Source organism: Marmota flaviventris, chromosome 5 (genome assembly GCF_047511675.1).
Source record: "Marmota flaviventris isolate mMarFla1 chromosome 5, mMarFla1.hap1, whole genome shotgun sequence".
Lineage (NCBI taxonomy): Eukaryota > Metazoa > Chordata > Mammalia > Rodentia > Sciuridae > Marmota > Marmota flaviventris.
Window position 1 is genome coordinate 5,811,262 of NC_092502.1, and position 144,179 is coordinate 5,955,440.

At 35.0% G+C, this 144,179-nt stretch overlaps 2 pseudogenes; both read right to left on the reverse strand.

Annotated features, from left to right (window-relative positions):
• Positions 1 to 21,356: 21,356 nt before the first annotated feature.
• Positions 21,357 to 98,372, reverse strand: LOC139705867 (cTAGE family member 2-like; annotated as a pseudogene).
• Positions 98,373 to 139,141: 40,769 nt separating this feature from the next.
• LOC139705868 (guided entry of tail-anchored proteins factor 1 pseudogene) lies at positions 139,142 to 139,579 on the reverse strand (annotated as a pseudogene).
• Positions 139,580 to 144,179: the final 4,600 nt, after the last annotated feature.

Genomic DNA, 144,179 nt, shown 5'->3' on the forward strand with positions numbered 1-144,179 from the left:
GTTACAATTTGGTAGTTACAATTAGGAGGAAGTGTGGATATGCTTCCCTCACTGTGGGTCTTTTGTGGATTTATCTTAATTATTGTTCTTTGAGCTTCTTGAATTTGGGTATCCATTTTCTTTCTCAGAATTGAAAAAAAAATTCTATTATTTTTTCGAATCAGTTCTCCTCCCCTTTTCTTTCTCTTCTTTAGAGATACATGCAAAACACATATTGATTTTTCTGATATTATCTCATAAGTCCCATAAAGTTTTTTCACTTATAATTTTTTTTTGCTTTTCTTTTTATTTCTATCAGTAATTTCAAAAAGCCTGTATTTTAGTTCAGTGACTCACTCTTGTGCTTGATCAAATCTGTTACTGAACACATATAGTGAATTTTTTTCATATATTGTTTTATTTAGCTTTTATACTGTTGTGTTGGCATTTTTATATTTTACATGTATTTTCATGATTTTTTTGTAGTTTTCTTTCTTTTTTTTTTTGAGAGAGAGAGAGAGAATTTTTTTTAATATTTATTTTTAGTTTTTGGCGGACACAACATCTTTGTTTGTATGTGGTGCTGAGGATCTAACCCGGGCTGCACACACTCCAGGCAAGTGCGCTACTGCTTGAGCAACATCCCCAGCCCTAGTTTTCTTTTCTTTAATATTTATTTTTTAGTGTAGTTGGACACAGTAACTTTATTTTATTTTTTTATTTTTTTGTGGTGCTGAGGATTAAACCCAGGGCTTTGTGCATGCTAGGCGACTGCTCTACCACTGAGCCACAATCCCAACTCCTTTGTGTAGTTTTATGCCTGTATTCTCTCATAACACATGTATGTACTTTTAAGAGGACTATTTTCATTTCATGAAATTATTCATATTACTTTCAAAGTCTTAGGATTTGTCTTTTTTTATTGATTTATTTGTGTTTCTGTGTTTCTTCATGTGTCTTGTTATTTCTGTTACAATTTTTTTTTTGTTTTTGCATTTGAAAAAACAGCTACCTCTTCCAGACTTTGTGAATCAGTTTTGTATGGGGGACAAGTTTCACAAATTAGTTGGAAATGTTGGAAGCCCCTCAAATCTTTTAAGGGAGTGCTTCTTTGTGGACTTGAATTATGGTTTCTGAATTAGACAGGTTTGCTGGTTTCTTTAGGAAGGTCTTGTACTCTCTTCTTCCCCCTGGTGTCTTATTGCAATATTGTAGAGTCTTAGACAGTCCTTTTGAGCTCTCTCTGGTTCTGAACCCAACTCAGGTATTGAAAGTAAGAGATTTCCTCATATGAGCATTGAGATGTGTAAGACAAATCATTTCCTCAGACACTGTCTCTCCCTAAACAACACCTTGAATATTGGAAGCATATCCACTCTTCCTCCTAAGAAAGTAGTCATGAATTATGTTTATCCTGCTAGGTTGGGCATGGGGTTGACAACAGGTTAAAGGAAATGGCTTCTTTCCCTTCTTTAAATAAAACTGTATATTCTATGGAATACCCCAATTTCATAACTGGCTTCTGGTATGTTCTTACAGGATCATTGGACTATAATCTTGCTATGTCAGTGTTTGTGAGAAAGTGAGTTCTGGGGCTTTCTACTCTGAAAAGTTGCAGACACCACTCATGAAAAAAATGTTATTTTAATAAAAAAAATTAACACTGTTATTCATATTATAATGTGTCTTTCATTGAAGTATAATTTCTTAAATGTGAGCATAAAATTCATTTTATGGGAAAGCTTAAATACACTTCAGCTGCTTTTATCTTGTAACACATTGAGTAACTATAAATAATAAATCATGATATTTGTGGTATTGTTTAAATATCCTAAACCTGTTGGGTTTTTCAAGTTGAAATATTTCATAAAATATGTAACATTTACATTATTTTTCAATGCTGAATAGCTGAATATATCCAATTAAAGTCATATGCAATCTCCAAATTTATAATCCAATCTTCTCAAAAAAGATTAGTCAAATGGTATTTTTTCTGAGCCCTGAAATAAGGGAATCTGATGAGCACATTGAAGGTTTTTATATTCTAAGGTGTTAGATTATAAACCAAATCTGAAATCCGTATAATTCCGGAAATTTGGGGAAGATAAAGGTTGAGAATCTTGGCAGGACAAGAAAAACTTTTTGGTTCACTTTAGAACATCAGATCACAAGTGAAGTTTTTCTTCAATGCTCCTATTAACTTCCAATTCTTTTTATTTTTCTGATATTCCCCTTGCCAGCTTTGCTGTTTTATACCTACACTTTCCATTTAATAGAAACTTCATGATTTATAATGCCTAACTTACATTTTTGTCTTCCTAGATAAAAGATATCATATAATTTAGATATTGATCTTTATTTTTCTAGCATACTGTCATATCATGAAGTCATCTTTTTATGAATTAATGGGAAAAAATTGCTTTCTTTTACATTGAATGTTTTCCCATTTATTGTACCATATACATAATACACACATTTCATGGTTGCACATTTGTAAAATATCTTGACTGAAATCAAGATGTAAGACACTGAATCTAGTTTTCCTAATAATAAGTAGGTTAATATTAACTGAATTGATAATTTATCATATACAGATCAGCATCATAGAAAAAAATCTACTATATATCACATGCTGTGGTGATAATAGATTTTAGGCTATGGAAAACTGAGGTATTGTTTCATAGCTTTAAACATTAACTTTTATCTTATAATCTGCTCATAAGTGTCATAGTCATACTCTAAAATATTTTCCTAACATAACAATGAAGGATGGAAATTAATTCCAGTTGTGGATTTTGATTAGATGATTTTTGAAAATATATTAAAGTCTCTGAACAATTTGTAGTTTCTGAAGTTCTAATTTACATAATTATTTGGAACTTATTTTTCTTCCAGTGTGTGTGAAGAACTTATAAGTCATCATTCCCATGCTTCAACAGAGAGAAAAGAGTTAAAAAACTGAAAATCAAAAAGCCTCTTAAATACATCACAGAAATGAGATTCTATGACCAAGAGATACTCTTAGAACTGGAAAGGTTGACAAATACAGAGAACCATAGCTTGCAAGGAACAGAAGATGCTGGAGCAGAAATGGAGGAATGGTTGAGACCCATCATTGCTTTGTGTAAGATAGCTTGAGAGCAACAAACTCCTGAGAATTCAGTCTCACTGTTCATGCAGAGTTGTAGCTCCAGGAGCTCTTCCAAAATTAATGGTAAAACTCTGAAAAAAAATCATGCTTCCAAAAGAGGCAGAGAAATTCACTTGTGTGGAATATGCTCACGGTAAAGAAACCATTGTGAGAGATTTTCAGGGCATTTGTTTTTCTCTGCCTGCCCACAGAGAAAACAATTTTGTCAGAGTTTGTGACAATGTAGTGGTAGGGAAATCACTCCAGCCCCTTCTATCTTTTCTCACATCAACAGGCAGGTGTGGGGGTGGGAGGGAGTTGAGTAACTTGAGAAGATTTCAAACCACTGACAAGTGTCCACTGAACTAGGATTTATAAGTTTATTTCAAGATTTTTCTCTACTCATGAATTGAGATAACTATGGTTAATGTGCTACAAATTGTGAGAAATAAATTATTTGTGTCAACTTGCGTAAGTGTGGTACTTAGTGTTTTAAATGTTGAAGTGAAGACATTTTTAAGATATGCTTAATATCAACAATCAGATTATTTTAATGAAGGATATAAGCCCCATTAATGTATGTTGTCTCATCAAATCAGTTAGAAGCCTCGACAATGATAACTAGTTTTCCTGGGAAAAGAATTCTATCCCAATGCTGGAACACAGAAATACTGCATGAATTTCCAGTTTGGCAGAGGTATGATGACATTCTAACTTGTGAGCTGTGACCAGTGGTTTTACTATATGTTTACAAACTCAGAAAGAGCACAGTTTGAAATCTGGCAATAAATAATTACAGGGAAGAGGTATGGGGATCCATATCTCTGAATGGGTTAAAAAATAAGAATATTTGTGAGAAAAAATAACTGTGTACTGTTATTTCATATCACAAATATTTGGGATTTTTAAAAATGTTATTTTGCAGATGTATACCCTTACTCCTCCTCATTCTATGACTCTTCTGAAGTATTAACATTTTTGGCCATTGATCTCTTCTCTCTGGTAAGAATAATAATGATGATTATAATTATGATGATAATAATAATATCCCTTTTTTCAGTGGGTTTTGAATTAGCTTTATTTTCTTTATGCAATAATCTTACATTGAAAGCACAAATTAAAACAAAAAATGAAAAATTCAAAAAATAATTTAAAAGACATTTTGTTTATTAAGAAATTTTAAAATTTTATTCAAGTCTCATTATTTATTTATTTTAGATGAAAAAAGAAATGAATTTGCATAAATATTATATTAATAGTATGCAAAGATAGAAGATACACAAACAATATTGTTGAAAACGTGGAACAAGAAAGTTGCAAAATATTTTACATTAAGCAGAGAGGAAAAATACTAATTTTGTCTAAAAAGTTCTAACAAGGGAATAATATAATAATTTTTAATGTTAACAAGAATTTTATTTGAAGATTCATTCGATGCTAACATGTAATTTTAGTTTATTAAATCCCATGAAGTTAGGAGTTGTTTTTCTAATTCCTTAAAAAAATTAGAATGATGCAGGGAGTAAAATTGCAAAATAAATATTGATAACATGAACAATAATGTCTGTTTTTTCATTAACTAATTCATAATCTATAGGACTATGTTTAGGACTATGTTGATAAGCAAATTGTGTTCTTTTAAATCTCTAGATGATATGTGATTTTAAGTGTAAAAATACATATTTCTCACATAGGAAAAAAACTGTTTAAAGTTGTCTAAAAAAGCACAGTAAAATCAGAAATATATTTCAAAATTTAGGAATATAAACATTTTTCCAATTACAAATTTCAATGGCAGGTTAACATTTTTTATTTTTATTTAAATATAGTACAATATTGAACTTGCCTCTATTACTTTTAGTGTTGTCTTCCTCATATTTTGTTTAATAGATGCATTCCTGCTATAATGTATGTTTATATGTCTTATTTTTAAATTTATCTGGTATTTACAATATCTATATAAAATACTTACTTTTAGATTTTATTATTCTTTGATACACGTGGTGGTGGGAATTGAACATGCTTTTCATGCTTAGTAAATGCTCTACAATCTAAGTCACATAGTCCACCCTCAAGTCTATTCTGGAGAGATATGATTCTGTTATATGATTGAAGCTATTACCAACAATTAGCTAGGGGATGTTCTTATATACTGATGCTAGTGTTAAATATTTTTTCAAGTATAAAAAAGATTATTCAGCTAAATGAAAATTGATTAATTCAGAACACTATATTTATAAAGTTTAAATTTGTTTATACATATATCTTAACATGTTAAAAATATGTTCTATACAAACTTACTACACAATTTCTCTAGGAGACATATTATTGCTCAGCAAAAGGTTTTAGAGTAGAATTCAATGGTAACACTACAGAAGTCAGGATCAGGGTAAGTGCTAAGTACTTTCTTTTGAATATGTGAACATATACTAGCAGCAATTACCAGTTCCCTACTGGCAACTGGCCTTGTGCAGCTCTTGGAAAATTTGGGTTAAAACTAACTATACCATTTAGTCACACATTATTTACAGATTTGGCAAAAAGTACCTGTTCCCACATCTGCATATTCCTGAAAGTTTGGACATTGTCTTAGTTTACCTTGTATTTCTAAAACTTCTTTAGTTGTGAGGCAAATAGAAAGTAATCAACAGATTTGTTTAAGAAAATTGATTCACTTAGTTGAATAGTGAGATAACATTTCTAAAAAATATTCTTAATTATTTTTAAAAATTAATTTTGATAGCATCCATTATCTTTCAGAGTTTTGTATATATTATTTCAAGTTCTCCTAGTTTTTAAGGGTCTGGCTTGAAAAATCAGCTAAAATCATTTTTGTTTACTTGTAAATATGACCAGTCATTTTTTCTAGATACTTTTAAAATTCTGTTTTTTTTTTGTATATATATACACACACACATGCCAAATGCCTAATCTATACAATATATATATATATATATATATATATATATATATATATATATATATATACACACACACAGACACACACACACATATATATAGTATTCACACATATATGTTTGTGTGTGTGTATATAATATATATAATATTATATATATATATATATATATTATATTCAATTTTACATGGACACAATATCCTTATTTATTTATTTTTATGTGGTCCTGAGAATTGAACCCAGTTTCTCAAATGTGCGAGGCAGGCACTCTACCACTGAGTTAGAGCCCCAGCCTCAAGGTTAGGCATTTTTACAATCATGTGCCTTGGAATGGATTTATTATAATTTTGTATATTTGAAGTCCTGTATGCCTCCTGTATTTGATTTTCCATTTAATTTTTAAAACTTGAGAATTTTTCTCTTATTATCACATAGAAAATGTATTGCATTTCTTTAATTTGTACCTTAGAGCTCCTATAAATCCTAGATTTGAACTTTTAGTACTACCCCATATTTTTTGAAATTCTGCTCATATTCTCTTAACATTTTTTCTCTTGCCAAGATTATTTTTATTGCCTTGGTTACCTCAATATATATTTTTCAAATGACCTAGTCTGTTGGTTATGCTTTCTATTGAATTTTTAATTTGGTTTATTGATTCTTCAATTACAAGAAGTTCCAAATGATTCTTCCTCAAAATCTGTATTTCCTTCTTGACAAGACCTTTCACTTCTTATATTTTCTCTCTGATTCCAATCCTTACATCATTTTTTTTTACCTCTTAGATCATCTTGTCTATGAATTTTCTAAATTCATTCCTTGATATTTCCTGTACTGTAGTATCAGTGGAGTCTAATGTTAAATTATTCTGTTTTGTTTTGGATGTTTTTATCTCTTTTTTTATTGTTTAAGTGTCTATCCATATCTACAAATGGATCTGAAGCAGTGGGGTTTTTACTCTACCAGCTTTTATCCTGTAGGTTTCCAGTGCCTCAGAGATTAGGGGGAGTCAAATAACTGCAAAAACCTATGCATATAACACATAGGATTAAATTAAGTACTTAGTTCCTGTTATGACATCTACAATGTTGATTGACACCGTAAACATAAATTGTAGGGTAAACAATTTCTATCAGTAAAGATAGTGGTTAATCATGAATTTTGTTCATTGTAAACTCAAACAATTGGTATTACCTATGAGTTCCACTGTTTTAACTGCTTCTAGAGAATTAGTGGTGGGGTCTGACATTTTACAAACTAACCAGTGGTAAGAGAAGTTAAAAATAGTGGTAAATAAGAGGAAAGAAGAAGAAGATATCAGGAAGACAAAGATTTGCAATTTCAAAATAGGGCTGATCTATAGACAACATAGGGTGCATTGTTTATGAGGAGGAAGAAAAGAAATAAAAGTAAAAGAAAAAATAGAGGAAGAGTGAAAGGGAGAACAATGAGTCTGGCTTCTTGGTGTATCTTCTATTAATTTATAAATTTTTAAATTAATGCATTATAGACATACACAACATTTAAATTCACCTGCTTTATTCATAGATTTACAGAGAGAGTTTGGTTTGTTTCATTCTACTGTTCATCCCTCTGTCCTCCCTGCCTTCCCTATAACCCCTTCCACAGATATCTCTGCTATTTGTGTTGGATTCTCCCCTTTTTCATTATGTGGTCAAGTATTCACATATGAGGGGAAATATTCGACCCTTGGCTTTCTGAGTGTGGCTTATTTCACTTAGAATTGTATTCTCATTTCATCAATTTTCCACCTAGTGCCATCATTTAATTCTTAATGACTAAGTAAAACTTTATTTTGTATATACACCAGGTATTCTTTATTCATTAGTCTGTTGATGAGTATGTTAGCTGGTGCTGTAGTTAGGTTATTACGAATTGTGTTGCTATAAGCACTGATGTACCTGTGTTTCTATAGTATGCTGATTTCAGACATTTGGATATTTACCAAGGAATGGGACAACCAGGTCAGATGGTGGTTGTATTCCAAATTTTGAAAGGGATATTCATACAGTTTTACAGGATGGCTGTACTAATTTGCAGTCCTATCAACACTGCATTAGTGTAAATTTCACCACATATTATTCTTTTTAAAAAAAATTCTTTTCAGCAAAGTGTATTTTGACATATTATACATACATGGACTATAACTTTCCATTCTTGTGCTATATATACTGTGGAGTTACACAGGTTGTGTATTCATATAAGAACAGGAAAGTTATGTTTGTTTCATTCTACTGTTTTCCTATTCCGATTTCCTCCTTTCCCTTTATCCTACTATGTCTAATCCAATAAGCTTTATTATTCCTTTCCACCTAAATGTTCTCTCTGATATGTGGATCCCCCCACATTACTCTTGATAATTGATATTTTGAGTGCAGTGAGATAAAATCTCCATGTAGTTCTTTTTGAATCTAATAGTTTTATTGAAGTATAGGGAAAGAGTGAGGGCACAATAATAACAGACTTTGTCTTCCTTGTAGTTTTGATTTGCATTTCCCTGATTCCTAGAGATGTTGAACATATATATGCCACTTGTATTTCTTCTTTTAAGTAATGTCTTGTTTAGATTTTGTGCCCAATTAGTAATTGGGGGTTTCATTTTTTAAGTCTTTTTTTTTTAATTCTGTACATTAATTTTCTGAGATTCAGATGAAAAATATTTTCTCATATTGGTAGGCTCTCTGTTTACATTCTTGTTTCCTTTGTTGTGCAGAAGTTTTGAAATTTGATTTTATTTCACTTATTTACTCTTAGTTTTATTTCTTGTGCTTTAGAAGTCTTGTTAAGAAAGTTGATAATTTTGTCAATAATTTGGAGTGTTGGGCCTACATTTTCTTTAAGCAACTGTAGAGTATCTGGTTTAATTCCTAGGTCTTTGAACCCCTTGGAGTTGGCTTTTTTGCAGGGTGAGACAGATAAAATTTTATGTTTTTCTACATATGAATATCCAGTTTTTATAGCAGCACTTGTAAAAAAAGTTTCTGTTTTTTCCAACATATATTTTTGGCCCCTTTGTTGCAAATCAGGCACTGTATCTTTGTGGATCTGTCTATATTTTCTATTCCATTGGTCTTCAGGTATATTTTGGTGCCAACATAAACCTGTTTGTTTTATAAAGCTCTGTGACATAATTGGATATCTGGTACTGTGAAGCTCTCAGCATCACTCTTCTGGTTCAGAATACATTTGGCTATTCTATTTCACTTCTGGGTCAAAAAGAATTTGAGAAATGTGTTTTGTCTGTGTGTTATGAAGGATCTCATTAATATTTTGATTGGGATTGTACTGAGTCTGTTCACTGGTTAAGGTAGTATGATCATTTAGATAATACTAATTTTGTTTATTCAAGAACATTAGAAGTATTTCCACTTCTAAAGGTTGTCTTCAACTTGTTTCTATTTACCATTTTATAATTTTCATTGTTGAAGATTTTTATTTCCTAGGTTAAGTATTTTACCAAATATATTTTTTTAGGGTTTTGTGAATAAAATATTCTCCCCAATTGTTTTGAAGCAGGTTTGTTTTTGCAATATAGGAATGCAATTGATTTATGTATTATGTTCTTGTATCATCTCCTTTGGTAGATTTGTTATCAACATTATAAATTTTCTGATGGAGCATTTTAAATCATCTAAGTAAAATGTTCATGTCATCAGTACACAGAGGCAACAGGACTTCTTCTTTCCTATGTGTATGCCATTAGATTTCTTCTCTTGCCTGTTTGCTTTGGCTAGGGATTCAAGGAGTGGTGAAAGTTTACTTCCTTGTTTTGTTTTTATTTTTAGAAAAAAAAATTCAACTTTTTTTATTCAGTTTGATGTTGGCATTTGGTTTCTCACATACATCTTCTACAATTTTGAAGAAATGTCCTTCTGTCACGAGTTTGTCTGGTGTTTTAAATATGAATGAGTGCTGAGTGTTGTGGACAGGCTTTTCTGAATCTATTGATTATCTCATGGGATTTTTGTAATGAAATATGTTTTTACAGTAACTTTTGTATATGTGTGTGTGTGTGTGTGTGCATATGTATATATACATATATATGTAATTAATTTTTTTTGGTATTGGGAATTCAACCAAGTTATGATTTGCCAATTAAGTTCATATGCCACTATCCACTTTTTAATCTTTTCCAAATTTTTGTTAATGCATTATAGCAATGAGATTTATTGTTATACATTCACATATAAATCTATTATAAAAATAAGCAATATCATTCCACAGTGTTTCCCTTTCCTCTTTCTTTCCCTCCTCCAGGTCCTTTTACTCCTTTTTATTTCTTCTTCTTAGATATATGTGACAGCAGAGTACATTTGGAGATATTATACATACATAGAATATACCTTATTCTAATTAGGTCTCATTTATGTAGTTGTACATGGTATGGAATCTCACAGGTCATGTATTCATATATAAACATAAGAAAGTTATGTCCAATTCATTCTAATATCTTTCCTATTCTAATGCTGTTCCCTTATCTTCATTCCCCTTTATACACTCCAATAAACTTCTGTTTTTCCCTCCCCATTCCTTATTGTGTATTAGCATCCACATATAAAAGAAAATATTTGGCCTTTGTTTCTTGGGACTGACAAATTTTTCTTACCTTGACAGTCCCTAGTTCCATCAATTTACTGGAAAATGCCTTAATTTGACTTTTCTTTAAGGCTGAGTAATTTTCCATTATATATATATATATATATATATATATATATATATATATATATATATATATATATATATATCTCCACATATTCTTTTGGATATTTGATTTTAAGAGAGACTAGGGTGAAGGGTCAGGAGCTTGGAAGAGAAAAGTTATTGGTATGGTTCTGCAATTCCCAGGTGTCTTCATGGAGAATAAAATTGATGCTTCCACCCCAGGCCATCTGTTCAAGACTAGAACAGTGTATCTCAAATAGGGTGCATGACAGTCAATTGGATAGCTCACTCAAACTCAGACTTCTGGGCCTCAACTCAGAGTGTCTGACTCAGGCGCCAGGGGTGGGCCTGAGCTTCTGTATTTCTTATAAGTCCCCAGGGTTTGCTAATGTTCCTGGTCTAAACATTTCGAACTGATGGTCCTTGTCTAGAAATTTCGGGGGCAATGAAGGTGACATAAGGTCCTCTTTGGGTGCAGTCTTCACCTTCTTTACCTGCCTCTTTTCCCAGTGCCCTACCTGTAGCTTCTACTTAGATTACACCTGCATATATTCATGATAAAATGGGGCACTTGGGATCCTCCATTCTCATGGGCCTTTCTCATTTGCAGACCTTTTCCCTGAAGACTGCAAGCCCTACCTCTGTACTTCAACAATTGTCTACATATTATTTTTAGAATCTCATCTTTTGTATTGTTGATTTCCATGTGAATTTCAGAATATCATTTACTCTTAAAATTCCATACTGAGTTTTCATGATATTTTATCCAGATCTTTGTGGACACAGGATGTTGCTGACCACGTGGAATTCCTCTTTTTCCCTTTGATGATAGGAAGCTACCAGTCTGGGACTAACCCCTCTACTGAGTGTTAAGGGGGAGCCAAACATATGGGCCCTACTCTGAAAAATAATACTTACTGGGTGTCTTAAAGAATCTGCAATATGTATACGGGGTAAAAATGGGAGTTCATAATCTGCTTGAATCAAATGTATGAAATATGATATGTCAAGAACTTTGTAATGTTTTGAACAACTAATAATAAAAAAATAAATAAAAGAAAAAAGATTAAAAAACTAATGTAATTTAAAAAAAAAAAAAACTCAAAAGTAATCCACTGGAAAAAAAATCAAGTTACTGTAACACAGTTGTGGAGTCTAGGAGTCCAAACTGAATTAATATAAGGTATATGCTCTGAAAGGTCTAGGGAAATTTTTCCTTAATTCCTCTAGCTTTCAGTGGTTGTGGGGAATACTTGGCATACCTTCACATGTGCACTCATCTCTCCTTTTTCGGTCACCATTATCACATGGTGTTCTCTCTGCACAAGTATACTTGTCCAAATTTTCCTCTTCTAAGGTGATGAGTCATCAGATTATAGCCCACTCTAATTGACTATGGCCTCATATAACATTTTCATGCACAAAAACCTCATTTTCAGATGATGTAATAAGCTGATGTGCTGGGATGTGTTGACAATTTAACCCAGAGCATGTACTGAGCACTTAATGTGCGCTATTTCCTGTATTTCTCATGGCAGCACTGTGAGGTACACACAGGCATCACTCACACTGAATAAACTAGGATATGAAACTCAGTAAAGTTGTGGTCCAGATAGAAGCACATGGAACCCACAAGATTGTAGTCACAGTGTAGCTGTAGCATGGGTCCACCTGTCCCTTGAAAGAATAATTCTGTACCCCCTGCATCTCTGTAGACATGATACTGCTTCCCAGAAATGGTCCTAGAGTACTACAAAAGACTCCAAATCTTTTTAGTAGCTGCCTCTTTGAGAATCTTAGAGCAGGAATTGATGCATAAAATCAAATTGCTCTAAATGTCCTCATCATGTATCCCCAAAGTTACAATATTACTCTTCTAAATTTAGATTACTAGAATTTCATTGAACATCCTATACAGGTTTATAGTATGAAATTTTTAAATTAATTTTCGTCACTATTTTTAGATATATAAATGACAGAAGAGTGAATTCTGAAATACTATATATACATAGAATATAGCATATAACTTATTCTAATAAGGATCCTATTCTTATGGTTGTATATGATATGCGGTTTCACTGTGTGTATATTCATAGATGAACATAGGAAAGTTATGTTTGATTCATTCTGTCTTTTCTATTCCCATTTCTCCACCTTCCTTTTATTCCCCTTTGTCTAATTCAATCAACTTTTCTCACATCCTTGTCAACATGTTCTATTACTTGTACTCTTGATAATTGCCATTCCAACTGGAGTGAGATGGAATGGCAGTGTAGTTTTAATTTGCATTTCTCTAATTTGTAGTGATGTTGAACATTTATTTCATATATTTGTTGGCCATTTGCATTTCTTTTATGATGTGCCTGTTCATTTCCTTTGCCCATTTGGTGATTGGAATACTTGTTTGTACTGTGTTAAGTTTTATGATTTCTTTATATATCCTGGAGATGAATGCTAAACCTGATGTGCAGGTGCAACAATTTTTCTCCCATTGTAAGTTCTCTTCACATGCTTTATTGTTTTCTTTTCTGGGAAGAAGATTTCTAGATGGGAAACTCATGTAACTCTTGAAGCAATTCAATGATAAGTGAAATATGGAAACCAAAATATAACTTACATGTGTGTCATGCTCATTTAAAGAGCCATAATACATTCAAAAGATAAAGGCAGTGATAATCCTATTTAAAATCATGAATGTAGGTTCACAAAATATAGGCCCTTTAACCAAATCCCAGTGTCAGTAAGTCATAGAGTACAGATAGAAACCTAGTTCTCCTCTGTTATTTGTGTTTTACCTGAGGCAATCTGCAGTAACAGGCCCAACAATCTAATAAATTCAGTTTGTTTGAATAGACATAATAAGACCTTCTTACTAAAACCCATCAGTCAAGATAATATGATGGTTTAACATTATGTCCTCTTTGCCAGTGTTAGATGTTGATGATTTAAAATATTGTTTAGCATTCATCACAGATTTTCTAAACACAGAAATGTGGGTGGGTAAAGTAGGGGCAGAAGCTCTGCTAATGATCATATAAAATAACAAATTGATTCATTCAAAAGTTGACAGATGTTGCTGAAGGGTGTTAGAACAATCAGTGAAAGAAGCTCAAAAAACTCAGGGAGAACTAAGCCTGTATTCTCATTTCAATTGATACATATATATAAATGTATTAATACAAACTGCCATTTGTTTTGCCCGCTTTATTTCCCCTTGTATTTCTTTACTTCAGAAGAAAAGAATAAAGGAGAAAATGCATAAAAGTACACAGGAACAGATAAGAGAAGCAAAATCCTTAGATGACAGGCATATGGAAAAGTAAGTAAAAAGGGTCTTTCCTGTACCTTATACCTAGGAATAATTTTATTGTGCTTCAGAGTAACAGATTTATAACTAGACAGGGCTCTTCTGTGAATTTCTCCACTGATTAACTTTCTAAATGATCACTAAATTTAATAGAGCTCAATCAGGGGGTACTTCAATAATAGTTAGGCACATGCAGTGCCTTCTAGATAAAAAAACATAAGAGCTTAGGAGATAGTTAAAGCACCACTATGTGAATTGGCCAAGATCATTAATTTAGATCACATGGTGAAAACAAAGCTTGTGTCCTGGAGGCACCTGACCTTTGTACAACAGCTGGCAAATAGTTTCCTCCTAAGAGTTGAAAGAATGTTGGGAGTTCATTTTGAAGTGTGAGGTTCCAGATTAGTTGGTATAATGATCTGTTGTTTCAAGAAGATAAAGATGGTCTGCTTCTGCACCCTGGAGGTGGTGCATCAAGAGTTATGTGGGCTCATGATTCTTTACACTCTTTACAAAACGTGTGGGCACTTTGTAAGCCTTTTGAAAACTTATGGAAGTAAATACCATGCCTTACTGTACCTTTTGATTACTAGCACCCTGCAGAGTTGCTACAGGTGTAAGCCCTCCATTATCAGTGTTTCTTCACAAACCACTATCTGTATAAAAAGGGTTACTCTGAAAATAGAATAATTTGTTGAAACAGGAGCCTTTAGACATGATGTAACAGGCAGTTAAAAAAAAAAAGAATTTGGAGTCATCATCAGTGATAGAGAAGACTTGCAGACAACAGGTGTTACCAGACCCAAGTCCAGGCACCTCATCACTGGAAAACCAGTAGTCAAAAGATGTGAATTAGTGGGAAAGAAATCAGGTTTACTGAAGGTCCAGCACACTGGGGGATTGTGGGGCTGTCATCTTCATAGTGCCCTCCTGGGGATCTCAGGGACACAAAGGGTTTTTATAAGGACAGAAAGATGGGACTGTGAGATACTGGGAGGGAAGGTTTCTCTTAGCAGGATTTTTTTCATCCAGGGTGTGTCTTCTTTTCTTCATTTTTGAATGGACCATCACAATGGAGCTTGACTTTCTGGGGCTAGTACCTGTACTTTCTTTAAATAGACAAATTTATTTCTGCATGTAAAAAGTCACAGAAATTTACTTGCTTTGTGTTGATATATAACTAAAGACTAAGAAGAGGCATGACACATTTGATTTTATCTGAGGATCACCAGATGTTCTGGGTTTTTTAAAGGTGGTTATTTAATTAGAGTGCCATGTGAGGGACAGATAAGCCTACTAGAGTGCAGGCGGTCATTGTTTGTGGTGATGGTAAGATCATCGATGTCTGCCCTTCCCTTCTCAGGCTGACTGCTCAGATAGAACCTTCCATCAAATACTCACTCTCCCTTCTTCTTGCTCCCTTTCTTCTTCTGGGAGAGAGATGCTAGTCTACATAGTAGAAAAACAAAACAAAAAAATTACAATAAAGATTGTCCTGAGTTTATGAAATGTATCATTTTGTTATCTTCCATTTGCAAATCACAGAAAATCCAATTAAAACAGGTTCAGACAAACAAGAAGGAATAATATTTTGTATAGCTGAAGTATTCAGGGGAAGAGTGGACTGCAGATCCAGTAGCATCTAGGGACTCATCAGCGTACAATTTCTCTTCACTTTCATTTTTGCCTTCTGCCGTGTGTGTCCCATGGTCAGACAGGCTCTTCCCTCATGGAAGCAGCTCCAGCCTCACGTCCCTCTGGGTTTAGAGCCAGAAGAACAGAACTTTCCTCAGGGAGTTATACAGGCCTAGATGTGTTCTAATCTTATCCTGAGTGGAAGTGGAGGGGGCCTGGGTCTTCTGGACTCAGTCCTTCTTAGGCACTTATCTGCAGAAATGGCAGTGCACACAGTGGCAAGGTGACCAGCAAGTCCACTGCAGTACTCATGGACAGGGGGGAGGCTGTCACTGCCAGCCTGGGAAGCAGCAGGTGAGAGGAGGAGGTGCTGTGTTCAACTGATGGCAGGTTTTTCATATGTCTCCAGGAAACCATTTCAGGGCTTTGGACTGATAGCACTGGGGAGAACAGAAATTTGGTGAAGCCTCTTACAGACCTTCAGGTGGACGAGCAGACCCAGCACAAAACCTACTCCTGCTGTGAGCTTTACCTTCCATTAGATTTGTGCATGGCAGTGCCACTCTTCAAGGCCACTGAGCTTATTTTCTGTGGGCTCTGAGGTCACATGGCCATTCCCCTAAAAACTCCTCTGGTTGGAATTGTGTGGCTGACTCACTACCTTTCTCCTCCTCAATACCCATGATGCATTATGTACAGAGGATTTGCAAATGTGAAAATATGTGCAGACACCATGGAGAGCAGTGTGAAGGTTCTTTGGAAGAATAAAAATAGAACAACCATATGGCCCAGAAAGACCTCTTTTGTGTACATTTAAAAGAAATGAAATCAGCATGTGGAAGAGATATCTGTACTCATGGGTTTGCTGCAACACCCTTCACAATAGGAAGGGACATAATCCATCTTAATTTCCCGTGGGTGAATGGATGGATGGATAAGCAAATTGGCAGGTGGCCTGTGGAATATTATTCAACCAAGAAAGTAAGGAGATGCCAGCACTTTCAGTAACTGGAGTGATGCTAGAGGACACTGTGCTGAATTACAAAGCCAGGCACAGAGAAATCTGGCACAACCTCACTTACATGGGCAATCTAAAAATGTAAACTTATAGAGGCTGAGAATAAAGGGTGGTCAACAGGGGTGAGGGTGAAAAATAGGTGTTGGTCAAAGCTACATGGGCACATGTATGCCAGGTGAGTGAGACCTAGAGATCTGCACCATAAGTATATGTAGTTAAGAATGTGGTCTTTTGCCCTTTAAAACCTGTTCAGAGGACAGCTCTCTGGTTAAGTATTTTTGCATTACAAAGCAAAGCTCACAGGGGAGCATGAGGAAATGGCAGGAGGACTTGTGGCCCCAGGGTGTTCCAGGTGTGTGTAGTGGCCAGCCCACTGAGGTGCCATCAGATAGAAGGAATTATTCGTTTTTATTGTGCCTCCTACTAAGGAAGGGGTCATGAAGGGGCAGTGAAGGTGGCTTCTCCAGGGGCCAGGAGGCATCTCTTCCACCTGAGCTCCTAAGTGGACTCAGCTGCTCAGGCTGAACCCTTTCCACCTGCCCGCACCCTCCTCACTGCCTGCATCTGTGGGAGATGTGCTGCATGTGCACATAGATCTTTGGCCAAGGGGCAAGGACTGGGAATGTAGCCCTGCCCTGCTCTTCAGTCCACAATGGAATTTGAAGGAGGGTCCCAGGATTGGCTGCTGCCCTCCTCTTCTGCTCTGCTTTTCTGCTCTGTTCTACTTGTTTTTATCATAAGTAGATTAGTAACAAATCCCCTGGTTTTGGGGGGTTGTGTGTGTGTGTGTGTGTGTGTGTGTGTGTGTGTGAATGATAGAATGGCCTTAGGCCTGAGCCTAAGCAACTCCATTTTAAAAAACCTGACGTTTCACCAGGCACACCCACAGATCCCTCCAGTATGGCCTCAAACAATTTCTTTCCCTTACCCTGATAAAAAGAGTGAAGCCCCTGGCAGGCTGTCCCCACCTGATAAGAGGGAAAGGCAAGAAGATCAGGGTGAAGACCCAAAAACCAGATGTTTCTAACCCCAGGGCGAATGATGTCACTGAGAAATCTGGTGGTAGCTGATAAGGATTGAAAGGGAGGTAAAAAAAAAAAAAAAAAAAAAAAAAAAAAACAAATTTAGTATAAGTGATAAAGCAAATGAACCGGGATTCAGCCAGCCAAAAAATGAAATCCCAGTGTCAATGGAGACCATCTGGATGTCTGGACTTTCCCCCTGTCTGGAGGTAACAAGGCTCTTTTTCCTTCCCAGTGAGTTGCTGCCAGACACAGCTAGTGAGGCTGGAGCAATATATCCCTTCTCAGAAATGACAACACCATCCCACAGCACAGCACCACTGGGGACTTGTGAAGCTATAATGAGGCACCTCTGCCCCTCAGTTGAGGGTGTTTCTAGTGGAAGTGCAGTGGGCAGTTTGAACTCCACCCAAATCTATCAGTGATGAGCTTGCATTGAGAAAGCTGGACTTCCTCCTCCATTGGGTGAAAATGGAATGTGCCTCTCACCTCCCAAAGGAGTGTTACCAATGCAACCAATGAAAAGAGAGGAAGTTGGTGCCTGCATCTTCATGATGGAGTGTTAACCCTCTGTTTTCTTCTAGAAGTTGCAAGGTTTCTATTCTAATTCCCAAGTTTTTGGTTCATTTAGACTTGACTTTTGTGCAGGGTTAGAGACAGGGGTCTAGTTTCATTCTTCTACATATGCACATCCAGTTTTCCCAGCACCATTTATTCACGTGGACACAGAGGAATGGGCATGAGGGCTCACTGAAAGTGGAGTCCTCAGAACATGAGGTCCAGAGACAGCCCAGCCTCTGGAAGCACAGGCTGTACCTATGGCTTCAGGTGGGCACTGTACAGTGAGCCTGGAAGGATGGAGAGAGCAAACCTGTCACTGAGGGGCTTTCATGGCTCCTTATCCTCAAGAGCAAATCATGTATGAATTTTTGCAGAAAACCCTTATGTGTATGGTCAATATTATTATGTGCTGAGGCATCACCAAGAATAATGGGCATGTGAGAACAGAAAAGAATGGAGTCAGACTCCCTACATCACTTCATATACATACACACACACACACCCTCAAAATATATCACAGAACTCAATACAAAATTAAAATTACAGACTCCTAAAAAATAGGAATATGTTATTTTGGCCTTACATTTAGAAGTAGTTACTAATTTAAGGCACTAGCTATGCAACGAAAGAAGTAATAAGTAAATTAATCTTTATTGAAAATTATAGCTTTTGAGTATCAAAGAATGCACTAAAAATGAATTGACAACTCACAGAATGGAAGAAAATATTTGCAAATCATAGATTACAACTCAGAACTGATTGTTACCCCAAATATAGAAAGAACTGTTACAACTAAACAACAAAGAAAATCCAATAAAAAAGTATCCAAAGACTTGAATATGCACTTCTCTAAAGATCATTATGTTTGATAAGTAGTCATCATTTATCATTTATCATTAAGGAATTGCAAATCAAAGTCATAACAAGAGAACACTTTATGAGTAGAAGGATGGCTACAATCAATGACATGGACAATAGCATATCTTCTCAGGGACAAGGATACACTGTGACCTGGTGAAGAAATGTAAAAGATGAGCCTGCTTTCTAGCACAGTCTGGAAACTCCTTCCATATTAAACACAGACTTACTAAATGACCCAGCAATACCACTCCTAGGTGTACATCCAAGAGAAACAAAGTTATATGAGTGTTCACAGCAGCATTATTCAAATAGTCAAAAAGTACAAGTGACTAAGTCAACAAACAAAATAGTTTAATAAATAAGGAATATCCATCTAATGGAATGTTGTTCTGCAATAGAAAGGAATGGAGTACTGATGACATGCTATGACATGAATGAACCTTGAAAATATTATGCCAACTCAAAGAAGCCAGTCACAAAAAGACAGGGTCTCACTAAGTTGCTTAAGGCACTGATTTTATCCTTGATGAAGGAAGGGTCACTTGGCACTTTGTCCCCCATACAGACAGCCACACACCTCTCCAGGCACAGTTAGAAACATGCTTACTGAAAAGTTCCTGGGAGAAGCCAGGTTTCACAGCATGCTTTGCATGGTCCTCTCCCAAGTTCCTTGATGCCACAATTCCTTTCAACACCTGTTTCTCTACTAGGTCCTCCAGACAGAAGGCAGCATCTGGAATATTCCTTGTCATGCTATGCCATTACCCTGCCCAGACTTTTCCATTCCTGCCTTCCTCTGGACCTCACCAGAGAGCCACTTTCAAGGTTGCTCAGGGCAGAGCACACTACTCTCAGGGAGCACGCCCTGCAGCCTCAGAAGGTGCTCTCCTTAGAGGCATGGGATAATGGAAGAAAGGGGACTCAGGAAAAAGTGCATCATGTAATTTATATCAGGGAATTTTTCTATGGATACATAAAATATATTCATATCTTGAATAGAGGTTTACATGTTCCAAAGGAATTGTCATTTCTTATTTCCAGGAATCTGTCACTTTAAAACTCTAACAATAGGAGGCCATGTTTGTCATATTTTTGACCTTCATAAAGTTGTATGTTGAAAAAAAAAGTTGCATGTTGTCCTCTGACCCAATATTAATATAGCTAATGCCATAATGACTCATTCAACCAAAATTTCAGGCAAGGATTTATGAACAGCATGCCATCACCAACCAAGCCCTCCCAAATGAATCCTCAAATGGACACCTCACCAGGCTGGATATCCCGGGATGTGGAACCATCTAAAACACCTATTGAAATTAGGCCACCTGCCATCCTTACTGAGAACCCACCTGTTTGTTTTCCTTTAGACCCACAGCTCCCTCACTGGTACCCCTGAGTTGTTTATTTTCCATTTTACATGTTTGATTGTGGTTAAAATATACATGACATGAAATTTGCTATGTTAACCATTTTAAAAAATATTTTTTAGTTGTAGATAGACATAATACCTTTATTTTTTTATATGTGGTGCTGAGGCTCGAACCCAAGACATCACATGTTCTAGTGAGTGCTCTATCAATGAGTTACAAACACAGCCCTCATTTTTTTAACATACAATCCTTTTACTCAATATGAATACTCTCTAATCCGTAGCATATTTGACGAATATTGATATCCCTGAGTGTATAAATTTAATTCATTTCAACAAAATTCTACCATACCCATTTCCTCTATTGTAGAAGAGTAGATGCTCGCCAAGTGCAAGGAAATATTTCAGGCCTTTGGTAAAACCACTATAGAATCAAAGAATCCCTGTAATGAATACAACATTAGAAAATAATTCAGGTCTAATTGTTATTGGTTATATATTTTTGGCTTGTATTTGTTTAATAATGGAGATATTCTCATTTTCTTTTAGATTATTGTTAGTGGTTATTAAAATATAATCATGAGCTGGGATTGTGGCTCAGTGGCAGAACTCCTACCTAGCATGTGTGAGGCACTGGGTTTGATTCTCTGTACTACATATAAATAAGTGAATAAAGTAAAGGTCTATCAACAACTAAAAAAAGTTTATAAATAAAACACTTAATCATATATATATATTAGTTTCATTCCCTTGTACTATATTTCTCCACATCAGTCATATAAAAAAGACTATTTCTTTAATTATAACAGCTCAAATATCAAGAAGAGGATTCTTGTTAGTCATGGAAATTTTAATTTTTATAATAACAGCCCAATTATTTAGGTAAAGTACATATAAGTATGTACTGTATATATTTTTGTGATGCTCCATGAGTGTTTCCTAGAGGAGGTGGAGGAAGAAAAGGTCCTCTTCTCATAAACCGACTCCTTGGATCCACAGAAAACAATGAACCTCTGATTGGAGGGTAAGATGAGAAAGAAAAGCCAGAGCCAGTTACTTGGTTTTCAGCAGGGAGAGATGAATCATATACATTGGAATCACCTAGATCAACTTTGGTATCATTTCTACTAGATTCCATTTCTGAATATGTAGGCCCATCCATTTTATCCAAAGGCAGCATAGTGGAACTTCTGAGTTCTGCTGATCCAGATGGTCTACCATATTTAGAATAACATCCATCTTGCCTTTGTAGAGGAAGATGTGGATCAGAATATGGTTGGCCTGGTGAAGGGATCATTATCCTATGGGCCTGTTCCCATGGATGTTCCAGGGGCCGTATGTCAGAAGGTGCTCTCTGAGGATAAGTTGACTTATCACAGTTTGATTCTCTTCTTTCATTGCGAGTTGGATGGTCCAGAGGATTCTCTGGGCCCCTTGAGCCTCTTTCTCCTCCTACTGGCACCAAAGTTGAGGGTATGAGTGTAGCCTTCTTTTCCAAATGAGAAGGTCTTATTTCACATGAAGGTTGACCCAATGGTAAGGGACCATTTGGAGAATTCTTTTTGCCAAAGGCTGTATTTCAAGCATCAAGCACAGAAGGATCTTTTTCTACAAGCTTAAATTATAACTCTATTTCAGTTACTTTTTGTATATTGTGAGCATTTTTTCCTTAAATTATTGAGGTATCTTTCAGCACTCCTAGCTGCCAACTCATTACCATGAGCTTTTTTCTCATAGTAAATAATGTGCCCCTGATAAAAACAAATGGTTCTCTCCAATTCTTCTTCAAGATCTTTTGATCGCTTTCTATTGGTCTCCAGCAGTTTAGTTGTATGGGTGATCTTTTCTTCCTCTTTGAAAAGTTTCTCTTATTGCTCTACCTGGTAATTTTTCTCTCCTATTTTCTTTGGAGTTTCATTACATTGTCTTGATATAATTCCATCATGACTTTAAGTTTCTGCTGAAGATTGTGATTCTCACTTTCAAACTGTGTATTTTCTGTTTGCAAAGATGCTTGTTCTGTCTTAAGATTTTTAATATGTTCTATTAGGTCTTCCTTTGTTTCAATTACTTCAGATAATAAAGTAAAAATTTGATTTCTTTCTCTTTCTAAGGTTTTAAAAGAGGCCTTTAATTTCGCATCGTAAACCAGTGTCTTCCAAGACCCTTTTGGCTGATCTTCTAAGTGAGCACTAATTTCTGATTAACTCTTCAATTCCAATTCCAAGTAACCATCATCTGTTAGGACTTTTTCAAGCATGGGAGCCAAATCTTTTATCTGCAGTAAGTGTTCAGTCAGAGAATTAATGTGATTTTATTTGTCTCCTAGAATTTTTTCTGTATGTACTTTAGAGTGTTCAAATATAATTTTCTGTTTAGTAAGGCCATTCACTGTTTCTTTCCATACTTCAACTTCTTGTAAAAGCTGTTTATGACTTTCCTGAAGTCATTCAAAGTCTCTTTTATTGCTACTGTAATTCTTTCTTTATTCATTTGGAATATTCTCAAGGTTGTTTTAGCTTCAGGTATTTGTGATTTAAGGGATTTTGATTCATCTTCTAGGCACTTAATCCTCTTTGATATATCCACCATCAATTTATCCTGTTGAGAATATTTAGTTTTCTCTTCTTTTAGCTCATTTTCTAGAAAGAGTATTTCATCTTCAAGTTTAGATATGGACCTCTCCTAGATTTCATATATTGCCTCCAAGTTTTCTGTTTTTACTGACTCCTTCACCAAAATGACATCATTTAAAGGTGACTCTAAGCCTTCATACACTTTTTGAACAAAGCTAACATTTTCAAGTAATTGACATTTTTCTTGAATTAGTCCAAAAAGTTTTAGAGCAAGTTTTTTTATCTTCTCATGTAATGCCTGCTTCTCACAGACTGATAACTTCTCCACAAAAACAAGAGAACAACAAAAAATCCAATAGCTGTACATATCACCAACTCCCATGGACAGCCATAAGGACTAGGGTGTGTTTCCATGTCTTCAGTCAAGGTAGACCACAACCCTACTTACTTCTTCCAGGACCACCCCCAAGTATGGCTGAGAGATAGCTGTTGCCTCTCCATCGTGCTAAGGCTACTTTGGCTATTCCCTCCACAACCATACAATCTCCAGCCACACCAAAATAGGCTGTGAACACTCAGGCCTTTGGTCAGGAGAAAACCTGCACCAGGCAATGGAGCAGACCATTTTGTACCAGTGAGTGGTGGGGAGGGGCTGTGGGCATGCGCATGGGCATCCCTGATCATGGGATCTCAGGGGCCTAGCACACTTACACTGCCTGTCAGGGAAGTCTTGATCCCTCCACTATGCTATAAATTCTGATCCTGTGAAGGTTCAAGACAGTCCAAATCAAGCAAGAGAGAAGTCCTCTCCAGGTCACCCACCCATTGATTTGGTTTAGGCCAGGCTAAGGCAGAACTTATTATGTGCCATTCTATATAGTCATAATATCACCCAGTTTGATGTAACTAAAATTCTATAGCTCTGTAAATTTTTTAAAGAGTTAGTACACCATATATCTATATTTATACCACTTGCCCTTTTGTTTTAATTACTCATTCCTTTCCCTCCCCTCCTGTCCCCTCTCTTTATCCTTCCTTCTTTTTCCCTTTCCTTTTCTTTAAGTATTGGGGGTTAAACTTCAGGGCCATGTACATGCTGGACAAGCTCTCTACGACTGAGCTACATCTTCAGCCTTGTTGACAATTTCTACAGAAGTCATCTGAATTATTCCATAGAAAATCTCTTGTGTTAGACATTTGAAAAATAATTTGAGAAGAGTTGCAAACATGGGAATAAATCAGTTTTGATAAGTTGTTTTAAAATAGTATATGATATGTAATGTTTCTAAAAATAAATTGAGTTGGTTTTCATGTCAGTTTTGTAGACAACTATTTATTTAAGAGTCTTTGAAATCTTTTTTCAGATGTTCTTTTCACTTCTCACAGGATATAAACACTTCTAAGAAAGCTGGTCATTATAAATATATATCAAAGAGAAGGATAAGATAAGTAAGATCCTGCCTCAAACAAAACAAAATAAAATGTTGTGTGGGATTCTCACACAGACAGGAGACACCAGGGTATTCAACAGGAAGCAGTGTTTACTTGTGTGCATCTAGCCTCAGTGGATTCTTATCTGAAGGCTGAACATTTAGTGTAGAAAGTGATCTCTTATATATTCTAGTTAGTTTCCTTTTACATACTAGTCTTTGTCTTCATATGAGGTAATAGACATTCCTGATTGGACATTCTATTTCTATACTACAAAGTAGCAAGAATGTTCAAGATTGATTTCTGGAGGGCTCACAATGATACATCATGTTCTTTTTCTTTTCTTCTGAGATATCTCTACCATAAAATGTAGCTCAGTGGTAAAGCATCCCTGGTGTCTATTCCCAGTACCAAACCAAAGCAAACCAAATAAATGCATATGCACTTAATTTAGGGCAGAGAGTTTAGCATTATAATGAGTTATAGTGAGCAAAGTTTACTCTAGGTCACTTAGAAGAGCAGCTGTGTATCTTTGACTGGTTTAAGGCCTTTTCTAAAGAGCAGATTCTGAAACAAAGAAACAACTTCAAGTGAAGTTAGCCATGAGCAACTCTCTGCCTGCAATCACAAGTGTTCCTAAGTTCCTGCCTGTCAGCTGAACAGTTTGTAGGCCATTTCCTAGTTGGGAGAAAAGTCTGTAGGGGGAGAAAACTTGAATTCTTGGGTGATTCCCTTCTTATTTGGCTATTCTAATCAACTTTCTGTCAGTACCTCCAGTATCTAACATGCAGAGAGGTTGAATAGCCTCCAAATCTGGATCTTTGAGAACTGATCCTGGCCCTCGCCTCACTCCACATTCCTTGGTTGTTTTCTGAAGCACCTCAATACCCGGGTTTTGGAGGATTTCACTTCCTTCCACCTCTATGGCCTCCAGTTCACTGAAATTCTATACAATTTCAGCACATTGCAGTACCTGAAATTGGGAAGGAGTTTCTCCAGGCAGGAGATTCAGCCTTTCTAGCAGGCTATCTTGACCTTGAACCTACATAAGGCAGTCCCTTTAGGGCTACCCAGTAGACCATATTTGGGCTATTACTTTTGGGGTTGAGTGTTAGCAATTGTTGCCAGAAAGGCATTTCTCCCTTGTTCCCAGGATCTCCCTCGCTGAGGTAGTACTTACTATTTGATGGAGGATGAAGGCTATCTAGGTGACTGCCACTCACTTTTCTCACCTCCTTTGCCAACTGGTATCAGAATCAGCTTTCTCTCACACAGCCCATTGCCCAAGGCCCTGATGACCCAGGAGGCTTTAGAGGCTAGTTCTGTAGGATGGGTGAAGCCATTCTGCATTCTGCAAAGAGACACCTCTGTTCTTAGAGGCTGTAGTGATAGGAATCACCTGTATGTTTTCTTCTAGACCATCTTAACAGTGGGGTTGTGAGGGATGCAGTCAGGAGTTCCTTTAAATCAGCTGTCAATTATGGCTAGAGATAGACCCAGGAGCCTGTAGTCTTGGGCTAGAAAGAAGAAAGCATATTGGTTCCTTCTATACAATTTCAGCACAACTTTTTATTTCTCTGGTTGTACCCGATGTAACAACGCACTATATGTGCATTCATATATGTACCTAGGTTAATGATGTCCATCTTATTCCACCATCTTTACTCTCCACGTGCTCCCTTTCATCCCTCCCTCCCCTTTTCCCCATCATAGTTCCTCCATCCCCCCCACCCATTATGGATCAGCATTCAGTTATCAGAGAGAACACTCAGCCTTTGGTTTTTGTTGTTGTTTGGAATTGGCTTACTTCAGTTAGCATAATATTCTCCAGCTCCATCCATTTACCTACAAATGCCATAATTTTATTCTCTTTTAAAGCTGAGTAATATTCCATTGTGTATACATACCACAGTTTCATTATCATTTCATCTATTGAAGGGCATCTATGATGCTTCCACAGCTTAGTCATTGTAAATTGAGCTGCTATAAACATTGGCAGCATTACTAAGCCATAATCCCAGCCCACCTTAACCATTTTTAAGTGCAAATAGAATTCAGAAGTGCTCAGTACATTCACTATCACCATCATCTATTGCTAGACTTCATCTTCATAACAGAAACTCTGCACCCATGAAATATTGCCACCCCATTGCCCATCATCCAGTCCCCTGCTTTCTGTTTCTGTGGGTTTGATGTCTCCATATATATCATCTAAGCAGAATTACATAGTAAGTGTCCTTTTGTGATTGTGTGACTACACTTAACATAATATAGGATGAATTATATTCCATTGTGTGGATGGACAACATGTTTATCCATTCCTCCATCAATGGATGCTTACATTGCTTCCACTCTTCAGTTTTGGGGAACTCTTACTTGGCATTTCTGGAAGCTTGAGCAGTAGAGGAGGTGGAAAATCTACAGGAAATGAGCTGTGGTTGGGATCTCATGGGTCCATTAATTCCACCTTAATGTAATCTGTAGGCAAGAGGAGACATGAGCTGATCCAGGTGAGGGAACCTGCAATTAGCACAGATGCTACAGGTAAGGCCAGAACAACCTCTTGACTCTAAAGAAAGAGAGGAAATTATGAAACTCAAAGACAGACTTGACAAGAGGGCCTACACCTAAGGAAAGATGAAGTTGCACCACACAAAGAACACTAAGAAGAAATGAATGTGAGTGAAGGATGAGCAAAGCTCAGGTACACCCTTCTTCCCAACATCACAGGTTGCACTTGCCATCCTTTGTTGATCAGTTGGTAAGAAGAAGGCTTAGTGTCTACTAGGTTTGAGCACTCCAATTCCAAGATCACCATTACCTGCTCCATTTAACAGAAGGATACCATTTTACAGACTTTCCTTTTAAGGACTTACAAGTTCCCTGAGTACAAGAGCTAAGTCTAATATTTGCATGTTCCAGGGTGCCTCATGCATAGTCAGCACTGGGCCTTTCTGAAGTGTCAGACTGAGGGCAGGGGTCAGGCCCAAGAAGCAAAATTTAGGAATCCATCAGTTGAAAGAAGATGCAAGTCACTGGGAATATTGGTCATCCATTATTCAGAGGTGGCAATAGCTCCTACCAAGCCCCCAGGGGCATTTCCATATATCTTTTCAATATAAAGGCCAAAAAAAGAAGGCACATTGCCAACAAGTTGGTGCATCCCCACAAGCAAAAGTTTTATGACCTTGATTATGAAGTTGCACCCCCTTTCTCCACAGAAAAGCCTTAACTGATCTTCTCCAGAATCTTTACCATGGCTGATTTTAGGACTTCCAGCAAAAGAGTTCAATGTAGATAAACTCTCTATTTTTGTGTCACCTGTTTACTTGGCCCCTGGCCAAGAAGATACCAGCACTTCAAGTGCTGGACACCCGCTTACTAGTTTTTCACAAACATATCCAATATAGTAGTTTGTAGAAATGTGCAAACAAAGCCTCTGGCCTTGAGCTGGGCTTCACAGAGATGTCTACATTTTTAGAATAAGATAAATTACTAATTGGGCTCTATAGTAACAGCTGGCAGGGGGAGGAAAGAAAGGGGAGAAGAAGAATCTCTCCATTTTTCAGGTGTTGTCCTTGAAGGGTTAACTTGCCCAAAACACTGAGAGAAAAAGCTGCTTTTATCTGAAGTTCTGTAGACTGCGAACTTCTAAGCCTCTCCCCTTACATGCTGGGTATAAAACTTTGAAACTAACTGAACTCAGGGTTCAGGGAATTGATTGATTACAGAAAAGCTGTGCCCTCTGAACCTGGCTACAGCCAAATAAAACTGCTTCCTGGTATCTTCAGGGCCTTGCTTCATCTGTTCCTACAACAATCCAGGCAGTCCTCTCTGTTTTGCTCTTGCAAATGAAATTCTTGTAGATAACTATAATAAGTCATATGCTGGATTATCTCTCACTGACCTTACAGTTATAGTTAATTCTACCTATAACCAGAGACTGCCCCATGGGAAATGCAAAAAACCCTTGCTACCAACGTACCCAACAATGCTTTTTGGAACGTTCCCCTCTGATAATGATAACATCCCATAGAATCAATGTGTTACTGCCATACCTTCTCTGGGGAAGAACAACATCTATGTGCCTGGGCAGGTGCAGCCCCCTGGAATGAAACTAATATGCCCAAAAACCATATGGGCTACTTCAGTAACTGCTATGCAGAACAAGCCATTACCTACAGGTATGCAGGAAATCAGTATGGCATGATGGATATCACACCAATATTGCTAGCTGCTAGACCCATCAAATGGACAGCAGCCAGCTGGATAAATGGGTCTATATTGAGTCCATACCCTGACCATGGATTTTGACAATTGCCTTGGTAAGGTTATGCATAGTCATAAAATAATTAGCATCCCAAGCACCCTTAATATACTATATATTATATATACATGGATTTGTCTTTGTGCCAAATTATGCTTGTACCCACTATGCACAAGCTTGTGTTACACCACTCTTTGCCAGGCTAATAATCAATGATACTGATGGCATAAATATCACTAAGACAGAGATCCCTTATGCAGTAAATATATCCTGCTGGCTAACAAATTGTCTAACCCATGCTATGAAAGCTAAATGTCTATTTATTCTCAGAGTGTCCCCAGCAGTCTGGCTTCCAGTGAACCTGTCTGGAGAGTGGAGGAGTCCATGGGACATGGAGATGAAGAATCTTCTAAATGATATACTACACTGGACAAGGTAGGCAATTAGACTTATCATCACTGGGATTATTGCCCTGGTTGCCACCATTGCTGCCACAACCACTGCTGCTGCTTCACAAACTCAGAGCATCTAGACTGCTCAGACTATAAACAATTTGTCTACTACCATGGCAGAAGCCTATGCCATTCAAAATGACTAAATATATTGTCTCAGCCGCTATCTTAGTCATTCAGCAAGAACTAGACATCTACCAGGAAAAACTAGATATTCTGTTTATGTTGCAAAGGCTCACTTGTGACTCTAAATTTTAGAGTATTTGTGTCACCCAATATGCTGTATCTGAAAATGTAACCTTACACTTCTCCAATTTTTCGTAGTATATTAACGGTGTTTGGGATGCTAACTATTTTATGACTATGCATAACCTTACCAAGACAATTGTCAAAATCAATGGACAAAGGTGTCTATCTTGAAAACCTTTTTTTGCTTCCATGAATTGACTGAACATTGGAAAAACCGGATAGCCGAATTAACTAATCCTTATAATGCTATTACCTTGGCGCTACTGTTCATAATAGTGATAATATTTTCTCTTGTTGTGAGATGATTATGTAACCATATGAAGACAACACAACGAAAAACAGCAATGCTGGCTGAAATCTTTGCAGCAGAGTAAGAGTGGGAAGATGTGGGAAAAAGTGCATGGATTACTGCATACATGTGTTAACAGCGTCTGAGTGGCAGGCCACTCCCCTTGTGCTAGGCATGTGAGCGACAGGCCACTCCCCTCGTGCTAGGCTTGGCTTTTGAGAGGCACAGCCCCAGGCCATACGTTGCAGTTCGCGTGCTTGCTCCATGGCCCACTTATTGATTGGTTGCTGCAAGGAAAGTTAGCAGACATTGCATTGGTGGCTGTCTGTAATCTGCTTTGCTACTGCCTGAGTATAAATACATGGTAACTGTGCAATAAAATGAGACCTGTTTTCTGTTTGGTCTCTGGATATCTTGATTAGTGACTCTGAAGCCACACTCTCCTCTACCCTGTTCTGTGGACCTCCTTGTTGGATGAGGCCACACATAACAAAGAGAGTTAAACATTATTTTCAAAATCACATACTAGTACATGGCTAGGATAAAACTTGCTTCTTGGTCTGTCATCAAAATAGAAAGAGCTACTTCTACTTGAAGCTATCTTGCTAAACTCTTGGTAGTCTCCCTAAAGATTAGGCAGTCTTTGAAAACAGACCTATACAGAGAGTCTGACATAGTAAAAACAAAAATAAAAAATAACAAAAAATTCAACAAAAAAAATTCTGAGGGACCTGCCATTGTCCAGCATCGACTGTGGAAGCTTGAGGGCATGGAGAAACCACTTCAAAGATGGTTTCAGAGAACAACATCTGCTTTATTGTACAGCAAAAAATAGCTTTTATAGTGGATATGTGCCAATTTACATATAACAGTCATGATAGACCAGAGATGATACATAACATATCATCTTATGTGAATCCAGACACCAAGAGTCTAGAAATTGACATGTAGGCTGAACTTGCACCTACAGAGGAAATACTCGTTGTCAAAGAGGCAACGAAATTGGACTTGCCAATATTGTGACAGCATTTTGTTCCCAAACATATCATTCTATGTTAGGATTTCCCTGCTGAACAATGAGCAAGACCCCCAGGTAGGTCCAAGATCAGGGCCTGAAACAGTTCCCAACTCTAAGTCTTGAACAACCTGAGTTGTTAAGACAATTTTTTGTTCAGCTTCAGGCATACAGTTAATAAGACTTTTGATAGCAAACAAGGTTAACAAGAGAAGTATACCTAATATGCCATATGTTAACAGACTGTAGGGATTAAACCATGAAGCTAAGTTTTGTCATTGGTCAAGCAATTGTGTAGCCCACCCTTAAAAGAAAGTGGAAACCATAGGCATCTTAATTTGAATAGAATTAGTTTTTACAATTTGGGCAGTCAGATTGAAGAGATTTTGTTGGAATTGATTGTCTCAAGTTCCATGAATATAATTTGACACAATAGTATAATTTTATAGAGAATCATTTCAGGAAAATTGAGTCCAATAAATGTGCATAAAATACACATCACAAAGCAGTCTTTAAGTTTGATGTAGAGCTTTGATTTTTTTTATTTATATATGACAGCAGAAAGCATTATAATTCTTACTACACATATATAGCACAATTTTTCATATCTCTGGTTGTATACAAAGTATATTCACACCAATTTTTGTTTTCATACATGTGCTTTGGATATTAATGATCATCACATTCCACCATCATTTATAGTCCCATGGCCCCTCCATTATCCTCCAAAACCTCTGCCCTATCTAGAGTCCAACTATTCCTCTAATGCTCCCTCTCCCTACCCCACTATGAGTCAGCCTCCTTATATCAAAGAAAACCTTCGGCATTTGGTTATTTTGGATTGACTAACTTCACTTAGCATTATCTTCTTTCACTCCATCCATTTACCTGCAAATGCTGATTTTATTCTCCTTTATTGCTGAGTAAAATTTCATTGTGTATATATGCCATTTTTTAATCCATTCATCTATTGAAGGGCATCTAAGTTGGTTCCACAATTTAGCTATTGTGAATTGTGCTGCTATAAACATTGATGCGGCTGTGTCCCTGTAGTATGCTGTCCTTTGGGTATATATCCAGGAGAATATAGCTGGGTCAAATGGTAGATCCCTTCCCAATTTTTCAAGAAATCTCCATACTGCTTTCTATACTAACTTCCAGATTGGATACACCAATTTTAAGTCCCACTAGCAGTAAATAAGTTTACCTTTTCCCCCACATTCATGCCAACACTTAGTGTTGTTTGTCTTTATAATAGCTGCCATTCTTACTGGGGTGAGATGAAATATTAGAGTGGTTTTGATTTGCATTTCTCTAATTGCTAGTGACACTTTTTTATGTATTGATTGATTGATTGTACATAATCTTCTGAGAAGTGTCTATCTAGGTCCTTCACCCATTTATTGATTGTGTTATTTGATTTTTTTGGTGTTTAGCTTTTTGAGTTCTTTATTTACCCTAGAGGAGAGTGCTATATCTGATATGAGAGGGGTAAAGACTTGCTCCCAAGATGTGGACTCCCTATTCACCTCACAGATTGTTTCTTTTGTTGAGAAGAATTTTTTAAATTTGAGTTCATTCCATCTATTGATTCTTGATTTTAATTCTTGTGCCACAGGAGTCTTATTAAGGAAGTTGAGGCCTAATTCTACATATGAAGATTAGGGCCTACTTTTTCTTCTATTAGTTGCAGGATCTCTGGTTTTATTCCTAAGTTCTTGATCAATTATGAGTTGATTTCTGTGCATGGAGAGAGATAGGGGTTTAATTTTATTTTGTTGCATATGGATTTCCAGTTTTCCCAGCATCATTTGTTAAAAAGGCTATCTTTAATCCAATGCATCTTTTTGGCACCTTTGTCTAATATAAGATAATTGTAATTTTGTGGGTTAGACTCTGTGTCCTCTATTCTGTACCATTGGTCTACCAGTCTGTTTTGGTGCCAATACCGTGTTGTTTTTGTTACTATTGCTCTGTAGTATAGTTGAAGGTCTGGTATAGTGATGCCACCTGCTTCACTTTTTCTGCTAAGGATTGATTTAGTTATTTTGGGTCTCTTATTTTTCTAGATGTATTTAATGATTGCTTTTTATATTTCTATGAGGAATACCATTGGAATTTTGACTGGAATTGCATTAAATATGTATATTGCTTTTGGAAGTATGGTCATTTTGATAATATTAATTCTGCCCATCCAAGAGCAAGATAGAACTTTCAATTTTCTAAGGTCTTCTTTGACTTCCTTCTTTAGGTTTCTGTAATTTTCATTACATAGATCTCTCACCTTCTTTTAAGTTTATTCTCAAGTATTTTATGTTTTATGAGCCTATTGTAAATGGGGTAGTTTTTCTCATTTCAGATTTCTGAGGATTTATCACTGGCATAGAGAAATGCCTTTGATATAGGGGTGTTGAGATATATATATATATATATATATATATATATATATATATATATATATGCTACTTTGCTGAATTTATTTGCTAGTTCTAGAAATTTTCTGGTGCAACATTTAGGGTCTTCTAAGTATAGAATCATATCATCAGCAAATAGTGCTAATTGAATTTCTTTTTTTCCTATGTGTATTCCTTCAATTTCTTTCATTTGTCTGATTGCTCTGACCAGTGTTTTAAGAACTGTGTTAAATAGAAGTGCTGAAAAAGGGCACCCCTGTCTTGTTCCAGTTTTTAGAGGGAATGCCTTCAATGTTTTTTTTCCATTTAGAATGATATTAGCCTGAGGCTTAGCATAGATAGTCTTTATGATTTTGAGATATATTTCTGTTACCCCCAGTTGTTCTAGTGTTTTGAATGTAAAAGGGGTACTGTATTTTGTCAAATGCCCTTTCTGCATCTATTGAGATGTTCATATGATTTTTATCTTTAAGCCTATTGATGTAATGAATTACATTTATTGATTTGTATATGTTGAACCAACATTGCATATCTGGGATAAATCCCACTTGATCATGGTGTACAATCTTTTTGATATGTTTTTTATTTGATTTGCCAGAATTTTATTGAGAATTTTTGCATCTATGTTCATTAGAGATACTGGCCTGGAGTTTTTTTCTTTTTTTTTAATGCATCTTGGCCTAGTTTTGAAATAAGGATGGTATTGGCCTCATAAAATGAGTTTGAAAGTTCTGCCTTTTATTTTCTATTTCCTGAAATAAATTGAAGAGTATTGGTACTAGTTCTTCTTTAAAGGTCTTTTAGAACTTGGCTGTGTATCCATTCAGTCCTGGGCTTTTCTTGTTGGTAGACTTTTGATGACATCTGTTATTTTTTTCACTCAAAACTGATCTGTTTAAATTGTTTATATCATCCTGATTCAGTTTGGGCAAGCTATATGACTCTAGAAATTTTTTGATGCCTTCAATATTTTCTATTTTATTGGAGTACAAGTTTTTAAAATAGTTTCTAATTATCTTCTGTATTTCCATAGTGTCTGTTGTGATATTTCTATTTTCATCACATATGTTAGTGATTTGGGTATTCTATCTTCTTCTCTTCATTAGCATGACTAAGGGTCTGCCAATTTTATTTAGTTTTTTCAAAGAACCAACTTTTTGTTTTGTCAATTTTTTCAATTATTTCTTTTGTTTCAATTTTATTGATTTCTGCTTTGATTTTAATTATTTTCTGCCTTCTGCTGCTTCTGGTGTTGTTTTGCTCTTGTTTTTCTAGGGCTTTGAGATGTAATGTTAACTCATTTAATTTTTGACTTTTTTTTCTTTTAAGGAATAAACTCCATGCAATGAGCTTTCCTCTTAGAATTGCTTCCATAGTGCCCCAGAAATTTAGATATATTGTGTCTGTGTTCTCATTTACCTCTAAATTTTTTTTTTAAATTTTCTCTTTGATGTCTCTGGCAACCCATTGTCTATTCATTAGAATATTATTTTGTCTCCAGGTGTTGGAATGGATTTTTTTATTTTATCATTGATTTCTAATTTCATTCCATTATGATTTGATATAATGCAGGGTAGTATCTCTACTTTTTATATTTGCTAAGGGTTTTTTTGTGGCATAGTATATGGTCTATTTTAGAGAAGGATACATGTGCTGCTGAGAAGAAAGTATATTCTTTCATTGAAGGATAAATTATTCTATGTGTCAGTTAAGTCAAATTATTTATTATATTATTAAGTTCTATCATTTCTTTGCTCAGCTTCTGTTTGGAAGGTCTGTCTAGTGAGGAAAGAGGTGTGTCAAAGTCACCCAAAATTATTGTGTTGTGGTCTATTTGACTCTTGAACTTGAGAAGAGTTTGTTTGATGGATGTAGATGCTTCATTGTTTTGGATATATATATATATATATATATATATATATATATATATATATATATATATATATATATATTTAAAATTGTTAAGTCTTGTTGGTGTATGGTTCCCTTGAGTAGAAGGTAGTGTCCTTCTTTATCCTTTTTGATTGACTTTAGTTTGAAGTCTACTTTATTAGATATAAAGATGGAAACTTCTGCTTGATTCCACATTCCATGTCAGTGGTACAATTTCCCCCCACTCTTCACCTTCAGTCTGTGGATATCTTTTTCTATGGGATGAGTATCTTGGAGGCAGCAGATTGTTAGTCTTTTTTTTTTCTTAATCTAATCTGCTAGTCTATGTCTTTTGATTGGTGAGTTTAGGCCATTAACATTCAGGATTATTATTGAAACATGATTTGTGTTCCCAGCCATTTTTTTAAATTTATGATATTTAATGTGACTTGGTTTATCCTCTGATTTTCATCATTGTTTTTATTTCCTTATCTTGGAATATTTTGCTGAGGATGTTCCGTATTTCAGGCTTTCTAACTGTAAATTATTTTAACTTTTGTTTATCATGGAAGGTTTTTATTTCATCATCAAATATAAAGCTTAGTTTTGCTGGATATAAGATTCTTCATTGGCATTCATTTTCTTTCAGAGCTTGGTATATGTTGATTCACAGTCTCCTGGTTTTGAGGGCTTGGGTTGAAAAATCTGCTGAGATATGAATTGGTCTCCCCCTATATGTGATCTGATTTCTCTCTTTTGTGACTTTAAAAATTATATTTTTATTCAGTATGCTGGGCATTTTTATTATAATGTGCCTTGGTGTAGATCGGTTGTAATTTTGTATATTTGGTGTCCTGGAAGCCTCTTGTATTTGGTTTTCCAATTCATTCTTCATGCTTGAAAAATTATCCGACATTATCTCATTGAAGAGATTGTGCATTTCTTTGATTTGAAACTCTGTGCCTTTCTCTATACCAATAACTCTTAAATTTGATCTTTTGATGCTGTCCCATTATTCTTGGATGTTCTGTTCATGATGTCTAACTATCTTCACTGTGTGATCAAATTTATTCTCTAGATCGTATACTTTGTCTTCATTATCTGACATTCTTTCTTCTAAGTGATATAGTCTATTGGTTATGCTCTCTGTTGAAATTTTTATTTGATTTATTGTATCCTTCATTTCAAGGATTTCTGACTTTTTTTTTCTAGAGTCTCTGTCTCTCTCTTAAAGTAATTTTGTGCTACCTGTATTTTCTCTCTTATTGTTGAAGTGATCAATTTCTGCCTGTATTTGCTCCTTTATGTAATTTACAAATTCACAGATCATTTTAATTATAACATTTTGAACTCCTTCTCTGACATTTCATCAACTTCACTTTCCATGGGTTCTGTTATTATAGTGTCCTTGTTTGTTTGGGGCACTTTCCTCCATTAATTTTTCAAGTTGTGTTTGTGTCTTCCTTTATTGCAGTGTGGATCTGAGATATTACATTTTTTACCTTTGTTCTTGTTGTATCTGTGCAGATTATCTGTACCTTGACTCGATGTTGGGCTTCCAGACTCGACTGGTGTCCCTCAATGAATGTTTCTGTATACTGAACCTGGGTCCTGCATAAGTTGGCGTGGGTAAATGTGGGCAGCAAGTCTGAATGTTTCACATTCTCCTCCCTGGAGCAGAGAGGCTCTCACCATCACTACATTATGAAGTGACCTGGACATTGCCCCAGTCCTGGAGGTTGAGGATGCATTTTCAGAGGTAGGCATGTCACCCCATGGCTTGAGCTATGCTCACTTGTTCTTTTGTGATACTACCCCTTTGCTCTGTTTGGGATAGAATGTTCCATGGAAATGCCTTTTGTGTGTCCATTTCTCTTGCTCTGGTTTTGGGTATGGCCTTCTTAGATGTCAGCCAACCTGCTGACAGCAGGCTTCAGAAAAATAGACTCAATCCCTGAAACCAGATCCCTTGCCTCATTTGAATGGCTTCTCCTCAACAAAAAGTTTCAGTATGCACTTACTCTTTCTCTCTGCAGACACTTAAGGTCAGAGGAGGCATCACAGGACCCACCCCAAAAAAGGTATCTCTGTCTCTTGTGTGGTTATTTCATGCAGCCTGGTTGCCCTGGAGTTACCCTTGGTGTTTTTATCATGAGAAACATGACAGGTGAATCTGGGCCACTGGGCTTGACCTCTCTTGGCAGTCAGGTGACTGTGGTGGTCTGGGCTGAAATTTGGCTCCCACAGTACTCTACTGGTCAGAAGGGGTTTTCCTGCACCTGAGGCTAGGCTCTGGTGGGTGTCTGCCCCACCAGGGTAGGGTGGAATGGGATTGCTGTGAGCCTGGGACCACCAGGCCAGTGTTTATTTGTTCTTCTTGAAGCTTATTTTGTTGCAGGAGAACCAAGATGGCAGCATGTAATTTTTTATTGATTTTTTTGAATCTCAAAAGCAGTGCTTATTTGTTGTGTTATGTTGTTATGAGCAAAAAGTAAATAAATACAAAGAGTTATCTCTAACCATGCACCAAACTTAACTCAATATTGAACAAGGACCCAGGAATTAAACCAGAGACTCTGTTTCTAATAAGAGAAAAAGTAGGTTCTGATCTTCTTCATGTGGGATTAGGACACAACTTTCTTATAGCCCAAGAATTTAAACCAAGAATCAATAAATGGGATGGAATCAAACTAAAAACTTTCTTCTCAGCAAAAGAAATAAAATGTGAAGTGAACAGAAAGACTACACATTTTTATCCCTCACACATCAGATAGAGCACTAATCTCTTGGGCATATAAAGAAATCAAAATGTTAAGCACCAAAAAAAAAAAAAAAAAAAAAAAACAATCAACACATGGACTAAAAACTAGAACAGGTACATATAAGAAGAGGATACACAATCAATCAACAAATATATAAAAAAAATGCTCATCATCTCTAGCAATTTGAGCAATGCAAATCAAATCTACTCTAAGATATTATCTCACTTTAGTCAGATGGCAAGTATTATGAAGACAAACAACAATAAGTGTTGGTGAGGATGTGGGGAAAAAAGGTACTCATCCTTTCCTGGTAGGACTACAAATTGGTGCAGCCCATATGGCAAATAGTATGGAGATTTCTTGAGAAGTTGGGAATGAAACCACCATGTAATCCACCTCTCCCTCTCCTCGGTCTATACCCAAAGGACTCAAAAAGAGCATACTTCAGGGACACAGCCACATCGATGTTTATAGCAGCACAATTCACAATAGCTAAAGTGTGGAGCCAACCTAGATGCCCTTCAGTGGATGAATGGATAAAAAAAACATGGCATATATACACAATGGAATTTTACTCAGCAATAAAAGTCAATAAAATCATGGTATTGGCAGGTATATGGATGGCATTGGAGAAGATAATGCTAAGTGAAGATAGCCAATCCACAAAAACACCAAATGGTTAATGTTTTCTCTGATATAAGAAGGCTGACTCATAATGGGGTAGGGAGGGGGAGCATGGGAGGAACAAATGAATTCTAAATATGACAGAGGAGTGGGAGGGAAGGGGAGGAGACAGGGAATTAGCAAGGATGATGGAATGTGATAGATATCATTATCCAAAATACATGTATGGAGACACAAATTGGTTTTCATCATACTTTATATAAGAACAGAGATATGAAAAATTGTGGTATATATGTGCAATAAAAATTGTTATGCATTCTGCTGTCATCTTTTATTTTAAATCAATTTAAACAAACAAACAAAACAACAACAACAAGAAAAAGCTCTGTCTGGCAAGGGAATGGAGAAGTTCCAGGGCACTTTGGAGAAACCTATTGGATGATCAATATCTGCAAACAGTTGAGAATTATTGCTAAAAATTTTAGGAAATGGTCCATCCCTTTCTACACCTATAAGGAAAGGAGCATGCACCATGAAGGTCCACAAAGAAATAGTCTGTGTACTATTGATGATTAAAGTAGTTAAAGACTAAATTAAGAATATAGAAGGCTGGGAGACATTTTGATGTGAATTTATCCCATCTGTTCAGATTGTTTGACCAACACTTTGACATCACCACAGGTTTTTGGATATTGTGGTTTATTGTCATTGATGATGCTTTCTCATCTTGAGAGTCAGTTTCTGCATCTGGGGAATCAGCCATCAAATGTTGCACAAGTCTTGCTGGGATTCATATTGGTCTACATATTCTGGAAAAACACAAGCAAAAGCTTTCACTAGGGTTAATAAAGGGGCTGGTGGTTGCCATTGTTGTTTTTGAGGATATTTCCAGACCACTTATGGTAACTTGAGGGACTTGTTAATGGCTCCTAATATTTCTGTATTGGGTTATGGTTAACATCATCAAATTTCAAAAAACATAAGGTAAATAAAGCCATATTGGTTAACATATGAGGAATTGCATCAGTTAGCAAGGGATTCTATCTCTAATTTTTGTGTTTTGAGCCATAAAATTTTGATGGGCTGTCTCAAAAATGGCTTGTCCTTGGGAGTTAAAAGGAATTCTTGGAAAATATTTAATGTTCTATTGCGCACAGAATACAGCAAACATTTTGAAAGTATAAGCTGAACCATTGAGTGTTGTTACATTATGTGGAACACATTTTGTCACAATGCATTTGAGCATATGTTGAATGACATGATTAGTTTTTTTCCCCAACCATAGGAGTAGCTGTAAGTAGTCCAGAAGATGTGTCAATTGTGACATATAAATAGTTTAATTTACCAAGCAAGGGTATGTGTATGACAACAATCTTCCATAAAGACAATGCATTTAAACCCCATGAAATGACTCCTTGAGGTTGTAAGACACCCCCCCCCCCAAAAGAAAAAGAAGCATAACTTTTACAAGTTTTCACTATCTGTTTAGTTTGTAGGATACTGAGTGTAGAAAAAAAAAAAAAACTGTTTGAGGGAGTGGACTGAATGATGGAATTGAGCATGTAACTCTTGCAGATTCCCAATCAGTGCCATATTCACTTCACATGGCTTGATCTGTTAAATTATTAAACCTTGAGATAAATCCAGATAAAACAGTATGTGATGAATACAGCCTAATTCCATCTTAAGACTGGGAGCCATCTGTCACAAGGTCATGAAAAGTTCATTTCTGTTTTAATGTAAAATACTAATATTTCTATTTGGCCTGATCACACTTTGGTGTTTTAAACTTGCTTGGAACTCCTGCCCAATCTTTGAACTTACTTATGCCTGGCTCTCCCTCACCAGATAACAACCCTTCCTAAAAATCTCAGCTGTTCCTCATTAATTCTGATGGTGGAATCTGAGTTTACTCCCTACCTTGAGATGTTAAGACATGTGGATTATTAACCTGCTATCTGCCTTTACATTATGCTTCCCAGGACCCTGTCAGCTGTAAGCTGCCTAGACATCTATCTTTGTAACTTTTTATGTTATAAAAACTTCCCTGCTCTTAGATCAGGCACTGTCCTCTGGCCCTACTCACTGATCAGCTCTCTTGTGAACTCAATATAAGCTTGTTTTAATTTGGTTTAGAATTAGCATCAGTGGGCTTTGCTTTGCATTCTGGGTTCAACATAAGAGCTCTGATATGAGTGATGAACAGTGAGTTAGTACATTTTTGGAGCACTATTTGAGAAGAAAGAAGGAGTATACCCAAAGCTGATTTTGCTTTCCCTTTAATAAAGAAACAGGGAAACCTGGCTATAAGTTAGGCACAATAAACACTATCAGTAAAGATATATATATTGTGACTTAGCTTCAATGACCCAAGTGGTTGCCTGTAACTCTAATAATTGGGGTGAGGCACAGGTAGCTCTTTGTAAGTTCAGGTTTTGTATTCATCCCTGGTAAGATTATAAATAAGAATTAATAGGCCACCAGAATAACTGGCATCAGTAAAGATAAGGTGAGCTCCAGAAATTTGTTTATCACAAATTATCTTTAAAAAATAAACTGTTTTATCAAATAAATCTTGGATAGGTTTGCAATGAGTAAATGATTAACCAATGAAAAAGTCATAATTGAATGTTGAAACAGGATATTATTTTTCAAATGGAGGTTTACTTCCTGTTTAATTAATGGCAAGACAAATTTATCAGGTTTTAGACCAAATAATTGAAGAGTCCTAGTGTGTAGTTGTAATACCATTAGACAAAACATACTAATTTGGGGGTAATTTTGAAAGAAAAAGCAGCAGAAGGATGCACTGATTCTAAATGGCTACTTTATTCCTGGAAAAGAAGATCAGTGGGAATAGGTGAGGTGTATAAACTACAGTAATAATGTCCTTGTCAGGATCCCATTGGCTAAGATGCAAATCAGCAAGCTGATTATTAACCTCTTATAAGGCTTTGTAAGCTTCAGGAGTTAATTTTCTTAAAGACAAAGAATATAGATCATTCTCCAAACATTGGAACAGAGGAGGTAGAGCCCTTCAAAGAACGTGTTGAAATGTAAGCCAATTTCTGTTTCCTAAAACCTTTTATAAATCATTTAAAGTAATGGGAGATTTTATGTAAATGTTGAGAGCCTGTACTAAGATCTCTGCAAGAGTTAATAAATGAGTCACAAAAAGTGAAAATGGGCTAATTTTTGAACATTTCCTGGAGCTCTATTTAATTCAATTTCTTTAAGAGTTAATTGGACTTGTTGGAAGATGGAGTCTAGGTCTTGTGCAGAGGGGTGGGCTAAAATAATGTCATCCATATAATGTATAATCATGAGGTCTGGTACCTTGAAGAAAGGCTCCAAGGCCTGGAATATATAATATTGACAAGTAATAGAACTGATTTTCATGCCTTATGTTAAGCCTAACATCGCCATCTCTGACATGGTACAGCTTGATTTAATATATGCAGAAAGAGTCAACTCCTCTATATAGCACTGTTGCAACATCTGTGAAAAAGAAGAATATAAGAACTTATAGCCAAAGAGGAGACTCCTTGCTCTTTCTACATTCTTTCTCCTGTTCTTTCTCCATTTCTACTTAAATCTCAACATCTCATATCAGACACCCCTTTTCTTCTACATCTGTGTTACCCTCCTCTTGCTCACTATCTTTTGTTCTTGTTAGCTTTCCCCGTTTTCCTTCTGATCTTCTCTTGCGATAGCTGTCTCTCCCAAACAACAGTGGGCCACTGCTGTGATCTCTTCTCCACCCGGAGTGAGCCACTAAAAGCTAGCAAAATAACATAAAAGAAGTTTGAGGCTTGTTTATGTGTTTGCAACTCCTGCTGAGGAGCATTTTTCAGAGCCAGTTGGTTACCAGATGTCGGTATTGAATATTCCTTCCAAAGGAAACCATGGATTTGTAGCTAAAAATTCTTGCCAAAAAGTCTCTAATTCCTCATAGTTTACTTTTATACCCTGGGTATTTAAAAGCTGTTTTGTAATTAGTAGATGAGCATGTTTATTTTAACCAGGTAAATTACCCATTGCCCTGACCGCTTATGTTTTGAGCTTTGCGTTTCCTTATGACCAGGGATCCCTCAAGCAAAATCACCTGATTATCCAATGTTTGAGCACCAGAATGCTGAAGGGCCTGCCCTTCCAACATCTACTTTGGGAACTTGAGAGCATGGAGAAACCCCTCCAGAGATTGTTTCAGAGAACAGCATATGCTTTATTTCACAGCAAAAATAGCTTTAACAGTGAGTATTTGCCAATTTACATATAACAGTCATGATATGCCAGAGGTGATTCACAACAGACCATCTTATGGATGTCCAGACATCAAGAGTCTAGAAACTGACATGTAGGCTGACCTTGCGCCAACAGGGCAATAACTCCTTGTCAAAGGAACAAGGAAGTTGCACTTGACACTGTTCTGATAGAAATTTGTCCCCAAACATAGTATTCTATGTTAGAACTTCCCTGCTGAACAATGAGCAAGATAAGCATTCCTCCATGTAGTTCCAAGGTCAGGTCCTGCAACAAAAACTGAAACTAAAAATCTATAAAGTCTTACTTAGAACTAAGGCCTGTTTATCTGAACCTTTATGCTAGTGTCTCTTGAGTACCTGGAATTGTTTCTTGTAACAAAATCAGTAATGCATATATATTGGTCATGGCACACACTACCTTCAAATAGTTAAAAAGAAAATATGATTTGTAAAGGGCAAAAAGTACACTAGTGAATGAAAAAAACTATACTAACCTCCTATCTTGAACATCACTATACACATATTCTGCATAATTTCAGTGCAAAGGCCTTTACTATATGCTGGAATACTTGCTCTTGACCTCTCTTGGCCTTCTATCTCTCTGTAGTGACTTTTAAATGAATTCCCTACCACTCTGTTCTGTCTAGTAAAACCTCATGCATCCCTTCCAGACCTGGAGTAGATTTTCAGACTTAACCCATTAAATTCCCAGGAACTCAATTCTATGACTATTTCAATGAAATTGATACAGGTGCATTAAAATAGGTTTGAACTTATCATTGAGAGCTTATATATTATCATGTTGCTGTTAATTGATATTATATTTATTTTAATGTACTTATAGTCTTATAACCATTACATATCACATAATTATATGTCATATACTGTATTTAGGTTTTCATACGTGTTCCACATCTGGGACGATGGGACACAGTTTCTCTTCCCATGGCTGCATCTCACACAAAGAAAAAGGGCTAACATCAGCCATTTGAGTACATATGCATAAGACACCTCTTGGGATGCAAATAACATTCAGAAGTAGGTTCTGCACAGATCCACCTTGGCTAGAATAAAGGCATGGAACATGAGATTTCAGAGATGGCAATAGCCAGAGGTTCTGGAACATTGTGCTGGGTGAGAGGCAATGTCTGCTCAGTATCAGTGGCATCAGGAACTTCCCTAAGCAATATGCAGTATAACTTTATGGTTTCTCCCAACCATATAGTTTCCAACCCAGATTCTCAGACCCCTTTAGAAAATCTGTAAGCTACCTAATGCCCTTCAATAAATGTTTAAGTCCTGCAACTAAGTATTCTGGCAGATACATAAAGTACAAATTTTGCATCTTATTCCAAGATATTTTAAGACCATTAGTGGATCATGCATAACTTGGTTCTTTTAGAATACACAGGGACTTACACATTATAGTGATAGTTTAAGACATCAACATGTAATGAAGAGTGGAGTCACAGGGCTTTTTGATGTTTTAACAACTTTAGGCGGAGTGAGCAGTCTGTTTGACCACTTCTTACCTGCCCACTAAGAATTAGGTAGTGTGTTTTCTGTATTGAATATGGGCAGGACCATGACCAATAGCATCAGTGTTAAAGAAGCTTTGTGACTTCCAAGAATAAATTAAATGACACAATAGACACACCTCTGCCTTATATCCTAAGATACCCCAAGCCATCATAAAAAAGTCTGGCTACCCAAATACCACATGCTGAAGGTAGCTGAGACCATATTGATGAGCCATATTAGGTGATCTCACTGACAGACCCAGCTGAGGAATCAGTTGTGAGACACAGTCTGACGGTTTTTTTTTTTTTTTTAATGTTTGTTTGTTTGTTTTTTTAAATTGATACTTGTATTGTCTGGTCTTCCCTTGACTTTCTTGCCAAGATTTGATTATTGGAGGAAAACTAACTCTTGCCTGGTCTTGCCTTATCTAGCCTTGCCTTGCCTCTTCGTGGCATGGCTGCTGAGAAGTTAAGACTTGCTTGGCCTTGCCTAGCATGACCTTGACTTGTCCTTCCAGCCTTGTCATGGCTTGTGCATCAGGAGAAGCCAAAACTTGCCCTAACTTGAATTGATGGCTTGCTTCATTGACTGACCATGGTTTAGCTATGTAGGGGAAAACCAGTCTTGTCTTGCCTTATTATTTCTTTTTCCTTTGATATCCCTTGCTGTGATTGAGCTATCTAGGAAAAGCCAAATCTTCCCTGGTCTGGCCCAAACTTTCATGGCTTGGTCATTAGGGAAGCCAGGCTTTGCCTGGCCTGACCTTGCCTTCTGTATCAGGAAAGCCAACCCTTGTTTGCTTTTCTTCCTCACCTTACCTTTCTTCTCTTGCATTGCTATGGCTTGGCTACTGAGGGGGAAACAAGCCTGGCCTTTCTGCATTTTGCCTTGTATTGCCTTGAGTTGGCTGTCATTGGGAAGCTAAATTTGTCTCACTGTTCCTGTCCTTGCCCTTAGCTTTGCTATGAAGAGGAAGCCAAGCCTTTACTTTCCTTGCTGTTTTGTCTTTTAAAGACTTGACTGTAGAGGGGAAGCTGAGCTCCCCTTGCCCCATGCTGCTTTGCTTTCACTTCACTGGGCTGTCAGAAGGAAGCCTCACCTTGCCTTCTTTTCCTTTCCAGGTCTAAGAAACCTCTGTATTCTCAAATATTAGTATTAAGGTTCTTATTCCAGCTGCCAAGAAGGGGAATAACATGGATGGTGGAAGAAGACAGACATCATTATACAAAATACATGTATGAAGATGTGAATTTGGTGTCAACATATCTTATATATAAACAGAGATATGACAATTTGTGTTATAAAGGTGTATTAAAAATTGTAATGCAAAAAAAGAGCTCATGTATGATGGCATAATTTGGCATGAACATACTTTATATACAGAGTTATGAAAAATTGTTCTGTGAATGGATAAATATGAATGTAATGAATTCCACTATTGTCATGTATGTAAGAAATAAATAAGTAGATAAATATATAAATAAAATAATACCATGTCACATTTATTCTTTTATGTTTTAATACTCAGGGACTACTCAGAAATATTCCTTTTTGTTTTTTTTTTCTCTCTTTTATTGAGTGATTTCCTGCTTGCTTAAGACACCCCTATATTAACTAGCTCATAAAATATACATTATTTTAGTATCCATTAAATATAATGTACCCATTTTTATAGTCTCTTCAGCATTGTTTTGGCCATACTTACCTCTACATTATTTGCAATAAATATTTTATATATATATATATATATATATATATATATATATATATATATATAAAAATATGGCTCATCAATATTTTATATATATAATTTATATATAAAATATTTAAAATACTTTATATATAAATTATATATATATAAAATATTGATGAGCCATATTATATTTGTTTTCACTGCTAAAGATTGACAACAAGGCTTTATTTCAAAGGCATAACAAAATGTCATAATGGGGACAGATCTCATTTTGTTCTTGTTTGATTGTATGTTTCAATTATAACAGGATGATAGTGTAGTGTATATATAGCATTTTTTTTCTGGGTGCTACTAGGGACTGAACCCAAGATTGCATTAATTCTGAGCTGTACCCTGCAGCCTATTTATTTATTCTTATTTTGAAACAGGGTCTAAGTTTCTTATGTTCTTAATGAGTTGCTGAGGCTGGCTTTGATTTTGTGATCCTCCTGATTTATTTTCCCATTACTGGAATTTCAGGCCTGCACCATTATAGCCAGTCACTATTTTTTTTTTTTTAACATTACATGCATGTGGCCCAGAAACCACATTAGACCAAGATAGTTAATAATAAATTCAAAAAGATATAAATTAACTAAAAGACCCCTTGAATATTTCTTTTTTTAAAAGAGAGAGAGAGAATTTTAATATTTATTTTTTAATTTTCAGCGGACACAACATCTTTATTTGTATGTGGTGCTGAGGATCTAACCTGGGCCGCACGCATGCCAGGCGAGCGGACTACTGCTTGAGCCACATCCCCAGCCCTTGAATATTTCTTAGTAATATATTTTAAAAGCTAATTTTAAAATTTTGTTCATATGTGCACATAAAAGCTCCATGAAGAATAAATATTTCAAAGACAATGTTTCTTTGTAGACACAAATTAGCCTATTCCAGGATATTTTGTACTATTCAAATACACAAATTGGTCATATGGATTAATTGATTTCAAAAACAGAAATAAAAGAGGAGAAAATTTTTAAGTAATGTCATTTAGAAATCTGAATTTTTGAAAATTTTACATAGTCACTTGAAAAATGTTGTGTGACACAAGTTGAGATATGCTTACAAAGGAGTAAGAGAGGTACGTAAAGTACCTTTAAAGTGATTTGCTACATTAGCAGAAAATTGGATATTGCATGAAGATCATCAAATTAATGACTGTAGACCAATCCACAGCATGGTCATATGTGTAAATAAAGGCACCTTTTTGACTCTTTTATTTTATAGCTGTTAGGCATCAACCTCAGGAACTTTCATGCACACTCATACTAGGCAATCACCCTGCCACTATTCTAGTAATAAACAGGTTTGCAATGAGTCCACTCCCATTCATTTACTGTCTATTACAGATTTCAGACAATAGCAACAGAAATTTATTGCGTCCCAATTCCTAATATAAATAAAATTATTTTCCAAATTTATCTCTTATTCATATCTTATTGTGATTTTAAGATAATGAAGATTTTTTTTACAATATATCAGGTTTTCTAAGTTAAAAAATTATAAGATTAATAATAAATAACTTTTAATCTTTCTTGTGTATATGTCATTTATCTCCTTTCTTTGCTTAAATGTTTCTATTTTATATTTAAGTATATAAACAGCATTAGCTGGCATGCCTCAGGTTCAAGATTTTAATTGAAAAAATTAAGTGTTTTGCCATCTAAAAATGGTGCTGTCTCCTGATTTGCAGAAGTGGTGCTCATTTCTTTTTCACTTTCAGTGTTGTTTCAATTAGAAGTACTCACCAAGATGCACCTTTATCTGTACTCCTCATTAAAGTGTTGATTAGACATGAGAATAATCTCTTTAACTTATGGATTACTATATCTAGAATGTATTTTTCTTGTTTTATAGATTCTCTTTACAGATGTTCTAATTAGATTTTTCCACTTCCATTCATTTGTACAACTTTTATGCCATTGAGTTTATATTCATGTTTTTTGATATTAATAAAATAAAACACCAAGACTTCCATGATAAAATTCTGCAGTACAAAACATATTGAAGCACCTTAGAATCTAATGATCTGATCCTTAAATTTACCTAGAACTCAGTTATTAACCTATACTGTCTGCTTGCCCACCTAATGGTAGCTTATAGTCCGCTTTCTGATATAATTTATCCATTCATATTTGTTACTTACTGAGTTATTTTTATTTGTTTGAAATTTATTTTAAAAATTGTCCTCCTTCTTGATTCTCAAGTGAATTGCTATTAATTACCTGCCATATTCTTTTGTGATTTTGATTAATTTATTCATTGGTATAGGAGATTGAACTTAGTGGTAGTCTTTCACCAAGCTCCATCCCAAACTTTTTCATATAATAATCTGACACAGAGTCTCATTGTTGCTTAGGGCCTTGCTAAATTGTTGCAACTGGCCCTGAATTTGTGCTCTGATTCAGTCTCCCAAGTAAAATCATTTGGAAAAATGTACATGTCAATCTCCTGAACTTTTTGTTTGTTAAATTCTCTTTACTGGACTGTGGTTATTATTCTTTCTCAATACTAGTATTAAAGTTTCGCTTGCCTTATTTTTTCCCTTTATTTAAGGTTGAGAAGCTTGGCACGGTGCCTCATGCCCTTAATCCCAGCATGGTAGAGGTGGAAGGGAGCAGAGCATCCTAAGTTGGAAGCCAGCCTGGGCACTTAGTGTCTCAAAATTAAAAGTGGTCATTTAAAAAGGATGGTGTGTACAGCTCAGTGGTGGAGTACCCCTGGGTTCCATCCCCAGTACTGGGGGTCAGGGAGATTGAGAACCACAAATTTAATGATCATTTGTATTTTCAATTATATATTTGATATTTATCCCTAATATTTAATTTATTGTCATTTATTTTTCATTGTTTAGTATTTCTTAATACTTTTAAAACTGTAGTTTTTGGCATTCTTGTTTCTTAACAGAAACACTAAGAAACCTCATTTTCTAGGCCCCACAGATTTTACAGGATAGCATGGCTCTGTGTTATGGCTTTTCTTGGGGTGCTCCTTGAACTAGTTTGCCTTTGGTTGAGAATTTTAGTTTCAAACTTCTCTCTCCTGGTGGCTGCACATAGGGGAAGATCTTCACCAGCAAGCCCAGTTAAGTATTTAAGGGCTTTGTCACCCTTGCTGTGCATACACTCTCTCCAGACACTTAGCTTTCTAGGAAGAAAGCTGTGGAATTCTATCAAAAGTACATAAACTTTTCTTCCACCTGGTTTCTGCACTGTAGGTTCTTTGATGTTCAATGGTTTTTCCTCTTTCTCAATGTGACTAATTATCAAAATATGCCCCCAGTTCTGTGTCACAGTAGACAGAAAACAGTTCTCTAAAAATCCAGAATATTGGAGCTACGTTCTCCTTTCTCTGACACCAAAAGGGGAAAACTGAGAATTGGGCAGTTTCTCCTGATCACACTGGTGTGTCAACTTGGGGGAAAAGCTGATCTGTGAGAAAGGCAAAAGTTTTCCTTTACCATTTAGTGAGGCTGTTCTTGGTTTTGCCCTCTATCTCCAGTTCTTATTAGTTTTACTACAACTATTTGGCTGGGTATTGAGGCTGTTTATATACATTTATGTGTGGTTGTGGGAAAGAGAGATCATTTGTATAGCTGTTTTGTGGAGTCTAAACTCCCTTCATCCACTTGGGAGTTCTTGTTATTAGAAGTGGAAATGTTCCATTGATGAATGAGTAATTGTAAAATTAAGTGCATGAAATTAAGTGTAGATGTGTTAAAAGTAAAATTCAATGGTAACTTTGGAAAAATTAGTTCTTGGAGTTATGCAGGAAGAGAAAACCACAAGAGTGAGATTCACAAATGAATGGAAGACTTGGGATATGGCTTAGGGTAGAGCATATTCTGGATTAGATCGGAATATCATCAATCAATCAATAAAATAAAAAAATTAAAAACTGATTTTAATTTAGTGTTTGCAGACCCTCCTTTTGAAAGACATTGTATCTAAGTGGAATAATGGAGAATAATCTTTGTTCTTCTTTAACTGTATTTTTCAATTTTTACATAATGATCATATGTAAAACTTTGAACATTTTAAAAATTACATATGTAACACCAAAAATGCTAAAAAAGTATTAAGTAATAAATTCATAAAAATTTAATCTACAGTCATCATGAAAATTTCTTCCTGATTTATTAGATAAACTGAGTATTAATTTTCTCATTCTTAATGATAACACAGGTCTGGGGTTGTTTTTCAGTGCTAGAGAATTTTTCTAGCATGGATGAGGCACTGTTTGTGATACTCAGCACCACATATAAATAAATAAATAAAATAAAGGTCTATCAACAATTAATAATAATATTTTTAAAAAGATAACAGAATAAGTTTCAAGGGCAGATATGCAAAGTACTTATTAATATTGAAATGGTGAATTCAATAACAAAACCTGAGGGCAAATTCAGAAAATATTCTTATTTCATAAACTGAATTGTACAGAAAGTCTGTAGAAGAATGATGTGGTGCATATGAAGTGTGTTGTGCATACAAAAAAAAAAAAAAACATACATGCAACTCAAGTTTCACAGCATTAGAGGAACATTGGATCAACAAATCAAGACTAAATCCAGAATGTAGCTTTTTTTGGCAAATAAAGTGTTTCTGTTGTTGTTTTCTTTTGCCACGCTGAGATTTGTCCTCAGGCTTCATATGTGCTATACACGTACTCTATCACTGAGCCTCACCCCCTTTCCCTGAAAATATAGTTTTATTGGAATGCTATTAGGCATTCAATTATTATATATTGCAGATTTTAGGCTATGACCACAGAGAACTTCTGATCCACAAAGCCTAAAGTCTTCATGATGTGCTCCTCTAAAGAAATATTTGCAAATTCCATTGGTATTAATTTTAATATCACCAAATATATTGACATATTGGTGGAACAGGGATCTCTGTGTGCAATCTACCAGCAGCATTCAGGTTAATTTGAGAGTCAAATATTTGAGCATTTATCCACTGGTTATGAAAATTAAAATCTAATTATAAACTGAAGAAAAATCTATAGAACTACTACTGAAATACACCATTCAAAAATCAAAATCAAAGATATCATGAATAGCCCAGAAATGCTCAGGAACCATCCCAGATTAAAAAAAAAAAAAAAAAAAAAACAGAAGAAACAAGACCACTGGACACATGAATAATTGATATTAAAATTTCCCAAAATTGGATTTATTTTGGTTCAAAGACAATTGTTAAAATAACTGTCAAATTTTGAATAAGATTTGTAGAGTAGATATTCACAATACAGTTTACTTATTTTGATCATTGCACCATAGTTACAGAGATAATTTCTCATTTTTAGAAAATGTGAGATTTTTTTATTTACAAATAAAAAGACATTGTGTGCATCTTGCAAATGGTTCAGAGATAAAAACTGTTATGTACGTAGACTTATCTAGAAATGAAGAATAACATTTGGGGATGTTTCTTATGAATTCCTTTCACTGCTGTCTTAAATCTTCTATAAATCTGACATTATCAAAATAGAACATTTCTTAAAGAAAAATAAATTTTTAAAATATTAACAAGTAACAGCAAACACAATAAAATAAACCATTAATCTGTATAGGTATAATAAATGAACAAATTTAGTGGTGAATGATACACATTTATATTTATATTAATATTTATAGTCTCAAACTATCTTCACACAAATAATAATTACAAAGTAAAATCCTGCAAATACCACATTAATGACCAATATTAACATCAGCAGTAATGAGGATATTATAGGTCACATGATGTGATTCAAACTGAAAATCATAGAATTGATTTCTGTGGTACTCTTGCCAAAAACATGTAATCTAGCTCCAATCATAAGGAAACCAGAGAATCCATTTTAAGCACATTCTACAAGCTTTCCCCCTGAAAAATTCAAGGTCATGAAGGTTAAGAAAAGACTAAGGAATATTTAATTCAGAAGGCATCTATAAAATAAAACAATTAAGTTCATTTCATGTCTCTGAAGGAAATATTTTTTTATAAAGAACAATATTAGGCTACTAGAAAAACATGAAAATAATCTGAGGATTAAGTGGTCCAAGGCATTATGATAGAATGTATAAGTGCTGATTTGAGAAACAGCATTTGCTTAATGTGTGTTTTTTTTTTTTTTTTTTTTTGCTTTTTTTCTAATCTTGGAAAATACTAGTGAATTTGCAGGTTCTAATGCAAAGTACTTTTTCCCACTGAAGCATTTTAAAATGAATTGTTAACATATGCCATCTTTCATGATAGGTTTAGTATTTCCTACAAGTCAGAACATGCTAGATAACAATATAACCTTCATAATGAAACTGATACAATTAACAACTATGCTGTTACCTGTTAATATTTGAAAAATATACTCATAATAAATGAATGTTGAATTGTAGTTATCTAGCATGTTCTGACTTGTAGGAAATACTAAAAATATCATAAATGATAGCATATGTAAGCAATTCAATTTAAAATGCTTCAGCAGACAAAAGTACTTTATATTAGAACCTGTAAATTTACTATTATTTCCCAAGATTGTATAAACAAAGAGAAAAGGAAAAAAAATAAAGATAAAACACTAAGCAAATATTCTTATTAGAAAAATTATTAAGTCAGTGCCTAAAATACAAATTTAAAGATGGCAGTATAATAATTGCAATACATTAATCCATTAGTGAATATAGTAACCAGCATGTAAAAATAATGTTGCCTAATTCTCTGGACCCATATTCAGTGATATAATATAAATAATCCATCATTAATGTGATATTTAGATCTACCAAATTAGTGTTGACTTGGTTGCTGAATTGAGCTTAAATGCTAACATTTAGATAGTCTGAAAACACATCTAATAAAAACTGGTTTGCACTTGCACTTCAAATTTTCTTACAGATATAAATAATTTTCATATTTTGATAATTTCATTATATATATGTTACACACATCCATTTCAATAAAGTATTTACATCATACATTTCATAAATAATTTAAATATTATATTAACAGTCTGAAAAACACAATATTAGCTTTCATATTTTTTTTCTTAAAATCTCTGTATATCCTTATGATGTTTCCAAAAGTAAATCTTGTCTTGTCTTATTAGTAATTCTTAAGGCAGAAGCTCCCATGGTCAGGATTCAAATTCTGCAGCAAGTGAAGAGAAAAAGAATTATATTTTTTCTCAAACATTTTATAAGTATAAATCAGTGAAGAATTTTAGAACTTTTCATTGTTTATAAGAAGAAAAAAAGATATGTCCACAATACAAAATCACTATAGAATGCAGTATGCCCATATTTTCATACACAGTTGTCATTATGACTGAGTATCAGAGCTTTGGGTTTTCCACCCCTTATGCATAAATTTGACAACCATATGCTAGGGTATTCTGGCAAGAACTGGAATGACATCATGGAGATGATAATGGACACCTCTCAACAGTCATAGCTTCAAAAGCAGATAATCAGGCAATTTCCATACAGAGTCATTGGCATTAGGACAAGGATAAAACAGGATACTACTGGAACACTTAGAAGGGACTTCTGTCCCAAATTTGTGTCAGTGTTTGAGGTCCTTCAATGGAAGTGATACATAAGTTAATACCTGAAGTAAAAGCAGAAATTGAGAGAGAAAGGGAAGAGGTGCATGCAGACACCAAGATGAGAAAGAACACTTGTGGAAACACAGTGGTCCAGTGTCACTAGAATTTAGAGCAAAGTGCCAGTAAAGCAAGTGAGATGAGATAGCCTGAGTAACCTGACAAAAATCCAGTTGATTGGATATTTTAATTTTTGGCTAAGAAATTTCATACTTTTCTTGAGGCAAATGTAAACTAATGACAGAGTCATGACAGGGTATTTTAAATGTGTGACTGTTACTAAGTCAGTCTGGGCTTTTGGCCATAAACCACAGAAAATGGGTGATGCCATTTTTCCCACAAAAGAATGTCAGTGCATAGGCTGACAGTTTCATAGTGGGGCAGAAGTGGGAAAAAAGCAGTTTCACACTTAAGGTCTTTAATTTGTTGATATTCAGAATTGGAAAAAATACATAGCTCTTTAATTGTAATTGATTTCAGAAGTTATGACCAGCAGTTTTTAAACATTTGGCTCATTATAGATGTGCACTTGATGAGTTATGTGGTAAATACTTCCAACTCTTATATAAATATCACCATGTAGAGTGTTCTTTGTATTAAACTCTTCTCTCGCTAATTCCCCAAATAGGGTCTAAAATATATTACTGAACATAGTAAGTATGTTGTAGTGATAACAATAAGGTGGTGTCTAATGCCTTTACACATTTGATGTGAAAACAAATGATTTTGACTGACACAATTCCCATTCCTGGCTTTATGTTCTATTTTTAAAGAAAATTATTTTAAACAAAAATTTTTACTGGTGCATTTGACTATATATAATAGAGGAATTGATTATGACATATTCACAGATGCACATAAAATAATTTGATCACTCTTCCTCTCTAGTAATTTTTTCCTCTCCTTCTCCCTTCACCTTTGAAGGCATTCTGCAGCGATTACGGAGACATATCTTTGAAACGTGATGAAAGAGTTTAAAAAACACTCCTCTATTCAGGCTAGCATGATATGGCAAACTAATGTTCCACAAGGAAATGTAGAACTATTACATTAAGTTTTAAATAAACTAGCTTATGCATAAGTAAAAAAGAAACGTCACTTTCTCCCAGAAATACATTGGAAAAAGAGTTGCCTCCCAAATCCCCTTTGCATTGTGTCTACATTCATACACAATTTATCATTGTTTTGTAAATGGTAAATTATCTCATTTTTTTCTGGTAAGAACTAATAAGAACAACTTATACTTGCATCCTGCATAACAACTAACTTTCATTCTCTTTTTGTAAATAGTCATCCAATTTCATGACTCTGAAGCACTTCAAACCCGATTCTCTCATTTTTTTTCAGAAAGATATTCATGTAAGCTAAGAAACTGAAAAAAACATATATCAGCTATTAAATTAAATTGTAATTTATATGTTAAAATTATTTCTTTCTGTCATAACTATTTAACTTCAGTATTGTTTTATAAAGCTTAGATTTGTTCTCCTGTGATTTTTTAGGTCAAAATGCCAAATAAAAGAATAAGGTTGAGGCCACATTTAACATAGGTATGCATGGCTTTACTATGTGTTAAGAAGTTCATCAAAACACCATTGAAGCAGGGTGTGATGGCACATGCCTGTAATCACAGTGGCTTAAGAGGCTGAGACAGGACAGTCTTGAGTTCAAAGCTAGCTTCAGCAACCATGAGGCCTAAGCAACTCACTGAGACCCTGTCTCTAAATAAAATATGAATAGGTTTGGGGATATGGCTCAGTGGTCAAGTGTCCCTGAGTACAATCCCTGGTACAAAGAAACAAACAACCAAAAAAATAAATAAATAAAACCATGGAAGCTCTAAACCAAGGTGCAATGAAAGCAAGATGGTATCTTTTATTTGTTCATTTTCAAGCAGATATTTCATTATTGTAATAATACCCCTGATAAAAAAAAATTGTCAAATATTATAGAAATATCTTCAAATTGGTTCAAAAATACCTGGACATTGTTTTTCTTATTAGCTCTTAAAAATATAGCTCATCATTTTTGGACTAATATTTGACTCGCTCAAATGAACTCTTTGTATGAAGGAAATCACCTGGTTGTACTGAAGGGCTCCTGTTATACAATGCAACTCTAACCCTAAACTAACCCTAACCCTAACCCAACCCAAGCCAGGGAGTTGGGGACAGCACTCAGTGTGGAACAGTGAAATGAATCTGATCAAATTTTTTTGTGAATCCATATGAAAATATCACAGTGAATTTCACCTTCATGTATATTCATAATGCATAATTCAAAAAGAAACTTAAGAACTACAAATAAGTATAAGATCAGTAGAGCAGAAGAAAGAGAACACAGGGAGGAAGAAGGGGAGATAAAGTGGAAGTACTGGTCACTGAATTAGAGCACATTATATTTCATGCTTGTTTAATTATTTCAAAATTAACCTCAATATTATTTATGTCTAAATGCACTTTTAAAATTTTCATCAAATAAAAGAATAATTTAAATTTTCCATAAGAGTAAGTGGAGGGATTGTTGCTCGGTGGTAGAGTACTTGCCTACACATGTGAGGCACTGGGTTCAATCCTCAGCACCACATAAAATAAAGAAAATAAAAGTATTGTTCATCTATAACTAAAAAAAAAATATTTTAAAAAGAGAGTAGGTAGAAATTCTCCATATGTGGGCACAACACTAAAAGAATCAGAACAGAGACAGTGTATGCAATTATGGGTTTGTAATTTCTCTAAAGAAGTGTACATATTTCTAGGGGGCTTCAAACTTCCAATTAAAGCAATGTTGGTGGAAGAGAGACAGAAATCAGCGATGTATGACTTTGCAAGTAACAATGCTGCCTTCTTGAAAGACTCTCCTTGGAAGATTCTTGAGGATGCCATTAGAAATATTGATATTTTAAAGATAAATATAGCAGATGATATATACCTTAGTTTATTTGACTACCAAAGCCATTTTACTATGTTGAAGTATATTAAATCATCATGGTTTCCTTAAACACATGCAACTAGAAAATTTTAGTAAAGCTACAAAGATTCATATTTAGTGAACCAGTTCAAGGACTTAAAGAATGTTCCTTGAAGATATTGTCAAGCATTTATTACCATCATATGTATATTCTACCTATTATCTAGATAAATTAAGCATCTGACACTGAGACAATTCAGAGCAACAGCCACTGGTTCAGAACAAGATAGGTGAGTGGGTGATCAAGATAGATTAAAGCTGCTGCCTAGAAAGTTGGCCCATGAATTTGTTACCAGGGCTTCAGGAGACTGCCCATTCATTCTGTCATTCACAGGCCCCAACACTGATCATCAGAATATTTTTAACCACTTTGCAGGTTATACTTCCTATCATCACAAGTATGACAATGTAGAGAGGAAAAACTATATAGAACATTTTGTCTCTAGACATCATGTAAGGATAATAGTTAAAAATTAAAATAAAAATCAGTTAATCTGTCAGGTGTCAGAATGTGCCCAGAGTGTAGTTATAGCAACACTGGACACTTAAGGTTTCAGTTATAATCTTTCAAAAATTGTGAAACTTGTTCATGTTTCCATGTAGAAGCAGTTTTGTCACAATATAACTATATGAATCACAAAAAATACTTAACTAAAAGTCTAATAGACCAGATTACATACAGGAGAACACTAAGGGAAGAAAGCTTAATAGTTTACCTTCAGATGTAAAATGCAAAGGTGAGTGAAAGATAAACTTCCTAGACTAATATTTCAAGAGTACATTCATTTCCTAACATTACTTCCACAAATTATAGGGTCTAGTTCACTTTTGCATGCTACCAATCTCATCAACCTGTCTCAAAGTTATGCAGTAGACACAAATTAAGGAGACTAAGTTGCTCTCTTTCAGTCTAGGTTTTGACATACTTGTGGAATCTGGATTGTTCTATATGGAAGTGCCTATATTCTCTCAGTTGCATGTCTTAGAATTTTCAGTTCAGATTCCAGATGGCTAATTCTGAGTTCCATCTGAATTTTTATTGAAGTAAAATTAGTCTTTCTGAACGGCTCTGTAATTTCTGGAGCTGCTTCTTGTGTCTAAAGAAAATAAAAAGAATATATTTTAAAACTAATTAGAACCCAAATAATTATTATGTAGTTATTTTATTTAGTTCTGAGTCAAAAATTCAGACAGCAATTATAAATGTGAAGAAAAAAATATTAGACTGTAAACTTCTGTCATCAGTATCAATTACATTAAATCTGAACCAATAATAATAACTGAGTTCTTCCTTTCCCCCTTTCCCTCCTCATTCCCTGCCCTCCTCCTCCTCCTTTCTACTGCGAATGGAACCCAGGGCGTTGCACAGGCTAGGCTATCTACCATTGATCTGTGCTCAAAGTAATGAATCATTCACATGTTAGCACTCAGATCATCCAACAATTTAAAGAATAATAGAATCAATTCAAAATATGAAAGTTGAAAATTTTAATTTAACAATTCAAAAGTATATTTCTGCATCACATTTTTTTCTCCTCATAGTCTTACTTATGCCCACTATTATCAAATATCCAACAGTTATCTGATGAAAATTATTACTCAGATCAAATTAGCTGAAAGGATGATGTAAATTGTGGTATTTGAAGGGGCATCAAATGTCTTCCTTCTCTTAGAAATCTACACAACATCTTTCCTCAAGAGATATAGAATACAACTATAATACGTATATCCAAAATACAGTTTACAATGAAATGAATTAAAGCAAATTGCAGATAAGTAAGATAGCCTGTAAAATCAGAAATACTTGTTTTTGCTTCTCCTCTAAATCCCATCTTGCTCGATGTTCAATGTCACATTCCCACCATACTCCTTGGCCTCGTTCTATTCGAGTGCTCCGTGTGTGCCTTGGAAAGTTTACTACATTTTCTTCCAACTTCTTTTGATTCCTTTCTATTTTTTCAAATGTATCTTGTATACTTTTTATAAAAAACAAGTTCTCCATAAAACAGTCATAGTTTGTTCTCAAATGTAAATGCTTTGAAGATGCATTTTTCATCTTTGTAGTAAGATCATCCATCTGCATGAATAAAAGAAGTATGAAAAAAACAATATGAAAATAAGATACTGAAAATATTCGACACAAACTCAAACAACAAATTTTACATAAATTCAATCGCAACAAAACATAATCTATACCAGCATTATGAAGAGTAGATTAAGTTTCTATAATAAGGTATATTAGCTTTTCAGTTGGTAAGGATTACACATCTATAAATCCCAATTCTGGCTACATAATAAATGTTGAGGAAATCTATATAGAAGATGATTTTTCCCATACTGAATTTACTATTGGATTAAGTGAATTTAATTTTATATTTTGTCACTGAAATATAGTTAGAATAAAAGTCTTAACAGGCCAATCTACTAACAAAAAATATTGATTGATATCAAATAGTAATTTTGTTAAAACAACTATTCTATTCTAGAATAGGTGTGGATATCAGATATTACTCTCACCTTGGGAGAATTTATATCTCAACAAGATAATCACCATGCAAACACTGTTGGTGACAGAAAAGTCAAAGAAAGTGCATGAAAAATAAAAATTCATTTTATGTGATCTCTGAATAAACATGATCAAGTGAATTAAAGCAGACAAGTCAGAAAGTACAGCAAGAATAAGACAGAGATATGGTACAATCGGCACAATTCATGAAGACCACAAAGAGGCAGGGTAATAAAAGCATGTCCAAATATTAACTTGTAAATAGATGCCCCCAGTCATGTAGTACTGGAGTTGTCAAGAGGTGGAAGAATTTTATGGTTTAGCAACTGATAACTGGCTAAGTGACATGGTCATAAAACAAAACTCCACTAGACAACAGAAAGAAATAAAATAGTGATGCTTGCTACAACACAGAGGATCCCTGGAAAAAGTATTCTAAGTCAATGAAACTGGTAAAAAACAAAATACCTACTGTTGTATACATTCACTTGTATGAAATATCCATTACAGAGTAATTTTAGAGTTAGAACTATAAGCCAACTTCCAAACAAGATTTCCAAAAAGCAAAAGTTAATATCAAGAATCAGCAAATGGTGACTGGTAGTTCAGTGGTAGAGTGCTTGCTTAGCATGTGTGCAGCTCTTGGTTTGATCCTCAGCACCACACATGAATAAATAAAGATAGTGTGTCCATCTACAAATAAAAATATTTTTTAAAAGCATCAATATGGGGCTGGGGCTGGGGCTGTAGCTCAGTGGTAGAGTGCTTGCCTTCCATGTGTGAGGCATTGTGTTTGATCCTCACCACCACATAAAAATAAAGATATTGTGGTCTATATACAACTATTTTTTTTTAAAAAAAAAGATCAATAAATGGGTTGGTATCAAACTAAAAAACTTTTTCACAGCAAAGGAAACCATCACAAATTATGAACAGAGAGCCTTCAAAATGTGAGAAAATCTTTGCCATGTGCACCTCAGATAGAACATTAATCACCAGGATGTACAAATAATTCAAATTTTTTAACACCAAAAGAACACCAACCAATAATCCAATCAATAAATGGGCAAAGGAACTGAAAAGGCACTTCCCAGAAGAACATATGCAAATGGTCAGAAAATATATGAAAAAAAATTCAATTAGAGAAAGGCAAATGCCACACTGAGATTCCATCTCACTTGGGTCAGAATGGCAACTGAAAAGAATAAAATAATGATAGATGTTGGTGGCAGTGTGGGGAAAATGTTCACTTATACATTGTTGATGGGACTGCAAATTGGTGCAATCACTCTGGAAAGCAGTATGGAGAGTCCTCAGAAATCTTGGAATGTAACCGCCATTTGACCCACTTATCCCACTCCTTGATTTACACACAAAATCCTTAAAATCATCATACTACAGTGACACAGCCACAACAATGTCTAAAGTGGCTCAAATCACAATATTGAAGCTATGAAACCTTCAATAGATGATCAGATTTTAAAAATGTGTCATGTACACAGGATGGAATATTAATAAGCTGTGAGAAAGAATGAAATTATGGCATTTGCCAGTAAATGGATGGAACTGGAGATTATCATCCTAAGTGAAATAAGCCAATCCTCCAAATCCAAAGGCTGGAAGTTCTCTTTCATAAGTGAATGCTAACACACAGTAAGGAATGTGGTAAAAAAGAATAGAAGTTCATTGAATTAAGACAAAAGGAATGGGAATGAAAATGGAAACAGAAAAGACAGTAGAATAAATCTGAAACAACTTTCCTATATTCACATGTGAATACATGACCAGTGTAACTCCACATTATGTACAAATATAAAAATGTGAAGTTATAATCTATGATGTAAATATTCAAATACAGTCTACTGTCATATATATCTAAAAAGAACAATAAAGAAACAAGGTACTACAGGGACATAGCCACATCAATGTTTATCGCAGCACAATTCACAATAGCTAGCCTGTGGAGCCAACCTAGATGCCCTTCAATGGATGAATGGATAAAAACATGTGGCATATATACTCAATAGAATATTACTCAGCACTAAAAATAATGAGACCATGGCATTTGCAGGGAAATGAATGGCATTAGAGCAGATTATGCTAAGTGAAGTTAACCAATCCCAAGAAAAACAAATGCCGAGTGTCTTCTCTGATATAAGGGGGGTGACTCAAAATGGGGAAGAGAGGAAGAGCATGGGAAGAAGATTACCTCTACATAGGGAAGAGGGGTGGGAGGGAAAAGGAGGGAGAAAGGGAATTGCATGGATGGTGGAAGGAGACCTTCATTGTTATACAAAATACATGTATGAAGATGTGAGAAAAAAAATAATAGTGTTACCTTAGATTAGGTAGAGAGAAGTGATGGGAAGGGAGGGGAAGGCTGGGGAGATAGGAAGGATAGTAGAATAAAACGGACATTATTATTACCATGTGTATATATGTGAATGCATGACCAATGTGATTCTGCAACCTGTATACTCAGAAAAATGAGATATTTTATCCCATGTGATTCAAATGTATGATATGTCAAGGTCATTGTATTGTCATGGGTAACTAATTAAAACAAATTTAAAAATCACATCAAAATAGAGTCTTGCCTAAAGTTAAAAAATAAATAAATAAATAAAAGTACTATTGTTTACATTTGTAAATTACTAAAATAATATATTGGTAGTTTTCTAGGACTTTGGATGTGTAGGGATTAGAAAACTGACAGCTAAAAGGTTCCAGGTTTCTTTTCAAGAACATGAAAATGTTCTAAAATTGACTGTGTAAATGGTTACATAACTCTGTTAATGTACTAAGAGACACTGTATTTTACATGTTATATGGGTGAATTCGATGTCAAGTGCATTACATATATCATAAAAATGCCTTTTAAGAGATGTACTGAAAAAACACTTAGCTAACATTTTTCATTGTCTAGTTTGGATATCAGTCCAGACATAATACAAATATTTATATGTTTCATAATGTATCTAAATAAATCAAAAAATAAAGAAATAGCCTAAGTTTTTCAATAATTAAACTAAAACCTAAAACATATCTGTATTTTGAGAAAAGCATAAAAATTTGTACACATTTTTAAAGTCAATTTAGTAATTACTTGCAGATTTTGAATAGATGCACAAAAATGAAGTAAAAATAACAATTTTTCCTGAAACATTCTATTAAATAGTACCTCTAATTTAGTTTTCCTTGTTGTACCATGGAAGTAGAGACAGCATGAAAAGCTGCTGGGTTATAGAAAAAAGTCTCAGCTTTCCTCAGACTAGATATTTTAATGAAAGATGCTGATTTTGTAAGAGAAAAATTAAAAAGAAAATTTTGAGTGTAAGAAATAAGTGCAGTATAAAGATCCCCAAATATAATAAAATCAATTATAATGAAAATATAAAGAAAGCTGTTCATTGACATTAGTATCCCAGAATAACTTTTATTACTTAAGCAGGTGTTGATTTACAGATGACATGTTCAATTTTCTACATACTTGACTTGTCATTTGTCTTAGTTTCTTCATTAAATCCTGTCTTTATATTTTAAATTTATGTGAAAATGTGCTAAATCTTCTAGAGAAGCCTCTGATACACGTTGTAGTTTCAGGGTACCAGCTGGCTGTTTTTCAAGATGTCTCGCAACTACCTGATATTTCTGTTAATGATTTTGTTACTCAGCTCACTTTAAAAATTTATTATTATTATTATTATTATTATTATTACTATTATTATTATTATATAATGATGTTTACTCTGAAAAAATATCACTACATACAACAGTAAGCTGCTGTTTATTTCTGAATTCCCTTAAGAAAATAGAAGATTGTGTACTCCTGCTTAGTCACTATCACATTCCTTACACAACAGGGTGAGCCCTGTATCTCTACATACTGCCCTTGATAAAGTTGCAATGTTTACCAAACTACTGAAATCTCAATCAAAAATGGTTACACAGGTCTCACTGGTAGTGGTGAATTCTACAGAGGTTATTATCCCTCTCTTATTAGAGACTCAAGTTAATACTCCACATCCTCACATCTTTAAAGCTTTGCTAAAATAATTCCAATATACTTTCACAAAGAATAAAGGAGATGCTAGGTAACCTGGTCTCCACCTCACTGCCTGTCCACATCTCCTAGATTTCTCACTGGTCCTCACACCACTCCTTCTTTACATAAACCCTGCCACCCTCATTAGTCTGGACATGGGGGTTCAGTGCCAAATTAATGAATTTTAGATGGCTACAATTATCTTTGTCACTATATAATAGGAATTAGGCCATGAAATGAAGAAAACTATTAGCAAGTTATCATGAATATGTGCATCAAATTACAGATGAAATCAAGTGTGGTTTTGCTGCAATTCATCACATTAGTCCCAATTTATGACAATGACAAATAGATGCTTTTAAAGAGGTGGACAAGACATGAATGAAAACAAAAAAAAAAAAAAATATCAGGACAATTATTTTCAGATTTATGTTAAACTTAAATGACTAAAAATAAATTTACCAACTAGAAATATACAAAAATATACTGAAGAAAGTCTATTACAAAATACAGCATCTACATTTCAGTTCAACTGTAAAATCTGGAATGAACTGTAAAAGCAACTAATTTATTTGAAACTAGGTATGAGCATTTCCATTATGTGTTTCATTGTGATCTTCAAGTATAGCAACAAGAAGACATTAAAATTGTTATTCAGTAATGGGATGTAGCTCATTGGTAGAACATGTGTTTAGCATGTGCAAACTTTGGGATGAATTAATAGCACCCAAATTAGATATTGTTTCAGCATTATTGAGACCATATTACTAATGTCAGCATATAAACCTACAAAAAAATCTTAACTCAACCTCTTAAATCTTTATAAGAAAAAATTTCTCAAATTGAAAGGTCAGGCCCAAGTTTTAAAAATTTCCTCCTTTTTAAATATTAAAATATATTTTAACTAAGTCTTTTGTGTTTAGTTGACACATGAGTACCTATAGTTATTTTAAAATATGTACACAGTGTGTAAGAATCAGAGCAGGGAAATTGGAATACTCAGCACTTCAAACACAGATTGGTTGTGCTGCAAATGAGGTCTAAGTTATTTTTGATGGACAACAGGTTGTAGTTCTGTGTTGATACAGAAACACATTCATAATATCTACATTTTTATATTCATCAAGATTCAACATTTTGCCATAAGCAGATATCACTTTGAGTATTCCTTTGAAGACTCTTTTTTTTTTTTAGAGTTTTATTTTTTTTTTTAATTTTTTATTGTGGGTTGTTCAAAACATTACAAATTTCTTGACATATCATATTCCACACTTTGATTCAAGTGGGTTATGAACTCCCACCTTCACCCCATACACAGATTGCAGAATCACATCAGTTACACATCCATTGATTTACAAATTGCCATACTAGTGTCTGTTGTGCTCTGCTGCCTTTCCCATCCTCCACCCTACCCCCTCCCCACCTCTCCCCTCCCCTCCCCTCCTCTCTCTCTACCTCCTCCACTGTATAACCCTGAGGGTCTCCTTCCATTACCATGCAATTTCCCTTCTCTCTCCCTTTCCCTCCCACCTCTCATCCCTGTTAAATGTTAATCTTCTTCTCCTGCTCTTCGTCCCTACTCTGTTCTTAGTTACTCTCCTTATATCAAAGAAGACTCTTTATAAAGATATCTTGCTTGATACTTACTTCTTCTGCTTTCTCCTTTCCATATTGATCCAGTTGTTCTTTTAAATGATTAGTTTCATTGATTAATTCCAAATATTTGTTTCCCAGCATGAGACCATATCTGTCATTCCGAGCTTGAAGTTTTTTTATAACATCATAAAATTGGGTTTGGACATTAATGATTCCATCCATTTTATTTTCACCTTTGTTCTGATAGTAATGCAACTGGTCTTCATGCAATGTAGTTTCTCTTTGTAGTTTAGATACCTTCTCTTTAGAAGCTTCCTGGTTCAATTCCTGGTTATAAAAAAAGAAAAAAAAATAAAGATTGAAAAAATCTGCATTATACCAGAATGAAAGAATAGATTAAGTGATTAGTTAGTTTGCCAATGTAAAAAATAAATAAATAACTTTGCAGAAGAGAAGCGACAGAGAAAACCCCACACATATAGTTATCTAATACTAGACAAACACACTATAAAACATGCATTGGGGAAAGGATAGGTTCCTCAACCAATTGTGCTGGGAAAACTGAAAACCCATATGTTGTAGGAGAAATTTAACCCCTATTTCTCAAAAACAAAGTGGATCAAGGACCTAGATAATAGATAAAAGACCCTAGACCTATTACAAGACTAGACAGGCCCAGCGCTCCATCTTGTCAGTGTAGGAACTGAATTCCTCAAAAAGACACTTAAAGCACAAGAAGTAAAATAAAGAATCAATAAATGGGGTGGTATCTTTACAGCAAAGGAAACCATCAAGAATGTGAGTAGACAGCATATAGAATGGGAGAAAATCTTTGTCACTGACATGTCAGATAGAGCATTAATCTCCAGAATATATAAACAATTCGAAAAATAACTCACAAAAAATAACACAATCAAATGAATAAAAAACTGAGAAAGCACTTCAAAGAAAAATATGTACAGTTAACAAGTATATGAAAAACAATGTTCAACAGCTTTAGCGATTAGAAAAATGAAAATTAAAACTACACTGAGATATAAAGAATGCAAGTAACAATAAATGTTGGTGAGAATGTGGGGAAAATCTGAAATGGAAATGAGGACAACCACTCCATTCACAATATCCTCAAAAAAAAAAAAAATTCTTGAGAATCAACCTAACAAAAGAGGTGAAAGACTTATACAATGAAAACTAGAGAACCCTAAAGAGAGAAATAGAAGAAGATCTTAGAAGATGGAAAAATATACCCTGTTCATGGATAGGCAGAACTAACATCATCAAAATGGCGATATTACCAAAAGTTCTCTATAGGTTTAATGCAATGCCAATCAAAATCCCAATGGCATTTCTTGTAGAAATAGAGAAAGCAATCATGAAACTCATATGGAAAAATAAAAGACCCAGAATCGCAAAAACAATGCTAAGCAGGAAGTGTGAATCAGGCGGTATAGCGATACCAGACTTCAAACTATACTACAGAGCAATAGTAACAAAAACAGCATGGTACTGGTACCAAAACAGGCGGGTGGACCAATGGTACAGAATAGAGGACACAGAAACCAATCCACAAAACTACAACTATCTTATATTTGATAAAGGGGCTAAAAGCATACAATGGAGGAAGGATAGCATCTTCAACAAATGGTGCTGGGAAAACTGGAAATCCATATGAAACAAAATGAAACTGAATCCCTTTCTCTCGCCATGCACAAAAGTTAACGCAAAATGGATCAAGGAGCTTGATATCAAATCAGAGACATGGCGTCTGATAGAAGAAAAAGTTGGCTACAATCTACATACTGTGGGGTCGGGCTCCAAATTCCTCAATAGGACACCCATAGCACAAGAGTTAATAACTAGAATCAACAAATGGGACTTACTCAAACTAAAAAGTTTTTTCTCAGCAAAAGAAACAATAAGAGAGGTAAATAGGGAGCCTACATCCTGGGAACAAATCTTTACTCCTCACACTTCAGATAGAGCCCTAATATCCAGAGTATACAAAGAACTCAAAAAATTAGACAATAAGATAACAAATAACCCAATCAACAAATGGGCCAAGGACCTGAACAGACACTTCTCAGAGGAGGACATACAATCAATCAACAAGTACATGAAAAAATGCTCACCATCTCTAGCAGTCAGAGAAATGCAAATCAAAACCACCCTAAGATACCATCTCACTCCAGTAAGATTGGCAGCCATTATGAAGTCAAACAACAACAAGTGCTGGCGAGGATGTGGGGAAAAGGGTGCACTTGTACATTGCTGGTGGGACTGCAAATTGGCGCAGCCAATTTGGAAAGCAGTATGGAGATTTCTTGGAAAGCTGGGAATGGAACCACCATTTGACCCAGCTATTCCCCTTCTCGGTCTATTCCCTAAAGACCTAAAAAGAACATGCTACAGGGACACTGCTACATCCATGTTCATAGCAGCACAATTCACAATAGCAAGACTGTGGAACCAACCTAGATGCCCTTCAATAGACAAATGGATAAAAAAAAATGTGGCATTTATACACAATGGAGTATTACTCTGCATTAAAAAATGACAAAATCATAGAATTTGCAGGGAAATGGATGGCATTAGAGCAGATTATGCTAAGTGAAGCTAGCCAATCCCTAAAAAACAAATGCCAAATGTCTTCTTTGATATAAGGAGAGTAACTAAGAACAGAGTAGGGACGAAGAGCATGAGAAGAAGATTAACATTAAACAGGGATGAGAGGTGGGAGGGAAAGGGAGAGAGAAGGGAAATTGCATGGAAATGGAAAGAGACCCTCAGGGTTATACAAAATTACGTACAAGAGGAAGTGAGGGGAAAGGGAAAAATAATGCAAGGGGGAGAAATGAATGACAGTAGAGGGGGTAGAGAGAGAAGAGGGGAGGGGAGGGGAGGGGAGGGGAGGGGGGATAGTAGAGGATAGGAAAGGCAGCAGAATACAACAGACACTAGTATGGCAATATGTAAATCAATGGATGTGTAACTGATGTGATTCTGCAATCTGTATACGGGGTAAAAATGGGAGTTCATAACCCACTTGAATCAAAGTGTGAAATATGATATATCAAGAACTGCTATAGCAGCTCTTCACAAAAGTTAAACTGTGGAACCAACCTAGGTGCCTTTCAACACATGGAAGGATAAAGATAATGTGTCATATATACACAATGGATTCAGCCATGAAGAATGAAATTATGGCATTTGCTGGCAAATGAATGGAACTGGACACTGCCATGCAAAGTGAAATAATCCAGTCCTCCAAATCCAAAGTCTGAATATTCTCCTTAACATGTAGTTGCTAACACACATAAGGGTGGAGGATAAAAGAATAGAAGTTTGTTTGTTAGACAAAAGTGAATAAAGGGCTGAGAGAGGAGGGGAATATAGTAGAATGAATCTGACATTACATTCCTATGTTCACATATGAGTACATGACCAGAAAAACTCTACATAGAAGAAGTTATATGCTATGTATGTGTAATACACCAAAAGAACTCTATTGTAATGTATACCTAAAAACAATAAATAAAAATTAGAATTCACTATTTCTCTGTTGATCCACTTTTAGGATCATATGATCTACCTTTTAAACAGTTAAAAATTCCAAATATATGGATTTAAAACCTTCTATACTTTCCCATAATTAATAGATTTACTGTTTAACTATGTTACACACACACACACACACACACACACTCAATCATTTGAAAACAGAAGAAAATAATTCAGGAAACATTTCCTTTCTGCACATGTCTATCTCTTTTTGTTTGCAAAGATGTGTTACTGAAATTTCATATTGTAAATTCTGGCATTATGGTCTCATGGAAATCGTCTGTAGGTTTCATTTTGTTCTGCTAAAATCTACAAATTTATTTCAGCAAGGTTTTGGCTGTATATCAGCAGGTGACAGAAGTCTAAAAACTTAATTTAAGAGTGGGACCTTCAAGATTAAAAAATAATTCCAAAAGGTAGATTTATTCTTTATGAGTAAATGTCTTACATTTCACTTGCACAAATGAGAGATAAATTTGGGTGAGTGAAAACATTTCTTGGGGTGGGGATGTGGCTCAAGTGGTAGCGCGCTCGCCCGGCATGTGTGAGGCCCGGGTTCGATCCTCAGCACCACATACAAACAAAGATGTTGTGTCCGCTGAAAACTAAAAAATAAATATTAAAATTGTCTCTCTCTCTCTCTATCTTTAAAAAAATTAAAAAATTAGAAAAAAAAAACATTTCTTAAATGCAGACAGAAATGTAATTGTGAAACACTTTTTTAAAAAATGATTTAAATAGGTGCATAGATATTTAGTTTGTATTTTAACATAAAACACCTAAATTTGTATTTATGTCCGTGATTAAACTAAACTTCTTCATTCAGAAAACAAATGCTGAACAACTACCAGATGCTAAGTTTTGCTGTAACTAGTTTTGTCATAAATATCATCATTTAATTTTAGAGTCAGATAACATTGTGGTTTTTTTTTTTTCTGGTTTGTCAGATCTTTTTAAATTTTTTTTTATTGCCAAATAATGAACATTGTGTTTTAAATCAAAATAGTAGTTCACACCCCACATACCCATGCTTTGGGAAACAGCAGACTGCATATAAATGGAGGTCCTATAAGTCTGTGTTTCCTGGCATTGTGGGAGATGTCTGAAGTGTGTGGAAGTACACACACATGATGACTGCATGTTGGTGAAATTGCCAAACAGCACATTTCTCAGACCACATTGCCATCATTAAGTGAAACATGCCACATACAATAAGTTAAAGGGATTTTATAAATAATTCAAATGAAATACAGTAAAAATTTGAAACTTTACTGAACGTTCATTTACCTGATTAAAATGATTTCTTGCAGTCTCCAATTCTGTATCTACTGTACAAACAGAGATTTCAGCTTGCTTTCTCGCTTGATCCTCTTTGTTAAATTCTGTTTCTTTTTCTTTTAATGAGTTCTTATTTTTTTCATGTAACATATCATCATTTTTTCTCTTCACCTCATCTTCTTTTAAGGTATATCTGAAGTTAATATGGGTGCCTTTTAATTGATTTTTGCCAAAAACCAAAAATGTCTTTTTATGTTCTGGCTCTTTGTATGCTGATTTAGTATCTTAATAAAAATTCTATGTTCTCTGAAGCTTTTATAGTTTAACATTTTAAATTTCTCCTTTAATCTTGTGTAAAACATACATAATTGAAAGTCAATAATAAAAAAATTATTTTGTTATTTGATAAGTTTCTATTACTAGCTAATCTTTTAGATACCACAGAAAAGGAATTTAGAAATGATTTGGTAAATTGACAAGTTTAAGGCAATTTTTTTTTTGCACAATCATAGGTCCTCCCCAGTTAAAAAGATAATTTCATGTCAAATAAGTTTTAAAGACATTGTTTATATACAAACTTATGAATTCAGTAGTAATATCAGATAGAGAAAACCATAGCTCAATAACAAGCAATTAGGTTGAAGCAATAATAAAAAGCCTTATGGACCAGAGGTTCAGAGGTGAATACATGGCTAAATTTTATCAGATATTTAAAGAAGAACTGATATTAATCCCCCATTACATTTAAGAGCAAAGGAAAGATGCTTCCAAAGCAATTCTGCAAAGTATTACCCTGACTGGAAAAGTGAATATTGGACAGAACAAGAAAAAATTAGATATCAATATCCTTGAGGAACATAGTATAAAAATTCTCATAAAATCTTTGCAAACCACATTCAACAACATATTACAAAATAGCATACATATCAGGCATAGTGGTGTAGGTCTATACTCTCAGAAAAGCATCAGGTTGTTTGAGGAACACTGTAATTTCAAAGCCAGTCTGGGAAATTTAGTGAGACCTGTTATCAAAGTGAACAATAAAAAGTCCTGGGGATGTGATTCCTTCGTACCATGCTCCTGATTTGAGACTCTAGTCACATACAAAAAAAAATCCATAAAAGCTGATTTTGATCCAGGATGATTCAATACATGCAAATCAATAAAACTAATACATCACACATAGAATCAAGAGCAAAATTACATGATCTTTTAAGAAGCTGCAGGAAAAGCCTTTGACAAATTCAATGGCCCTCATGACAAAGCCCTGAGAGATTAGAAATAGGAGAATTTTATTAAAAGATAATAAAGACCAAGTATACCAAATCCAAAGCCAATAGTAAAATGAAGAAGAACATTTTCTCTAAAATCAGGAAATACACAAGGATGTTCATTGCCACCAATCTCACTAATCACAGTACTTAAAATTTTAGAAAAAGAGAAAGAAATAAAAGGGATTCAAATAAGAAAATTAAAATGTTAAATTATTTCTATATGCAAATGATTTAGTCCTAATTCTTAGAAGAACATAATATATTATTAAAATTCTACTTTGATGAATGAATTCATCAGAGTAACAGGATATAAAATAAACATATAAAAATAAACTGTTTGTCTATATACCATAGCAAACCTAGAGAGAATAAAGCAAGAGTAATAGCTCATTCAAATAACTTTAAAAATAGCTAGGAATAACCCTAAACAAGAAAGTGAATGACCTCTTCAAGAAAAATTACACATTGAAGAAAAAAAAATAAGAAAACAATAGGAAGTAAAAAGATCTGCTATGTTCATAGAGAAGCAGAATTAATATTCTGAAAATGGGCATAGTACCATAAATGAATTACAGATTCCATGTATTCCCATTCAAATTCAAATGGTATTGTTTGCAGAAATGGGGGGAAAATAACTACTTCTAAATTTGTATGGAAGAAAAACAAACAAACAAAGAAATACTTAGACAAAGTGATACTGATCATAACAGAAACAATGGATAAACCACAATGCCCAATTTCAAAATATAAAACAGAGCCATAGTAATAAAAACCATGGTCCTGGTGTAAAGAAAGACCCATAGACCAATGGATAGAAAAGACGACAGAGAGCAAACCCAGGGGTACAGTCATGTGATACTAGGCAAAGACACCAAAAACATATTTTGGAGAAAAGACAAACAACATTTTAGAAATAGTGTTGGAAAAACTAGATATCCGTATGTAAAAGAAGAAACCTAGATGCCTATTTTCTAACACTGTACAAGAGTTTATTCAGAAAGGACTAAAGACATATGTACCAGACTAGAAGGTTTACAAATACTAGAAGAAAATATATGGAAAACACGTCAGTATGTAGGCAATAACTTCCTGAATAGAGCCCCCTACAGCTCAGAAAATAAGAGCAACAATGGATAAGAGAGGGTGCATCAAACTGAAAAATTCCTGCATAGTAAGTGAAACACAAAAGAGTAAGAAGTGGTAGCCTCCAGAAATGGAGAAAAGCTTTGCCAGCTATTCTTCTGACAGAGGATTAATATCCTAAAAATATTAATGCAAATATCTTAACACCAGAAAAACAAAAACCTTTTCAATAAATGAGCAAATGCACAGCTAGTTCTCAAAATAAGAGATACAAATGGCCAACACTTCAGGGAAAAAAAAAAAAAACCCATAAGATCTTTATCAATCGGGAATATGCAAATCAAAACAACATCAAGCTCCCATTTTCCACCATTCAAAAAAGCAATCATCAAGAAGGCAAATAATACTGGGAAGATGAGGAGAAAAATCTCTTACATGTGAATGGCAGGAACATAAATTACTATATCACTATGGAAATTCATATGAAGGCTACTCAAAAACTGAACATAGAACTACTTTATTATTCAAATATACTACTAAGTACTTACCAGAAAATATTAAAGTCAGCTTATTTTAGAGATATACACATGCCCATCTTGCTATGACACTATTAATAATAGGCAAGTTATAGAATCAGGCTAGATGCTAGTTAATAAAAGAATGGATAAAGAAAATGTGGTATATATAAACAAGGAAGATTTCTATGCATAGAGAACAACAAAACTAAGTTAATTTTAGGAAAATGAATAAAACAGGGAAGCATAATGTTAAATAATATAAGCCAGACTCAGGAAACAAGTATCATATATTTCTCTCACATGGAAAACTAGAGGTGGAAATGTTCCACATAAAAATAGATGAATAATAAATTTTATCCATTAGCTCTTCATAACTGAAATAAAATTAAAGGTAATTTCAAAACAAAAGATATCGTTTACATTTAACCTTATTTTAGCTTCTCCAGGATATTTGCAAATATATTTCCTAACCTGGAATAGTTCATAAAAATAGTAGTGTTTTACAATAAACATTAAAGTAAGTAAATACAGAAACAGCTAAAATTTGAAATTTCAAAATTAGACATAGAATTTATATATTTTAAGAAACTATAATGGAAAAACAACAATTCTGAAACTAAAGTATTACCATACAATTATTGAATGCTTCTGCTTCCAGAACTGGTTATTACCTTGCACACACCATTTATTCTTTGATTAGATGAAGAGTAAATTTTTAGAAAATTTCATTACCTTTAGAATTTTTATTGGTTCTTTTCAGTTATATGTCAAAATAGAAGTTATATACTAGAATATAATTATAAAAGCATAGAATATAATTTGTTCTAATTCAGGACCTAGTACTTCCTTCTGTTCTTCTAATCTTTCTGCTATTTACTATAGTTTTTTTTTTTTTTTAATTACTGTCACTTTTAGTGGAAAGACTCAAAGTATGGATATGCAAGCCATTTTAATACAAGTATTAAGATACAGATTCTAGATTTCTGGGTTGCCATAATTCCCAATATTACTTTAGTATAAATATGGAGTCACGGAAAGAAATAGAGAATATAGGTCTCCTCAAATGCTATGATACCAAAATATCAAGGGTCCAAGTAAAAAAAGAAAAGTTATGTGCAATGTATATTATATATTCCAAACTAAAGGCACCAGGGAAATTCCACAATTTTATAAAAATTAATTTAGGCATGAGTATTGTAAGTCATGTAAGAATGATTTAAAAACCACAGTAATGAAAACTGATACAAAAAAATCCTTGAATAAATATTATATTTCCTCTACAGTTAGAAAGCTGTTTCTAATGCAATTTTTCTTTCACTATGTATTTCACAGCCCATTGTTACTTCCAGCCCCCATGATCCCCAAGTACTTGAGAGAACAGTGATACAAAAAGCATTTTTTTAAAAAAATCAACATAATTCTTTAAAATGGATTCTTAGCAAATATTCATACAAAATATAAGAAAAAATATAGCTAAATTTTCAGCATTAACATCTTAAAACACAAAATTCAGAGCAAGAACATGAGGTTTTTTACAAAAGATCACTTTACCTTAATAGGAGCTTCATAGCTGTCCCCAACCATTGCAAACAAGGAATCACCTGAGTGTGATTTTTTGATAGACCTTTAAAGCAAAAATGTATAACAAAAATGGTGAATAGTTTTCTTTTTAAAATAAACTCTGTTTAATTTAAGGTATAACTTATTAAATGGTGTTTCTTGATTGATTAATTAAAATATGACCTCCAATTAAAAAAAATAGCTTGTGTTCACCTCTTTCTGACTCTACTGCTGTGAATCTATAAAATATTCAATATAGATATTAAGGCACTCTTAGTTCAAATTCAGAGCAATAACCAATACATGAGCAGAAACAGATAATAATTTGTTCTTGCAAATTGCCTGTCTTGAAGGCTGAATTTAAAACCCAATTAATGGCTGACATTTCTTTTTCACCTGAACTGAAACAAACCTCTGGTAACACAAGACAAGATAACAAGAGGCACAGTTCTCTCTCGTGAATATCCAGGAGTCAAATACTAAGCAATGTTGTTCTTCAGCATGGAAATCACCAATAATAATACACTATTTATTCCCTCTACCCACAAATAATGCACAGAGTTCTCTGGAACTTTAAAAATTATTGAAAGTTAAAAAGTGAATATATATGTTATTTAGAATACCTTTGTCAGAAACATTGAAATAAATTATAAAATTGATTTTTCCTGTATAGGTCTCACTTTATTCAGGTCCTCATAAACTAGCAAGCCCTTTAAAACCTTTACAAGCACTCAGACACCCAGGGGGAAAGACTGGCAGAAAAGCAGAGTCTTGGTATTTGTACCTCTGTTTCCCTAGCTATTATGTAAATACACTCCTTCCTCTGGGAATCCATTTCCCAGTCACTCATCTGCAAAATTCAGTGGCAATCTCTAAACTTGAAATCTACATCCCTTGAATATTCAGATTCCTGACACAAGGTTAAACTAAATGGAGTCTCCATCATTGGCCTGTCTGAATACCTTTCCAACTACTCAACTGAAGCTTTGTAATAACTTTCCCTGCCAATCACTCCTTTGCCCAGCACTACATGTACATTTTAAGGACATCAGCAATTTGGAAAGAAAGTAAAGGTGAATGAAAACCTGTTTTGTGCCACAGATTCATGTATTCTAACAATTTCCACAGTCTGTTTCACTAGTCTCTAATCCATTCCTGCATCGCAGAGATGAAAACAGGCAAAATACAAGCTATTAAGACTTCCTCTAAATTTTGTATTAATATGCCTTTATAGAGAGCTTTTAATATTCTGTGTCCTTCATTCCTGTTTTGTGCTCATCAAACTAATCATAAACCCTAAGATTTTGGTCTCTTTTTAAAAATGCTTATTCCTACCTAACACAGTGTTGTTACTCTGGGTAAATACTTTTATAGCCCTTTCCTTCACTAGTTAAATTTTGATCTTCTACCACTGTGTTCACTTAAAAATTCTAGTCTTGTCCTCTTTAGTTGGGTTCCTATAGTCAATCTTCAATCTATTATTTTAAAAATCACCTTAAAAATGATAACCAGAAAATGTACTGAGCTCAGAATTAAGAAACTGGAGTTTAAATCTCATTGTTGTCATTGTTTGTACCCAGAAAACTCCCTTTAATATATTTAAGTTTCAGGTACATCCTCAAAACTATCATTTGGCTGGCATGTAGAACACATGCTGAAAGACTAGAAGGTTTCTAAAATTCCTTAAAATTCTGAAATTTCTAAACTTTTGATCTGTCAAAAGAAAAAAAATATTCAATTGACAAAATAAAGCAGAAACACAAAGAGAACAAAACAGAAAATACAAATAGAAATTAAATAAAAGGTTATAGTCATAAAAAAGGAAAAAAAGTATAAAAGTAAAAGTCTTCATAAAATTGTTAGGGGTAGTAATTGAAGAGAAACTAACTGGAAAATCAGGAAGTAGAGAAATTAGAATGTCCTCTAAGGATTAATATAAGTAATACAACATTGTCTAAATAATGTTATTCATAACTTTCAGTAAAATAATTTCTCTACAGCACTTGCCTGATCTTCTTGTTTATTAGAAACCATGAGGCCATAGCTCTGTGAGATTTTCCATAAAAGCTTTTGATATATTAAGAAAAAATCCTGATTACTAGTGGAACTGTCAATATCAGGACAAAATCTTGGACTACAACCTGGCTTATCAGGTAAAATATAAATCAGAATTAACACACAACTGCCTTTGACTTTCTAAATTGATGATACACAATTTGAAAGTTAAAATGTGAATATATGTGTTATTTAGAATACATTTGTCAGACACATTGAAATAAATTGTAAAATTTATTTTTCCTGTATATGTCCCACCTGTACAGTGGAACAACACAATGGAGTTGTCAGCCAGGTAAGACTACAGTCTAAACACAGGCCTGAAACTTATTAATTACACAAATATGGGACCAATAGTCAACCTCTATGAATGACAGCTCTTTATTAGTAATTAACAGATTATAATAGCACAGATACTTTCAAAGTGCTTATAAGATAACTTTAGGAAACAAGTGTTAAATGAATGTGGTATCTGTCCCACACTAGAATACTCAACAAATCCTTCTACCTTCACTCTCCACTTAGTTAATAGACATTTTTTATTTAAAATCTATAAATTCATACCTTCTTAATGAGTCATCTTTAGGACTTTCTTTCACTATTAAATAAAACAGTAAAATATATAATTAATCAAAAACAGAAATATAAAATATAAAATTTATGACTCTGATGTTTTGTTATAAAATGTTACTCCAGACCCATACTCGGAGAAATTTTTAGAATTAATATTAATTGTATTTATGACAGGTAAGTAATGAATGCATTAATAACTCCTAAGTTTCCCACTTTGTACTTATCAAATGCAAGGAAGAAACAACAGGAATTATAAAAGTTTGATACTTAAAAGTAAATCATTGGTCCCATAATCATAATCCTTATTAAAAGTTGCAAAAATGAAAGAAAACCTTATCATTGTCAAATAAAGTAGCATAAATATATAAGTGTCAAACAAGGGGAGACATGATGGTGAATTAGCAGGAAGTGGATTTTCTCACAGCTCCACCATATGGGACTCAGAGAGTGAGAAAACTGCTTCTCTGTGAGGTGGGAGATATTTCTCCTGGGGGTAATACTAGTCAGATAGGCCAAAGAGAGCCTGTCCTCCTCTCCTCCCTTGACACAGCTGTGCCCAAGACCAGTGGCAGCTGCTTCAAAATCTCAATGAGCAGGAGTGATGGACCTTGGTGCTTGAGGGCAGACCTAAGGAGGTAAGAAAGAACAGTACCCTGAAAAAACAGAACTGGTAAAGGACTGGTTCCCTGTCCCATGAATGTAGCCCTGGGGAGAAGAGTAGAGTAAAGTCCTGGGTGTGCACTGATTTATTTATGCCCAGTAACTCCCCATGAAATGAAACACCTGGGGCAAAGACAGGACCTCACTGCCTCCCCTGAGAACATATTGTAGAACCTAGCATGACATATACCCTGGGGGTGGAGCTGACAGCACCTTTCACAGCTCCCCATACCATCCCATGGAGAATGGAAACTGAGAGATGGAAAGACACTTTGGAAGAGACAGCAAGCACATACTCTCAGTAACAATCCTGTTTTTTTTTTTTTTCTTTTTAGTTTTTGTATGTGTACTGATGGATACATGAAGGACATTCATACACTTGTACATATTTGTTTATGCTTTCTCATTTGTACTATTCTGAAACATAGTTATTTTTCCTTACTCTGTTGTTAAGGGTTAAAGTTTTCAATTAGCCTATTTTGGATTGAGTTTGTGTTCTGTTTCAAACCTTTTATTTCTTTTTGTTTCTATTTCTTTTCTCTTACAAACAGTCAAATTCCATTATTCTCACTTTACTCTTTATTTCTTTTACTTGTTTTTCCTTCTTTCTCATAAACAATACATCGTATATCACTTTGCTTCTGCCCTACTCACATCTTGAAACCGCTAATCCTTTTCTATCACCATTGCTTTTTTCTTCATAATGAACTCTATTTTTAATTTCTCCCAGAACTCTTGGTTTATAAAACTCCACACACCACCACTAATGCTAAAGCAACAATTAATACAATTGAAGCTATAGAAAACACCTATTCTTTTATTTTATGAAAGATATAACTCATGATTACTTACTGTCATTACTGATATAAATTGATACAGTTCTGTTTATTGTGCCAACTAACTTTGTGTGAAAATAAAAATTAAGTATGCAATTTAGTTCTATATTTTTTATGGACAGTTGGTTGCAATTATTTGGCTCCCCCCCCCCCCCCCCCAATCTGTGAGCCACAAGATATCTACAGGATCACTAGAAATGCACAGAATAGTAGTTCTGTTGCTAGAGATCCATTTTGATACATGAATAGACACACAAACAATATGAACAAGCAAGGGAACAAAGCATCCCAAATAAACCAGAATGACTCAAAAGCAGATTCCACAAAAACCACAGTGAAGAAAATATCAGAGAAGGAATTTTGAAAGTTTATATTTCAACTGATCTATGAGATAAAAGATAATGTAAAAAGTAAAATCACAGAGAAGACACAAGAAGTAAAATATCAATAAGGAAATAGAAGTTCTAAAGAAAAATCAATCAGAAATTTTCAAAATTCAGAAATCAATAAACCAAATTAAAAATGCAATGCAAAGCATCACCAATACACTAGATGACTTAAAGGACAAATATTCAGGTAATAAAGAAGTAGTGCATAATCTTGAAAATAAAGTTCATCATGGAGAAAAGATGTTACCAAACCATGAAGAGAATTTTTAAAAATATGTATGGGATAATAAGAAAAGGCCAAATTTAAGATTCACTGTGATAGATGAAGGTATTGAATTTCAAAACAAAAAATGAACAATCTTTTCAATGAAATAACTGAAAATTTCTAAAATCTTAAGAATGAAATGAAAAATCAAACACAGGAGGTATATACAACTCCAAATATATAGAATTACAACACTCCTAGCCACAATAGTATGAAAATGCCTAACATACAGAATAAGTATAGAATTTTACTTACAATAGAATTTTAAAACCTGATAGTGAAAAATGATTGGTCATATTCAGAGGCAAACTGATCCAGATCTCAGCTGATTTTTCAAAGACCCTAAAAGCTAGGAGATCTTGAAATAATATATACTAAGCTCTGAAAGAAAACGGATTCTGCATAGAATACTAAATTATATCAGATTTTAATATGAGATAATAACATCCATAATAAACAAAAGTTAAAAAAATCACAACTAGAAAGCTGGCATTATAAAACACACTCAATAAATATTTTATTAAGAAAAAATAAAATATACAAATAAAAACATACAGAAACTAAAATTAAAAGAATAGTTAATCAAAGTAGAATCTATTTCAACTTGATAACTAGAAATGAACCAAAATAACAGGAAACATAAATCATCTCTCAATAATAACACTGAATGTTAATGGACTCAACTCATCAACACACATACACTGGCAGATTGATTTGGAAAAAAAAGAACCCAACAATAGCCTGTCTCCGAGAGACTCACCTCTTAGACAAATATATACACAGACTAACTGTGAAAGGATGGGAAAAACATATAATTCACATGGATCTTATACACAAGGTGTATCTATTTTCATATCTGATATAATGGACTTTGAGCAAAAGTTCATCAGAACAGATAAAAAATTCCATTTTCAAAGTGCTTAGTAGAGCAATACAACAGAAAGAAATAATAGTGGTAAATATATATGCTCCAAACTATGAAGCATCTAAGTAATCAAAGAGCTCCTTCTCAATATAGAGAATCAAACAGATCACAACACAATAATATTGGAAACTTTAAGATGTGTCTCTCATCACTAGAAAGATCATACCAACAAAAGTTAAATATAGAACTAAAATTACAATAAATAATTTAGACTTAACAGAAATGCACAGAATATTTTACTCATCAATGACTGAATACATTATCTTCTTAGCTGCAAAGGGAACATTTTCCGAAATAGACCATATTTTAGTATATAAAGCAACATTTCAAAAATACCAAAAATAGAGCTAATACCTTGAACTCTGTCAGATCATAATGGAATAAAACTAGAAATCAACAAGATGAAAATTAAAAAAAAAAACTAACACTAGGAGACTAAATTCACTATTGAATAATGAACAGATAGATGAACAAATCAGAGTTTAAATAAAAAAATTAAATGTAAATGAGAATAGTGATACAATATATAAAAACCTTTGGGACACTATGAAGGCAGTTCTAAGAGAAATGTTTATAGCATTGAGCCCATACATTAAAAGAATAGAAAGTTACTGAGTAAAATAATCTAACATTATATCTTAAGGACCTAGAGAAAAACACTAAAATCAGAAAAATAAAGGAAAAAATAAAAATCAAATATGAAATTGATAAAATCAAGATGTAAAAACTGAAAAAGAAATGAATCAAAATTTTTTTAAATGAACAAAATTGATAAATATTAACCAAGCTATCAGAGAAAAATGAAAAGTACCAAAACCTATGGTGAAAATGGAAATATCAGCACAGATACTACTGAAACAGAGCATAAATAGAAGCTATTTTTCAAAATCTATACTCCAATAAGCTAGAAAATCTAAAAGACATCAGTAAATTCCAGGAGACATGAGCTCCCCAAATTTAACCAGAAGTATATAGAAAATTTAAAGAGATCAATTTAAAATAATGAGAATAAAAAAGTCATCAAGACTCTACCAACAAAGAAAAGCCTAGGGCCAGATGGATGCTCAGCCAATTTCTACCAAACCTTTAAAGAAGAACCAATACCAATCCTCCTCAAATTATTTCATAAAATTGAAAAAGAGGGAATTCTTCAAATTCATTAAATGAAGCCTATCTCACACTGATACTAAGTCCAGACAAAGATACATCAAGAAAAGAAAAATTCAGACTAATATCCTTGATGAACACAGATGCAAAAATCCTCAATAAAATACTGCTAAATCTCATACAAAAATAGATTTTAAAAAATAGTGCACATAACCAAGTGGGTTTCATCCCAGGAATGCAACACTGATTCAACAAATGGAAATCAATAAATGTAATTCATCACACAAATAGATACAGAGATGAGAACACTTGATTATCAAAATAGATGCAGCATCTATTTTTTACATAATACCCCATCTATTCATGCTTTAAACACTAGAAAAAATAGGAATGAAGGAATCATACCTCAACATTGTAAAAGCTATACATGACACACCCAAGGACAACATAATTATGAAGGGAGAACAACTACAGAATTTCTTCTAAAAACTGCAATGAGACAGGGATGCCCACTTTCACTACTTCTATTAGTACACAATGCATCTCTTAGCAAATACAAAATGTAGAGATAATACTCTGCAATCTATCAGATCATAAATGAATAAAACACCAGAAGACCAAATTCACGACTGAATGATAAATAGAGAGCTGAACAAATCAGGTCCTTTAATCTCTTGCCAGAGCAATTTGGCAAAGGAATGTAATTAAAGGGATATGAATAGGAAAGGAAGGGCTAAAATGAGCACTGTTTGAAGAAAACGTGATTCTATATTAAGAAGATCCCCTCAAAAAAATAGTCACTAGAAAGCTTCTAGAACACAAATGAATTCATCAAATTTCAGGATACAAAAGTAACATTCATAAATCAACTGTTTCTATACTCCAATAAAAGATGAGCTAAACGAGAAATTAGGAAAATTATCCTATTCAAAATAGCATAAAAAAACACTTGGGAAACAATCTAACAAAAAAGGTAAAAGACCTCTACAATGAAAATTACAGAACACTCAAGAAATAAATTGAGGAAGGTCCTAGGAATGGAAAGACTTCCCATGTTCTTGGATAGGCAGAATTAATATTGTCAAAATTACCATACTACCAAAAGTGCTATAAAATTTCAATGCAACTCCCTTCCAGCGAAAGCCCAAAGAAATGCTCTACCTTTCAGATCCCACAGAAACAGAAAAAGCAATAATGAAATTTACTTAGATAAACAAGAGACCCAGAATACCCAAAACAATACCTAGCAAGAAAAATGAAGCAGGAGGTATCACAATATCAGACTTCAAATTACACTACAGAGCTATAAAGACAAAACCAGTATGGTATTGGCAACAAAACAGGTAAGACCACCAATGAAACAGAAGACAGAGACAAACCCACATAAATACAATTACCTCATACTAGACAAAAGCACAAATATCATATACTGGTGCAAAGATAGCCTCTTCTACAAATGGTGCTGAGAAAATTTGAAATACATATGTAGTAGAATTAAATTGAACCCTAATCCTCCCACCATGCACAAAAACTCAACTCAAAGTGGATCAATTACTTAGGTATTAGACCAGAATCCCTGCACCGGATAGAAGAATACATAGGCCCAAAACTCCAACATATCAGCTCAGGAACTGACTTATTAATAAAATCTCTAAAGCAAAAGAAGTTGTTGGTGGGCCTGACCTTGGATCTACATGGAGGAATGCTCATCTTTCTCATTGTGCAGCAGGGATGTCCTAACATACAACACTATGTTTTGGGACAGAGTGTTGTCAGAACACTGGCAAGCACCATTTACCTGCTCCTTTGACAAGAAATTACTCCCCAGTTGGTACAAGGCAGTTGCTAGACTCTTGGTGGCAGGACTCCCATAATATTATATGTTGTGTATCCCCTCTGGCCTATCATGACTGCTATATGTAAATTGGAACATAGCCACTATGAAAGCTAGTTTTGCTGCATAATATAGCAGAAGCAATTATCTGCAACTGTCTTTGGAGGGGTTTCTGTATGCCCTCAAGCTCCCAAGAGTAGATGCTGAAAGGGCAGGCCCCTCAACGCAAAGTAAAATCAATTTTCTATAAATGGTGCTCCATCAAACTAAGAAGCTTCTTCACGGCAAAGACAAAAACCCAGAACATGAAAAGTGAGCCAACACAATAGGAAAAAATACCTTTGCCACCTGCACCTCAGAAAATGCATTAACTTCCAGGATAGATAAAATAATAATAATAATAATAATAATAATAATAATAATAACAACAACAACAACAAAAACAGCTTAAAACTAATAATAACCCCATCACCCACATCCACCCATTTAATAAATGAGCAAAGAAATTCAACAGGCACTTCACAGAATACAGATGGTCAACAAATGTATGAAAAAAAAATCTACAGAAATTAGAGAAAACCAGTAAACAGATCAGGGACAGAAAGCTTACAAAGACATTCCAGTGTAGGAGACAGCAAATATGCTCATCTCTTACTTCCAGCTACTTTTTCTATCTTATGTGTGGTACAAACAAAACTTTACTTCCCCTAGGGACAAAAGTGTTGAAAGATGACAACCTTCAGAGTTTATACACTCTTATCCATACCACATGGTCATAGGGAAATACAGAAAGAAGCACCAGGGAAGTAGCAGCAAGTTGTTATGTAGATATAGCTGATATGATAAAATATTTAAATAGGCTATGAACTCACTCATGCTTTCAGAATGAGCCAAACATTGTCTCTCCATATAGAAGAAATTCTTTCCCACTTCATTAAAACTATAAAACAAAACAAAACAATACAACAACAACAAAAGAATAAGACATTTACTCTGAGAGAATCTACTGGTAGGGCAGAGGAAAGAGCTAAGTGGTAATGTATTGCATAGACTGAAGGAGCTCTGGCTTCAATCCCAACAGTGAAATAAATAATGATGATGATGCTGACAATGATGGTGATGATGATGATGATGATGTGGAGGAGGAGAAGTACAAATGACTTGTACTGTTAAAATTATATAGAATGAGTTTATATTCACCACTCAAAAGAAGAGGAGTATTTCAATTCATGCATGCTATTCACATTCTAGTCTTATTTCACATGGCAAGGTAGATGTAAAAGACCATTTGATGACAATTTTATAAACTATGACTTTTTTAAAAAATATTTTTTAGTTGTAGTTGGACACAATTTCTTTATTTTATTTATTTTTATGTGGTGCTGAGGATCGAATCCAGTGTTTATCATGTGCTAAGTGAGCACTATACTACTGAGCCACAACCCCAGCCCAAACTATGATTTATTGAGACTTTTAAATTCCATAAAGAAGAGTTTATCTGGTCCCAGGAGAGCAGGATGGTCCATTTAGTACTGTGTTATACAATATGATGTCAATTTTCTCAATCCTCCTCATAAGTGGAAGATGTTTATAGACTTCACACTTCTAAATTTGTATGGAAGAAAAATAAACAAACAAAGAAATACTTAGACAAAGTGATACTGAAAAAAAACAAAGGAGAGAAATGAATTACAGTAGATGGGGTAGAGAGAGAAGATGGGAGGGGAGGGGAGGGGGGATAGTAGAGGATATAAAAGGTAGCAGAATTCAACAGTTACTAATATGGCATTATGTAAAAACGTGGATGTGTAACCGATGTGATTCTGCAATCTGTATTTCGGGTAAAAATGGGAGTTCATAACCCACTTGAATCTAATGTATGAAATATGATATGTCAAGAGCTTTGTAATAGTTTGAACAACCAATAAAAAATAAATAAATAAAATAAAATGCATGCTGTGTTTAACCTTTCAAAACACAAAAACAAAACAAACAAAAAAACATAGTGCACCATGATCAAGTGGGGTTCATCCCAGGGACACAAGGTTGGTTCAACCTATGGAAATCAAAACAGGATTCATTAATAGACTTAAAAAACATAACATAATTATCTCAATAGTTGAAGAAAGAGCATTTTACAGAATACAGCATCCATTCATGTTCAAAATGGTAGAAAAAAATAGGGATAATACGAATGTAACTGAACATTTTAAAATCTCTATACCAAAAAACCCAAGAGTAACATGATTCCAAATGGAAAAAAATGAAACATTCTTTCTAAAAACTAGAAAAAGACAAGGGTGCCCTCTTTCACCACTTCTATTCAACATATGAATATTGAAATTCTAACCAGAGCAGTTTGGAAAAAGAGATTAAAGGGATATGAATATGAAAAGAAGAGCTCAAAATATCCCTATTTGCTGACAACAACATTTTATATGTAGAAGATACAAAACTACAGCACAAAATTTTTAAAACTCATAACCACACTCAGCATAGTAGCAGGATATAGAATTAACACTCATAAATCAATTATGATCCTGTACACAAATTATGCATCAGCTGATGAATCACAATGGATTCAAAACAATTTAAAAAATAAAATAATCAGGAAACAATCTAAGAAGTGAAAGACCTCTATTATGAAAATTACCAAACACTAAAGAAAGAAATTGAAGAAAACCATAGAAGATGGAATATTTCAAATGTTCATGGATTGGCAGGATTAATGTTACCAAAATTGACATACTACCAAAATGCTATAGTTTTAATGCAACTTCTATTAAAATGTCAATGATATTTCACAAAGAAATAGAAAAAGCAGACATAAAATTCACTTAGAAAAACAAGAAGCCCAGAATATTCAAAACAATCCTTAGTGAAAAAAAGTGAAGGAGACAGCAGACATCACAAGATCCGATCTCAAATTATACTATAGTGCTACGAAAATGGCATGGGATTGGCACCAAAACAGGCAAAATGTCCAATGGAACAGAAAAGACATCACAAAGACAAAAATCACATTCATACTGTCTTGTTAATCTAGACAAAGTCACCAACAACATACATTAAAAGAAAAGACAGTCTCTTAAAAAATGGTACTGAGAAAACTGGAAATATGCATGTGGCAGAATCAAATTGAACCCCTACCCCTATCCCTGCACAAAACTCAACTCAAAGTACATCAAGGAACTAGGCATTAAACCAGACATCCTGTACCCACTAGAAGAAAATATAGGCCCAACTTTCCATCATCTTGTCTTAGGAACTGACTTCCTCAACAAGACTTCTAAATTGCAACAAATAAAATCAAGAATCAATAAATGGGAAGGTAACAAAGCAAAAAGCTTTCTCACAGGAAAGAAAATTATCAAGAAAATGAACAGAGAACCTACAAAATGGGAGAAAATCTTTACCACCTGCACCTCAGAACATTAGTCTTCTGGATATATAAAGAACTCAAAACAAACCAGCACAGGAGGCTGAAAGAGGAGGATCCAGAGTTCAAATCCAGCTTCAGCAATAGTGAGGCACTGAGCACCTCTATGTCTAAATAAAATGCAAAACAGAGCTGGGTATGGGGCTCAGTGTTAGAGAACTAGCCTTGCAGGTGTAAGACCCTGTGTTTGATCTTCAGCACTACATAAAAATAAATAAATAAATAATAAACAAGTAAATAAGTAAATTGTGTCCATCTACAACAAAAATAATAAAAAATAAAATAAAATAAAACATAGGGCTGGGGATGTGGCTCAGTGGTTGAATGCCCCTGAGTTGAATCCCCACTACTTGTCCCCATGAAAAAAAAATCAAAAAACTTAACACACACACACACACACACACACACACACACACACAACCCAGTATAGTTAATATTCTCTTCTAGTGGTCATAGGATGTCAATAAATGTGCAAAGGATCTGAAACTGGTTGTTTACAGAACAAGAAATACAATTGGTGAGCAAATATATTTTTAAAATGCTCAATATCCAACCAGCAGTGTATGAGGGTACCCTTTTCCCACATCCTCACCAGCATTTGTTGTTGTTTGTCTTCATCATGGCTGCCATTCTTACTGAAGTGAGATAGTATCTTAGGGTAGTTTTAATTTGCCTTTCTCTGATTGCTAGAGATGGTGAGCATTTTTTCATATATTTGTTGATTGATTGTATATCCTCTTCTGAGAAGTGTCTGTTCAGGTCCTTGGCCCATTTGTTGATTGGATTATTTGTGTGTGTGTGTATGTGTGTGTGCTTAGCTTTTTGAGTTCTTTGTATACCCTAGAGATTAGAGCTCTATCTGATGTTGAGGGGTAAAAATTTGTTCCCAGGATGTAGGCTCCCTATTCACCTCACATATTATTTCTCTTGCTGAGAAAAAAAACTTTTTAGTTTGAATTCATACAATTTGTTAATTCTTGGTTTTAACTCTTGTGCTATAGGCATCTTATTAAGGAAGTTGGGGCCTAGCTCCACATGAGGAAGATTAGGGTCTACTTTTTCTTCCATTAGATGCAGAGTCTCTGGTTTAATTCCTAGACCCTTGATCTATTTTGAGTTAACTTTTGTGCATGGTGAGAGATAGGGATTCAATTTCATTTTGTTGCATATGGATTTCCAGTTTTCCCAACACCATTTGTTGAGGATGCTATATTTTCTCCAGTGCATGCTTTCAGTACCTTTGTCTAATATAAGGTAGTTGTAGTTTTGTGGGTTAGTCTCTGTGTCCTCTATCCTGTACCATTGGTCCACCAGCCTGTTTTGGTGCCAGTACCATGCTGTTTTTGTTACTATTACTCTGTAGTATAGTTTAAGATCTGGTATAGTGATACCATCTGTTTCACTCTTCCTGCTTAGAATTTCTTTTGCTATTCTGGGTCTCTTATATTTCCAGATGAATTTCATAATTGCTTTTTCTATTTCTGTGAGGAATGTCATTGGGATTTTGATCAGAATTGAACTGCTGGTGAGATTGTAAATTGGTGCAGCCAATTTGGAAAGCAGTATGGAGATTCCTTGGAAAACTGGGAATGTAACCACCATTTGACCCAGCTATTCCTCTTCTAGGACTATACCCAAAAGACCTAAAAACAGCATACTACAGGGACTCAGCCACATCAATGTTTATAGTAGCACAATTCACAATAACTAGACTGTGAGCCAACCTAGATGCCCTTCAATGGATGAATGGATAAAAATATGTGGCATATCTACACAATGGAATATTACTCAGAACTAAAAAATAATAAGATCATGGCATTTGCAGGGAAAAGGATGGCATTAGAGCAGATTATGCTAAGTGAATTTAGCCAGTCCCCAAAAAACAAATGCCAAACCTCTTCTGATATAAGGGGGGTGACTCAAAATGGGGAAGAGAGGAAAAGCATGAGAAGAAGATTACCTATACACAGGGAAGAGGGGTGGGAGGGAAAGGGAGGGAGAAAGGGAATTGCACGGATGGTGGAAGAAGAGCCTCATTGTTATACAAACTACATGTATGAAGATGTGAGAAAAAAAAAATGAATAGTGCTACCTTAGATTAAGAAGAGAGAAGTGATGGGAGGGGAGAGGAGAGGTTGGAAATATAGGAAGGATAGTAGAATGGAATAGACATTATTATTATTGGTGTGTATATGTGAATGCATGATCAATGTGAATCTACAACCTGTATATTCAGAAAAATGAGATATTGTATCTCATGTGGTTCAAATGTATGATATGTCAAGGTCATTGTAATGTCATGTGTAACTAACTGAAACAAATAAAAATAAAAAACAAATTGTAGTGAAAAATAGTATATGCAAAATGGCATAAATTGACATAAACATACTTTATATTCAGAGGTAAAATTGTGCTTTATATGTGTAATAAGGATTGTAGTGCATTCCACTGTTGTCATGCACTTAAAAAATTATAAGATCAATAAAAAGTAGAAAAAACACAAAAATGCTAAATTTCTCTAGAAATTAGAAAATGCAAATTAAAACTACATTGATATTCCATTCTTGGTTCAGTCAAAATAGGAATTATCAAGAATACAAGTAACAATAAATGCTGGAGAGAATGTGAGAAAAAAGTTACACTCATACTTTGCTAGTGAGACTGCAAATTGGTGCAAGTACTCTGGAAAACAGTATGGAGATTCCTCTGAAAATTTGGAATGGAAACAGCATTCAACCAGTTATCACCCCAGTTGAATCTTGATTTTATTTGTTGCAATTTAGAAGTCTTGTTGAGGAAATAAGTTCCTAAGTTGACATGATGGAGAGTTGGGCATATATATATATATATATATATATATATATATATATATATATCCAAGGGACTTTAAATCAATATACTACAGTGACACAGCCACATCAATGTCTACAGCAGCCCAATTCACAATAGTTAAGCTATAGAAACAACCTAGGTGAGCTTCAACAGATGAAAGGTTAAAGAAAACGGGGTACATATACACAATGGAGTATTTCTTATCCATAAAGAAGAATAAAATTTATGTCACTTGCTGGTAAATGGATGGAACTTGAGACTACTATACTTAGTGAAATAAGCCAATACCAAAAAACCCAAAGGCCAAAAGTTCTCTCTGATCCTAAATAGAATCAGATGTAGCCCATGTATGTAAAAATACACTCTACTATCATACATACCTAAAAAAATAAAATAAAACCTGGTGCTGAAAAAAAAAATAAAAATAAGAACAGCGATAAAAAGCTTTAACCTAACACACACATTTAGTAATGGAAAGAGATGACTAAAATTCAGTGGTCTGAACACACTAAAGCAAGACTAGAAATAAATGAAGAAACTCTTACAGAATTATGAAATATCACATTCAGACAATATCAACAACAATCAAAATAATTGTAAACAAATTACAAAACCAGTAGACACAATTCATAGACTACTTTTATGAATCACTGGTACACATAATGGAGAAGAGGTACAGGCTACAGGCAATGAAAGCTTTCTCAGTGAATAAAATAAACTATTTCTTATATCTTGTGAAAGTTATGGACATCCAGGTATAAGATTTTAGAATACCAAATGGACATGGCCCGAAAAGAACTTCTCCAAATCATAGTCTATAAAATTACCAAAGGTACACTGAAATCTATAATAAGGGCCAAAGCAATTTTAAACACATCAGAAAAATATTAGATTTCTGAGTAGAAATTTTAAGGCCCAGGAAATGGTATATTTCAAACCCCAAATAAAAATGTTAAAAAAGAAACAAAGACAATAATTGTAAAATGGATGGAAAGGATGGTCATCATGTTAAGGTGAAAAAAATCAGAAACAAAACCCCAATTATCACATTCTCTCCCTAACATGTGGAATCTGGGAAGAAAATAAGAATGACTAGAAAATGATGGAGGGAACATTAAGGAAGAGGGAAAGTAACTGGGGATGAAAAAGGGAGTAGAGGGGAAAATGGAAGTAAGGAGAGTGGTCAGGATTCAAGTATTGTATATGTGTGTATATAAATATCACTGTGAAATTCACTAATGTAGGCACTCAATAGGAGCTGATATTAACAGTTGACAGGAACACCTGGTTTTACAACAAGTCCAATCTGCTATCATGTGACCATATACGAAACAGAATGTATAATTTATAAATATTCTTACTTCTGCAAAGACATAAAATTTCAGGGTCAAAATTAATGTAAAATTTTTTCAGACAATATCATTTAGATGATAAATTTCTTATAGTTAATTATTAAGATATCCTGGATTCTATATGAGCAAGAAAGATATAAAAAATATGAATGGAATTTGAACATTTAAATTTTTCCACTCTTCTTTTTTGATCAAACATTCTTACTCTTATTTACACAGGGCATGAACACCAAGAGTAACTCATTTTTTAAGTCTTACCTGGATTGAAATTTACTGATGTTCTAGATTGTGCTTTCATGTATTGAAGAATTAAATTCCTGTTTCTATATTTGAAAAAAGTAATAAAATTGGTATTTTAACACTCATATGAAAACACTGATCAAATATAATTCAATACTTAATAATGTTTTAGATCTAGTATCAGAACTTTTTCATATGCTCTCCTAATCTGTATGCCCTATAAACATTTTGTTAACTTGAAAATTATTTGTACAATGTTTGTTTTTTTCTGTTTTGTGAGATGGTATTTCATGATGATGGTCAGGCTGATCTTAAATACCTGGGCTCAAGCAATTGTCCTGCCTCAGGCTCTTAAGTAGCTGGGGTAAATGCATGTGTTACTGCACCCATAGCTTGAAGTTAAAGAAGAAAAAAGATGAAATGATCATTAATTGAGAACAGGACAGGTAAATATATTAACTAGTGTAGCTTGAACTCAGAAAATGCCCTGTCTCTGTAAAAAATAGGTTTTTGTTCTTGCACAACTTCTTTCTCTTAGGCTTAAGGCCTTTTAAAAAATAAGGGTTGTATCACTTTAGTTCACCAGGTTGTTATGGAGATTTACTAAGACAATATTGAAACATGTTAAGCAAAATAGTAAAATAATGGCATACTTAACTACTTACAATCTCAGCTAGAACTAATGTGCATTTTTCATAGGTTCTAATATTCAAAAGTTAAAATTATTTTAAAAAATGCTTGAGTCCTAATTTTCATGATCAATTGGGCTCTTCTTTGTGCTTTATAACTCAAAACAAATCAACAATTAATTTATAACTATTTATAAATATCTCCTTAAATTAGATAATATAATCATCCCCTTCTGTGAGACTAATCAATAATAACAAAGGCAAGAAATTAACAAATGCCAAAAACTTGGACTACTACTATTTCTTCTCTACCTAGTTGAACAGAATCAGCAGATAAGTGTAGCTACATTTCCATGTTGATCTCCAACTGACTTGGAACACAAAATTTTCTTTAATACAATGGATACTGAGGAGTCATGATGGGGCTTAGTTCTCTTAGATTCAATGAATCTGCTTAATCTATTCCTTTTGAGGCAGACCTTAATAAATGCTGAAAACTTTAGGCAGTGATTCCAACAGCTTGGAAATTTCCATTACTTGGGAAAACTACTAGAAGTGCCAATCTAAATTGGCACTCACCATGGAAAACAGTGATGTGGAACCCCCTGCAGTCAAAGGAAATCTATTTCAAGGGATGGAAGGATTTGGGGCACAGATCTGTTAGCCAAGATGACAGAAAACTCTGATCTCTTCCAGAGATTACTTGAAGCTTTCTAATAGATTTGAATGATTTTAATTTTATGACAGAAAAGACAAAGTCCTAAAAGGATAACGCACCAGAAAGGGCAAGGCTAATATGGGGATTCCACATAAGGTTCCTAAAAGGGGGACAGGGTCAGAGTGCTTAGTATTTGTTGGCCAAAGCTAGAGGCCAAGCTGTCAAAGCAGAGTGCTTCTGCTTGGAAACAACTGTTGAATAAAAAAGCATAAGTGCATGAGAATTAAAAAGAGTGTTGAGTCTAAGTGTGGGTTACCATGAAGACTCAGGGATTGGATCAGTCAGGATATTTTGAAATAAAACCTCTTCACTACCAGACTGCAGGGCCAGGTCTGGCAGAAACACGACAGCAACAGAACTGACAGAGACAAAGGAATAATTTAAAAATCTATTTATTCCCCTCCATCTGACTACAGAATTATCTTCCTTACACTTCAAGGATATCATTAGGTCCTTGATAAATTAAAGGGGGATGGTAAAATAGCTAACTTCAGCTAAACAGGGAATTTCAAGACCCAAATAGCAAATTATAAAATCATAGGTGTGATACTATCTGTCCCTGTGAGGAGGGGTTATGCTTGAAATGAATTGGATAATGCTGGAAACCCTAAGGATAAAGGTTTACAAAGTCCTAAGATATTAGCTAGTGGTATATCTCAGTGGTAGGAAAATTTCCCAGCATGCATGAGAAAAAAAAAAGAAAGGAGAGGGGAAGAGAGAGGAGAGAACAAACCTTGAAGGTGACTCATGCACACATCACTACTTATTTTTTTTTAAAAATAACTAATCCATTTTAATTATGTATATATGACAGTAGAGTGAAATTTGATTCATTGGACACAACTGCAACAACTTTCATTTCTGATTTTACAGGATGTACCATTGCATCATGTATGCAGTCATACCTGTACCAAGGTAATAATGTCTATCTCACTCCACCATCTTTCTTGCCTCCATTACCCCTCCATCCTTCTCTTTGCCCAATCAAAATATCATCACTGCTTCTTGGCTAGACTTTGAAGGGTTTCTGACTAATGAACTGTCCTAACTCACTACGGTTCCATACATAGTAATGCTATGAAATCTCACCTCATATATAAGATGCAACAGGTGTAACTATTGTGGATATACATCTAATTTTGATTAGTATTGTAATGTAAATACTTACGCAGTATTTCCACTAGCAATGGCATAAGACAAGGCAATCTCTCCACAATTATCTGAAGCAGACACATTAACACCACATTGAAGAAGCAGCTCAGCTATGTGTGTTGATTTATGTTCCACAGCCAACATGAGGGCTGTTCTAAAATAAGAGAGATAACTTCAAATTTAGGTATTTTAATAAGTTTATTTAAAAAGCCATTGTAATACATTTTACCAATTTGACATCTAGCTTTACATACACTAACAGACTCTTTATCTTTCTAAATCATTTGTAAGTCTAAAAGGAAAACAAACACATAAAAAAATAAATCACGTGTCCCAAAAGGGGAGAGTTACAAACTTAAAATCCTTCAATGAACATTAATTATGATGAGGTCATTCATCTGGAGTTGGCAAAGATTTCAATGAATAAAGCTCCATTTCTTTCTTAGAGTGATGTAATATATTGTAACTCACAGTCAGCCAAAGGTCAAGGAATAAAAAAGGTATTTGCAGGTATAACATAATAACAGTAGCACTGGTGATAATAATAATTATTGTTGCTTCAGTCATTCACTCTGAGAAGCATTTGCCAGGCATTGAAATCAATGCTACATGTATAATCTTGCAACCAGATTTCAAGCATATGTTACACTCTTTTTCATTATAAATGTTCAAAATTTGTTAAGACTAATTAGACATCACTTAGGAAAAATCTGAAATCAATATTCTACAAATTAAGTAATTTAAAGCAAATAGTCATATAAAGGAAAAAATAATTTTCAATGTCTATCTATACTCAACACGCATTTCCAAAAGAAAACTATACCAGGAGAAGATGAAATATTACAGAATATTTAAAAAGTTCAATACTGAATAAAAGCACAAACTAAAAGTCTATATTTTACAAAACTAACATGAAAACTCTAGCTAACACAAGATTATGTGATCAACAAAATCAAATAGTAATCATCAGCCAATAATTATAAGGGCATGTGAATCATACTACATACTCTTATTTGTGTTGCTCAGTTTGAATAATTGCTTTTCTCCTTAATTTTAGTTTATGTTAATAAATTTCACTCTATTCCAATGATTATGTCATTCCCATTAATTTAATATTTTTAACTTGAGTGATTTTACTACAATATTAACCTTTTTCCAAAAAATATAAAGTACTATACCTCCCCTTATCATCAACTTCATGTATATTTGCTTTATTCTTAATAAAAAATTCTAACATCATCTGTCTGTTTTTCTTTATGGCGAGTAAAAGTGGTGTTTGGCCACTCTGAAAAACAACAAATATAGTTTATTCACAAAATTACTACTTTTCAACTGAAGTTAACCTTACACAATACTGTATGAACATAAGCATATAATAATAATGTAAATTAAGAGTAGCTACTCTCTTCTCTTCCCATTCTGCTTCCATACGTGCTGCTCTTTCATTTTGAGATGCCTCTCCTCTGCCTAGAGTGGCCACATGAACTCCAGAATTTCTAAAACTGCTTCATACATTTACTGTTTCCATGGATCTTTGCCGCTGTCAAGCATTCATCATGGCATCTTGGAGTTATGTAACATGCACCCTCCTCAACCAAGAGTATCTTTAGGACATAAACTGTATTTTATATCCCAATAGCCCCATTCCCTAATACATATTAGTAAAGGATATAAGTATTATATTTCATTAACAAGCCAAATTCTCAACTCACTAGTAGGGTGTATAAATCATATTCTGAAGAACATCTACTTTTCCAGAAATACCAAGCTGCATAGAAAAGATTCCGTGTTTTACTGTTAGAGAAAATTTACACAACTGTGCATTGTATGTCCAGTAGTACAGAAATAGCTTTTCCATTGCTTAACACCTACTTGACACCGATTTTTTATTGGAGATATTCACATGTGAACAATTGAAGTTACAGGAATATATTTCTGAGAGCTTTCCAGCAACATGGAAGTTTTCTCCATGTTATACAAGTCCACTTGATTCTTTTTTATTTATGAAATCAGAATCCCAGATTCCGATATAAGGAATTTCTGCTTAAAATTGATAGAGTCTGAGTAAACTATGTTGCTTTTTCATAATTGTTCCTGTGTCTTCTCTTATTATAAGTTGAAAGATATTTATCTTACATGTCAGAAAGTTCAATACAAAAATATATTATTTTTATGCAATTGGAGAAAATTTTTCCAACTAATCCACTGAGAGGGGATTAACAAAGAGAAATAACCAACTCAAAAAAAAAAAAAAAAAAACCACAGAGCTGGGATTATGGCTCAGTGGTAAAGCACTCACCTAGTACATGTGAGGCTCTGGGTTTGATCCTCAGCAGCACATAAAATAAATAAAATTAATGTATTGTGTCCAATAAGAATTAAAATATAAATATTTTTAAAAACTCCAAACAAACAAACAAAAAAACCACCCAGTCAATAACTGAGCAAAAGACCTAAACAGAAATTTCTCAAAAGAAACACAAATGTCCAAACTATATATAAAAAAAGTCTTCTACATCTCTAGCAATTATGTTAATGCACATAAAAACTACACTAAGACTTTATCTTACTCCAGCCACAATGGTAATTATCAAGAACACAAACAGTAATATATACTGGTAAGAATGTGGGGCTGGGGATGTGGCTCAAGCGGTAGCGCACTCGCCAGGCATGCGTGTGGCCCGGGTTCGATCCTCAGGACCACATACAAAGATGTTGTGTCTGCTGAAAATGAAAATAATAATAATAATAATAAATATTCTCTCTCTCTCTCTCTCTCTCTCTCTCTCTCTCTCTCTCTCTCTCTCTCTCTCCCTGGTTAGAAAAAAGAATGTGGGGGTAAGGCACACGTTTACACTGTTGGTGGGACTACATACTAGTACAACCACCCTGGAAAACAGTTTGGAGATTCCCCAAAATCTAAGAAGGGAACCACAACATGAAACAGCTATCCCATGACTCAGTATTTTCCCAAAATTAGTAAAACAAAATTTTACGTGTAACTGTATATTAATACAGTCACATGTGTGTTTACAGTAGCACAATTCACAACAGGTAAATTATGAAATTAACCCAAGTACCTGTGAATGGATGAAAGGATTAAGAAATTCTGGTGCACATACATACAATGGAGTATTACTCAGCCATAAAAATACATTATGTCATTTGTTGGTAAATGAGTTGGTATCCAAGAATATCATGCTAAGTGAAATAAGTCAAATAAGAAACTCAAAGGTAAAATGTTTCATATGTGGAAGCTGGAGTTAATTAAAGAAAAAGAAATGAAGAACAGAATATCAAAAGATGTAAAGAAGATCATTAGTGTAGAAAAAGAAGATTGAGAGGCACAGAAATAATGAAAAAGGGAAGGCAATGAAGAAGGAAATCTTTAAAATTCATGTTATATGCATATATAAATATACCACAGGTAATTGCACCCTTATGTATAAGTAAAAAGAATCAACAAAATATAAATAAATAGGTGAAAGGAGGTCCAGGAGAATAGGAGGGGGAGAATGGAGGAGGAGGGGTAGACAGATGGAAAAGAGGGAATCAATGACTCAACTGGAATTCCATGCATGTAAGATTTTTGGGGAATGAATTCAACTACTATGTAAAACTATAAACTCTAATAAAAATAACATTGAAAATGTATTCTTACTTGTAATGACAATCCTGGTAACATAATGCTTGGTTATTTTCCAAAATTCTTTTTATTCTCATCCACTTTAATTGCTACTTAAAGTTACTTATAATTTTAGGCAAAATTTAATTCAGAAATTTTGTGTATCATCAAGATTTATGCTGATCTACATAGATTACTTGTAGCATCATGAAAGGCACTAAACATCTGCATTTTTAAGGAACAAAGCTGAAGACTGATACATAGTATAGCTGGCGAAATCCATGAGTTATCTACTTCTAGCAATAATTTATCCATTCTAGCAATGAGTGACCTAATCAGCCTTTCAAAAATTCATGTTATATGCATATATAAATATACCACAATTTAATTTAAAATTTAAATTTTAAATTAAATGTTGCATTTAATTTAAAGCAACAGATTAGAAGAAAACAACAGAATAACTGCGTCAAAAACAATTTTAGTGTCACTCTGCTGCATCATCCACTCCCTGACATAGCTCTGCTCAACACAAAGAGGGAGTAAGCAGCCCACCAGTTCCACTCAAAAGCAAAAGGAGAATAGTGTAACAACCATCACCCTAGGCTTTCCAGTGTAGTACCCAAATGTCCTGATTCGGTTTCTCCCGACCCAGATTACTGAGCAGAGAAGAAGAGATGAGCTATTTGGAGATGACCTGAAACAAAGAAGAAGTGGTGCAACACATGGATCAACTTGCAGCTGAAGAAATCATGGTCCCCAGTGGCTACTCTGCCCAGAACCCCCACAACCTCTGCACTGTCTCCTTCTGTAAACAACTCTAGCCTTCATTTCTGGCGTTCCCTCAGGGTTTGCCATTACATACTTCAGGTGCTTGCTCCAAACAGACTGCAGTAGTTTTGCCACTGAGGAAACCAACAGCCACAGAGGAACCCTGCATCTTTCCCTACTACAAAAAGCCTCAAAGGTGTTTGCATTCACAGTCTCCAAGCACCTGTACCACTACCTCTAGATTCTGCCTACCCAAGGTAACCTCAGCTATAGTTGACACAAATCCAGACCCAAGGTCCCCAAACAGCCTTTTCCTGTGCAAGAGAACATGAAGGCTGCAGCCCATACTGGAGGCACAATCCCATGTGATGGGTGTACACCTGCAGCCATATCCATGCACACTGCCAGATGTTGGACTGGCAGTTGCACATGCACAATACCACTTCCAACACCTGTCATGAGCCACTGCTCGCCATATTTAGCAGCCTCTGAAGTTACATACACATGTGTCACCAGCTCTGTTTCATGGTGATATTAACATATGTAAGCACCCAGAGTCCCATTAACCATCCCCACCACCATGTAGCTTTGCCTGAAGAGAGTTGTTCTGTGCCACTGCACACGTTTCTCCTCAGTTCCACTCACAAAAAATAGTGCATGTTTACAGCCATCCTCAACACCTCCATGTCCCTGCCACCATACTTCAATTCACAGGTGAGGTTTCTAGCTTTATGCATCCATGATTAGGCCCCAGATCTGTAGATACACAGCAGCCAGGCAAAGCTCTGCTTCTGGTCCTTCCCTGAAGCCCTATGTGTCTACAATCAGATCTGATCTTACAGTCCTGTGCTTTAACAAACTAGGTCCCACCTCATAGGCACTCTTTGCCAGCCCTGGCTTCTGTCCTTGGTCCTAGCTTTTCCTTACTACTTCTCTGCCCACAGGTAGCCTGTCTACATTGCACATGCCTGCAGCTGACACTGCACCGAAGTGTGCACACTGCCTGGCCCATATGTCTTTCACCTTTTCTAGTCTTCTCTGCATGGATCTAGAGGCACTATCTATGACCCAGCTAGTCCTCATAGCAACTCTAGATTTCCCATAGCTCTAGCCACCAATGACCATGAAGGTTCTCATGTTACCAACAGTTGTGCCTGCTAAAAGAGAAGCAATGCATCCTTCAACCTCAGATAACAAAGATGTTACTCCAGGCCACTAGACCAGTGCTATACTAGGTCAGCATGTCCTCCCATACTGCTCTGCAGGAAAAAGCTTTCCCATCCTCAAATAAGTCCTTAAGTCTGGAAGAAGTAATGGTTTCTTCAAATGTGCATGCACCTTTTCAAGCTACTAGGGTCAAGAAGAATCAGAGAAACGTGGTAACACAAGGAACACAAAAAGTCTTCATTAAATGAATGGTCCAACAAAATTAGAGACCTTGATATAATGAAAATGGGAGAACAACATAACAGTTGGGTTAAAACAAAATCAGTTCAATGAAGAAAGTTTATACGAGGAGCCAACCCATGACACCCACCCTGATTCAGGCACAGATGACTTCCTATTCCTCTTAGAATGAAGTTCAAAATACTCACCATGGTCCACAGTCCCCATGACCAGGCAATGATCTCCGTAATCCTTTTGTACCCTCCCTTGATCTTGCTCCCTCCCCTCAGGGCCTGTGGCATTATTTCATATCCCTGCACTTAATCCAATGCCTCTAGTAGCACCTTGCTCCTACTTTTCCTGCCATCACAGGATAATGAAGCCCTCACTCAGAAGCAAGCCAGTCTTGGAATCGTGAACACTGAATGCCTAGTTTGTGTCCTTTACAGAGCCTTCTTTATTGTATTTATTGTACTTAATTTGTTTTACCCCTAAATATTAACTGAAATGAAGGAGACCAGACATACTATCTTGGACACTGTTCTAACCTACATAACTGACTTGCACTTTATCTTCCAGGACTCGTCAAATTTGCAAAATGAGTGAATAGATGCATGGAGACACTCATGGACTCTCTGCTTCACTAGGCTTTCAGGTCCACATATGGCCCACATCAGCCAGTATCCCTCAATCTCCCTTGATAAGCTTTTTCATTGGCAAAAATAATTTTGGCAAGTCATTTTTTAAAAGAGATAAGCACCATACTCAGGTTCTCATACATGCTAAAGCACTCTACCACTAAGCCATATACCCAACACCTGGGTCAATGCTTTTAAACAAAACAAGATTCCTATAAAATGGTCTGGTGTTGGGGGGGGTTGAGGTGACAATTGGAGGGAGCCACATATGGAACACAGAGTTTTTGTGGCAGATGAAAGGCCTTGTGAGGACCACACTGCGTACTCTTTGCACTGCTGAGGTTTGGGGAAACCTTTCTGTACCATGCCCATCCAAAAAGAAAAACCTGCCAGCCTAGCTTTTTCAGAACTAAATAGAAAACATTAATCAGACAGACTGAACAGACATCTATGGACTATTTAATCCATCAACAATAAATTCATTTGCTTCTCCATGAAACAATGACCATTCTTTGAAATAGTTCATATTTTCAGGCATGGTGGAGCACACCTGTCATCCCAGGAGCTCAGGAATCTAAGACACAAGGATTGCAAGTTCAAAGCCAGCCTCAGCAAACAAAAGGTGCTAAGCAATTCAGTGAGATCCTGTATCTAAATAAGGCTGGGGATGTGGCTCAATTGTCAAGTGCCTCTGAGTTCAATCCCTTGAACCAAAAAAAAAATCATATTTTTGAGTACAAGGTAAATACAAGAAATAGAGATAACTTCTTGTACCCTATAAGATCAAAAATGAAAGAAATAAGAAGTTAATGACAAGAAACAAACCTTTTAATGCCTGGAGGTTAAAATATACAACTCTGGATTAGGATAGGATTACAGATACAATCAGGGGAGAAAAAATTTCAGAAATAAATGGGAACAGGGATACAATACGTCAAAATTCATTGGGTTATTAACACCCATAAATAATTTATGTACCTATATATCAATGGCAAATGAACTGAAAGAGAAATTTAAAAAAATATCCCATTCAAAATAGCCTCAGAAAACAATAGAATACTTTGGAATATATATAAGAAAAGGTATGAAATAGTTCTACAATGAAAACTACAGAATACAGAAGAAAGAAATTAAAGACCTTTGAAGATGGACAGATCTCCCAGGCCCTAATTCTGCCTATCTTAGGCAGAATTAATATTGTCAAATTAACCATACTACCCAAAGTGCTTTGCAGATTCAATGCAATTCCTATAAAAATACCAATGAGTTCCTTTGTAGAAATAGAAAAATCACCCATAAAACTCATTTGGAAATATTAGAGAATCAGAATAGGCAAAGCAGTCATTAGCAAGAAAAGTGATACAGGAGGCATCACAATCAGTACCAGAACCATGGTAAAGAAGAGAAGACACAGAGAAAAACCCACATAAGTACAGTTATCTAATACTATAAAACAGCACCAAAAACAAACACTGAAGAAAAGATATCATTTTCAACAAATGGTGCTGGGAAAACTTGAAATACACATGTAGCAAAATGAAATTAAACCCCTACTTCTCACCCTGCACACAACTCAAAGTGGATCAAGGACTTAGGCATTAGAACATAGAGACCCTGCAACTAACTGAAGAAAAAGTAGGAATGTAAGCTTAGGAAGTTACTTTCTTAACAACACCAGTGCAGCACAAGAAGTAAAATCAAGAATCAATAAATGGGATGGAATCAAAGAAGCAGCCTTTAAAATTCTTCTCAGCTCAAGAAACAATAATATGAAGAGAAAGCCTACTGAACAGTAGAAAATCCTTACCACCTGCACCTCAGTTTCAGCATTAATCTCCAGGATATATGAAGAACTCAAAAACTTTATACTACTATTAATAATAATATTAATAATAACAACAACAATAACAACCACCCAATCAATAAATGGACTAAGGATCTGAACAGACACTGCACAGCAGAAAAAAATACCATCAACAAATATATGAAAAAATGTTCATCTTTAGTAATTATAAAAATGCAAGTCAAATCTACACTGAGATTTCATCTCACTTCAGTCAGAATGGCAATTATCAGGAATTCAAGCAACAATAAATGTTGGGGGGATGTAGGAAAAAAGGTTCATTCATACCTTGCTGGTGGGAAGGCAAATTTTCAATTTATCATTATGGAAAGCAGCATGGAGATTCCTCAGAAAACTTGGAATTGACCCAGTTATCCCACTTCTCAGTTCATACCCAAAGGATTTAAAGTCAGAATACTACAGTGATGCAGCCACATCAATGTTATAGCTAAACTATGCAACCTGTCTAAGTGCCTTTCAACAGATGAGTGAATAAAGAAAATGTGGTATACATACAAACCAGATATTACTCAGCCTTAAATAAGAATGAAATTATGGAATTTGGTGGTAAATGAATGGAGCTGGAGAATATCATGCCTAACAAAATTAACTAATCCCAAAGAACCAAAGGCTGAATGTTTTCACTGAATTTCAGATGCTAATTGACAATAAGGGTTGGGGTTCCTAGGGATGAACAGAGGTACTGTGGATAAGGCAGAGGGGAGTGAAGGGAGGGGGAAAGGAATGGAGGTAGGAAGAATAGCAGAATGGATCTGACATAATTACCTGTGTGCATATATGACTACATGACCAGTGTGAGCCTACGTCATGTACAACCAGAAGAATGAGAAGTTATGCTCCATTTATGTATGATGTGTCAAAGAGCATTCCACTGCCATGTACAACTAAATAGAATGAATAAAAAATGTTTTTAGGTGCTCAGGAAAAATGAAACACATATCAAATAACTGTAAAAGATTAAAAGGTGTATCAAAGATGAAATCAGAATTAGAAATCACCTAATCCAATCCACCTATTTCATTAATGAAAAACCTTATTATAATACTAACATATCCCCAACCAGAAAAAAATGAGAAAGTCAAATAATTATCAGAATTATACTACATACAGAATTATAGTTCACATGTGAAAAATACTGTGATACATACAAGAAGAATAAAATTTTATAAGATGAAGGCAATCCTCATACTGCAGACATTTTCTGGCTTAAAATTGGCACCCACGCTTCTCAAGGAAAAAAGATGATGGACATGGAGTCAAACTAATGGAGTTCCCTCCACAGCCATCTGTTTCCTTCTCTGGCTTAGTATCCTTCATCCTTACCACAAGTTATACTATTCCACCACAAGGATGAAAGATCACCCAAAGGAACATGGCAGGCACACATGAGGAACACTAAAATTGGAGGCGAATGAGAAAGGAGGGCTGCACTATTACTATCATCAATATGATGGACTAACACTAGCTTCCCTGTGTGCCTAATGCTAAGAATTCAAAAAGAAGTTAGATAATATGAAACTTTATTCAGCCATAAAATAAATGAAATTATGTCATCTGCAGGAAAATGGGTGGAGACCATAATATTAAACAAAATAAGTCAAATGTAGAAGATCAAAGATCACATGCTTTCTCTCATATGTGCAAGCTAGAATGGAAAAAGAAATAGAAAGGTGTGGGGGATGATCTCAGGAAAATCAAAGGGAGATAATTAAAGAAAAAGACCAAGGGTTGAGAGGTAGGCAGGGAGGGAAGAAGTGCTGGGAAGCAATATTGGCCAAATTATATTGTTAAATTTTGTGCATGTATAAATATATAACACAAATCCTTGTTATGCACAATTATAATGCACAAATTTTAAAAATGTTGAAAAAAAATAATAGCCAGTGTGAACTGATTGTTTCAGCTTAAAAATCTACAAATATCTATAATCATTTTATGATGCTCTGTCTTTTGGAAGCCCTATTACATACGTACACATGTATGTATAAGTTTTCTGCATATTTATATTACTGTACTAAACATAGACATAGATAGATAGATAGATAGATAGATTATGACACTCAAGACTTACAAAAGAACTCAACCTATTCATAAGCAGGGTGAGCCCCTGACCTTCTAAATGTGGACCCACTTAACTAAAGACAGAATGATTTATGCTCTTTATATATGGCTTGTGGTTTTCTAACTTAAGTGCTTTTTGTTTGGGTCCTTTATTTATTTTAACCCCAATTTGATATCCCTACAGATATATTCATGTTCTAAAACAGAAAGGGATAGACAACCTGTCCAATATTAAAAGTAAAAAATATTGAATACCAAATAAAAATGCTATTATATATTTTCCAGCATCCAAAATAGTGCTAAATGCGAAAATAGGTTCCAAGGAAAAACTTTCTGAATAACAAAGGAATAAGAATCAAAAAATAGAAAACTATAAAAGTAACCTTACCCATATACCTTATAAAGGCAACATAAAATGACTTACGTACATATCATAATATAGAATTTATGGTAGCTTATAATTATAGGTATTTAGTTATATGAGCATTTACTCCCTGCTGAAGAGCATTTATGGTTCAAGGACAGATCCTCTGTTTCTACACTAATATCAATCATTCTTCCAACCATAGGAAAGTTCATTACTGAATTCTCATTCTGTGTCATATGGTCAAGTATTAATGAAAGACAAGGGAATGCCGTTCAACTGTAATTGAGATGCTCATATAGTTTTAAGAATTTCATTAAATTCATGTCACTCTACTAAAATCATTTTTAAAGAATGGTTTATAAGTATGAAGAAGGAGTGATTCAAAATCTTATTTTATTACATCTACAATAGAAACATACCTTGATGTTTTTGATTCAGATACATGGTCAAATGTTTATATTTTCCATTGGGTAGAGTTATTTAATTTTCCATACAAATTCACAAAACATTTGCTTACTGTACCCTGTCAGAAAATATATTTAGAGGTAAAAGTATCTGTTATTTAAAAACTGTGTAGTGAATATGGCTCTCAAAATATCAGTGGAAAACATACTTATGATTTGTCTTGAGAAAAATATCACTTAATATTAAAACAACAGTTGCAAGATAATAATTGGAACAGCTCAGTGAAATTTCCCACAGGTGGTTAACAAGTCACAATATATACACACCAATATAGCTGAGAAGGATATGAGTTGGTTCCAAAATGCATTTATAACTTGAAGCTTTTAATTTAAATTTTCCTTCTCTTCAAATCAAGTAGCCCAGCCTGAAGAACTCTCCAAAACATTTGAGATAAGCTTATGCATATTAAATAAGAATATATCCTGGAGGATCTAATGGATCAAATTTATAGTCTCAATCAATTTTTTCCAATTTGACTTTGAAGAGAAACTCAACATTGAAGCAAAACCAGTATAAATGAAAATGTAAATCTTAATATATAAAATTGAGATACATTAAGTTTCACTTCAAAATAGCCTTAAAACCTGGAAAAGAATAAACTGAAAAAAAAAACAAAAGCTCAAAATTTTGATTAAAAAGTATCTCCTTCCCTGTTAATAATTATCTATTGACTAGCAAACTGTACTGCAGGAACTTCCACATATCCAAACAGAGCTACCAAAGAGGCACATATTGATAATGGTCCATGAGCAGAATGCTGATGTCACCAGCAGCAGAGTTGATGTTCCTGGAAAATGGGGTGCATGGTGTTAGCCAAAGACCAATCACCAGACAATTCTACTTTTTCAAAAATACAAAGACCCCATCCATTCACAGCGTCTACTTCCTTGGTCAGAACAACTTCCTGTTCTCTCAACCCCAAACCTCAATATATGAGTAAGTCAGACTAGCACTAAGCATCTGTTTCTTTCTTTTTTAAAAAAATTTTGTTTTACTTGTAGTTGCACACAATACCTTTATTTCACTTATTTATTTTTATGTGGTGCTGAGGATCGAACCCAGGGTCTCACATGTGCAAGGCGAGTGCTCTACCGCTGAGCCACAACCCCAGCCCCTATGCATCTGTTTCTTAACAACACTGATCTTAGATATTGGTCTTTCCTTTTTCTCTTTCTACTTGTGATTTTTGAGAAGGTCCACTTCACGGTGCTGATCAACCTCACTTGCTTCAGGCATACACCTGAGCTCCCAGAGAAGCAACCTGTGAAATTTGAGGAAGGGGCCTACACTGCAGGGTCTCTTAGAAGATCCAGACACTATTCTAGCTCCTGTGATATCTTGCTTCTCAATTGCTGGGCCTCCCTGATCCAAGCCAGCTGCCAGCATTGAGGGTTCCTTCTTCCCTTCAAGCACAAAAATGGAAGAGGCTTTGCTCCTGGAGTTGTAGGTCTCACCAAGATAGGATCCTCCATCTTGGCATGCTGTGGTTTTGGGGGGTTCAGGGTACAAGTGTAACACACTGGCATTTACACCAGGACACCTGGATATTCAGCTTTTCAGTGGCAAGGTAGTTTTTAAGATGGGTGAGCTTAAAACATTGAATGGGACAGACAGCAAAGTTACTGAGTACTCAGCTTGCACAACTTGATGACAAATGTCAGTGGAAAGACACTGTTTATTGGCAAAAGTAAAATAAAATTCAAAGTACCAGAAGAGATATAAAAAGAGCTTTGGGCAAGGTAAGCTTGTTTTAAATTATAGGAGTCACTGGTATACAAAACAATGAAACCCTACCAACCAGCTATGACCTATTGACTATGGTGAAAAAGTCACAAGTTTGCAGGAGACTCACTGAGGAAAAAAAAAAGTGCTAAATGTTTTTCAGAACCTGGATTTCATATTTGGTATTTCAATATGCTTAATAACAAAAGGAAGTTTCTCTCTAACCAATGCCCACAATCAGTCACCATAAAATACTTCCTCCTCCATGTAATAACCCTACCTCACCCCCAGGTACAGGCCCTACATCTTTGAGGACACACATCCTTACTGGTGTGTGTCCCCAGGCTTGGCATTCTCTAATCTCTTCAAAGATCAATCAGCCAATGTCCAGACCCAAACTGCTACTCCTCAGCCAGTTGCCCCTGCACTGCCTCCCACTGCTTCCCCTCCCAGGACTCCCAGCCTAATCCCCACAAGAACCCTGTCCTGACAGGGCCCTGCATTCTATAAATTCCCCTTTCTGGAAGCTCCCACTGCCTCCCACTTTCCTGCTGCTCACTAATACCTAGACACACATCCCAGGGCTTCCAGGCATCCAAAGCACTGTGGTGCATGTAGAAGGCAGGTGGCCCTCTCGGTAGCAATATTCAGGAGCACACTTCCCCATCATGTAGGCCACAACTAACCTCCAATTTGCATCATTCCCCTGGAGTCAAGCAGAATCCAGATCGGGGGGCTCTCTTCCATCCTTAAGCATTGGTGATGGTGTCTGCCAAGTGGATGTTGAACAACAGCCCACACTGCCTTTCTTCTCAACTGCAAACCAGTGCCTCCTAGCTTGCAGCAGGGTCTTCAAGTGTCTCCAATCCACTGATTCATGGTCAGCCTCAGATTCTCTCTCCAGCACCTGCAAGATCACACTTGGTTTGAGTGTGAGAACTGATGTTTCTAGGAGTCATTCCCTTAGCATTGGAGCACCATTCTTCCCATTATACTTGGTGTCCCATCCCATCAACACAACCTGTCATACACAGAAATGGAATTTAGAGTGCAACCCTATCAGGAAATACTCTTCACAAGAAACCAGTTCACTGACTTGAGGCTCGTAAAACTTCTCCTACTCAGCAAGCAAGCCCTGAAAACTACCAGGCCAAGGATCAGAGGCAACGGTGCTGCTATTTCCATACACTTCTAATACCAAACACAGTGTGTTACTAAGCATTCAGACAACAGGGATACATTTATCAAAACTGAGCACAAACAGAATGAGCTAAAATAACCATGTTAATATATTTAACTACCACGAATATGTACAACTCTGGTACATCTAAGTTTCTACTGGTCAAAATATAAACATCATTTACAAAAGAAGGAGAGAGAAAATAAGAACTTCACTCACACTCAACTTTTTTTTAGGTTTACATACAGAAGGAAACTGGAAGCAAGAAAGATAAGGAAAGGCAAGGCAATGTCCTCATCATTATTACAGTACTAACAGATAAAGGCTAAACTAAAACAATTCTAGACTCTTCTACCTAGAAAAGATACACACAAATCTCAATATATAGCTAATTTTTTTTCTCAACATATAATGATTTTCTGTTCAGAGATATCTTGAAGGATCATACTGCAGTATCCTTTTTCTTTCCTACTTGAGAATATCATGGTCCCCCTCAGGCTCAAAATACTTTTGAGTACTTAATTGCACATGTGTGAATTCTATTTGGACTAAAAGTCATCTCATCACGCACTTCAAAAAGGATCTACAGTGGTCTAAATGTCTGTATAGACATTGGGGACCATGTTAATAAACAACATTGGACAGCTACTCTGCTTACTGGGAAAGACCAAATAAAAGTCAAGAAAGAAGTACACAAAATGTTTCTGACAACATTAAGTTGTGCATGGATGTGGAAATCTTTAGCATACAAAAGAGTGGACTGCTACCATTCAGTTGAACTGGGATGAACGATCAGTGAAGAAGAAAATAACCACTCCTGAGACTAATCAGGTGAAGTACAGACCTGCACTAAAAACCTGCAAGTTCTTCTTCAGAGGAAACACAACCACTGTCAGCTCAGGTTCTGAACCTTGACTTCAAATGACACCGCTTCAGGACACTTATTTATGTAAGAAATCTCTCCTTTATTCCAGTCCAAGTGTGCTTCCCACACCCTGAAGCCCTCCCAGTTCCCAAGCTTGGCATGTATCACCTCTGAAAAGCTGCTGCCCCCAACAAACACCCAGCCTCCACTTCCTCTGCTCTGCACAGAACCCCTGAACAGGCTTCAATGGTCTCCCCTCCCCCATCTCCTTCTCACCCCAACCTTCCTCAGCAACACTGTGCTGGTCCCCTGGAACTTCTTTTGACAAAGAATGAAATACCTCCCACTCCCCTTGGTCACCCTAGAGCCTTCCCTACCTGCTGCTGGATGCCCTTCCAGGATGGGGTTGGGCTGGTAGGTGATGTCATCCAGGATGGTACAGAAGACTCCAGGTACCACAGGCCAGCCTCTTGGGAATGTAACCCTGCTTACATGAAGCAAAAAGTTTTTAATTCTTACTGAATTGAGATTAAATGTCATTTGTATTTACCTTGGCTCCCCATCCAGAATCTGCTAAAAGTTTACCTCCTGTTTTTCCATGAGCTTTTCTTGTCATTTACATCGTTCCTCTTCTATCCATAATAAAGTACATATGAAAAAAGGTTCATTTTCAGAAAAATTCAAAAGCTTGTACATTTCTTTAAATTAAAAGTTTTTTTAATCTATACTGTATATTTCATCATATGCTGGCCTGGTCAACAATTATCCTTCCATATTTAGTACTTTAGAGCTAAGTTTTTAAACAGTGTGATAACAGAAAAGGGTGGGATGGTATTCCATGTACTTATATTTTTGTGAGTGTTTAAACATTTTAATAACAATATATTAAAAAATAAAAATAAGGACTGCTTCTGTGTAACAGTTGCCACCCTTATCCAGGTGCAGTGGTGTATACTTGTCACCTCATCTATTCAGTAGGCCGAGACAGAATATCTCAACTTTGAGGCAAGTTTCAACAACTTAATGAGAGATTGGAACAAAAATGTTTTTAAAATTAAAAATATATAAGTTCAGTTGTATGGTAAAGTGCCTCTGGATTCATTAAAAAATATCAATGAAAAAGGTGGGGAGGGGCTGGGCATGTGGCTCAAGTGGTAGCGCGCTCACCTGGCATGTCTGCGGCCCGGGTTCGATTCTCAGCACCACATACAAACAAAGATGTTGTGTCCACCGAGAACTAAAAAATAAATATTAAAAAAATCTCTCTCTCTCTCTCTCTCTCTCTCACACACACACTCTCTTTAAAAAAAGAAAAAGAAAAAATGAGGGGAGGACATCACCACTGGGAGCTGTCCTAGGTAGTTACTTCAGCTTTCCTCCTGTGCACCCCCACAGAGTTACACTCTCTCTTCCACCCAGGTTTCTAAATTTTGGAGAGAAGCTGTGGCTAACTGATTAAGATGTGAACTGCTGTATAATGTTCCTTTAGATTTACAAAACCCAGAACATCTGGTGATTCTCAGATAAAATCAGAATGTGTCATGCCTCTTCTTAGTCTTTAGCTATATACCAATACAAAACAAGCAAATTTCTGTGACATTTACCATGCAGAAAGAAATATGTTGATTCAAAAAAAGTATAGGTACTAGCCCCAGAAAGTCAAGCTCCATGGTTATGGTCCATTCAGAAAGAAAGAAAAGGAAACACATCCTCAATGACAAAAGTTCTGCTTAAAGAAATCTCTCCCACTGCCTCACAATCCCATCTTTCTCTCCCTATAAATATCCTTTGTGTCCCTGAGATTCCCAAGAGGACACTATGAGGATGACAGCACCCTCCCTCTACCAGTGTGCTGGATCTTCAGTAAACCTGATTTCTTTTCCACTAATTCACATCTCCTGACTACTGGTTTTCCAGTAATGAGGAGCCTGGACCTGGATCTGGTAACACCTGGAGTCTGCCAGTCTTCTCTATCACTGATGATGACTCCAAATTCCTTTTTAAAAACTCCCTTTTACATCATGTCTATAGGTTCATGTTTCAACAAATGATTCTTTTCTATTTTCAAAGTAGCCCTTTTATACAGATAATGGTTTGTGAAGAAACACTGATTATGGAGTGCTTACACTCTGTAGCAACTCTTCAGGGTGCTAGTGATCAAAAGGTACAGCAAGGCATTGTATTTACTTCCATAAGTGCTCAACAAGCTCACAAAATGATCACACACCATTTACAGAGTGTAAATAATCATGAGCCCTCATACCTCTTGATGCACCACCTCTAGGGTGTAGGAGACCATCTTTATCTTCTCCCTGAAGCAACGGATCATTTTACCAACTAATCTGGAACCTCACACTTCAAAATGAACTTCCAACATTCTTATTACTCCTAGGAGGGTACTATTTGCCAGTTGTTGGACAAAGGTCAGGTGCCTCCCAGGATACTAGTTTTGTTTTCATCATGTGCTCTGAATGAAGGATGTTGAACAATTCAGATAGTGGTGTTTTAACCATCTCCTAACCTCTTATCTTTTTATATAGAAGGCACTGCATGCACCACAAACTTTTATTCAACTACCCACTGATTGATCTTTATTAAGTGTGATCATTTCAAAGTTAATCAGTGGAATTATGTTAATCAGTGGAGAAATTCACAGAGAGAGGGGCCCTGTCTAGTTATAAACCTGTTACTCTGAAGCACAATAAAATTATTCCCAGATATAAGGTACAGGAGAGAAGACCCTTTTTACTTACTCTTCCATATGCTTGTGGTCTTACGATTTTGCTTCTCTTATCTGTTCCTGTGTCTTTTTTATGCATTTTCTTCTTTACATTTTTCTTCTGAGTCAAAATGGAAAAAAGGGGGAATAAAGCAGGCAAAACAAATGACAGTTTGTAATAATATATATATATATTTTTATATATATATATATATATTTATATATATATATATATATATATATATATATATATATATATATATCAATTGAAACGAGAATACAGGCTTACTTCTGAGTTCTTTGAGTTCTTTCACTGACTGTTCTAACATCCTTCAGCTATATCTGTCAACTTTTGAATGAGGCAATTTGTCGTTGTTTTTTAATATTACAAGCAGAGCCTCTCTCCCTACCTCACCCACCCCAAACATCTGTATTTAGAAAATCAATGATGAATCCTAAACAATATTTTAAATTGTCAACATCTAATACTGACAAAGACGACATAATGCTAAACCATCATACTATCTGGGCCAGTGGGTTTTAATAAGAATGTCTTATTATCTCTATTCAAACAAACTGAATTCATTAGATTTTTGGGCCTGTTACTACAGCTTGGCTCAGGGAAAACACAAATATCAGTGCAGAACTAGGTTTCTATCTGTACTCTATGACTTACTGAAACTGGGATTTGGCTAAAGGGCCTACATTTTATGAACCTACTTCCATGATTTTAAATAGGATTATCACTGCCTTTATCTCTTAAAGGTATTATGACTCTTTAAATGAGCGTGACACACATGTAATTTATATTTTGCTTTCCATGTATCATTTATTATTGAATTGCTTCAAGAGGGACATGAGTTGCCCATTTACAAATCTTCTTTACAGCAAAGAAAACAATCAAGCATGTGAAGAGAACCTACAATGGGAGAAAAATTGTTGCCACCTGAACATCAGGTTCAGCATTCATCTCAAGGATATATAAAGAAATCAGAAAACTTAACGCTGTAAAAACAAGCATTCCAATCACCAAATGGGCAAAGGAACTGAACAGGCACATCACAGGAGAAATGCAAATGGCCAACAAATATATGAAATAAATGTTCAACATCACTACAAATTAGAAAAATGCAAATTAAAACTACAGGGGCATTCTGTCTCACTCCAATTGGAATGACAATTATCAAGAATACAAGTAATAATAAATGCTGGAGAGGATGTGGGAAAAAGGTTCACTCATATGTTGCTGGTTGGACTGCAAATTGGTGCAACCAGTACTTGAAAGCAGTATGGAGATTCCTCAGAAAACTTGTAATGGAGCCACCATTTGACCAAGTTATCCCACTTCTCAGTATAAACCTAAAGGACATAAAATCAGCATAATAGACCCTATCAACCAAAGGCCAAATAATCTTAATGATATGTGGATACTAACAAATAATCAGGGGGGAGAAGGAAGGATACATATTGATTGGATTAGACAGATGGTAATAAAAGAAGGTAGGGGAAATGGGAATAGAAAAGACAGAATGAATCAGACATAACTTTCCTATGTTCGTCTATGAATACACACACACAGTGAAGCCCCATATCATGTTACAACCATAAGAATGGGATCCTAATTAGAGTAAGTTATATGCTATACTCTATGTGTATATAATATTTCAGAATTCACTCTACTGTCATTTATATATCTAAATAGTGAAGAAAAATATTTTTTAATTCCATAGTATAAACCCGCATAGCATGTTCAATGAAATTCTAGTAATCTAAATTTAGAAGAGTAATATTGCAACTTTTGGGATAATTGATGAGTAAATTTGAGCATTGTTATATTATGAATCAATTCCTGCTCTAAGATTCTCAAAGAGGCAGCTACTAAAAGATTTGAAGTCCTTTGTAGTACTCTGGGACTATTTCTGGGAAGCAGTCTCATGTCTACACATGTCTCATTCTTCCTTCTCCCTCCTGATTATTTGTTAGTATCCACATATCATAAAGATTATTTGGCCTTTGGTTCTTTCAATGGACAGGTGGACCCATGCTACAGCTACACTGTGACTACAACCTTGTGTGTTCCATGTGCTTCTGGCTGGAGCACAACTTTACTGAGCTTCATATCCTAGTTTATTCAGTGTGAGTGATGCCTTTGTGTACCTCACAGTGCTGCCATGGGAAATACAGGGAATAGGGCACATTAAGTTCTCAATACGTGCTCTGGGTTGAATAGTCATGTCCTTCCCAGCGTATCAGCTTATTACCTCATCTGGAAATGAGGTTTTTGCACATAAAAATGTTGTATGAGTCCATAGTCAATTAGAGTGGGCTATAATCTAATGATTCATGACCTTAGAAGAGGAAATTTGGACAAGTATACCTGTGCAGAGAGAACAACATGTGATAATCATGACAGAAAAAGGAAAGATGAATCTATACGTCAAGGTATGCCAAGGATTTCCTACAACTACTGAAAGCTAGAGGAGACAAGGAAAAATCCTCCCCTAGACCTTCCAGAGCAGATACCTTATAATAATTCAGTTTGGACTCCTAGACTCCACAACTGTGGTACAATAAATTGATTTTTTTGGACACACAGTAAGTATTATTTTTCAGAGTAGTCCTAGGAACCCAAAAGGGCCCATGTTTGGCTCCTCCTTGACACTCAGTAGAGGAGTTAGTCCCAGACTGGTAGCTTCCTTTCATAAAAGGGAAAAAGAGGAATCCCATTGTCATCAGCAACATCCTGTGTCCACAATGTCCTGGATAAAATATCATGAAAATGCAGTGTGGAATTCTAAGAGTAAACGATGTTCTAAAATTCACATGGAAATCAACAATCCAAAAGATGAGATTCTAAAAACTGGTATGTAGACAGTGGCTAAAGTACAGAGATGGAGGTTGCAGTCTTCAGGGAAAAAAATCTGAAACTGTGGAAGGCCCATGACACTGGAAAATCCCATGTGCTCCAATTTATCATGGACATATACAGGTGTGATCTAAGTAGGAGCTACAGTAGGTTTCTCTGTAGGGCACTGGGAAAAGAGGTAGGGAAAGAAGGTGAAGACTGGACCCAAGGAGGACCTTATGTCACCTTCACTGCCTCTGAAATTTCTAGACCAGGGCTATCAGTTGGAAGTGTTTAGACCAGGAACTTTAGCAAACCCTGGGTGCTTATAAGGAATAAAGAAGGGCCACCCCGGGCCCTGAGTCAGACACTCTGAGTTGAGGCCCAGAAGTCTGAGTTTGAGTGAGCTCTCCAAGTGGCTGTCATGTACCCTACTTGAGATGTACTGTTGTAGTCTTGAACAGATGGCCTGGGGTGAAAGTGTCAATTTTATTCTCCATAAGGACACCTGGGAATTACAGAATCATACCAATAGCTTTTCTCTTCCAAGCTTCTGACCCTTCATCCTAGTCTCTCTTAAAATCAAATATCCAAAAGAATATATGGTTATATATACACAATAGAACATTACTCTGCCTTAAAGAAAAATCAAATTAAGGCATTTGGCAATACACTGATGGAACTAGGGACTATCAAGCTAAGTGAAATACATCAGTCCCAAAAACCAAAGGCCAAATATTTTCTTTTATATGTGGATGCTAATACACAATAAGGGACAGGGAGGAAATAATCAAAGCTCATTGGAGTAGACAAAGAGGAATGAAGGTAAGAGACCAGCATGATAATAGGAAAGACATGAGAATGAATTGAACATAACTTTCCTATGTTTATATATGAATTCATGACCAGTGAAATTCCACACCATGTACAACCACAAGAATGGGATCCTAATTAGAATAAGGTATATCTCATCCATATATAATATCTCCAAATGTACTCTACTGTCACATATATCTAAAAAGAAGAAATAAAAAAGGAGTAAAAGGACCTGGGGGAGGGAAAGAAAAAAAGGGAAACACTGGGGTATAATATTGCTTATTTTTATATTAGATTCATATGTGAATATGTAACAATAAATCCATTGTCCTGTAATACTATAATGCATTTACAAAAATATGAAAAAAATTAAAAAGTGGATAGTGGCACATGAACCTAATTGGAAAATCATGCCTTAGTTCAATTCCCAATTCCAAAAAAAATTTAAGTACATATATGTGTACATATATACATATGCACACACACATGCACACACACACACACACACACATATACAAAATTTGCTGTATAAACAAATTTAAGTACAAAAATACCATGATATAATCAGTAGATTCAGAAAAGCCTGTTCACAACACTCAGCACCCACTCAGGTTAAAAACACCAGAGGGACTAGTGATAGAAGGAGAAACCAAATGCCAACATCAAACTGAACTAAAAAACATTGAAACATTTTTTCTAAAAACAAAAACAAAACAAGGAAGTAAACTTTCACCACTCCTTGAATCCCCAGCAAGAGCAAACAGGCAAGAGAAGAAACTAATTTCATACACATAGGAAAAAGAAGTACTGTTGCCTCTGTTTACTGATGACATGAACATTTTACTTAGATGATTTAAAATGCTCCATCAGAAAATTTATAGTGCTGATAACAAATCTACTAAAAGAGATGATACAAGAAAATAATACATAAATCAATTGCAGTCCTATAAGCAATAGCAAACCCTCTTCAAAACAATTGAGAAAAATGTCTCATTCAAAAACCCCTAAAGAAAATACTTTGGAAAATATCTAACTTAGGAGATGAAAAACCTCAACAATCAAAATTATAAAATGGTGAAGTAAAACAAATCGAAGACAATCTTAAGAACTGGAAATACTTTCAATATTCTTGAAAAAGCAAAATTAATATTATCCCAATGGTCATACTACCTTAACCAGTGAACAGACTCAGTACAATCCCAATCAAAATATCAATGACATCCTTCACAACACAGACATTCTTCATAACACACAGACAAAACACATTTCTCAAATTCATTTTGACACAGAAGTGACATAGAACATCCAAATGTATCCTGAACCAGAAGAGTGATGCTGAGATCTTCACAGTACCAGATATCCAATTATATCACAGAGCTTTACTAAAAAAAAAAAAAAAACAGCATTACATTGGCACCAAAACAGACCTGAAGATGAATGGAAAAGAAAACACAGACAAACCCACATAGATAAAGTGACCTGATATGCGACAAAGGGGCCAAAAATATATGTTGAAGAAAACAGAAACACTTTAACAAGTGGTGCTATGAATACTAGATATTCATATGTGAAAAACATAAAACTTGATCCCTATCACCCTGCATAAAAGCCAATTCCAAGTGCATCAAAGACCTAGGAATTAAACCAGAAACTCTACAGTTGCTTAAAGAAAATGTGGCCCAACACTCCAACATATTGACAAAATCATCAACTTAACAAGACCTCTAAAGCACACAAAATAAAACTAACAGTCAATAAATGAGATGAAATCAAATTTCAAAACTTCTGCACAACAAAGGAAACAAGAATGTAAACAAAGAGCTTACCAATGTGATAAAATATTTTCATCTGTTCCTCAGGAAATTAATATACAGAATAATTAAAAAACCTAAAAATATTAAACCCCAATTACTAAACGAAACAGGCACAAAATCTAAAACAGACATTGCTTAAAAGAAAAAAATACAAGTGGTGTGTGTGTGTGTGTGTGTGTGTGTGTGTGTAAATATACATAAAACATCTTTAGGAATCAGGGAAATGACAATCAAAACTACAAGGAAGAGAAAGTCTGTTATAATGTCCTTGCTCTTTCCCTATACTTCAATAAAACTATTAGATTCAAAAAAAAAACTGCATGGAGATTTTATCTCACTCCACTCAAAATATCAATTATCAAGAATATTGTGCAGAGACCCACATATCAGACAGAACATTTGGGGGGAAAGGAAGAATAAAGTTTATTGGATTAGACATAGAAGGATGAAGGGAAAGGAGAGGATGGGAATAGGAAAAATAGTAGAATGAAACAGACATAACTTTCCTATGTACTTATATGAATTACACAGCCTGTTTAACTCTACAGTATATATAGCACAAGAATGGAAATTTAGAGTACATGTATGTATAATATGTCAAAATACACTTTACTGTACATACACCTGAAAATAAATTTAAAAAAGAAAAAAAGAATAATTCATGGGGAAATGCAGTGTTGGTAGGACTTCAAATTAGTACTTGAAAACTGGATGAATAGCCCTTTCAAAACTTGGAATAGAACTACCATCTGACCCAGTTGTCTCATTCCTTGGTATATAACCAAATATCTGAAATCAGCATACTACAGAAACACAGGCACATCAGTGCTTATAGCAACACAATTCATAATAACCTAATTACAGAACCAGCCATCAAACCCATCAACAGACTCATGGATAAAGAATACATGGTGTATATACACAATGAAGTTTTACTTAGTCATTAAGAAGAATTAAATTATGGCACTAGGTGGAAAATTGATGAAATGAGAACACAAATCTAAGTGAAATAAGCCATACTCAGGAAGCCAAAGGTCAAATATTTCCCCTCATATGTAAATACTCGACCACATAATGGAAAAGAGGGCATTCAACAAAAATAGCAGAGATATCTGTGGAAGGGGTTACATGGAAGGCATGGAGGACAAACAGAGGGATGAACAGTAGAATGAAACAAACTAAACTCTCTTTGTACATCTATGAATAAAGCATGGAGAATTTCAATGTTGTGTATGTCTATAATGCAGTAATTTAAAAATCTATAAATAAATAGATGTTAAACCAACAGAAGCCAGACTCATTGTTCTCTCTTTCACTCTTCCTCTAATTTTTCTTTTACTTTTATTTCTTCTCTTCCCCCTCATAAATAATGAACAATATGTTGTCTATGGATCAGCCCTATTTTGAAATCGCAAGTCTTTGTCTCCCTAATATATTCTTCTTTACTCTTAATTATCTCTATTTTTAACTTCTCTTACCACTGGTTAGTTTGTATAATGTCAGACCCCACCACTAATGCAATAGAAGCAGTTAAAACACTGGAAGTCATAGGTAATACCAATTGTTTGAGTTTTTGATGGACATAATTCATGATTAACTACTATCTTTAATGATAGAAATTGCTGACCCTACAATTTCTATTTATTGTGTCAATCAACATTGTACATGTCATAATAGGAACGAAGTACTTAATTTAATCCTATATGTTATATGCATAGGTTTTTGCAGTTATTTGACTTCCCTTAATCTCTGAGGCACTGGAAAATTACAGGATAACTAAAAGCTGGTAGAGTAGAAACCCCACTGTTTCAGATCCATTTGAATAGATGGGTTGATACATAAACAATATGAAAAAAAAACAAGAGAAGAAAACATCCAAAACAGAACGATTCAACAATAGACTCTACTGATACTGCAGTGTAGGAAATGTCAAGGAATAAATTTAGAAAGTTCAAAGATAAGAAGACATAAAAGGTAAAAAATGAGGTAAGGATTGGAATCAGAGAGAAAATATTAGAAGTGAAAGATCATGTCAAGAAGGAGATATAGATTTTGAAGAAGGATAATTTGGAAACTCTTGAAATTGAAGAATCAATAAACCAAATTAAAAATTTAATGGAAAGCATTACCAACAGACTACATCATTTGATTTGGTTTATAATCAGATTTGGTTTATAATCTAACACCTTAAAATATAAAAATCTTTAAGTGTGCTCATCAGCTTCTCTTATTTCAGGGCTCACAAAAAATACTATTTGACTAAACTTTATTGAGAAAATTGAATTATAAATTTGGAGAATGCATATGACTTTAATTGGATACATTCAGCTATTTAGCATTGAAAAATAATTTAAATAATACATATTTTACAAGAATATTGCAACTTGAAAACCCAAAAGGTTTAGGATATTTAAACAATACCACAAATATCATAAATGTTATTATTTGTAGTTACTCAATGGGTCATAAGATAAAAGTGGCTGAAGTGTATTTAAGCTTTCCTGTAAAATGAATGTTATGCTACAATGTAGCTCACATTTAAAAAATTATACTTGAAGGAAAGTCACATTATAATATGAATAGCCTAGTATAGACTTTTTTATTAAATAAAAATGTTTTCCTTGAGTGATGTCTGAAATTTTTCAGAATATAAAGCCCCAGACCTCACTTCCTCACAAATATTGACACACAAAGATTATGGTCCAATGATCCCATAAGAACATTGCATACGCCAGTTATGAAATTGGGGTATTCCAGGAATACACAGTTTTATTTAAAGAGGTAAAAAAGGCCATTTCCATTCACTTGCTATCAACCCCATGCCCAACCCAGCAAGACAAACATAATTCATGACTACTTTCTTAGGAGGAAGGGTGGATATGCTTCCAATATTATAGGTGTTGTTTAGGGAGAGACTGATGTCTAAGGAAATGATTTGTCTCACTTGTCTCAAGGCTCATATGAGGAAATTTCTTACTTTCAATACCTGAGTTGGGCTGAGAATCAGAGAGAGCTCAAAAGGATTGTCTAAGCATTAGACTCTACAGTACAGCAATGAGACACCAGGGGGAGGAAGAGAATACAAGACTTTCTTAAAGAAACCAGCTAACCTAATTCAGAAATCATTTTTCAAGTCCGGAAAAGAACCACTCCCATAAAAGATCCAAGGGGCTTCCAAAATTTCTGGCTAATTTGTGGAACTTGTCCCCCATACAAAACTGATTCACAAAGTCTGGAAGAGGTAGCTGTTTCTTCAAATGCAAAAACAAAACAAAAAATTATAACAGAAATAACAAGACACATGAAGAAACACAGAAACACAAATAAATCAAATGAGATAACTCTACAAAGACCAATCCTAAGACTTTGAAGGTCTATGAATAATTTCATGAAATGAAAAATAGTCCTTGTAAAAATACCTACATGTGTTATCAGAGAACAGCAGAAAACTACACAAAAGGGCTGGGATTGTGGCTCATTGGTAGAGCACTCACCTAGCACACAGGAAGTCCTCGGTTCAATCCTCAGCACCACATAAAAAAAATAAAATAAAGATATTGTGCCCAACTACAACTAAAAAATAAATATTAAAAAATGACACAAAATCAGGAAAATGCATGTAAAGTGTAAAAATGCCAACATGACAGTATTTAAATAAAACAATAATTGAAATAAAATATTTACTTGAAGTGTTCAGTAACAGACTTGATCAAGCACAAGAGTGACTCATTGAACTCAAATACAGGCTTTTTGAAATTATTGATTGAAACAAAAAGAAAATTAAAAATATAAAATTTTAAATGTGAAGAAACTCTAAGGGACTTATGACACAACATCACAAGGACAAATATGTGTTTTGCATGTATCTCTAAAGAAGAGAAAGAGAAGGGTGAGTAGAACTCATTTGAAAAAATAAAAGACATTTTTTTTCAATTCTGAGAAAGAAAATGGATACCCAAATTCAAGAAACTCAAAGAAAAATAATTACGATGAATCCACAAAGGACCCAAAGTGAGGAAAATTGTAACTATCAAAATTTAAAAATAAAGATTTTTGATGGTTGGGGCTGTGGCTCAGCAGAAGCACACTTGCCTGGCAAGTGTGAGGCACTGGGTTTGATTCCCATCACCTCATATGAATAAATAAATAAAAGTCTGTTCAATTCTCAGCACCATATATAAATAAATAAATAAAGTCTATCAGCAACTGGAAAATAAATAAATAAATAAGTAAATAAAATGAAAATAAAAAATTTTGAATACAAGAAGTGAAGAGTGATTTATCTCCTAAGATGGAGCTTTCAGAAAAACATCAGCAGATTTTTTGGAAGAAAACTTTAGGTCAGATATGATGTATTAATTTTTCAAAGAAAAAGGATGCACACACACAAACTAAAAACAATTTAACAACTGAGAAGAGAGCACCAGCAATAATTTCCTTTAAAAATTAAGAAAAAATAACAACTTTTTTGGCAAAAAAATAAAAGCTGAGTGAGTTAATTACCACTAGACTTCCTTTTTGGAATTGCTACAGGGAGTCTTTCAAGTGGAAACAAAAGAATGGTATAACAAAAAAAGCAAATGATCATATAAATATTCTAGGAAAGGGAAATATGCAAATACTGATTCTTTTTATTTATCAGAAAACATTATTATATTTCTCATCACTGACAGCATAAAATATGTTAATTTGAATACAAAACCTATATAAAATTATTTCTCCTTTTTAAAATTTGTTTCTTTTTACATACACATGACCCTAGGATGTATTTTAACATATTATGCATATATGGAGTGCAAACCATTCCAATTTTTATCCCATTCTTGTGCAGGTATACTGCTCATGTGTTCATATACACATTCAAAAATCATCTGCAATTCATTCTACTCTTTTTCTTCTTCCCACCCCTCCCTTCATTCCCTTTTGTCCAATTCAGTGAATTCCTATACTTCCCCTCCCTTGTTATGGGTTAGCATCCACATCTCAGAGAGAACATTTGGCCTTTGTTTTTTTTTTTGAGACTGGTTTATATCACTTAGCATGACAGCTTCAGTCCCATCAATTAACAAGCAAATGCCATATGTTCATTCTCCTTGAGGCTGAGTAATATTCCATTGTGTATATATACCATACTTTCTTCATCGATTCATCTGTTAAAGAGTACCTAGGTTGTTCCAACAATGTGAATTGTTAATATTACTCTATTACACACTTAAAATGGCTAAGATGTTATTTTAAAGGAATTACTATTTGATGTTTTAAGTATCATTTAAGAAAATTTATTCCTAACTGAAAATTATAGATTTAAAATACCAGCATATTTTAATACAAAACAACTATTTATATATCTAACTTAAGAATGTTCAAATGGAATTACAAAATGGGATACTTAATAGAGTTTGGGACTGTAAAATAAAATACGCAATAAGCCTGTCACTCTTGTAAGTTGTTTATTTTAAATTATAATTTGAACAAAATTAATCTGTCAGTCTATAATAATGGCTAAGATGGTAAAATCCATTATGTTTTTATTACTTGCAGTAAACATGAAGGAATTAATGTTGCCCCTTAAACAATATGCTTGAAGGACTTATATATAAGATAATGAGAACGAAGGGACTTGTGAGAACAGAAGCAGATTGGAGTGAGGCAGCTTCAAGCTGACAAAAATTGAAGAGGATTAATGGTTATCACCAAAGCTAGGAAGAGGAATGGATGGATTTTATCCAGAGTCTCAGAAGGAGCACAGCCTTGCTCACACCTTGATTTCAGATTCTGACAGCTAGAATATTGAGAGAATAAATGTCTGTTGTTAGCTACACAGTTTGTGGTATTTTGTTATGTAACTTCCAGGAAACTTACATAGCCCCATTCAGGGCTGCTCTGTCACATAACTCTTAACCACACATAGGCAGAAATAATAAATAAACCATAAAGAAATTACAAATTGAAAAAATAATTTTGGATTTTAAAAAAAATAACATTTACCTACTATTACTACTACTACTAGAAACATTTTTAGTTATTGCCAAGAGTTACCATGGAATCTGGATAGAATAAGTATGTAATTAGATATTGTGAAAATTTTGGCTAGTACAGTGTGGATTTCGGTATTTTCATTGTTATTTTGGACTCATGTGCAAAAATAAAAAGAGCTCAAATATTTGAAAATATATACAGATATGAATTTGAATTCTAATTTTAGTACCTTGCTATTTTTTAAAATATTTATTTTATTAGGTGTAGATGGACACAACACAATGCCTTTATTTTTATGTGGTGCTGAGGATCGAACCCAGGTCCTGCCCATGCTAGGCGAGCGCTCTACCGCTGAGCCACAATCCCAGCCCCAACCTTGCCATTTTGTAACACAACAGGTAGTTTTTAAATTAATTTAGAAATCATAGTTTTCTTTATTTCTATTAGTTTATGCTGTATTGAGAGAAATACATCCATTTTAGCTTGCCGATTTAGAATTTAGTGTAAGGAAATCTGAAAGAACTCCCTAGATACTTCTGTTCTAGAACATCAAAACATTGCTTTATATTGTGTGTATGTATATATATATATATATATATATATATATATATATACATATACATATATATATATAAATATTTACATATATGATTATATGTATTTAATGTGTACATAATTCACAGTGTTCTTTGAAAATTGCATATTATACATTGTAAGCTAACAAAAAAAGTATTTTTATTACTTTTCACAAAAATCCACCTTCTCTTATAGATGCACATCTGAAAATAAGATGGAAGTAGGTATAAATATGCACTTTTGTTTTAAAATGCCATTTTTAGGGAAAAATATAAACTAGACTGATCTCTTATTAATATTGAATTAGCATAATATTTATAAAAATGTTTTAAGGATTATACAAAGTTTACTAAAGTTTTCACTGTGATGAGACAGGAATAATATTTCTGCAAAATAGTTGAAATTCTAATGTTATATTTATTGTAGGAAAATTATATATTAATTACATTTCTAAGATGGCAGATAAAAAACTACATAAAAATTACTGTCATCCTTAATTAAATGTGCATTCATTCTGAACTTTATTGAGATGCTTATGCAGTTCTACTAAAGAAACAGGTGTTAATGTCATGGAGAAAAATTTACCTACAGCTTGTTCTTCTGCTGCAAGGTGCTTAATGTCATTCCTGTAAGAACTTGAACACCAATGTGTTCTACTGTTTAACTTACAATGCATGTACTCATCCATAAGATGTCACACGTATTTTTCTGTAACTTCTGGCAAGATTTTTAGAAATGAAGTTAATAGTATAAAAATTTCAAGTTCTACAATTAATTTATTAGATTTATTTTCAAAAAAATTAGAAATTTTCTAGTTATCCATTTTTATTCTGATATAATAGACCTGCTACCTTGTGTCCACACTATAATGCTTTACTGTAGTATAATGATACAGTTAAATATTTTGTAGAACTACTCATTTTTATTTTCCAGGTATCTCTATTATGAATAGTTATACTTGATGCACACTTATGCATCCTTTACAAATGTTTTTGTTAAATTTAAATTATTTAAGTATTATCCTTTATAGCTTAAATTTATAACTTATTTTTTAATTAAAAATATCCTGAGTGTTTATTTTTTTCTCAAAAACAATAACAGTGCTATTTATTTCAGTGAAGTGTTGTAACATTTTTTCAAATACCTTAGATCACTTTTTCAAATTATTCTCAGAAATACTGATGCAGATATTTTTAAAAATTTTATTTTTACCTTATATCTGACTGCTGATACTGAGGATTTTTAGTATACTATTCCCTTAACAAAGATGTGCAACATGAATTTCTTTTATTTTTAGTATTTATTTTCAGTGCATAAAAGCATGGTAAGTTCTAAGTTGCAAGGAGAAAATAACTGACAGATTCTTCATTAAGTCTCAATAACAAAGAGAAGATGATGCCACTAAAACATGATTCATCTTACTTCTGCCAGTCTCTTCAGCAGTTAAAATTGGGAAAACAATCACCCATATTGAAGAATCACTGGAAGGACTAAATTAGAGAACTTCTATAATATGTTTAGCTTATCAACTAACAAAAAGAATTCATTATCACTATATTTATGTTAGTTTCTTTTTTGTTTGTATTTTTATCCTAAAGGTACATCTGAAGTAATGTGACAAGAGTGAATATTTTTAGAAAGAAATTTCTGACGTAAGTGAAAATAATAGGAAAAGCTACAGAAGACAGGTGTCATGAAGACAATTGGGGGAGGGGCTCTGAGTAATAACATTTCAAATAGCTGCAGTTGAATGTGTTCCAAGAATGTCACCCAACAGTGTATGAACAATGCATTAAATTTTTCAAACATCTGTGTGGAAAAGGAAACATTCGTCACCAACTGATTTATGACAAACCAAACCCAGAAAGATTAGCTGTCTCTATTTAGATCACAGAAAATTAATGATACTGTCAGGGATTAAATCTCTCTGATACTTCAACACTGTTGTGATATGACGACAAGGGACCACAAGATAGATGACAGTGGCAAGAGTCGCCACTATTTTTGTTGGGCACTGTCTACATGGCAGCTTGTCTCCACGTCATTTATTTAAAACTAATGGAAATTATAAACAAGTTGCTATATTTATTGCTACCTTTTAGATAGAGAAATAGGAACAGAAAAAAAAGTAAATTGCCTCAGTTCCCAAATAGCAAATGGTTCAAATCTTGATGACTTGTCATGACAGAACACCCATCTTGGAGTCCTTTGTAGAGGACAAGGTGACTTTTTCTCCCTTGTCATATAAAAAGAAATAATATCAAATTGCCTTTTCAATCTCCAATCAAACAGGTTAATAAATAAATGGATAAACATATAGATAGACTCATATCAATCAGAGAAAGAGAGAGAAAAATAAACATTTTCCAAAGTCCTTGTTATTATTTTCATAGATCATTATTTGCCACTCACACCCCAGCTTCAGTAAGCCTCCAGATTAGGATTCTTAAGCCATATTTATGATTAAATGTTTTATATCATCAAAGAATGGTGGCCAAACCATGCCCACTATACACTAGATATAACTAGCTGACAACTAGTTATTAACAAAAAGAAATATAAATAACTAAAGTAACATACCAATTTTTCAGTAATTTAAAATTATCAAAATAAATCCCATAAGTCATAAATATTATGATTAGGACAAAATAACCTTATCTTTTTGTTTGTTCTACCTAAATAAAAAAAAAAACAACCTTTAATGTGTTATCTTATAAAATACACATTCATTTCATGAAATTGTTATCAACTAATTGGTTCTTTTTTTCATTTATTTTCTAACACTGGAGATTGAACCCAGGGATGCACTACCACTGAGCAAGATCCCCAACATTTTATTTCAGTGAAGCAGATGAAACCATTTTTGAGAAAGGATCTCACAGAGTTGCTGAGGCTGCCCTTGAACTTGCAATCCTCCTGTTTAATTGTCATTATGTCCTATATTTTCAAATTAATGTTATTCTCTGGTATGTATATAACTCTGTATTACAACAAGTACTGTGATTAAGACCTTTAAAAATTTCAACATTGAAATATAGAGATATTACCTCCCATTACATGTATTCTAATAAAATGAAAAAAAATCACAATGTAAAAAACATACAAAGAGTTGAAAACATTTGTCTCAAACTTTAAAGATCATGTAACATACTGGAGAACACATTATAAATTTTCTAAACAATTTATTTATGTAGCTATAGTATATGAGAAAAGGAGGTGGTGATAGTTTATACTTTGCAAAGAGTGAAAAAAAAACTAAGATAAAACTAATAAAAGAAAAACAAAATGGAAATATAGTTGTTATTTTGGACTTCTCAAATGCATTTAATATTGATGATCTTCCCAAATAATTAGTCTCACTGTGTACTGATATTATCTGATCAATATCTGATATTAAAAGATCAATTACAAAATAAAGAATGTACCAGCAGATAATACTTTTTCAATTTTCATTTTTCTGTTTATTATCAGATATTTCATTTTTCTGTTTATAAACTATTTATATCAGATACTTCATTTTTAAGTTCAAATTTTATAGCAAAATTATACCAGAGTTTCCATACAAATACAAATATATTTACCTAACATAAAAAGTCTTTCTGTCCTTCTCTCTCCCCTCTCTCTCTATACATACACACACACACACACACACACACACACAGAGTCATACACGTTTATGCACACAAACATACACACACACAGAAATATTCAGAAAATTCTGCTTTAGCTGGAAAACATTATTAATAAGAAATAAAGGGTTTTTGTATAAGATGTATTGAAAAATATAATTTGTGTTAGGAAATAAAGGGAAAAATGCCAAGATATGATAATTTAAAAATTTGATGCTCAATGGTAAACATAGATTATTATATGTTTAATGGAATTGTTTTACTTCTCTTCATTTTGTTATCACCTTTGTAGAATATTTTTGTTTATGTGGTTCATAAATACATAACTTAAGAAAAAGTGTTGATGAAATAAAAATAGATTATGCATGTCAAAATATTTTTACATATTAAATGTAAATCTTGAGGAGTCTATGATGAAAGTTAAGCAGAATACCTCAATAAATTAATACATTATGTCTACTAGAAATCCTTACAATGCCAGCAAAAAAGAAAAGATTAACAAAAAGAATTTTATTTAAATAATGCAGCAGCCCTCCATGGGCCGACATCGAGTCCCGCGATGTGGAGAGTTTGCATTGGTCACCCAGCAAAGGGAACGAACGGTCACCATTTGCATGGGATACCACCATGGCAGAGAACTGACGTCCCGGGCGGAGGAGATAACTTCATTGAAACCAAAGGCACATCAAAAAAATTGTGCACCATAATCAAGTAGGATTCATCCCTGGGATGCAAGGATGGTACAATATACGGAAATCAATAAATGTTATTCATCACATCAATAGACTTAAAGATAAGAACCATATGATCATCTCGATAGACGCAGAAAAAGCATTCGACAAAGTACAGCATCCCTTTATGTTCAAAACATTAGAAAAACTAGGGATAACAGGAACTTACCTTGACATTGTAAAAGCTATCTATGCTAAGCCTCAGGCTAGCATCATTCTGAATGGAGAAAAATTGAAGGCATTCCCTCTAAAATCTGGAACAAGAGAGGGATGTCCTCTATCACCACTTCTATTCAATATAGTTCTCGAAACACTGGCCAGAGCAATTAGACAGACGAAAGAAATTAAAGGCATAAAAATAGGAAAAGAAGAACTTAAATTATCACTATTTGCGGAAAACATGATTCTATACCTAGAAGACCCAAAAGGGTCTACAAAAAAACTACTAGAACTAATAAATGAATCCAGCAAAGTGGCAGGATATAAAATCAACATGCATAAATCAAAGGCATTTCTGTATATCAGCGACAAAACTTCTGAAACGGAAATGAGGAAAAACACTTCATTCACAATATCCTCAAAAAAAAATAAAATACTTGGGAATCAACCTAACAAAAGAGGTGAAAGATTTATACAATGAAAACTACAGAACCCTAAAAAAAGAAGTAGAAGAAGATCTTAGAAGATGGAAAATATACCCTGTTCATGGATAAGCAGAACTAACATCATCAAAATGGCAATATTACCAAAAGTTCTTTATAGGTTTAATGCAATGCCAATCAAAATCCCAACGGCATTTCTTGTCGAAATAGAGAAAGCAATCATGAAATTCATATGGAAAAATAAAAGACCCAGAATAGCAAAAGCAATTCTAAGCAGGAAGTGTGAATCAGGCGGTATAGCGATACCAGATTTCAAACTATATTACAGAGCAATAGTAACAAAAACAGCATGGTACTGGTACCAAAACAGGCGGGTGGACCAATGGTACAGAATAGAGGACACAGAGACTAATCCACAAAGCTACAACTATCTTATATTTGATAAAGGGGCTAAAAGCATGCAATGGAGGAAGGATAGCATCTTCAACAAATGGTGCTGGGAAAACTGGAAATCCATATGCAACAAAATGAAACTGAATCCCCTCCTCTCGCCATGCACAAAAGTTAACTCAAAGTGGATCAAGGAGCTAGATATCAAATCAGAGACTCTGCGTCTGATAGAAGAAAAAGTTGGCTCCGATCTACATATTGTGGGGTCGGGCTCCAAATTCCTTAATAGGACACCCATAGCACAAGAGTTAATAACAAGAATCAACAAATGGGACTTACTTAAACTGAAAAGTTTTTTTCTCAGCAAGAGAAACAATAAGAGAGGTAAATAGGGAGCCTACATCCTGGGAACAAATCTTTACTCCTCACACTTCAGATAGAGCCCTAATATCCAGAGTATACAAAGAACTCAAAAAATTAGACAATAAGATAACAAATAACCCAATCAACAAATGGGCCAAGGACCTGAACAGACACTTCTCAGAGGAGGACATACAATCAATCAACAAGTACATGAAAAAATGCTCACCATCTCTAGCAGTCAGAGAAATGCAAATCAAAACCACCCTAAGATACCATCTCACTCCAGTAAGATTGGCAGCCATTATGAAGTCAAACAACAACAAGTGCTGGTGAGGATGAGGGGAAAAGGGTACTCTTGCACATTGCTGGTGGGACTGCAAACTGGTACGGCCAATTTGGAAAGCAGTATGGAGATTCCTGGGAAAGCTGGGAATGGAACCACCATTTGACCCAGCTTTTGCCCTTCTCGGACTATTCCCTGAAGACCTTAAAAGAGCGTACTACAGGGATACTGCCACATCGATGTTCATAGCAGCACAATTCACAATTGCTAGACTGTGGAACCAACCCAGATGCCCTTCAATAGATGAATGGATTAAAAAAATGTGGCATTTATACACCATGGAGTATTACGCAGCACTAAAAAATGACAAAATCATGGAATTTGCAGGGAAATGGATAGCACTAGAGCAGATTATACTTAGTGAAGCTAGCCAATCCCTAAAAAACAAATACCAAATGTCTTCTTTGATATAATGAGAGCACCTAAGAACAGAGCAGGGAGGAAGAGCAGGAAGAAAAGATTAACATTAAACAGAGACATGAGGTGGGAGGGAAAGGGAGAGAAAAGGGAAATTGCATGGTAATGGAGGGAGACCCTCATTGTTATACAAAATTTCATATAAGAGGTTGTGAGGGGGATGGGAAAATAATCAAGGAGAGAAATGAATTACAGTAGATGGGGTAGAGAGAGAAGATGGGAGGGGAGGGGAGGGGGGATAGTAGAGGATAGGAAAGGTAGCAGAATACAACGGTTACTAATAGGGCATTATGTAAAAATGTGGATGTGTAACCGATGTGATTCTGCAATCTGTATTTGGGGTAAAATTGGGAGTTCATAACCAACTTGAATCTAATGTATGAAATATGATATGTCAAGAGCTTTGTAATGTTTTGAACAACCAATAAAAAAAAGAGTGTGTTTATGGGAAAGGAAAAGAAAAAAAATAAATAAATAATGCAGCAATAGTGATGTGTGACTTTTCTTAACTTTAGCACCAAATAAAAGCCAAATATTTTTAGACCTTACATGGATATATATGACTAGGTTGATTATTTTTCTTAAGTGCTAGAAAAATAGACATTTTAATTATTAGTAATATCTTAATTTATATCATCATTATTGATATTATTTTTGAATAATCTCCAATTATTCTTTATTCATGACTCATGTGGCTATTTTATTTATTCTTGCATCTCAATACATAAATTCAATGGTATCTATGAAATTCTCCATTTTTATAATATAGTCTGTGGCTGGGGATATAGCTCAGTTGGTAGGGTGCTTTCCTCACATGCACAAGGCCCTAGATTCAATCCCTTGGGATATAAAGGTAAAATTGAGGTACTATTAACAAATATGGTAAAGTAAAAATGACAAATCAATTTTATAATAACACAGTAAACACTTAAAATTAAGTATACTGGAATAAACTATGTAAATTATTGAGAAAGTCAAAGATATTGTTGCATAAAAATCTAGTAAAGTTCCAGACAGAAACTGTCATTGTGTGTTTGAGAAACAGTTGTAAAAACTTTTTATTTACATGACAGTATTGAGGACAGTGAGATAACGGTTTGGCTATGTAGATATTTTCATACTTGGAAAGCCATAATATTAGGGAAATATTGGGATAAATGTGGTAAGCAAGACACAAAAACCATTTTTGAAGAGTGTGATGGTTGGAATGTAGTTAGTTCAGTTATTATAGAAGAAAGTATGGAGAGTCCTCCAAAAACTAAAAATAGAGCTACCACATAATCTTGAAATTCCACTATTGGGGGTACACAAAAAGGAATGAAATGAGCATGGCAAAGAAACACCTGCACTACCCTACTGATTGCAGCACTGTTCATAATAGCCAGGAAATGAAAACAACAGATGTGCCCATAAACTGACAAATGGATAAAGAAAATGTGATATATACAAAGAAATATTATTTGACCACAGAATTAAAAGAAGTCCTGTCATACACAACCACAGAGATAAACATGGAGGACATTAAGTTAAATAAAATAATCCAGGCACAGAAAAACAAATATTACCTGATTCCACTTATATGTGAATTCTACAAAAGTCAATCTCATAGATGTTGAGAGAATAGTTGTTACCAGAAGCTGGGAAGAGTGTAGAGGGTGGGAGGATGGAGAGAGATTGGTCAACCAGAACATCATTACAGTTAGGATGAATAAGTTCTTGTGTTCTATGGCAGAGGAGGGTGAATATAGCATTGAATAACTGAAACTAGGTAGAAAGGAGGATATTTAAAATATATTTACAATAAAAAATGACAAAAGTTGAGATAGATATCACCCAGGAATCAAAGTAATTACATTGTACATACTAATATGTACTTATGAGGTGTTAAACAATATAAATTTTGAGAGAAGAAATATTGCCTGGGACGTCAGAATAAATGAGAAGAAAAGCCAGGCACTGTGGTGCACACCTGTAATGTCCATGAGTTTAGAGACTGAGATAGGAGGATGCCCTCTAGGGAAGAATACAGGTGATTTGGATAAGGCAGAGGGGAGTGAAGGGAGTGGAGGAGGGTAAGAGGGTAGGAAGAAGAGTGGAATGAATTAGACATTATTAACCTATATACATATATTATTACATGACCAGTGTGAATCTACATCATGTACAACCAAAAGAATGAGAAGTTATACTCCATTTATGTATGTCAAACTACATTTTATTCTCAATTATAACTCATATGAACAAATAAAACAATCAAGTATGCATCCCTTTTCTCCACTTATACCATCATCATTCTAAACCAAACCACTAGCTGGGGCTTGGAGGCCCTGGGATATGTCATAGAACTGCCGTGGGAAACCAAAATTTACACATTTAGTTTCCTCATGAGAGCCCTCATTTGCATTTGGAGGTATTCTAAATAGCAAAAACTATGAAATGAACTTATACAAATATAATCAACACTCAGAAAGGTGTTCTACATAATTGAAAATCAAAAGTGACAGGATTTCAAAGCATACACACACACACACACACACACACACACACACACATATATATGTTGAGGTGTAGCCACAACCCCAGCCCAGGAATTCAGGGATACATATTTTAATGGAAATATGTAAGCTTGGTTGCATCTGCTACACTTAAAAATACTTCTAAGAAATGATACTCCTCATATATTCTCAGTCCCACTGTGAAATCCCAAAAGTAAAAAAGAATTAATTATAATAGTGCTGGTTAATGTTAATATTCTTAATTGCCTACTTTGATGCTAACTTGTAAAACCCCTAAGTAAAACCTCGTTATGACAAATGACCTTGTGGTAAAAATAAAAATTAACCCTAACTTTGCTACCAGCTTCTTTTATCAGAATGGTGATCATAATAAATTCCCACCTATAGAACATGAACAGAGGCTCAAACATATCGAATGATGAAGTGAAAAAATAGAAAACCTTTTTTTACTAAAACTGGTTCTATGAACAAAAATATTGACATGAAATATGTGTGTTATTATAAAGACATGTACTTACAAAATGCATGTCTCAACAGAGCAAAATGTTACCAGAAGACAAATGCCTTAAAAACCTGACCATTTCAACTACAGTTTATCTCCCATTTTAAGACAAAAACAACTGATAATTAAATTTCCATGAAGCTTGAGTAACACACACTGGACCAAATACACATCAAAGTATTTCAGAATGAATATACCCTTTGCACAGCAAAAAGGGAAATGCCAATGGATGAGTAATTGTACTTACTGGGAAATAGTGAACTAAAAAGCAAAGTAAATGAGGACTTACAAAAATGGTTTCCATAAAAATGATTGATTTAAAATATGAAAGTCATTGATGTATAAACAATGAATCATTACAAATCACCTAACTGTAATAAAATATAAGGTACAAGAAAAACATATAAATTATATGTACAGAATGTAGAGAATAGACTTACACTGAAAACTTGCAATTTACTCTTTTGGGGGGACAAACAAAAGAAAACACTGGCAGATAAAGTTGAGAACACAGCTTTTAAAATGATACACCATACACACAGCTTTACAAATGATACATGTGTACTCCCATTTAAACCAGGTGTTCCGCTTTCTCCCTTTAACATCCTCCCATTCAGGCCAGCCCCCAACCAAAGTTTCCCTTCATACTTACTCCCCCAACAAGGTCTCACTACTGAAGCCAGGTACCGGCCCTAAAACCTCCACCACACAAACTCAGCTGCCTCCAGGAGCACCCAGGAACAGCACCCAAGTGCCTCTGCCCCACTGCCCTGCAACCTCTGCCACACCCACTCAGCTCCTGCCAAGAGCACCCAGGAACAGCACACTAACTCCTATGCCCCACTTCCCCACCTCAACAGGCCTTATTAGCACTAGTGCCCCCTCCAGGCACTCCCTCACAGCAGGCACCCACTACCCCACCTAGCTGCCAGTCCCCCTGCACCTCTCCAGCCAGGGATGAGCCCCCAGAGGCCTCACGACGTGTGTCTGCCCCAGTCATCACCTTGCAGCCACAGGCACTGAGTGCCCCCTCCCCACACACTACCCCACCTAGCCTCTGGTCCCAGGACACCTCTCCTGCAAGGGTCCAACCCCCCACAGGCCTCAGAAAGAGGCTCCTCTCCAGGAACCACCTCAGAGGGGCCAGCACAGCATGCCCCCTCCACACACACTACCCCACCCAGCTCTAACTCATCCAGCTCCAGTCCCCAATGCCTCTCCAGCCAGGGCTGCGCCCGTCCCCAGGCCTCAACATGAGCACCCCCTCAAGTAACTGCCTCCCAGAGACAGGCACAGTGTGCCCCATCACCACACATTACCCACCGAACTCCTTCACCACCCAGCTCCGGTCCTCTAAAACCTCTCCTCCCAGGGCCATATGCCACATACCACTGGGGACACTGGAGTCCTCCCTATCTGAGACTGTCCTCATAAGTCCACAAAGACCAACAGGAGGTGGTGATGAGGGCCATGCTGCCCCTGTGGGAGGCCCAACATCCTCACCCATGAATGAGAAAGGACGGCAAGGACACCTTCCCAGAGGGTGACATAGTCTAGGGGCAAGACTGGAGAAGCCCAGGCAGCCATCAGTAGAAAGGATCTCTGTGATTTGAAGGCCCCAGCTTCTCCACAATCTGCATTACACTTTTAGGCTGCCCAGAAATCCACTGTGCAGACGCAGTTTGGGATAAGTCCCTGCATGAATCAGTGAATGTGTGCAAACTGCATGCACATGTGTGTCGAGGGCAGGGCTATGTGCAGGGATGTTCCCAGGCCCTACCTCACAGTTATAGAAACAGTTCAGCCCTCCCAAGGTACTACCTCACCCAGCTCTTGTCCCCTAAGACCTCTCCAGCCAGGGTTGTGCCCCTACAAGCCTCAGGACGACTGCCCCCTCCAGCTACCCCCTAGCAAGAACAGGCACAGTGCACCTCTCCCCACAAAAGTTCCTACCCCACCAAGCTCCACCCCATTCAGCTCTGGTCTCCCAATAACTCTCCAGCCAGGACTGCACCCCCACAGGCCTCAGCACAAGCACCCACTGTAGGCATTGCATTGCAGCGACAGGCACAGCAAGTACCCTCCCCATGTACTACCCCATCCAGTTCCTTGTGCCCTAACACCTCTTCAGTGAGGGCCTTGTACCCACAGGCCTCAGCAAGAGCGCCCCCTTCAGGCATCTCCTCACAGGTACAAACACAGTGTGCCCCCTCCCCACCAACTACCTCACCCAGCTCTGTTCCCCTGAAGCCTCTTCAGCCAGGGCGGTGCCCCCAAAAGGCCTCAGCATGAGCATCCTCTCCAGGCACCACTTTACAGAAACAGCGTGCCCCCTCCTCACACACTACCACACCTAGCACCTACCCCATCCAGTCTGGACCCCCAACACCTCTCCAGCCAGGGCCATATGCCACACATTGCTGAGGACACTGGAGGTCTCCATACCTAAGCTCTGCTCCCAGGTTCAGCAGGAAGGATCTCAGGTACTTGAGGAACATGCTTCTCCACTGTCTACTGGTCACTTCTGGATGCCTGGAAACTCAAAGCACAGAAACACTTTGCAATATGCCCGCCCAAGCTTGTGTGCCTCATGCACTCGCTTTTGTGTTGAGGGTGGGGCTTTGCCCAGGAATGTTACCAGGTAATGAATGCCTAGTGGCAACAGGCACAGTGAGCCTCCTCCCCAGACACTACCCCACCCAGCTCAGGTCCCCTAAGATCTCCAGCCAGGACCCTTCCCCCACAAGCCTCAGCATGGTCACCCCTTCAGTCACTGCCTCTTAGGGACAGCACAGGGCATTCCCTCCCCTCCATTATCCCACCCAGCTCCTACCCCACAGAGCTCCTACCTCACCCACCTCCTACCCCTCCCACCTCCTACCCCACCCTGCTCCTTGTTCCCTAAGAACTATCCAGCAAGGTTCCTATCCCAAACAGGACTCAGCAGGATCGGCGCATCCATGAACCTCCTTACAGGGAGAGAGACACACTTTGCCTCTTCTCCATGCATTACTTACCCAGCTCTGGTCCCATGACGCCGCTCCAGCCAGTGCTGCACCCCACAAACTGCTGGACACACTGGTGCCCTCCCTACCTGAGGCTCTCCGCCGGGATCCACAATGTCCAACAGGAGCACAGTGGTGAGCGCCAGGCTGCCTTTGTGGGAAGCCTCACATCCTCACCAGGAACCGCAAAGTGGAAAGCCGGAAGGGACTTCATCCCAGAGGGCGACAAAGCTTCTTGGCAAGGAGCAGAGCAGGCCAGGCAGCCTTCGGAAGGTAGGTCCTCAGCTACTTGAAGACACGTGCTTCTCCACAATCTGCCTGAAACTTCTAGGCCTCAGGAAACCCACTGCGCAGAAGTAGTTCGCAGTGCGTCTGTGCATGCGTGCGTACGTGCGTGCGTGCGTGCGTCGAGCGTGCGCGCGTCTTGCGTTCGTGCGTGTGCGCATCATGCATTCACTTATGAGTTGACAGCAGGGCTGTGCCCAACAATATAGAGGTGGGGCCATGTGGTGTGCAGGGAGGGTGAGCTGGAAGCAGAGTTCCCGGGAGGATGGCTTGTGTTGCAGGAGGGGGCGCTGCAGAACTTGCCCAGGAGGTGGCGTAGGGTGCCGGTTCCTTGTCTGGGCCAGAGTGTAGGAGGCAGTGCAGGAATGTTGTGTCATCCCCCCCTCCCCTGCAGTAGCGCTTGAGGTTGGGGTCCATGCACAACTTTTGCTGTTTGGAGCCAACCAAGGGAGTTGTCAGAGCCCTCCTGGCTTCAACTTGTGGGAGACTGGAGTTCTGGCCAATGCGGTGCTCAGGAAATATCAATATTCATAAAAATGTATGTGTTGTGATATGTATAATAACATATATAAGCATGCAGGTTGTGACACAGGAAAGAGTCAAATGTTAGTCAAGTGATTAAAAGTTCTGTAAATATGGCGATGCAAGAATATATCTCATAAAATATGGGTAGTAATATAAATGCAAATTTAATATTGATACATATTATGATTACATATGTGAAATACACATAAAATTTCATATTGGTATACAAGATTTTAAATAAAATTTGGTTTAAGTACTGAGGTAAGGTAAGTTTTTATGTAAAATGTTTTTAAGTTAGGGTTAAAGAATTAACATACATATGAGGATATATGAATATTCATTAGAATGTACATGTGAAATTCTGTATGAAAACAGATAGATACATGTTCTGACAAAGGGAATAATAAAATGTGAGTCATGTGTTTACATATTTTATAAATATGGGAAATGAAATGATATATACTATAAAGAATTTATTGTTATAAAATATGTATATTAGATATTGAAAATTGAGTTAGAAGTAAAAATACCCTTTAATATTGATATAGGTGTACATGGATTTATATAAAAATTGGTTAATATGTAGAGGTAAGGTTAGGGTTAGTATGAAATTTTGGTTTTGAGTTAATGTTAGGATTAAAAAATTAGCATGTATATGTGGAAATATCAATAGTCCTAAGAATGTACATGAAAATATGTACAAAACATATATAAATATACATGTTGTGACATAGAGAAGTGTAAAATATCAGTCATATGACTACACTTCCTGTATATAGGTTGATTGGAGGATATATACTATAAATGATATATATTAATATATAAGCAGATTTAAATTTGTTAATTAAAAATGGAAGTCAAAATACAATTTAAAATTTATATTGGTGTATTTTGATTCAAGTCAAATTTGACTTAGATATAGAGATAATGTAAAGGCAATATAAATTTTGGTTTGAGTTAGGATTAGGATATAGAATGGACAAATATGCTGGAAAATATCTGTATTCACATGACTGACATGTAAAAATATGTAAAAAAAAAAAAAAAACATAAAAGATACATGTCCTGACACAAGGGAGAGTGTTTTGTAAATAATGTGATTAGACATTTTGTAAATATGGAGTTAGAAATAGATACCCTATAAATGATATAGTGATATGTATGTAAATTTGTTACTGAAAATTGAAAATAGAAGTCAAAGTACACTCTAAAATTCTTATTGGTGTATAAAGGTTGAAGTAAAAATTTCCTTTCTTATAGAAGTAATATAAGGATCAATATAAAATTTTGGATTGTATTAAGGTTTTAGTGAAAAAATGAATATTTGAATTGGGAAATATCAATATTCATAAGAATATACTGTGAAATTATGTTTCATAACATATATAAACACACATGTTGTGACACAGGCATGAGTAAAATGTAAGTCATGTGATTACAAATTTGGTAAACATGGGGATGAAGAATATATCCTATAAACAATATATACCAGTATATATGCAAATTTAATATTGATAATTGAACATATAAGTTAAAATACACGTAAAATTTTATCATAGTTTACATGCTTTTAATAAAATTTGGTTTAGTAATTGAGATAAGTTAAGTGTTTACATAAAATGTTGGTTTGAGTTAGGGTTATAATTAGCAAGTGTTTGTGGAAATATGAATATTTCTAACAATACACCTATGAAATTATTTACAAAAACATACATGTAATAATACAAGGAAGAATTAAAAAGTGAGCCATGTAATTTCACATTTTGTAATGATGGGAATGCAAGGATACATATCCCATAAAAGATGTAGCATAATACAAATGCAAATTTAACATTGATAATTGAAAATAGAAGTCAGAATACACTTTAAAATTCATATTCTTGCCAGTCACCGTGGTGAACACCTGTAATTCCAGCCACTCTGAAGGCTGAAATGGGAGGATTATGAGTTTCAAGACAGCCCCAGCAGCAGCAAGGTGCTAAACAATCCTGTCTCTATATGTAATTTGGTTTACATATAGAGGTAAAATAAGGGTTAATATAATCCTTGTTTGTGTTAGGATTAGGGGTAAAGACTGAATATGTATATCAGGAAATATAAGTATTCATAAAATTGTAAAAGTGAAAATATGAATGAAAACATAGACACGTCTTCTGACACAATGAAGAGTAAAATGTTGAGTCATGTGATTACATGTTAGAAGTCAAATAAGTATCAATTCAAATTAATTTAATCAGATTCCCTATTTTGTTTTTCAAATTCATTCCAATCTATACAGCAGAAATATTAAATGTTTATAAAACATAATTAATTTGAAATGCTTTCAATACAAAACAATTCAATCACAAAACAATGCATTATGGTCTCATCAGTACATTTATAAAACACTGTAATGAAAAACTAACAGTTGCAAATAAGTAGATGATATACACTATAGAAATGTTCATCCAACTAATGACTTTAGACACAAAGAACACACACTGTCAATTAGTGTTATTCTTTCAATTTTACTACATGAGACAATAAACCAAATGTTCAAGTTCTAGTAGTTGTAATAAAATTAAGCTACTTTCTAAAATAGATATAAAAGTACTTAAGTTTGGGCTGCAGTTGTATCTCAGTGGTAGAGCACTTGCCTAGCATGAGTGAGGCACTGGGTTCTATCCTCAGCACCATCTACAACTAAAAAATATATAAATTAAAATGTTTTTAAAAGCATTCAAGTTTTTAGAAATTTTTGACTTTCCAGTTGGCAACAGGACCACAATGTGCCAATAGAGCAAATCAGGAGTAAAGCATGTAGACCCCCATCCTGTTTCAAATCTGGTGTTACTGTAGATTACTGTAGAATACTGGGATTCTTACAAGAATCTCACATAAAGCCCAAGAACATATTCAATACAAAACTACCCTATGTACTTTGGGTTTTTTTGTTTTGTATTTTTAAGCAGCAATCAGACTTTTAACCTAATAAGAGAATCATTTTAGAAGTCATAATAGCTGGGATAGGTGTGGTGGGGCACAAGTGTAACTCAAAAACTCAGGAGGAAGAGGTATGAGGATGGTAAGCTTGAGGTCAGGCTAGGCAACTTACCAAGAACCTGTCTCAAAATTAAAAATAAAAAGGACTGTGGCTGGGGTTAGGTGGTAAAGAACCTTTGAGTTGAACCCCCAGTTTATCAACAACAACAAAATCCCACAGTGGCATTCATCTTTCTTTTCCAATGAAAGGGTAAAGTACAAGGGGTCACCACAACTTGTTACAGACTAAAATCCAACTAGTAATTCCAACACCACCTGCTGTTCTAGCAGGGAAGGCTACCAGGTGGTCTAGTGGTGTTATCCATTTCCTCAGCACAACAGTCACAGGGGCAGAATAATACTTCCAAATGAGTGACATCATCAAGGTAGCTTGCAATGTATAGAAAGCAACACTTAAAAATCATTTTATCTTGGCTAGTTGAGCAGTCCGTGCTTTCACATAAGTCTTGAGCTGGTCCACCATCTTGTTGATCTTCCATTCCAGCCTGGCATATCTGGCAAACTCATCCATCTTGTTGACCATGGAGAACTCTTGCTTCATATCCTGGATCTCTGCCCTCATCTGCGGCTCTGGCTCTGCATCATTCTGCAGCACTCTGGACATGAAGGAGGACAAGGTCAGAAGGAGGATCAGAAGGACATTGCATCCAAACAGGAAGCAGAGGGAGGACCAGCAGGCACGTCCAGCTGTGGGACTTGGTCAAGTTCTTCCATTCTTCCCAGATACTCCCTGCAGCCCAGGCACCTCTAACAGAAGCTCCAAGGGGACCTCATCAATAGGCACACCCGCAACTGTGCAGTGACTCCCTCTAGCCCTGCTTTCTTGAATGAGGTTTGTAAAATTTATTCCTACACACATTATATTTTTGATGCTTTCTTTAATTGTTATAGCCCAACTTAGATTATGGATCAGCCCAATAAGCACCCTATAAAATGGAGGATATTAATAGATAAGACAAGATTAGATAATAGGATAAATAATGTTAAGTTATCCTGACTGTACTTAAAAGAATTTAGCCTTTGGCTGGAGTTGTGGCTAAGTGGTACAGCACTTACCTAGCATTTGTAAGACACTGGGTTCAATTCTCAGCATCCCATGTAAATAAAGTCCATTGACAACTTCAAAACAAAACAAAACAAAACCTTGCCTAAGTGACTCCATTTGGAAGTTCCAAAATGTAACCTTAGTTATATAACTTATTTCTTGTAAAAGTTGTTTATTTTTGTACTGCATGTGTTTGGAACAAGGATGTGGTTATATGCATTGGGTGGCTGATTGTTAACTTTAGCTTCTGTGTCCTCCTTGCTTGCTTGCATCTACGTTTTCGAGGATGTTGATTTTCCCCTTATAAACCCCATAGAACTTGCACCCCGTACTGTTCCTGGCAGAAACAGTTTGGGTCCATCAGGGAGCAGTCGCCAGCTAGCTAAATAAAGACTCTCCAATTTGGAAAAAATTCAGTTGAGAGTGTTTTCCGAGCTATAGACCCACAACAGAATAGTATCATTTTTTTAATCTCTATTTATGAACATACACTTCTACCATATATACAATTGATTTTTATTTGTATGTTGATCTTGAATCCTGCAATTTTACTATTACTTCCAGACATTTTTAAAAGATTCAGTGATTTTTACTATAAATGTTCATGTTTTCTGAAAATAAAGTTAATTTATTTTTTAATTTTTCATTGGTATGATTTTTAGTGTCCCCCCCCCTTAACTGAGTACATCAGCAGACTCTTTAGTAGCAAACCAAAAGAAATGATATGTACAAAACCCCGTTTGTTTCTGAGGATTTGGTTAAGTATTCAGTCTATTGTCATTAAGTATTGTGTTTCTGATAAGTTTTTAATAGATTCCCTGTGTCAGACTGAGGCACTTACTTTCTATTCCTAGTTTGCTAAAATTTTAAACAGAAGTTGATATTGGGTTACTAGGAAATATTTTTCTACACTTATTGATTTTACGAATATATATGTGTATATGTATATGCATATTACATATATATGTCATTTTATATCATTGATATGAAATTGCATTGATCAATTTTGGAATGTTAAATCAACTTTGCATCTCTATGAAAAACTTTGGTATGATATATTAACCTATTTCATATATTGTTGAATTTTCTTTGCCAAGTTTTGCTTAGAATTTTTGCATCCAAGATCATTGTGTGGGGGGGTGGGGTGGGAGTGTTCGGGGGAATCATTAGGGAATTAGTGATCTTAGTTTGTAATAATATTCTCTTGCAATGCTCATTCCTGTTTTTTTTTCATGAGAATAATACTGGACCCATTAAGTGAGTTGAAAAGCACTTCATCTTCTTTATAGTTTTGTGTAAAATTTTATTACTTCTTCCTTTTGTAATTGGAATTCAATATTTTTGCCACTTGAGATTGGATTGGTATTGGTAGAAGGGTTTTTAACTAAAATTTCTATTTCTTTTATAGATACAAGACAATTGACCAAATCTATTTCTTCTTGAGTAAGTTTTGGTTTATTTTGAACTTTGTAAGAATTTATTCATTTTATAATAGTTGTCAAATTTATTGGCATAAAGTAATTCATCAAATTTTCTGATTCTTTTTTTGAGGGAAATGTGGTTGAGTGCTTGTTTGTAGATATTCTGTCCATGGAAATAGACATGGAAGCATTTCCCCTGGTGAGCAAATTCCCAGGGGTGTTAACTGGTGCCCTGATTCCCACAATTGGCATACCCAGCCTCCTCCCTGTGAGGTAATTAGACAACTAAGCAGTCACTATCTGGTCTCCTTAACAATGTCCTTGGAGAGAAATTACTCTGTGTTTGTATTAAGGGGATCGTATCTCAGTTAGCTAGCACTTGGGTTAAGGAAATACTAATTAGAATATAGTCATAGTAACAGGAAGTATATATTCTTTGAGTTATAAACTCCCAGGCAGGGAAGAGTGGTCATTTCACTTCTGTACTTCTTCATCATCACTTCATTTTGCTCCTCTCCACTCCTCCTATCTGTTTGCTTGTACTTGTGTGTCTGTGTCTGTTCTTTGTGCACCTCCTTACAGGTATTCCTCCACAGGTGTTCCTTTACACTTGGTATTGAACCCAGAAGTGCTCAACCAGTGAACCCACATCCCTATCTCTTTTCATTTTTTTTTTTTTTTTGAAACAGGGTCTCACTAAGTTGCTTAGGGTTTTATTCAGTTGTTGAGGCTGGCCTCAAACTTTCAATTCTTCTGTCTCAATCTCCTGAGCCATGGGGATTACAAGAATGTGCCAACAGGACAAGTTGACTTTTCATTTAATATCCATAGAATATTTAGTGATATAATGTCTCACATTCCTAATATTGGTAATTTGTGTCTATTATTAAATTCACTTGTCATTCTTCTAAAGATTTATCAAGGTTATTTTATTTGTTCTAGAGACAGCTTTTGTTTTTATAGATTTTAGAAGTGTTTTACTTAATTGATTTCTGTGCTGATAGTTCTTTTTTCTCTGACTTCATTAATTTCTTGTTTGTTTTTATTTTCTGCTGTTAAGGTGGAAATTTTATCAATACAAACTAATTGGACAGATAATACATGCAGTAACATGTATCCACACCATACCTACCTCTCTATTACATCACATACTTTCCCCTGTGATTTTCATCTTACATTAGTGGGACACATTTGCTGCAATTAATGACCCCAAATTGGCACTACATTATTAGCTGTATTCCATAACTTATATTGTTTCACTCTGAGTTAAACAGTTTTGCAGCTTCTGATAGAATGCATAATGATAGAATGCATTCACCACCCTAAAATCCCCTATGATTCACCTATTTATCCTTCCCCTCTTTCCTCCTAAATTCCTGGTAACTATTGAGTTTTCTAACTCTCTGTATAAATTTACCTTTTCCAAAATGTTGTATAGTTTAAACTTTCTAGTATATAGCATTTTTAGACTACCATCTTTCATTTACTAGTATACATTTATAATACCTCCATGTCTTTTTATGGATTCATACCTCATTTATTTTTACTGCTGAGTAATATTCTGTTGAATGCATGAAGTACTGTGTGTTCATCTATTAACCAGGACAAAGACATTTGGGTTGCTTCCCATTTTGTGATTATCAACAAATCTTCCATAAATATTCATGTGCAGGCTTTTGTTGAACATAAATTTTTGACTCATTAAGACAAATACTTAGGCATGAAATTGCTGGATTGTAAAATAAAACTATGTCTTTGCAAGAAACTTCAGAGTGGTCTTCCAAAGTGAATGTACCACTTTTCATTCTGACCAACACACATGAAAGTTCCTTTTACTTCATATTCTCACTTGTATACTTGTATTTGATATTGTCATTTAAAAAAATAGCCATTTCAATTGTGGCATAGTAGTGTCATGTTGAAAATCCCTAATGACTCATGGTATTATGTAGTTTTCAATAAGCTTTTGTTCCATGTATAGATTTCATTTGGTAAAATGGGTTTTCAGGTTTTTTAAAATATATTTACTAATTGTGTTTTTTCCTTATTATTGTATTTTTGGAGTTACTTTTATACTTTGGATGCAGGTTTTAAGAAGATATTTGTTGTTTAAATATATTTTCCCAGTCTATGATTTGTTTCTTTATTCTTTCAACATTATTTCCAGAGCATTAGTTATTTATTTATTGATTGATTGATTGGTTCATGCATTATTTGTGATAGTATCTCACTATATTGCCCAGGCTTGTCTTAAATTACTGGACTCATATATTCCTACCACCTCAGCCTTCCAGGGTCTTAAAGTTTTTCATTTTATCAAACTTCCAATTTACTAGTATTTTTTTTCATGGATTATATTTTTCTATTGAATTTTAAAATCCACTGTCAAATTCAAGGTCACCTAGACACTTTCTGATGTTATTTTATAAATGTCTTATATTAAAATTTTGGTCTTGAAGTTTAACTAATAGAAGTAGAGAGTAAAATGATTGTTACAAGACACTGGCATCAAAACAGACATGTCCTCAGTGGAATACCATAGAAGACACAGAGATAAATCCCTACATGTACAGTCATCTGATCCTTGACAAGATATCAGAAACATACATTGGAGAAAAGACAGCCTTTTAACAAGTAGTTTTGAGAAAACTGGATAATATATGCAGAAAAATTTAATGAGAACCTTATTATATATTTCAAAATAACTAAAAGTAAGTTTAACATGTTTTACCACAAAA